Source organism: Microcebus murinus, chromosome 3, assembly GCF_040939455.1.
Source record: "Microcebus murinus isolate Inina chromosome 3, M.murinus_Inina_mat1.0, whole genome shotgun sequence".
Classification (NCBI taxonomy): domain Eukaryota; kingdom Metazoa; phylum Chordata; class Mammalia; order Primates; family Cheirogaleidae; genus Microcebus; species Microcebus murinus.
Window position 1 is genome coordinate 842,999 of NC_134106.1, and position 105,065 is coordinate 948,063.

Sequence of the window (105,065 nt, forward strand, 5' to 3'; positions counted from 1 at the left end):
CGGGGTCAGCGCCTGCGGCTGGCCTCCCTGGGTGTCGGCGGTTCTGACATGCAGGGGGGTGGGGGGGTGTTCACATGCGGGGCAGTGTGCATGCAGCTACATGTCAAAACACACCTGTCTCTACCTGTGGCTTGTTAATGCCACTGTCAGGCGTGGAAGTCGCTGGGGCAGAGTCACAGGGTCCGCGACTGTCTGCGTGGGGCACGTCCGTCCTAGGCTTGGACGTTGAGTCTGCAGAGCCCAGAGCGGGGCGGCCCCACCAGCCCAGCAGGGAGCCCCGCCCGCCCTGCGGCTCGCCCCACCCTCGGGGACCCCTGCCGGCATCAGAACCGCACACTGAGACTAGCAGTACCTGCTTTACGGAGGAAGAGATGGTGTTGTCCGGTGAAATCAATTTAGGAGCCTAAAGGATTTAACTGTGCAATTTAATAGTAGCACCAATTTCTCACCTTGAAAGAATTAAATAAGAACCTGAGAAACCTAACGTGACGTTAGGACGCGTGTCTGCCTCACCCAGGGCTTGCGCCCTGCCCCTCCCCAGGGCGCCCCGGCCAGCAGCCCCTCCCCCACGCTCTGAGACGGCCCAGCCAGGCATTGTCTGCAACGCTCGAGTTCGGGGTTTCTTTGGTCGGCAGCTCCCGTCCCAGCTCTGGGTCACGGCGGCCCGGCAGACAGACCCGCGGGCCCGAGCGGCTAAGGCGTGTCCTCCTCGGCGTTCTGTGAGCAGACCGGGCAGCAGGCTCCTGCAACTCTCACGGGGGCCGGGCAGGTGGCGGGCTGGCACGCCTCCACAAAGCAGGTGACCTGTCCGTCCTGGAGGGGACAGACGGGCTGTCAGGTCCAGGACGGCCGTGGGCGGGCGCAGCACCAAGCCTCGCCCTGGTCCCCCCCTCCTCCCCCACCCTGCACCGCCGGGACCGTGTGCACAGTTTCACCTCCCTGCGGATTCCGTAAACCCAGCAGGTGCCGGAACCAGGCTGGGCACAGCCTCCCGCCACGGGAGCCGGCCGGATCAGAGAGGAGTGGGGGGAACATGGGCGTCCTCTCCCCTGGCCGGTCCTTCCCAAATCCGCCCGGCCCAGGCATATGGTCATGCCCTTGCCTGTGGCACCCAGGGGACCTGGACTGGGCACCATCCTTGTGGAGATGATCCCTTGGTCCCGGGTGTGACAGGGCGTGGAGAGGACCCCCATAGTCCCAGGTGTGACAGGGCATCGAGATGACCCCCCCGTCCCAGGTGTGACAGGGAGTGGGGACGACCCCTTGGTCCCGGGTGTGACAGGGCGTGGAGACGACCCCTTGGTCCCGGGTGTGACAGGGAGTGGAGACGACCCCCCCCAGTCCCAGGTGTGACGGGGCGTGGAGACGACCCCCCAGTCCCGGGCGTGGAGACGACCCCCCAGTCCCGGGCGTGACGGGGCGTGGAGACGACCCCCCCCAGTCCCGGGCGTGACGGGGCGTGGAGACGACCCCCCCCCAGTCCCGGGTGTGACGGGGCGTGGAGACGACCCCCCAGTCCCGGGCGTGACGGGGCGTGGAGACGACCCCCCAGTCCCGGGCGTGACGACCCCCACTCACTCTGCACTCGCACAGCGTGCACGCGTCCGTCTTCCACTTGGCGTGGTTGGCGTGAGGCTCGCCGCTGGCGTCCAGGCACTCCGTGGCGCTGAGCCGGGATTCAAGTTTCTTTATCTGCAGGGACACTCAGGTCAGCTCAGAGCCGTGGCTCAGCCCTGTGCTGAAGATGCTCCCTCCTTTGAAACGATGCCTTAAAATGCACCGTGTTTGACACGAGTGTGTCTGAGAGCTTCCGTGGACTCCCGAGTTTACTGACAGACAGGAGACGGGCGCACGGAAGCGCCAGGACAGGCGGGTGGACCCACCAGCTGTCACGGAAGCGCCTTGGAAACAAAGGGGGAGGGAATTCGCAAAGAACCGTGAGAGCGAGAACGAGTCAGATGAGGGAAGTATCCTGAACTTGCATTTCCAAAGGAATGAATGTGACTCGCAAGGCCCAGTCTCAGACCTTCCTTATTCTCCTGGTAATGGAACGGCTGGCTTTATGTGGCAGCCCAGCACCCAGAATAAATCCTAAATCTGGGTGGCCCAGGTGCCTCACTACAGTAGCAGGAGCCATGGCAACTCCTCAGAGAGGGCTCGCCCTCCTCACACCTGCCCCAGGTCGAGGATTGACCTGGATGCACCTCTGACCTCCCCCTCCCCCCCGTCCCGGCCAGGCTGAGTCCCCGGCAACAGGGATCCCGAGTTCCTGCCATGTCCTGTCTGGCGGCCAGCGTTCCTGCAGCAGCCCCAGTCTGGTGACACCGAGGACCCACTGCTCAGGTGTCCCCTCAGGAAAACTGAGGACCACAGCCCCAAACGACCCAGACACAGCAAGGCCAAGGGAAGAGCCTGGGGTGGAGACAGGGCCGGAGTGCTGCCGCACCTGCAGGCTGGTCACAGGTGTGCGGCCGGGACTGCTCTGGGGGAGACGCCGCCGGCCCTACCTGTTTCCTGAGGTCTGTGATGGTCTTCTGCATCTCCTGGACGAACTCTCTGAAGTCATTTGTCCCTGGGCCCTTCGCGTGCTCGCGGAAGGCGGAGGTGAGGTTGCCGAGAGGTGTGCCGTGCTTCCCAGCACTGTGGGGGGAGGGGGCAAAATATAGCCCCAGCAGGTCACTAGCAGACTCGGTTTACCCACGTTAGACCAGCTGTCCCAGAGACGGGTGCTCCGAGCAGGACGCCCGTCTCCCGGACAGCAGGACGTCCCCGCACTGTGGTCCTCCTACCCCTGGTCCCCCAGCTCGGGCCCCTCCCACACGGTCCTGCCCTCGGAGACGGCCGCACCTCAGTGTCCTCCGCGGGCGGGTCTTCCTGGCCGGCTTGTCCTCCTGGTAGCTGAACTCAAGGGACCGTCGGCCTCGGAAGTGGTAGGAAAACACGTTGAACTGGCCCCTGGTCCTGCAGTCTAACAGGGCAACACAAAGGGGCAGTCAGCGTTGACGGCTCCAATCCTAGTTGAAGTTAAGTGCACCTCGTCACACATGAACAAACTGGCACCTTTATGTCAGGCGTGGCCAAGGTGACCTCACGAGATCCAGCAGCTGGTCTGCGGGACCTGACCCTCCCTGCCCTGGGGGCCAGGCCTTCAGCCCACCTGTGCCCCCGCCCCCCTAACCTCTTAGTCACTGATCTCCCCGAGGACAGCTGACGCTGTTAAGGACACTCGTTGCCCATCATGCCATCATCTGCAGCTCCTCCCACCATGGCCAGGTGGGACCTTATGGTCTGGAGCATCACAGCCACCTGCACTGCACCTGCAGGCCTCACTCCTGCACCTCCTGAGGGACCCAAACACCCCCCCCAACAGCGGAGGCCTCTTGCCTACACCTTATAGCCAGCCGAGAGCGGGGACCCCAGTGCTGTCACCTGGGTCCCAGGTATGGGAGGGGCTATCAGTGATGTGTGTCACATGGACCCCAGGTGAGTGAGTCCCCCATGCTGCGCCTCACCTGGGCGCCATGACATTCTATGCAGGAAAGTGACGGGGTTTTCATCTGCCTTGTGTGTCACCCTCAGCCCGGAAGGGCCAGCGAAGAGTGAAAGCCGAGGCCAAGTGTGGCCCCGTTCAAATTCTAAAGACCCACAGAGCCCCCGGGGTGGGCGCTGCACACGGAGTCCAGCCAAAGCCGACACCGCTGGCCTCCTGCCTCCAGCTCCCCTCTGGACTCACTTCTTCCTGAGGCGGGAGCGAAGTGGTGGCGGGTGTCTTCAAAGCCCCTGACAACTCCACCAAACGATCTGTGTTTTCTTTCTGCAGCTAACTGTGCAGCTTCCGAGTCAGACCCCGAAGGCGGGTCCGTCTCACTCTGTTCTGCCCACCAGTGGTCTCGGAAGAGCAGCGCCAACAGTTTCCTAGACCACGCTCGTCTAAGTGATTTACTTAGGAGTAAAGTGGCATGCTGTCTGCAGCTTCCTTGGCTAGCTCAGAAACACATATGCATTATATACACGCTCACACACACATACGCATGCACATACACACCTGTGAATGCACGAACATATATGTATGCACGCATACACACAGATATATATGCACACATGCACGTGCACTATATATGTGCAGGGCACACATGCATACACATATGTGCAAATACAGATACACATGTAGTTGTGCACACATGTATATCTGCATTGTGCATGCACATTACAGTGCACACATATGTATACACATGCACATATAAATACATGTATACTCATACTTACATAAAGAGTCATATATAGTGAAATGTGTACAGCCGATGTATCTAGGTGAAGTGTGAGTTTTCTGTAAGCTTTCAATAATTATTGCAATGATCTCAAAATCGTGTATCTGCATGCACTTGCATGTGCGTGGGTGTGTGAGCCTCTTGTGCATGTGAGAGCACATATCCAGGTGTGCACATGTGTATGTTCTTCCTCACAAATGATTAATCCCACAAAGAAGTTCATAGCTCTGTTCAAAGAAAAAGAGGCTGCATTTACCCAGGAGTTGCTTCTCAGGTTTCCTACGTGCACAGGTATCACGTATGATTTTTAAAAAACACGGGAATGATTATGAGGCACAGTCTGAGGAAGTTTGCTTTACATGTCTTTTTTAAAAGGTGAATTGAAAAGAGACAGCGATGGACATTTGGTTCTGTCAAACCGCAGTTCTCTTTTTTGTTATTTTTCTGCTGTGTCAATACTTTAGATACGGCCTTGGGGCTAAAATGGAAACAGGTGAGAGCTTAGCAAGCATCCTCCAAGCTTGTCGGCTCAGGGCATGCCTGCGGCTCTAGGAGGGAATAAACGACCTCAGCGACTGCTTTGAGCAGCTGGGCGTCCCCAGCAGTCAACCCACAGAGAGACGGCGGCTCGAGACACCGTGACGGTGCAGGGACTGGCTGCAAAGTCTGTCCAAGCACCTTGGACTTTCTGAGCAAAAGAGCAGAACACCAGGCTCTACTGCTGCTTCTGCAGCTACAGGTGCAGGTATAGGTGTAGCCTGGCAAAGCTATCAGAAAATGGAGTGTTGGGTCTGTGTGTGTGTGTGTTGGAGACAGCTCTGGCTGGCGTGCAGGGGCCGGACCACGCTCCCTGCAGCCTCGACCTCCCGGGCTCCAGCGTCCTCCCGCCTCAGCCCCCCGCCACGCAGCGGCACCGGCTGGAACACGGAGCTTCTGTGTCTGAGAGTATCAACTGGCTCCCCCCAGTGAGTTCAAGAGAACAAATTCCTGCAGACAGAATGAGTTTTCCGCCATGCTTGTAGAAAAGCATTCTAAACTTCACAAACCAGCGAAAATACGAAACAAAAACAAAACAGAACAAAAACAGATATAGGTTTCCAACAGGTGTAATAATAAGAATGTAAATGACTTGAAAATTGGTTATATGGCAAGCAGAGTTTTGTTTTTTATGTGAATTCTCCTACACATGTATGGGGTAGAGACAGAAGAGGAGGAGACATAAAATCAGACCGCGCACCCACTGCACATCCCACACTGCACACCCCACACTGCACTCCCCATACTGCCCACTCCCCACACTGTGCACTTCCCACTGCACTTGCCACACTGCAAACTCCACACTTCCCACTGCACACACCACACACCGCACTCACCATACTGCATGCCCCATGCTGTACTCCTCACACCGCACTCAGCACTGCACACCACCCTCTGCACACTCCACACTGCACTCCCCATACTGTGCACTCTCCACTGCACACCACACACGCACACCCCACACTGCCCCACACACTACAGCCCATCCCCACATGGCATACTCCACATGCACACCTCATATGCGCGCGCGCACACACACACACACACACACATTCTGTCTTAGGGGCTATTAAAAACCAGCCCTATTAAAAATGCAGATTTCTACACTTGCTAAACTAAATAAAGTCCTGACCAAAACTAGCACTTCAGGAGAAATGCGCGGAGGAGAAAACAGCCAGAGTTTCTGAACTGTGTGTGTCTCTTTGAAACCACAGAGCAGCCACGGTTGCCACACGCTCCAAGGGCCATGGGCATCTCTCCTCTCGTCTCCCTCACCACACAGCACATGTTATACCACAGGTTCCAAACAGGCCCTGGCATCCTCTTCTTCTACGGGGCTCTGATCATAGTTTGAATAAAGCCAAAATTACACACACACTAGAAAATGGAAACGGAGGCTAACCCAGAGTGGGATTTAGGATTGCAGAGTGGCAGCACGGCCACGAGGACGGTGGCAGCAAGCAGCTGACAGTGGCTCTGTGGGCAAGACTGTCCCACGAACCAGGACACGCGCCCTGGCTGACGGGAGGGTGCGAGGCAGCCCCCGCTACAGGCTCCCCCCTCCAAGGGTGAGACCACCTCACACCTGCAGGCACCTGTCCCTTCCTCCCGAGACAGTCCATGGCTCCTTTCTGTGGCCATGCACGTTGTTATAGACATTTACAACTCTTAGCATAATTTTTAAAGAAAATCTGATACATCTGCTATACTTCTTCCGTATGCTGGCTTTTTGCCTTTGTCTGTGGACACGATCCACAGGCCGACACCCTGGCACTGGCATTTAGACACATGTTAGGTTGTAAAGAGGAGGTCGCCTTATTAAGGCTGGTGTCCGTTTCTTTAGCACAGTACCTCAGTCTTTCCCACGTCACTACAAATTCCTCCAAACCACGGCTTACTCATGCACAGCCTGGCTCCGCAGTGTGCCTCAGCGTGGACACCCCATAACGTAACAGATCCCCTGCAGCCGAGTATTTGCTCCCCGATTCTCAGCGTCCTGGGGACACTCACAAGGCACCGAGCTCGCACGCAGCCCCCTCCCCACGCCCTGCAGACCGAGACAGGGACGGGGCGTGGCGGGAGGCGCCCAGCACCCACCTTCGCAGCAGTCCTGCCACACCCTGAGGTCCACCCGGGGCACCTCGCCACAGTCGCCGTAGCCGTGGGGGAACTCGGCCACCCGGAACACGTCCCGCTGCACGCGGGTGATGTTGTCCGCGTTGTCGCACAGGATCCTGGCCAGCGACGTCTGCTTGATCTGGGTCAGCTGGGCGGGGGAGAACACACCCGGGTTCTCGTACCACAACCTGGGGCCGGAAACAGGCAGGGTCGGCACAGGGCGGGGGAGAACACGCCCGGGTTCTCGTACCACAACCTGGGGCCCGAAACGGGCAGGGTCAGCTGGGCGGGGGAGGGGGACACGCCTCACGCGGAAGCCTGCAATTCCGTGGTCCCCGAGAAACCAGCTCATACTGGGCTCGCAGGGGCTGTTCAGACACAAGGAGGAAAGCAAAGCGTCCCAGACAAGAGGGGAGCCCTAGCTCTTCTCTCCTGCAACAGGGAGGCCACCTGTCAAAAAAACAGCTGTCACAGCAGGTGGCTGTCACAGCAGGTGGCTGTCACCACGGGTGGGGACATCCTTCCAGCGCACTGAGCCAGAGCAGTCAGGCTGGCTCAAGAGTGAGCTAACACCTCGCCATAAGCCGCACCTCCTCCGAGATCCCCCAGTGGCTCCACCGCAGGGACCGTCGGCAGGTGTCCGGGAGCAGAGACACGCGTGTAAGAGAAGGGACATGAAAACGTCTCCCAACTGCCGTGGTTACGCCCTGACACTGCGTGACGGCCACCTGCGGCCACTGTCCCCGAACAACACAGGGCTTGAGCCTTCCTCCTCATCCTCGGCGAGGACGGCCCCTCCTCCCCCGTCCCCTGCGCAGGCGGGGTCTGGGCACCGTGGGCGCTGTGCTCACCTGTCGCCGTCCCGCAGGCGCCTGAACTGCGCGCTCAGCAGGCACATCAGCGTGGGCCCCAGCCGGCTGCCAGGCACCAGGTCCTCCACCATGAGGGCCGGGAACAGGTCGATGTTCAGCGTGGAGCCGTACAACCTCGGAAGCAATTGGAGAAGGGTCAGTTTGCCCTGCAGGGCTGCGAGTGGCCGGAGCGGCGCAGGGAAGGTTCTAGATTCCGCCATCGCCACTGCACCTTATGTACACTGTTGCCTGACCAAGGAAACCCACCTCGCTTTCTCTGAAGCATCTACCCGTTATACTTGAAAAGCTTTTTTGTGCTTTCTGCCAAATGTGCATAAAACACAGACATTTATTTACTTACGATGGGAGCTGTAGAAATGCCAGGAAAACGCACGGAAGCCAATTTAAGCCTCACCTTTCCTGCTACTCACGGGCAACCACACTTAACATCTGTGCCTGCCCTGCAAATCTCTTTTCTATACTTATATGAACAATCAACTAGATATAGCTGCAAATGCATGTTTAAAATAAAAGTTGAGTCTACTAAATATTGAAAATGTAGTTGCCATAAAGAAAGTATTTGTGAAGCAAAGATAAGGCAAAAACTGAGATGTAAACGTTCAAGAAGGAACATTTTCATCAACTCCCCGTTCCTTAGAAATACATGCTTACAAGCGAAGCACTGACAGCTCCCACCACAAATCTCTCCTAATGCTTAAGAACTCTACTAGGCAACTGATGATGTCATAGCTTCAGCTGCTATTGAAAGCCCAACTAGATTTTTTTAAAAGCGTGTGCTCTACGATTCTGACTGCGCTTTTCCACGAAGCTCAAGGCAGCCACGGTGGACGCAGCCTGCAACCGAGACAGACGCTGCCGCTCAAGCAACAAGACGCATGAGACCATCCGTCCCGCACGCAGAATAAACGCGACTCCATTTAAACCAGCGCTGAGTCTTTCGAAGGACAGATCGTGCCTGCTTTCCTCTAGGTTCAATGCCCTTCACGCTAAACTTCTGCCCTGAGGCATCCCCCGGGCAGTGGGCCTTGGTCAGAAGGAAACTAGCGGCATCTGTGCTGAGGACGCACGCAGCAGGGCCACCAGAGTCACCATGGCCTTTGCGCAGAGCAAGCACTCCAGCTCGGGGCACCCTCCACCTGCTCTGCCCGCCCACCTCCCGGAGGGACCGGCGCTGCGGTGGTCAAGGCCACGCCCCCTGGGCACCGTTGGGGTGGGAACAGGTGCGTGAAGCCTCCGCTCCAGCCCAGGGACCTTTTTCTCCAGAAGGGGCCTCACCGCCTGGACGCAGCAAGCTTGGGGACAGCACCAGGGTGACCCACGCCCAGCACCAGCCCTGCTGCCATGAGGCACAAAGCTCCCCCCAGGTGCCCGGGACGTGGAGAACCGCGGCTCCCCTGAGTTCGGCCGGAAACAGCCGGTACCCTGAGAATCCCTCCCAGCCCCTTGGGCTCGTGTCTTCATCTAACTGTTCTCCTGGTCATGTCTCATTTCCTCTGAGTCAGTGATGGGCCCAGACAGAAAAACAAACAACCCAGTGATTCAGTGCTCAACTGAGTGATCTCCCAGGTCTTTGCTGGGCACACGGTCCACCGGCAGCGCCAGCTGGACCCCTGGCTCCTCGTACTGTTTAGAAATAAGTTTGGCAGAGGACAGAGTGGCCTGCTAACGTCATCTGTGCCCGTCTGTACAAGAACAACGGAAGATGTTTAAGCACATAACAAACACAGCCGGTTCCCATAAATCCTAATTAAGCAGAACCGTAACACAAATGGTCCCAGTGGAGAATGAGTGCATTTCCTTGTGCCAGCGATTTAATACCGTTATTTTAACAAACACTGGGACATTCTGCACTTGATAGGTCATAGGCTCATTTATCCATAAATGCCAACAAGCTCCAAGTAAAAAGTCACTTCTATTTTATAATTCTACAAGTAGGCACAGGCAGACCCTGATAGTGTAGGTCTCAACTTTGGTGTCCGGCGTCCAGAGCAAAGCGGAGAGCACAGAAAGTGTGGGAAGTGAGTCTTAAAAAGACATTTTTTTTTTTAAAAAAAAGAATTCTTTCAAATGGGAATGAATGTTTCTTAAACACACAACGACCCGCAGACTTGATTCATAAGTCCAAGGACCTAGATGATCATACTGGGAAAATGCCAATGAATAATTACTTTCATTTCCTTAAAATACTGAATGCAAATAAACCGGTGGAAGTAACATGCAAAAAGAAGCTAATGAGCAAAGGACAGATGTGAACACTAGGAAAAAGGAGGGCCGTTGAGTGTCTACGCTTCAGAGAACTTTCGACATCTACCTGGTAACCGGACCGTGGCGGAGGGTCCCAGGAAGGGACTGGCCGTGGGTCGGGAGCCTGAGCCTGACCCAGACCTGGGCCCCAGGTGCCCTGGGTAATGGCTGCGGCCTCTGCTTCACTGTGAAACTTCGCCATTTGGCTGCCCAGGTGGTCCCAGGTGCCACCAGGGCGGCCAGTGAGACCTGCCCCAGCTGTGGCCCAGAAGCCCACACCGCTGGCGGAGGCCAAGCAGGTGGCCACACAGGCCTGAGTTCAGGTGACACGGCGAGTGGGAAGAGGCTACAGCGCCAGACAGCAGGGCTGGTGGGTCCCCGGGCGTCTGCCAAGGCCAAGCTCCACCTCACTCTCTGCTCCTGATGGGAGGGCAGGCCCCTCCCCTGCAGCCCCGCCCGGCTCAGGCCTGCTGTCTCCCTGTGCCCACTTCTCTCTCCAGTCTCCCTGGACAGAGAGGCACAACCCGCTCTGTGCTGAAATCCTGCTGCAGCTCAGCCTAGCCCACCCCCGGGACACGGGGGGAGGCCATGGGAGGAGGACGCAGCCCGCCCAAGCTGGGCCTCCATCCACTTCCTTTATGGAGCCTTTCCCGGCACACACGACTCAACACGGAGACAAGCACCAACACGCACCCACGAGGCGGGTCTACCCGAGCCACGCAGGCAAGCTCACCTTTTCAGCTTCTCCCGGATCTCGGGGTTTTTGATCTCGTTCTTCAGGTCCTCGAAGGTGTGGGCGGCGGACAGGTTGCAGTAGACCCGGTAGTCGTGGTAGGGCGGGATGCCGTGGTCCCGGCCGCGCTGGATGTTGATGGCGGCCAGGTCCAGCGCCACCGTGTGCGCCATGGAGAAGAGCCGCTCGGTGAGCTCCGTGTTCAGCAGCTGGGAGGGCACGCGCATCTTCCCCGCCACGCCGAACAGCCCGCGCAGCAGCGGGTCGATGCCGCCCTCGTTCACGATGCGGAAGGGGGAGAAGAAGGCCTTGTGGAGCGGGAGAGGGCCCTGCGGGATGGGCTGGAAGTTCTCGTCCAGCCGGTGCAGCACCGGGTTGACCAGCGTGTGGCCGAACCTGAAGGCCGCGGTGGCGAAGGCGTTGAAGATGCCGGCGTTGACGCCCGGGTCGTAGCCGCGGTACTCGCCCAGCATCTTCATGCCCACCTCGCCCAGGACCTTGGGCAGCCAGTGCTGGTAGGTGATGTGCTGCACCTCGGCGCCCACGATCTTGCGCGTCTCGTGGTAGATGGTGTCGCCGTCCCAGTGCGGGTTCAGCGCCAGCAGCTCGGCGGCGATGCGGTTGTGCTCGCGGAACCACAGCGTGTGCATGCTGGTCAGCCCCAGCTGCTCGTTGGCGCGGTGGTCCCCGGCCAGGAAGCAGGGGATGGGGCTCTCATTTTCGTCGCGCATGCACTCGGTGGGCGGCCCCGCGGCGAAGGGGAGCAGCGGCTTCCCCGACCGCTGCACGATGCCCTGGCGCAGGAGGCCGCGGTGGCTCGCCAGGTCGCGGATGCCGCGCGCCTCGTGGTCCGTGCTGCCGTACACGTTGGACGCGTCGATGTAGGACGTGAGCTGGTTGATCTGCTCCCGCGGGTACACGGAGTTCATGAGCAGCGACGTCATGCCGCTGCCGCACACGGGGCTGGAGCGCACGAAGAACATGCAGCGCGCGCCGCCGCCCCCGCCACGGGCGCGGGGGTCGTTGGGCGGGATCATGACTGAGAAGCAGGGCGGGTCGCTGCTGCAGGCGGAGCTGCAGTGCTGCCCGTCCGAGAAGCGCGCCTGGCTCAGCGCCACCACCGTGGAGTCCAGGTCGTGGTCCAGGAACTGGCCCCACTGCATCAGCATGTGCGTGAACTGTGCGTCCGGCGTGACCGCCTCCGCGCCGATCAGCGTCGTGGACACCAGGCGCGGCGCGGGCAGCGCGTGCCCGTTGTACAGCCGGTGCGGGTTGATGCCGCGCGGCGTGTTGAAGCCGTTCTCGTACACGGCCTTGAGCAGGCGCTCGAAGGCGGTCAGCGAGGCGCCCCACATGGGGTGCTGCAGGTTGTTGCAGGTGCCGTCGTGCGTGCGGTACCGCTGGTGGAAGCACATGTCCGAGCAGTTGTTCACGCGCCGGTGCGCCGTGCAGCCAGACAGGTTGGCGATGAGGTGCAGGTACTGCGGGGACACCAGGTCATTGTAGTGGTAACCTGCAGCGGCACAGCAGGCGGGGCCTGACCCACTGGGGACGCGGTGGCGCACTCGCCCGCCAGGGACACGGGACGCCCCGCCCAGCTCCGCACACGGGGGTTTCCCAGCCTTGCTCCCTTCACAGCCAGGCAGACTTGGGTCTCAGACGTGGACTCTGCCATGGGAGACGCCCTCGTGGTGGTCTCCCCGCCCACGGTTTCCTGTCTTGGCTGCACAGTTCCACATGACAGAGTATCATGGGCCTCTGTGTGGAGGGGCAGGACCCTGCCCTGGACCCCAGGTGGATCAGAGGCTCCTGCTCCCCTGCCCTATGTCCACTGCACTGTGGCCACCTCCGTGTCTGACGCCTCCAGGACACCCCCGAGGCCCCGCCCCCCTCTCCACTCCTGAGGTGGGATCCCAGCACAAGTGTCCTGGCGCCTGCCTGGAGGAGCCCACAGGAGCCCCTCTCCCTGGGCTGCATGGGGGCTCCAGCTACGTCACCTCCCTGCTCACAGACCTCCGGTCTCTGCCCACTGGCTACTGCCCAGATCCAAACTTGCTGGCCTGGGATATTCCTCCAACACACGGGACAGGTCTTCCCAACCGCAGTTCCTGGTCCTCACCCGGAAGACGTCTGCCCCTGAGCACCACCACCACAGGGTCCCGGGACCCCACAGTCACACCCGGCTGCCCACGGCACTGCCCCAAACAGTCACTCCCACGGCCTTTGCCTCCTCAACGTCCTGCCTGTACGGGGCACCTTGCAGGGCCTGCCCAAAACTGCACACACACACACACACACACACACACACACGCTCACAACTACACACCTGCTCACAATCATGCATGTACACCCAGCCCTGCACTCACATGCACACACACGTGTTCACATACACGCTCTCACAATCACACACCCAATCATGCATTCGCGTGCACATTCACATGCAGACATGTTCACACTCACGCTCACATGTTCACACACTCACATGTGCACAGACATGCTCACACACTAACATGCAGTCTCACATGCACGCGCTCAGACACAGATGTTCACACACACGTGCTCACTCTCAATTATGTGCACACACATGCACACTTGCAGGCAGACCCACACTCATATGCACACACTTTCACATGTGTACACACACGCACTCCCACTCGCGTGTACACTCCCACACACAAACGTTCACACATTCATTCCACTGCATACGCAGAGACAAGCCTACAGACACACACGTGTACACACTTCCACACTGGAGTCCTCAGCCATCACGGCCTCTTTGTTCTAGCGTTGCTCAGCCATGGTGGCCATCCAGATGGGGAACATCCCTGCACACGTTCACAGGAGACGCTGCGATTGGTGTGGGCTCGCGTGCACAAACCCACTTGAGAACGTGAGAGGTGGAGGAGGGAGCAGCAGCAGAAACACACTTCCTGGTGTGCTGAGGGGCACCCGTGCGGGGAACATGCACCTGGGCTCCCGCCCACCCCGCGCCCAGCCAGGTCTCCCCAGGGAGGCGCCGGCAGCACGTTCTTCCCAGAGGCTGCAAGAGGGAAGCCGAGCCGTCTGGCTCTATTCTCAGCCACTCTTAGGAGAGCCCTGGAAAATTCCCAGCCTCGGACAACCAAGAGCCAAGAAAGCACAGAGCCGGGAGAACGGGCTTCCTCCGAGCGCCAGTGGGGCGTGGGGTAGGTCTGGGCTTTCCCTGCGTGTGTTCGCTTTTTCCGTGGTCTTTTTGCAGGTCTGGAGGCAGATGGGTCCGGGCCAGCGTGGGCAGCACACGCCCCTGCGCCCCACTTTCCCGGGCTGCCTTCCTCGTGTGGCCATCCCCCAGCCCGATCCGTTAAAACACGTCCAACCATGTCCCCGTTTGCACATAGCCCTCAAGGCTCCTGTCTCGTGCACAGGAAAGGACACACCCTGTACCTCCCCAGAGCCCCTCTCAGGTCAGAGATCATGGAACGTCCCTGACTTCATGTCCTCCCTGCTCCTGCCACGCCCACTCGTCCACCGGCCTCAGCGGCCAAGGGCCCCGCCTGGGAGCTTTGGTGTCTGTCGTGTGCTCAGCGGCCCAGGGTCCCTGCTCTTGGGGGTCTCTGCACCAACTAGCAACAGCACCCCCGCCCACCAAGGCTCCACCGTCTACGGCCTGCGGGCTCTCCCCCATGGTGCCTGCGGGCTGACTGTGCGCTGACCCCTCCTGTCTCTGAGAGGCTGAGAGTCTCATGTCTTGTTGCTTTTTCCCCAGACCCAGGGTGGCGACGTGTATGAGGCCACTGTGCGTGGGCGGAATGAATGGATGAAGTAACAAGCGTGTGCACGTGGACCTCACTGCCGCCCAGGCAAACGCAAATGGACGCAACTGTCTCACATTACTGGGGGCAATTTCACATTTTTCCTTTTGCCTTTCTAAGTCTCCAGACCTTTCTACAATCAGCACAGACTGATGCACAACTGGCCTGCAGATCTGCAGGAGTAGCCTCGCAGCCTGGGCGCCGGATGGTCTCGGGATGGATTGTACTCCTGAGTTTCCCATCAGACCCCAGGAGGGGCTGTGGGGTGTGTGCGTGCAGGAGGACCCTGGTCTGGGCGCACAATCCCCCAGTCCCTGAGCGCAGTGGCGGGAGTGCCAACCCCCCCTTGGGGCGGGACTGCGGCCAGTGAGGCGGGGTGGGGCGCAGCGGGGTGGGGCGCAGCGGGGAGGCACTGACTTGTCCCGTTGAGGTCCACCATGAGGCCGTGCTGCACGTGCTCCTGGATTAGCTGCAGCGTGCGCTCGAATATCTCGCCGGCCCGCGCCTGCTCCACCGTGTAGGGGTCGCGGGGGTACCGGAACAAGGCCAGCAGGTCGTTGGGAGAGCGGGGGCGGCTGGCGGCAGCATGGGGAGAGAAGGGGAGCAACGAAAGGAATCACTGAGGATAAAATCACCAGCGTCTGGAAATGTAATTCTTGCTATTAATGCTTCTAGAGCTACGCGCTACAAGGTGATGTACCATACCTTACTCATCCCACGGAGGAGGCAACAAAACAAACAGACAAGAACCAGAAGACACTAAAAACAAGTCATTAATTCGGTCAGCAGAGAGAATCACAGATACCACATTTCGGGGAAGGTGCAGACGGACTGCTTTGGAGACGGCCACCCGGGCAAAGACACCCGCGGCCTTCGAGGTCCTTGGTTTCCACCAAGTCATTTAGTAACGAGCGAAAACAGCGAGGTGGAATTAGTAGCACTGCTCTGGTGGGGAATCATGGCTCTGGTTCTACTAGAAAAGCAGATGTCACACCTTCTGCCACCTGAGCCCCCAGAGAGGTGAGAAGCAATGCTGTTCATGACGCTTCAACTAAGTTTCTGTCATCAGAAGGAGCAGGTCAAGGTCAGCTGCTAGAACCGCGTCCCCCAGGCTCCCCACCACGCCCGGCAACCCAGCAGCGCCAGGTTCCGCCCCACCATACCTGTCGAACAGGTGCGTCCGGGTGGAGTTGATGGCTCTGTCCACGGTGGCGATCGCTTCCACGATGGACGTGGCCACGAACGGGTCCCCGTTTCGGCTGACATCGGGAACTAGGAGGACATGAAGTCGCACGTTACCCGGAAAACTACTCCACGGTTGCTCGTAAGCAACGTCTAGACACTACGTCATTTAGGCTTGGGCACGTTTTCTACAAATGTCATCTCCAGTTCTCAAACCAAGGCTCAGATCTTTTATCAGATTCCACTATGAGTTGTTTTCAAACAACGTGGAAATTACAGGTGCTTCAGTACTTGAAATCACGTGGCCCCTAGCAAATGGCAGGGAACACGGAAGTGCTCACACCACCGTGACAACACGTGGTCAGCCCGCCACGGCCACCCGGCAGGCTGCACCTTCCCACCCTGGCCACGCCCACTGACCCGCCCTCCTCCTGGCCACGCCCGCCGGGACCCGCCCAACCAGACCCGCCCTCCCCTGGCCACGCCCACCCCGACACGCTCTCCAAGAGATGTGGCCTCTGGGGTCCCATGACCACGTGCCACGGCACATCCGTGCACAGGGCTGCTGCCTCCTCGCACCACATACTCCACACACTATACACCACACACACAACACTATACACCACACACGCTATACACCACACACGCTATACACCACACACGCTATACACCACACATGCTAGACACCACACTAGACACCACACACACACTAGACACTACACATACTATATACCACACACACTATACACCACACACGCTATACACCACACACACAACACTATATACCACACACGCTATACACCACACACGCTATACACCACACACACAACACTATATACCACACACGCTATACACCACACACACTATACACCACACACGCTATACACCACACTAGACACCACACACACACTAGACACTACACATACTATATACCACACACACTATACACCACACACACAACACTATACACCACACACGCTATACACCACACACGCTATACACCACACACGCTATACACCACACACAACACTATATACCACACACGCTATACACCACACAGGCTATACACCACACTAGACACCACACACAGACACTACACATACTATATACCACACAAGCTATACACCACACACACAACACTATACACCACATACGCTATACACCACACACACTATACACCACACACGCTATACACCACACACACAACACTATATACCACACATGCTATACACCACACACGCTATACACCACACACGCTATACACCACACACGCTATACCCCACACTAGACACCACACACACACTAGACACTACACATACTATATACTACAACACTATACACCACACACACATATGCTATCCACCACACACACACTATATACCACAAACACACGCTATACACCATGCACACAATACACACTATATACCACACACACAGTATATACCACACACGCTATACACCACACACACTATACACCACACACGCTATACACCACACTAGACACCACACACACACTAGACACTACACATACTATATACTACAACACTATACACCACACACACATATGCTATCCACCACACACACACTATATACCACAAACACACGCTATACACCATGCACACAATACACACTATATACCACACACACACAGTATATACCACACACGCTATACACCACACACACTATACACCACACACGCTATACACCACACTAGACACCACACACACACTAGACACTACACATACTATATACTACACACACTATACACCACACACACATATGCTATCCACCACACACACACTATATACCACAAACACACGCTATACACCATGCACACAATACACACTATATACCACACACACACAGTATACACCATACACGCTATACACCACACACACTATACACCACACACGCTATGCACCACACACACACTAGACACCACACATACTGTATACCACACACACTATACACACCACACGCACACACTATACACCCCACATACTATATACCACACACACTATACACCACACACACATGCTATCCACCACACACACTATATACCACAAACACACGCTATACACCATGCACACAATACACACTATATACCACACACACACAGTATACACCACCCACGCTATACACCACACACACTATACACCACACACGCTATGCACCACACACACACTAGACACCATACATACTATATACCACACACACTATACACACCACACGCACACGCTATACACCTCACACACTATATACCACACACACTATACATCACACACACGTTATACACCACACACACATGCTATACACCACACATGCTATACACCACACACACGATATACACCACACACTCGCTATATACCACACACACACCATACACCACACACACACACTGTACACCACACACACTATACACCACACACACACTGTACACCACACACACACTGTACACCACACTATACACCACACACACGCTACATCACACACACACTGTACACACTATACACCACACACACACGCTATACACCACACACACTATACACCACACACACACTATACACCACATACACTATACACCACACACATCCTATATACCACACACACTATATCTCACACACACATACACACTATACTCCACACACACAATACACCACACTATACACCACACACACATACTATGCACCACACACACAAACACCACACTATACACCACACACACTATACACCACACACACTATACACCACACACACACTATACACAATACACACCCTATGCACAATACACACCCTATGCACCACACACACTATATCTCTCACACACATACACACTGTACACCACACACACACTATACACCACACACACACTATACACCACGCTATACACCACACACTATACACCACACACACACTATACACCACACACACGCTATACACCACACACACACACTACACACCACACACGAACACTATACACCACACACCACACACTACACACACACTATACACCACACACTATACACCATACGCTATACACCACACACACTATACACCACACGCTATACACCACATACACACTATACACCACAAACTACACACACACTATACACCACACGCTATACACCACACACACACTATACACCACACACTAACACACACTATACACCACACGCTATACACCACATACACACTATACACCACACGCATGCTATACACCACTTACACTATACACCACACACTACACACGCTATACACCACACACACGCTATACACCACATACACACTATACACACACACCCCCGCACAGGGACCCGTCTCCCCGGCGCCGGCAGGGCCCCGCGGCAAGGCCGGTGCAGCCCCCCCCCAGGCAGGCCCCGCGGTGCGCCTACCGCTCACGCCGAGCACCACGCTCACGGAGGCCGAGCCGATGGTGTTGCGCGCCACGCACTCGTAGCGGCCGGCGTCCGCGGTGCCCACGTCGTGGATGGTGAGGAAGCCCTCGGGGCTGATGTGGAACTTCCCGCTCTCCGTCACCTGGACCCCGTCCTGCAGCGGGGAGGGGGTCAGAACACGGGAGCCGCTGTCCTTCCCGGGGGGCGCGGGACCTCCCGAGTGCAGGCGGGATCTCCCGAGCGGAGGCGGGACCGCCCGAGTGGAGGGGACCGCCTGAGTGGAGGCGGGACCGCCCGAGTGGAGGCGGGACCTCCCGAGTGGAGGCGGGACCTCCCGAGTGGAGGCGGGACCAGCCGAGTGGAGGCGGGACCAGCCGAGTGGAGGCGGGACCTCCCGAATGGAGGCGGGACCTCCCGAGTGCAGGCGTCAGAGGCTGCGCTGGGACCCCCAGGCCTGGAGACGGAGGAGGCTTCAGGGACTCCCGAGGGCAGCCCGAAGGGACACGCTCTCCGGTCACCCGTTCCCTACCGAGGGCGGAGCCTCGCAGAGGACGGACCCAGGATCGCAGTAGGGACGGGGCCCCTGGGCTGCGTGCAGCGGTGGGGGGAGCCCCAGAGAGACGGCACCCGGGCCCTGCCCAAGAGGGCGGCCCTGAGCTGAGACACAGCGGGCTCTGGAGGGGCGCACGGGAAGGACGGCCGGGCGCATGCGCGCTGGGCGCGTGGGGGCGGGGCTCTCCTTCCTCCGGACCTGCGTGGCCGGCCCTGAGCCCCCAGTTCGTGGACAGTGCGGTCCAGGGCTGTGAGTGCTGCCCCGGCGTTCACACTGGGTGTTCACACTGGGCGTTCACACTGGGCGTTCACACTGGGTGTTCATGGGCGTTCACGCTGGGTGTTCACACTGGGCGTTCACACTGGGCGTTCACGGGTGTTCACACTGGGCGTTCACGCTGGGCGTTCACACTGGGCGTTCATAATGGGCGTGCACACTGGGGGTTCACACTGGGCGTTCACGCTGGGCGTTCACACTGGGCGTTCATAATGGGCGTTCACACTGGGCGTTCACGGGTGTTCACACTGGGTGTTCACACTGGGCGCTCACGCTGGGCGTTCACACTGGGCGTTCATAATGGGCGTTCACACTGGGCGTTCACGGGTGTTCACACTGGGGGTTCACACTGGGTGTTCACACTGGGTGTTCATAATGGGCATTCACACTGGGCGTTCACACTGGGTGTTCATCAGCGTTCACGCTGGGCGTTCACACTGGGTGTTCACATTGGGCGTTCACACTGGGCGTTCATAATGGGCGTTCACACTGGGCGTTCACACTGGGTGTTCATAATGGGCATTCACACTGGGTGTTCATCAGCGTTCACGCTGGGCGTTCACACTGGGTGTTCACATTGGGCGTTCACACTGGGCGTTCATAATGGGCGTTCACACTGGGTGTTCATAATGGGCATTCACACTGGGTGTTCATCAGCGTTCACGCTGGGCGTTCACACTGGGTGTTCACATTGGGCGTTCACACTGGGCATTCATAATGGGCGTTCACACTGGGCGTTCACACTGGGCGTTCACACTGGGTGTTCATAATGGGCGTTCACACTGGGTGTTCATAATGGGTGTTCACACTGGGTGTTCATAATGGGCATTCACACTGGGCGTTCACACTGGGTGTTCATCAGCGTTCACGCTGGGCGTTCACACTGGGTGTTCACATTGGGCGTTCACACTGGGCGTTCACACTGGGCGTTCACACTGGGTGTTCATAATGGGCGTTCACACTGGGTGTTCATAATGGGCATTCACACTGGGTGTTCATAATGGGTGTTCACACTGGGCGTTCACACTGGGTGTTCATAATGGGCGTTCACACTGGGTGTTCATAATGGGCGTTCACACTGGGTGTTCATAATGGGTGTTCACACTGGGTGTTCACACTGGGTGTTCATAATGGGCGTTCACACTGGGTGTTCATCAGCGTTCACGCTGGGCGTTCACACTGGGTGTTCACATTGGGCGTTCACACTGGGCGTTCACACTGGGCGTTCACACTGGGTGTTCATAATGGGCATTCACACTGGGTGTTCATCAGCGTTCACGCTGGGCGTTCACACTGGGTGTTCACACTGGGTGTTCATAATGGGCGTTCACACTGGGTGTTCATAATGGGTGTTCACACTGGGTGTTCACACTGAGTGTTCATAATGGGCATTCACACTGGGTGTTCATAATGGGTGTTCACACTGGGCGTTCACACTGGGTGTTCATAATGGGCGTTCACACTGGGTGTTCATAATGGGCGTTCACACTGGGTGTTCATAATGGGTGTTCACACTGGGTGTTCACACTGGGTGTTCATAATGGGCGTTCACACTGGGTGTTCATCAGCGTTCACGCTGGGCGTTCACACTGGGTGTTCACATTGGGCGTTCACACTGGGCGTTCATAATGGGCGTTCACACTGGGCGTTCACACTGGGTGTTCATAATGGGCATTCACACTGGGTGTTCATCAGCGTTCACGCTGGGCGTTCACACTGGGTGTTCACACTGGGTGTTCATAATGGGCGTTCACACTGGGTGTTCATAATGGGCGTTCACACTGGGCGTTCATAATGGGTGTTCACACTGGGTGTTCATAATGGGCGTTCACACTGGGTGTTCATAATGGGTGTTCACACTGGGCGTTCACACTGGGTGTTCACATTGGGCGTTCACACTGGGCGTTCATAATGGGCGTTCACACTGGGTGTTCATAATGGGCGTTCACACTGGGTGTTCATAATGGGTGTTCACACTGGGCGTTCACACTGGGTGTTCATAATGAGCGTTCACGCTGGGCGTTCACACTGGGTGTTCACACTGGGCGTTCACACTGGGTGTTCATAATGGGCATTCACACTGGGCGTTCATAATGGGCGTTCACACTGGGTGTTCATAATGGGCGTTCACACTGGGTGTTCATAATGGGCGTTCACACTGGGTGTTCATAATGGGTGTTCACACTGGGCGTCCATAATGGGTGTTCACACTGGGTGTTCACATTGGGCGTTCACACTGGGCGTTCATAATGGGCGTTCACACTGGGTGTTCATAATGGGCGTTCACACTGGGTGTTCATAATGGGTGTTCACACTGGGCGTTCACACTGGGTGTTCATAATGAGCGTTCACGCTGGGCGTTCACACTGGGTGTTCACACTGGGCGTTCACACTGGGTGTTCATAATGGGCATTCACACTGGGCGTTCATAATGGGCGTTCACACTGGGTGTTCATAATGGGCGTTCACACTGGGCGTTCATAATGGGCGTTCACACTGGGTGTTCATAATGAGCGTTCACGCTGGGCGTTCACACTGGGTGTTCACACTGGGCGTTCACACTGGGTGTTCATAATGGGCATTCACGCTGGGCGTTCACACTGGGTGTTCACACTGGGCGTTCACACTGGGCGTTCATAATGGGCGTTCACACTGGGCGTTCACAATGGGTGTTCACACTGGGCGTTCATAATGAGCGTTCACACTGGGCGTTCATAATGGGCGTTCACACTGGGCGTTCACACTGGGCGTTCACACTGGGCGTTCACACTGGGCGTTCATAATGGGCGTTCACACTGGGCGTTCACACTGGGCGTTCATAATGGGCGTTCACACTAGGCGTTCACACTGGGTGTTCATAATGGGCGTTCACACTAGGCGTTCACACTGGGTGTTCACACTGGGCGTTCACACTGGGCGTTCACACTGGGCGTTCACACTGGGCGTTCATAATGGGCGTTCACACTGGGCGTTCACACTGGGTGTTCATAATGGGCGTTCACACTGGGCGTTCACACTGGGCGTTCACACTGGGTGTTCATAATGGGCGTTCACACTGGGCGTTCATAATGGGCGTTCACACTAGGCGTTCACACTGGGTGTTCATAATGGGCGTTCACACTAGGCGTTCACACTGGGTGTTCATAATGGGCGTTCACACTGGGTGTTCACACTGGGCGTTCACACTGGGCGTTCACACTGGGCTTATTAAACAGCAAAGGAAAATGAAATAACCCCTTTTACTGACTACGAGACCGAAGCAAGGGGTTTTCTTTGCTCTTGTCATTGAAAAGAACAAAATCACAGAATGCTCCAAGTTGTTATTCTTTTTATGTTTTTAGAGAAAGGGTCTTGCTCGGTCTCCAGGCCTAGAGTGCAGTGGTGCAGGCATAGCTCACAGCAGCCTCCAACTCCTGGGCTCAAGCGATCCTCCTGCCTCAGCCTCCCGAGTAGCTGGGACTACAGGCATGCGCCACCACGTCTACCTAATGTTTCTATTTTTAGTAGAGATGGGTCTTGCTCTTGCTCAGGCTGGTCTCAAACTCCTGGCCTAAAGCGATCCTCCGGCCTCAGCCTCCCTGAGTCCTAAGATTACAGGCATGAGCCACCATGCCTGGCCAATTTTTGTTTTGTTTTATTATTTTACTTATTTACTTTTTTTGAGATAGGGTCTTGCTCCGTCACTCGGGCTGCAGTACAGTGGTGCAGTGTGGCGCAGTCATAACTCACTGCAGCCTCGAACTCCTTGGCTCAAGTGATCCTCCTGCCTCAGCCTCCCAAGTAGCTGGGGCTACAGGTGTGCACCACCACACCTGGCTAATTTTTCTATTTGTAGTACAGACGGGGTCTCACTCTTGCTCAGGCTGGTCTCAAACCCCTGGCCTCAGGTGATCCTCCAGCCTCGGCCTCCCAGAGTGCTGGGATCACATATTTTGCTCTCATCAGAAAGCAACCACGTTGCTCTGCACCGAGCACGCCATTTCAACATCCCTCCCCCTGCTCTCCGGAGGCTGCAGAGCAGAGGGCAGGCAGTGCGGGGTCTGCACGCCCATAGCAGGGCCAGCCAGGGCTCCTACCTTGTTCCAGGTGATGGCCGGCTCGGGCTCACCCTGGGAGCTGCAGGGCAGCTGCACGTTGGTGCCCACCTCCACCGTGATGTCGCTGGGGACACTGGCGAACACTGGGGTGACTGTAAGGCAAACGCGGAGAATCCAGGAAACGAGTGATTTGTACCAAAGCTTCCGAAGAGTGGAGCCCCGCCCCACCCGGCAGCCCCGCCCAGAGCTCAGGGGCCCGGGTGGTCCTTTTACTGCCTCCTAGAGGCACCTGCACAGGGCCAGGAGCCCCGAGGGCTCCAGAGAAGACCTGCCCACCTCCCCTCCTGCCCTCCTGCCCACCTGCACACCTGCCCTCCTACCTTCCTGCTCACCTGCCTTCCTGCCCACCTGCCAACCTGCACTCCTGCCCACCTGCCGACCTACCCACCTACCGACCTGCCCTCCTGTCCACCTGCCGACCTACCCACCTACCGACCTGCCCTCCTGTCCACCTGCCCACCTGCCTTCCTGCCGACCTGCCCTCCTGCCCACCTACCCTCCTGGCCACCTACCCTCCTACCGACCTGCACTCCTATCCACCTGCCCTCCTGCCCACCTACCCTCCTACCCACCTGCACTCCTATCCACCTGCCCTCCTGCCCACCTACTGACCTGCCCTCCTGTCCACCTGCCCACCTACCCTCCTGCCCACCTACCCTCCTGCCCACCTACCCTCCTGCCCACCTACCCTCCTACCGACCTGCACTCCTATCCACCTGCCCTCCTGCCCACCTACCGACCTGCCCTCCTGCCTACCTGGCAACCTGCACTCCTGTCCACCTGCCCTCCTGCCCACCTGCAGACCTGCACTCCTGTCCACCTGCCCTTCTGCCCACCCACTGACCTGCACTCCTGCCCACCTGTCAACCTGCCCTCCTGCCCATCTGCCCACCTGCCCTCCTGCCCACCTGCCCACCTGCCCAAGGCATGAGGAGCAGACTGTGACCAACTCAGAGACAGACAGCGCCGGACCCTCAACACGGCCAGGCTGCCACCTCGTGCCCCAGGCCCCACGCGAGCCAGGACAGGCCCACGGCCCACCTAGTGCCCCAGGTCCCACGCGAGCCAGGACAGGCCCACGGCCCACCTCGTGCCCCAGGCCCCACGCGAGCCAAGACAGGCCCATGGCCCACCTCGTGCCCCAGGCCCCACGCGAGCCAGGAAAGACCCACGGCCCACCTCGTGCCCCAGGCCCCACTCGAGCCGGGACAGGCCCACGGCCCACCTCGTGCCCCAGGCCCCACTCGAGCCGGGGCAGGCCCACGGCCCACCTCGTGCCCCAGGCCCCACGCGAGCCGGGGCAGGCCCACGGCCCACCGAGGGCACCACGGCCTCCCGAGACACTTGTGTCATGGAGAGAAAAAAGGCCACCGAGAGAGGCGTGTTCTCATCTAAAAGTGGGGGTGGCTGACCACAGAGCGTCTGGGCTGGGCAGCCTCTCAGGAGCCCCCACCCTACGCGCCCCCCCCCAGCTGCTGGTCGGTGTCCACCAGGTCAGGGCCAGGCCGGGCCAGCCACCGACAAGCCGTGGCAGCCTCGAGGCATCCTCCACAGGGAGCTCGGGGCAAGTGCCCTCAATTCCCTTGTCCCCAATCCAGGCTCAGGGCACAGCGGCCTGGGCTGCCTCCCTGCGGGGTCACCCTGCGTCACGCGGGAGCCTCTCAGAGGTCAGAGGTTCCTGACCTTACCGCCCTGACACTACAGCAGTGCTGCGAGGAGCCGGGTCTCCCAAGCAGGGGAACAGGCAAGCGGGACGTCCCCAAAGGACAAACGGGGACAGGGACGGCGGCTGAGACGGCATCTGGGTCCCCGCACGGGCAGGTAGCTTGGTGGACCTCACGCCCCCAGATAACTGCCCTGCACAGGGAGCCAGGAGCCCTTTCCCGAGCGGACAGTAGTTCGGAAGGAAAAACACCTGACGGAGCCTGATCTGGATGCAAAACCACCATCACTAACAAATAAATAGACTTTCGCCAGCAAAGGGGACAGAGACTGAACGAGCAGGACGCAGACACCCTGGGGTGCAGGCACCACCACGGTCCATGAACACAGAGGGAGGAGTCCACGCTTTAAACGAACAGCCACGTCATGTGGGCTGCAGAAACCTGCTTCCCCAGCCCGCGCACCTCTGGGCTGCACGCTCAGGTGGGCCACGACCTTCCGCGAGCCGATGATGTTCACGGCCTGGCACTCGTACTGGCCCTGGTCGTGCAGGGCCACGCCGGAGATCCTGAGCGTTCCCGAGGACAGGACCAGGTGCCGCCGGTCCACGGAGAGCTGGCTCCCTGCAAGGGACACGCACCCGTCACTCGGAGCCCGTGGGGTTAGGGAGGACATCACAGAAGCTGGTCTGCACCTGGGTCGGGGCGTGGTGGGGACTGGGCGGCATGAGGGCACCTGTCTGTCCTGCTGGACACAGGCAGGGGGATCAAACCGTCCCTGCCCTCCAGTGGCACGAAGGAAGGGGCCACAAGGGACAGAGAGTAAAGGGCCATCTAGGAGCCAGGGGACGAGGCACTCAGGGTGTCTGGGGTGTCACCTGATTGCAGAGCTGGGAAGAGGATGCAGGGGCTGCAGTTACTGTAAAATCAAGCGAGGTCCTGGCATGTTACTCCTGGGGACAACCCCCTCCCATCCCAAACCCCAGAGGGAGGAAGTGAAGGGGCTGGCCCTTCGGCTCAAGCCCAGTGACCAGGACGTCTCAAAGGCACCTGCCAGCTGGGATCTCCCTAGAAGGTTCCCGCAGGGCCCGGTGCCTGCCCTCGCCCCACGCTCCCCACCCAGGCTGGGCCTCCTCAGGTGACAGGCCCAGCACGTTCCCTGTTGGAAAAGCGGGCTGGGACCCCGTCCCAGGAACCCAAGGGAGAAGAAAAGTTGTCGTCTGTTTGAATATGCTCCCCTACTGCTTCCACGGATGTGTGGGGTTCGGCCACAGCTGGGCCCTGCCCGGGGCGGCCCTGTTTGCCTGGCTGAGGGGAAGACAGCGGGGTCTCGTGTGGGTCGTGTGGGTCCGGAGCGGGGGCGGGGAAAGGGCCGCGACCCGGGCGCCTCACCTCCCTTGGTCCAGGCGATGACGGGCTGCGGGTTGCCCTTCGCCTCGCACTGGAAGTCGACCGTCTGGCCCTCGATGACGGCTCTGTCCTGGGGCGTCACGGTGAACTCAGGAAGAGCTGCGGGAAGAAACAGTCGGAACGGGGCATCACAAAGCAGCAAGGGAAAGTGCCACAGAACATGGCCGCAGGGACGGGACGCCGGACTGCGGGTGCCACGTCCACGAGGAGGAGGAGGAGGAGGAGGGCGGTGAAGACGCTTGGGAGAAAGCGCAAGTGGTCCAGGAGGGGGAGCACGGACAGGCGTGTGGTTGGCGTGTGGCCACCCCTCCGTCAGGGACTGTGGGCTGGAGCTCCGCGCAGAGCGACGGGAGTCGCCTCGAGGGTGGGAAAGTCCACGTGGGACACGCACGCCCAGCGCGATCCACCTCTGTCAGAGTCACAGCCACACGGACAGGGAGACCACGCAACACGCAGGGACTGAATGGCTGGAGCCACGGCAACTGTTGGTGAGGCGGGACGGTCAGAGGTGGGGACGGAATTTCCCCTGCCGTGCACGTCTGTCTCAGTCCCCACTCACGGTTCATGTCACGATTACGCCACTCGGACACCAGGGCAGAGGGTGTGGAGCTACAGACATTCCCGGGTCCCACGTCCAAACGGTGACCGTGCGGGAGCGCTCACAGCTGTCGTCAGGGTGTGGGGATTAACTGGGGCACATCTGCACGCACCACACATGCACTCACACTCACACACACAATCACACATGCACTCACACATGTGCAGTCATACACACAATCACACATGCACTCACACTCACATGTGCAGTCATACACACAATCACACATGCCCTCACATGTGTAGTCATGCATGCACTCACACTCACATGTGCAGTCATACACACAATCACACATGCACTCACATGTGTAGTCATACATGCACTCATACTCACATGTGCACTCACATGCAATCACACACACATACACATGCACTCACAAATGCACACTTACACATATGCACACATGCACTCACAAATGCATCTTACACACATGCACTCATAGGTACTCATCATACACACATGCACTCACATATGCTCACACACTCACTCATGCAGACACACATGTACTCACACACGTACTCATACGTGCACAAATATATGTATTCACACTCACACATGTACTCACAAACACATGCACTCATACATGCACTCACACTCACACATGCACTCACACTCACACACACACACATGCTCACTCATGCACAGACACCGCTACGGGCCAGGCGCTGGAGGCGTGTGGCCGGCGCGGCCACACACGAGGCCGCCCTCCTGAGGTCTCTGTTCCAAAGCCACCCCGCGGCGACTGTGCGCGAGCACCCAGTGGTGGTGAGGGCGCGGGTCAGTTTCGTGGGCCGCGTGGACAGGGCAGAGGCTGCCGAGAGCCTCACGCACACAGCAGGCGCCAGCCCGGGGGACGGGGGAGGGCGAGGCAGGCCGAGTGGCCCGGCGCCTTACCCTGGACTATGATGAAGGCGGTGGCCTGCACGCTCTCCACGCTGTTGGACGCGAAGCACGCGTACTCGCCGCTGTCGCCCTGGACCACGTTCTGAATGTAAAGGCCGCCCGAGGGCGTGGTGTTCACCCGCGGGTCCGCCGGCAAGGGGCTGCCGTCCCCCCGCGTCCAGGAGATGCGCGGCGGGGGGTGGCCGGCGGCGCTGCACTCCAGCGTGACGCTCTGCCCGACCAGCACCTCCGTGTTCTGTGGCTGGATTACAAAAGTGGGTCGCGCTGTCACAACCAAACAAAAGTCCTCGATTAATTTCTCCAGGGCGACACTGGTCTGCGTGATTTCATCTACGTTCCGGCTGCTCATGCTGTCTCTGCTCCAACGTGAGCAAAACAACCAACATTTAATTGCATTCTCTCGTTTTCCTTTTTTTTTAAAAAAAAAGTGCACGCGATAAAAACGGCTCAAGGCCTCGGGCCACGCAGAACGCAGGCGCGGTGGGCAGGTGACTCGAGTGACGGGTGAGAGCCGGTTCTTTTCTTTAAACAGGTGCCGGGCTCCAGACATTCTTACTTTTGTTCACACTAAATACATCACGCCAATCTTGTTAAGCTTCCCTGGTTCTCATTAGGGAAAAAACAGTGTTTATAAGATGTATTTAGAACACATAAAATTTAATTTCAATCACAAAAAGAGAAACGTGCCAAGACAGTATTTTTCAGCTCTAAATCTAGGGCAAAAGCCCACGCACTCACTGGCGCGTTCTGTGGGTGACTCTGTGGGAACAGAGCCCTCAGGTATCAGCGCGGCCCCCACCTGGGGAGGTGCGGCCGTGGGCATCAAAACTGAAGATCCGCACATCCTTTCAGCAAGACTGTCGTGCTGGGAATTTAACCCACAGATATTTAACAAGCATGTAAAATGACATGGGGGACTAAGAAATTTGTGTTTCTCTCGTTTTTGTCATGTTATGTCTTCGAGCCAGCGATCTTTATTCAACATTCTGGAATCCAAAAAGCTCCCCAGATTGGAATTTTTTTGTAACCTGCTTGTTTTCAAAATTTGACCCGTCCAGCACAAGGCCACGTAGTCCACTTATCCCACACGCCGCGGACACTGTCACTTGCCAGAAGACGCTGGCGCCCTGACTACAGGTGCAGACGTGACAGCTGTCACGGGGATTACGCGTCACGTTACCTCCTAAAAAATTTCCCAAGTTCCTGAATTCCAAACAACATCTCCCCCAGAGGCTTTTGAAGACAGCATGTGGACCTGTGATAGGTAAAGGTTTGGGAGAAATCTGAAGGTGCTGCCAGTGGGAACTTGTTATATGTTATAAATTGTGGTACGTCTGGACAAACGGAGCTCTGTGCAGCTACAGAACAGAAAAGCGGAGGACAACGCCTCACGTCCTGAAGTGACAGAGCGGGAAGATTCTAAGACCTGGCAGGTAAGAGAACCCCCTGCTGGCCCAGCCTGAGTTTCTGCGAGAGGATGGAGAGACTGGCCAGGTGTCCCGGGGCTGGGGACGGAGGAGGACTCAGATGGGGCAGCGAGGGAGGTGGAGGGAGACCTTCCGCCCTCTTGCATTTGTTAACATTTGGGCTGCACTGATCAGGTGTCTAAGCAACAACAAATTATAAAAATACAGAAGTAACACTTAGTACTGGCGTCTCTGCCAGAACGGCAACGTGGAAACCAGCGCTACGCAGGCATGGGAGAAACACCAAAGTCGTCTGCAGAACTTTGCGATTTAAATTTGGCTTTAAGGAGCCTCAGGGACACACAGGAGAAAGACGGGACAGGCCAGGGAGGGGCTCAAACAGGGCAGCTGGGCGCCCAATATGCTCGGTGAGAAAAAGAACTGGAGAGAAAGTAACACCTGCCCACCTCGCCCAAGAAACTGCCGGGCAGAGGGAGAGATGAGTCTCATTTAAATTTCAACACGGGCCACACTCGCACGGTGTGCAGGGTGATCCCCTGCAGGAGGCAGTGGGGAAGTCACCGACAGGGAGCTACGATGACACAGAAAGAGCCGAGGGCATGAGAGCCACACGGACCGTGCGGATCACACGGAAAGGAGGCGGCAGCCGCAACGTCACAGGTAAAAACCAGAACTCAGCACATGACTAGGAGGGCAGACTGCACGTGGGAGGGCAGGTCATAGCAACTTAGACTGTGGCAATGTGAGAAGACATTTAAATTTCCTAGGACAACTCCTAGAAGAACAGACGTAGAGTATGTAATCTCCAAACTAGGAGTGGGAAGTGAGAGATGAAAGTAATCACTTCAGAATAAAGCAAGAAACACAGAAAACCTGGGACAAATACTTCAAAATAAGATTGCTACCTACAATCAGTATAAATGGACTCACTTTAACAAATTGTCGGTCTGAATTTTTTTAAAATCCAGCACGGACAGAAATGGAAGTGTTAATGATCAAAAATCTAATCCACCAAGAAGATAAAAATTGGAAACCTTTGTACCCCTAATAACAGAGCTTTGACATAGACAGACAGACAGCTGGTGAGTATAATTTAGCCTTTTATGGCCAAGCTACTTACAAGTCACTCTATTACTATGACAACAGATTACTACCATGCTCTGAGACAGGGATTGGCAACTTTTCCCACAAAGGCTAGATAGATAACACATGTTCTCAGCTCTGAAGGCCGTGCAGTCTTGCTGCCACTCCTCAGCTCGGCCACAGCAGCATAAAAGCAGCACAGACAGTACGCCGAAGAGTGAGTGTGGTCATGTTCCAGTGAAATTTAATTTACAGACACTGAAATTTCAACGTTATGTAGCTCTCCTGTGTTGTGAAATATTATTCCTTTTTTAAGAGTTTTAATCATTTAAAAATTTAAAAAGATGTCCTTAGTTCATAGACCCAGATGTGGCCAGAGGGTGCAGGGTGCCAGCCCCAGTCTCCCATTATCACCATTCCTTGGTGATAGTTGGAGACCTTCCCCATACACCAGATAGTGGGAGACCCTCCCTGTGCACCAGATAGTGGGAGACCCTCCCCTTGCACCAGGTAGTGGGAGAGCCTCCCCTTGCACCAGGTAGTGGGAGACCCTCTCCGTACACCAGGTAGTGGAAGACCCTCCCCTTGCACCAGATAGGGGGAGACCCTCCCCGTACACCAGGTAGTGAGAGACCCTCCCCGTGCACCAGGTAGTGGGAGACCTTCCCCGTGCACCAGGTAGTGGGAGAGCCTCCCTGTGCACTAGGTAGTGGGAGAGCCTCCCTTATGCTGTAGTGAGCTACACCAACATGCTCAGACTAGTGTATCAAGGAAGCCTATTGTTCTTGAGGAAGACACAAAAATTCAGATCCAGGAGTTAAATTTGGAGCTTTCAGGCCCTAAACATCTGGCCACCTATTCCTGTCCAATAATGATTTAACATAGCAGCTCTCCTAAACAAGTTCATTTTTCACAATCTATTATCAGTCTCCTTTGTTCTATAATGCTGCCACCCCCAACCTTTTTGGCACTATGGACTGGTTTCCTGGAAAACAATTCTTCCACGGACCGGGAGTAGGGTGGGAGCTGAGGCAGTGATGTGCAGCTGGTTCCTAACAAGTACCGGTGCAGCCCAAGGGCTGGGGACTGCAGCTCTAACTTGTACGTATGGCCTCGTTAACATGCAACTTCACCCGTCCTGTGGGCTCGTTTCATTCTGCACAGTCGGAGCATGTGCTCCTCCTGGACATCAGCCATGTCCCCTCTTCTTTGCACAGGTTCACACACTCCGACTTGGGAAGGATGCTGCGTGCCTCATGCTAACCTTGCCGAGATCCGCTTGACTTATGGCTTTGATTTGGCAAGGACCTGTTCCTTTTGTTTCCCTTTGAACTAAATTTGGTAGCCAGGAAACCTCACTCATCCGTAACATTCCCTGTACCTACGCAGGAACGTACCTAGTGACAAGTGATGCAAGGGTCACACTGGTTTTTAAGGAGTTGGGAATCTAAATAGGGAAACAAACGTGGGGCCGCTTATGCTGCTGCTGACAGGTTTTACAACTATGACCGCCCCAAATGCAAAGTTCCAGGGAAACAGCCCCGGAATGATGTGTTGATCGCTCTGGGTGGGGCTCCCGCTCCGGCCCTCCGCCCGGTGGGTGGGCAGGCGCACCTGAGCCACCGCACTGCTCTCCCAGGAGGCGGTGGGCACAGCCCCCTCTGCTGCGCTCTTCCCCAAAGCCCCGGGTCCTCTCCTGAACCACGGGCCGTGGATGAAACACAGGGACCAGAGCAAAGCTTGCAGCCTAGCAAGACCCAGCTGCATCAGAGAACAGCTGTGCTGGATGTGGCTGGGACAGTCTTTTAAATTTTTTAAATTAGGTGCCAATATTTTAAGCATGGAAATTGTGCATAACAATCTACATTTTGGGGGGCTTCTTTTCAATGATCAGAGCCCTTGGCAAAACAGAGACTGCACTATGAATAGTGAGGACGGGCTGCTCCTGTGCCATGGCATCTCGGATGGGCCTGGCGCAGTCCTGCAGGTCCCCAAGGCCCCTCTGGATAGCCGGGCTCGCCGCACGGCAGCCCTGACCGGGTCGCAGGTTAGTGGCTGGCTGCAGACCACAGCAACACCCACGAATCTCCTAGACCCCGGGCCTCCTGGGGCAACTCTGTTCTTATTTACCAAGTCGGGCTACAAGCAAGGGACGGAGGTGATGGGGAGGGACAACAACTCCGGAGGGAAGCCTCGAGGAACTGCTCACGTACCTGGAGACCCAAAGTACCTGAGGGTCACCTCCTGCGTCTTCACCTCCCCGGCCACGTTCTTCGCCATGCACTGGTAGATGCCCTGGTCGGTCTCCTGCGTGTTCTGGATCATGAGGGTCCCGTCGTCCAGCAGGTTCAAGCGGGAATCTGTCGTCATGCTCAGCTCGTTGCTGCAGAGACAGAACCGGCTCACTCAGGAGTTCCAAGCCCGAGGAAAGGCCGCGTCCACCTGAGGACAGCTTCATCCAGCAGGGGGAGCAGGTGCGCACGTGCCAGGCGCAGCCGCGACACCCGCCCCCCAGGAAGCCCCTTTCCCAAGAGCAACAGGCGTTTCTGACAGGCGGTCACGCACACACGTGCGTCTCCAGCTCACACACGTTTCCTTCTGTCACTCGCACGTCCAAGCTACCTCGGCGTGCTAAAGTGGCCCCAATTCCAAAGGGGGAGAAACGGACGCCGTGGGAAAAATTCAAAGCAAACAAGTAGGGGGGAAAATATATCTTCACATTGCTAAGAGCAAAAACTGTATCTGTCAATCTCTTAAAAAGTGATGCCTACAAGCTGCGGGTGGCTTCCCTCCCGGGAAATACCCGGAGTCCACGGAGCCCATTGTGGGCACAGGGACAGCGCAGGACACTGGTCTCTTTATCCTCTGTGTGACTCGGTTGGCCCCCAGGAACGATGGCCCCTCGCATGGCCCAGAATGGCGGCGACACCCTGCGCTCGCCCCCGCCAGGCCCCCCACCTGTGACTCTGCTCTGGCTCGTCCGCTCAGAGGCAGGTGGGGAGGAGGCAGGTGGGCTCTGACATTGCCGAGGTCACAGAGCAGGCAAAGGTGACGACAGAGGGCGAAAGCCAGGTGTGAGCCTCTGGGAACCGGGGGAGACCCAGACCATGAGGCAGACAAGGACCTCTGGCATGATGGGTCTGCACCTTAGCTCAGGGGCTAAACACCTTCAGTGCCGGGCATGGCTCTGCCTGCGTCCCCAAGGCCGGAGCTGGGATACGTGTTACTTGAGCAGAGGGAACAGCACCAGCATCGTCTGAAAGCATTTCCCGAGACAACGCTCAGGAAACCTGCAGGGTGCTCCCAAACACCTAAGACGCTCTCACACGTGACCCGCACCTGTCCTCTCCCCACACACCTTCCTCACGCTCTCCCCTGCCTGGCACGGATCTGCCTGGAGTGAAGTCCATCCTCACGTCCCGGGGAAGGGCTGAGATACAGCTGGACGGACGCTACAGTCAGCCCCCGACCCACAAACAGGACCTTTCTGACGTGGCCCACCCCCCTTCCAGGAACACAGTGGGCCACAGGTGAGGCAGGTGGGCAGGTGATGCCGGCCAGCAGGTGAGGTGCCAGCCCAGACGGGGTGGATGTGCCACAGGGCCCAGCCCCAGGGCTTTGGCTCTGGCTCTCTCCTATTTGGCTGTGAGATTTTAACTTTTAGCATCCATTCTTTGATTTATAAATGTAGCGTGAAGGATCTGCACCCGGTCCACGCTCCCCTGCCTTCAAACGCACATCTCCGAATCCCTGGGGCGCTCTACTCTGGATTTCAAATCCCGCCAACGCTGGCGCTCCCGGAGGCGGAGGCTCTGAGTTTTCCTAAGTGTGAGCACATGATCCCACGCCCCACCGCCCTGGGGCGCCCGCTCTGTCTCACACGGCGCCGCCAGGGCAAAGCCTCATCTGCTGCGGGGGTCCGACCCCGTCTGCAGGGACCACGACTCAGTCAGGACAGACCGTCTGGCCCCGTGCACCCCTGGGCTGTGACCTCCGGAGCGGCTCCCTCCTCCCTCAAGGCCAAACGCAGCCAGAGCGCAGCGCGGAGACGCCAGACCCTGACGCACCGGGAACATCTCCATCCGCGGGCGCAGCCCAGCGTGCGCGCCTGCGCACTGGAGGCGCCGCCGTCGGGCGGTTTAACCTCAGGGCTCCGAAGCGCTGCACTTCACCACGGATGGCGCTCGGAGACGGGACCCTGGAGCCCCCAGCGACCTGCCTCGCAAGTCCCCTCCAAGGACACCATCCCCAGCAGAGGTCAGGCCCCTCCCCACCTCCTCAGGTCTGCTCGCAGCGCCCCGGGGCGCAGCCTGCTGCCGCCAAGGGCCAGAGCCAGAGTCCTGCGGCCAGAGCAAGCCGTCTGCGGTCACCAGGACGGGACACGGCCGGGTGGGGCAGAACCGGCAGGGAGGGGAGTGACCAGCTGCCAGGCAGCACCTGCCGCGGCGCTGCAGACCCAAGGCCGCCGAGGAAGGCGGCGTGAGCCGGGGATTCCCCTGGGGCCCGGCCTCGAGACCTCTCCGTCTGCCACTAGGACCAGAAAAGGTGCCCGTGCCCTGCCTCCCGCCTTCCCCGGCACCCGGCGCGACTCCGAGGGACGTTTCCACTCGACCGCGACTTACTTGTTTCGCAGCCAGATGATCTCGGGCTTGGGGTTGCCCTCGGCTCTGCAGGTGAAGTAGACCGTGTTCCCCGAGGTGACGTCTGCGTCCTGGGGCTCGGACGTGATCCGGGGCCTTTCTGTGCCCGACAGGGAGACAGAACCTTCCTCAGTCCAGAACCACGAAGTGGAATTAGACAAAGACCCGAGCAAGTCCCGCATGTCCAAGAGCAAACCGCGAGGCCCAAGCACACGCTCCGCCACGGAATCCCCCACGGGAGCGGCCGCGGCTTCTCCGCAGAGACGCCCGCAGCGCGGACAGCTCGGAGACGCGGCACAGAGGGGGCTCCAGACAGCAGCCAGCGAGCGGCCGCTCAGGGCGCGTCAAGGACGGAAAGAAGTACGCGGAGCGACACTCCACAAACCACTGTTTCCGTGAATAAAAGAACAAGATGACACTTCTTAGCTAAAGAGACCCGGGAAGAACAAATCTCCCCAACACCATCAGGCGCTGGGCACCAAAGCTGGCGCGGTGGCTGCCGCCTGCCCCACCAGTGTCCCCTCCCCCTCTGCCCTGGGGAGGTGGGAGGGGCTGCTCTCCCTGCCCCCGCCAGCCAGCGCCTCCACCTGGGTGCCAAGAACCCGGGGCGCCAGGCCTGCGTGGGAGCCGCCGCCGCCATGGGCACAAGCAGGGGCCGCCTGCTCCCCTCTCTGCCTGGTTCCTCAAAGTGCTGGTCCGTGTCCCGCGTGCACGCCTGAGCGTGGGCCACGCCTGTCGTCTCGCTTGCTGTGCCAGCACCGCGGGTCCCAGCCAGCGGCCACAGGACAGACCCTCCAGTCAAGGTTGGGCTCCGCCGACGGGGCGGCTCTGGGATCGAGTCCCCAAGTCCCTGCGCTGTGCCCCTCTCTGTGCCCCCAGCAGCTCGGCGTCAGCTCCTCCTGCCCTCATGGGGCTCTCACTGTCCCCACCCCCGGACTGCCAGGGACAACTTTACGGAGCACACGCCTCATCATGACATTCCCTAAATCCCCGCACCCCCACAACTGTCAGGAAAACACAACCGGCGCCACCTCCTCATTACCGAGGTTGCGCAAGTCTGAATCCCTCAAACCCGCCAGGTGAGCCCTGCGTGGGAGGACAGCACGGCACGTGGAAAACAGCTCGGTAAGTTCAAGGGGGCCGCGGACCGAGTCGCCAACCTCGGCAACTCCGCTGCGACGCGGTGAGCTGGGTTCTTAGGAACCCGCCGGGACGCGCCAGCTCACAGGGACCGCGGCGGCCACAGCGGAGACCCCGTGGGGCCTCAGGGCTCTGGCGGGGCTCCCAGAGGCTCCCGACCACGGTGCGGCCACCGACCTCCCGGCACCCCAGCCCCGAGGGGACCCCCAGCTTGCGGGAGCCGGGCCCACTCACCACAGTCCAGCTCTTCCGGCGTGACGGTGGCCACGGACCGCCCCTGGATGCGCCTGGGGTACTCGCAGGTGGCGGCGGCCTGCGCGTTCCCGGACTGCGCGTAGGTCTTGAGCAGGTCGGCCAGCCACAGGATCTCGCAGTCACAGCGCAGCGCGTTCGAGTCCAGCCGCCTGTAGGAGGCGGAGTTGGCCGGTGTGCAGGAGCAGGGGACGGGGGCGTCCGCCTGTCCCGCCACCCGGACGGGCCGCCAGGGCTGGTGCACGCGCCGCGTGGGACATGCCGGCACGCGGCAGCGACTGGATCTCAGGCCCATCCCAAGGGACTGCGGGGCGAGGCAGAGACACACACGCCAGGAAGGGCCCTCGAGAGGTGCAGGCGGGGGCCATAGACAAGGTGCAGGCAGGCGCAGGACGAACCAGCAGACAGACGCTGCCATGTCCAGTCCCAACCCCTGCTCCAGTGAGGAAAGTTCCAGAAAGAGAGGTGGTGGGGTACGTTCATATAAATCAGCCCCTCAATAATAACCACAGCGGTGACCCGCAGGGGTGACCCGCAGGGGTTACTCGCTCTTGTGGAGCCTGGGCATTTAGCACCAGGTGCTGCCTCCCTCTGTCCTGGGACCTCCTCCAGCCAGGGCTGACCCCTGAGCCCCGCAGGGTCCCAGCCGTCCTGGGGAGCCGCTGGCAAGAGTGTCCTGGGCACCCGACATGCCTGGTCCCAAGGAGGGGACACAGCTGGACCCCGTGGGCCCTGGGGAAGATCTCAGCTTCCGCACGAGGGGGAGGGCCCTTGGCAGGAGCACTGGAGGCTGGCAGGGGCTCATGGCCACACCCTGGGAGCCATACTGTGGCTACTACCTGCGGGGCCTGGGGCCGGGCCTCACCCGGATCACAGAGCTTTGGGGTGGTGGGTGAGACCCTTGCTAAGTTCACACTGGCTAAGTTCACACTAGCCAAATTCACACTGGCTAAGTTCACACCAGCCAAGTTCAAACTGGCCCAGTTCACACTAAGTTCACACTAGCCAAATTCACACTGGTCCAGTTCACACTGGCTAAGTTCACACCAGCCCAGTTCACACAGGTCCAGTTCACATCAGACCAGTTCACACCGGCCTGGTTCACACTAGCCCAGTTCACACTGGTCCAGTTCACACTGGCTAAGTTCACACCAACCCAGTTCACACAGGTCCAGTTCACATCGGACCAGTTCACACCAGCCAAATTCACACCAGCCCAGTTCACACTGGCCCAGTTCACACTCACAAGGCCCGATGACGGTCATGCCTCCCATCTGTGTTCCCCAGGACGTCAGCCTGGCGGGGACAAGGGCAGGGAACTGGCCCCGTGACGGGTCTGCCCTCCCCTGGCGGGCATGGGCAGCGTCGGGGCCGGGTGCTGGGGCTCCGGCTACGCCCAGGTGAAAGGGATGGGCACGGTAAAGAGATTCTTTGCCAACTGGTTTTATTTTCAACAGTGACACGTGCACAGAACCGAAACTCAATGTGAAGAATTTAAAGATGATTCCTAAGAATGTCTCATGGGCCCATCATGGGGTCAACTCTCCGCCACTTTCCTGAGCCCCCTGCCGTCCCCTGAGCCCCCTGCCGTCCCCTGCACACCCACACGCGTGCACGTTCGTGAAGCACATCCCCAGTGTTAAACGGGGGCAGGGGATGGAAAACAGGAACAATGCAGTTTTGTACGAAGGCAACACAGAGCCGTATACTCACAGTCTCTTCATAGATTCTAGGTGGCTGAACGTCCCTGGAACTAGATGTGTGATCCGGTTGTTGTGTAAGAATCTGTGGAAGAGATATCATCGTAATATAACATTGTGTTGTCGTAAGTTTTTTATGTTTTTAATTAATTAATTAATTTATTTTTAGACAGAGTCTCACTCTGTTGCCCGGGCTAGAATACTGTGGTGTCAGCCTGGCTCACAGCAACCTCAAACTCCTGGGCTCCAGCGATCCTCCTGTCTCAGCCTCCCGAGTAGCTCGGACTACAGGCATGCACCACCATGCCCGGCTAATTTTTTCTATACATTTTTAGTTGTCCAGCTAATTTCTTTCTATTTTTAGCAGAGACGGGGTCTCACTCTCGCTCAGGCTGGTTTCGAACTCCTGACCTTGAGTGATCCTCCCGCCTCGGCCTCCCAGAGTGCTGGGATTACAAGCATGAGCCACTGCGCCCGGCCTATCATAAGTTTTTTAAATGTGTAGAAAACAATATAACAAGTATGTCACCTTCCAAAAAAATCTCAGTGATGACATTTATTTAATAGAAATGAATTTAAGAATAGTGTTTAGTCCAGGAAAAAAACTGGACTGTCCCCTATTTTCTCACCGTTCCCAAATAAAAACAAAATTATAAACCCCACTTCTGAATTGGCAGATGAGGCATGCAGAGTCTGCACCTGCTTCCAGGCATTTAATAGACATTGACCTTGACTCTACCAAATTAGTGACCACAGACTGAGGCCGAAATGAAGAATCAGGGAAGGAAATACAACTCACAGCCTTTCGAGCTTCGGCAGATGCTGAAACGACTCGGGGTCCAAGGTCTCTATCTGATTGAAGTGCAGGTACCTACAGAATGGAGAAGAAGGGGAAGAACACGATTTAAACACTTTCATTTCCCTTTTCAGCTTCAGCTTGCTCAGAAACGTGCTTATTAAGTCATTTCAATTTCATACATCAACAGGTGACGCCCTAGATTCCCCACACTGGGAACAAGCGAACAGGACGCGAGTGGCCGCGCCCAGTCCTGCTGCCTCCGCTCTCGAAATGCCAACACGCGGCTCTCACTGACAGCGCACCTGCCCTCAAACCCGTTAGTCTGCACGTACAGACGTGGCCGGGATGACGTGCATTTCATCCCGACTCTGAGCGTACTGTCGGACACAGACGGCTACAGAAACGACTTTTAGAGAGCACTGGGTTAATATAGGAAAGACGCCCTGTCTCGAGGAGGGTCCCTTGGGTTCCTACTCCTTTCCACGTGAGTGTGTCCTTCTGTCCACCAAATTTACACATCCTTGGTGTGACTCGTTTTTCTGATTTTCCTGACAGCAAATGTTCTCGCTTTGTGAAGTGGGGTGTCTTTTCCTCTCAAGTCAGCAGAAGTCGCCCTTCTAAGTGGGCTTCTCTGGGGGCCCCCTGCCGCAGCAAGAGGGGGGTCTCCAGGAAGGACCCCGCCGTGTCAGCGCCCGTTTCCAAGGACCACGTCTAGAGAGCAACGGCAGGGACAGAACCGGCACCGCAGTTTCCCGTCTTTACCATGAATCGAAACGAAAGCGAGTGTTTTCAGACCTCCTGCCCAGCGACCACTTCTATTCACCTTTCCAGGTTGCTGTCACCGCCGGGGCACCGAGGTTCCCCTGCTGGCGGCCCATCCTGCCCTGGCCAGCTCCTGGGGCGACACTCTAGTGCGTCTCTGAGTCTCAGGGTGCCTACAGCACCTGAGACGAGCTCCGAGCAAAGCAGGAGGGAGGAGCGAAGCCAACCAGATTAAGAAAAGCAGGTCCACAGGCCCCAGCTCAGAGCAGTTCCTCTGAAAAGCCTCCACCTAGATGCATGCATGGCACAGCTGGCCAGGAAGGGGCTGGGCTCCGAATGGGGCATCTGCCTCGAAAGGCACCAGGAAAGTCACCGCCAGGGCTCTGCAGGGTCCCAGAAAGGCTGGGGCTCCCGGCTGCCTGGGTGTCACCTGCCCTCCCTGAACAGCTGAGGAAACCGAGGACCTAAGACAGAGGACCTCCCCACGTACACTGAGGCCATGGATGAATTCAAATCCACATCCCCTGACTCTTCTGATGGGAGCCTTTGTGGACCGGAGTTTGCTCAGCAGGCCACGGGCTGCCCAGGAGGCAGGTCTCCGGGTCCCCTGGGAGAGGGGTGGAGTTGGCAGAGATCCAGCAAAGGCCGCCCTCCCCAGACACACCGAGCTTTGCAGACATGGGTGGGCATGTGTGACGGGCGCTCGTGGTGGACACGGCAACTCCTTCCTAGACAGCGCCCTCCCCAGAGCGGGGCCCGGCCGCCTGGGTGCACCGGACGTTCACAGAATGAAACCAAAGCCCGGCAGCAGAGGCGCTGACTCGCCTAGCCCTGGGTAAGTGGGAGCAGCCTGCCTGACCCCGGCACTCTGCAGCCACCAGAACTGCTGGGCAGAAAATCCACTCGCCCATTCGCAGACGCCAGTTGCCGCTCCTCCTGGGACTTGGCCCCTTCCTTCCTCAAAGACAACACTCGGCTCACCTCTGCGGGAAGCCAGGTGGCACTGCCGGCCTCAGGGAGGACCCTAGGGCTGTCTGCGGCCACGATGGCATTTCCCCCACTGCGTAAAACATCCCGTGAGCAAGAACTTGCTCCTTCCTCTGAGGACTCCCTGCGCCGGGTGTCTGCAGGTGGCTCTGAACGCTTCCTGTTCCGTTCTCTGGGAAGCAGAGACTACACAGCACTGACAGACAACGTCTTCCCAGACATCCGTGCCCTGCACGGCGGGCACAGAAAGCCTCGCTCCCTTGAGCAAATGCACACACACGTGCAGGACGGGAGGGGGCACCTGGCCCCCCAGCACACAGATCCGGGGCACGCCCGCTAGCGGCTCTGCCATGCATCCTCAGAAGATAGCTCGGTGTCCGGTGAACCGAGGAAACAGGAAAACACACACAGCTGTGGCAAAGGCACGCCACGCTGCATCACAGCCAACAGCCGTTTCCATCCGTGTCCCCACACCGTGTGACAACCTGAAGCTCCCTGCTGGGGAACTGGACCGTCTTGCAGAGAGAAACGTGACCGGCCGAGCAGACAGACCAAGAAAAGCCCCTTTCTGGGATTCCGTACTGAAAAATGACGTCCGGCCTCACGGCAAAGGACTGTCACATGTGGCCAAAGGAACAGGCACACCCAGTTACACACGGCACACACCCACTGGAACTGCACGGGATAAGAGGTGGTTGTTTTCTCCAGAATAACGACATCGCAATCGAGGAAAGCAAACTGCACGTGCTTGGTCGCAGACAGGAAATAGTGCAGGATGCAACAGCCTGCCTGTCCCGGGGTGCCCTGGGTGCTTCCGCCAGGAAAGTGACTTGCTCAGCTTGTTTGCACGTCTGCCCCCCTCACACTGCGACCAGGAGTCGCTGGATGGATCTTATTGCTCTGGGTCCCATGATCCAGGCGCAGGCCTGGCGCTGCCTGGAGGAGACCCCGCAGGTGTCTGCCCAGGTGCATGGTGGGCGGCCCGATGAGAGGCGGGAGACGGGGAGCCCCCGGCCCACGGGTGCTGTCCTGGGTCATGCACCTGCTCCCTGCACCCGCTAGCGCACACATGCATCATGCAAACGGCCAACTCGGTCCACTGCTCCCCACGGAGAGGCGGCGCGGCGAGGACGGAAGCGCGAGGGGGGGCACTTACAGTTGCTCTAAGGAGGCAAGTCCCTGAAACGCTTGCCTGTCAATTGACTGGATCTCATTCTTGTACAAATAGCTGAAACAAGAAACAGGGGAGCGTTAGCACACAAACGAGAGGTCACGGCTTCACACGGAGAAGAAGGGCTAACCCTGCACGTGGGGACCGTTCTTAAACTTCGGGTTGTTCTAGGATGCAAACAAACTTTCCGCAGTCGGGCAGGGCTGCCCTTCCTGTCTGTCTCACGTGGCTCCAAGCCATGGGTCCCAACCAGAGGTGGCCGTACCGGCGCTGTGTGCCATCAGGGAATTCAGACTCGTGGACTATGGCCGATAATTGCTGACAGCACACTTGCCTCAACGCCTGAAGAAAACCACTTCCCCACAGACGTGGCGTGCATTCTGCATTGGTTCTGAGATTCTGTGCCTGACGCTGACGCAGTTCTACGATACCCAGGGGGCTTCGTGGGCAGAGGACATGAGGCTGAGCATGTCCTGATTACTCACCACCCCGAGTCCCCTCCTCAGAGAACCGCAGGAACAAACGCATACCAGAAGAGCCACATAACGGGCCCGCCCCACCTGATTTTGTACAGTTTGCAAGCTCAGCAAGGTCTTTACATTTTTAATGGTTAAAAATTTCAAAGGAGGGACCCTATTCTGTGACACACGAAAAGTATATGCAACTGAAATTTTGGTGTGCACGAATGAAGTTGTGCGGGGCCACGCCCACATGACCACACCCGCTGCTTTAGGTACGGTCTGCACCACGTCTGTGCCGGGTCAGAGCTGAGGGGTCAGGGCAGAGACCGCACGGCTGCAGAACCGCAGATGTGCCCTGCCTGGTCCTTTAAAGAAAAAAGCCTAAAATGATGGAGGATGAACAAAAATATCGCTCTTCCAACACAGCCACCGAGTCGTGCAAGGGGGTCCACGAATCTCGGACACGGCTTGAGTTCAGCCGGCTGTCTCGGAAACACGGCTCTACGGCAGTGGGTCTCTGGGGCCCCCGCGACGCCGTGGGCCAGAGGTGGCATCTGATCCATGCAGAGATGCCGGCCCCGGCCCTGCTAAGGGTCCACCTGGCTTCGTCTCTGACGCAGATGGGCAGGTAAGTCAGAGTCCACACTTCCCTGCACTCACTTCAGGCAGAAACTTCTCTTCCAACTGATCACTCAGTGGCTGGGTTTTACCTACCTAGTCCGCTAAACAAACAGTATGCTTTGCCTTCATGCTTGTAATATTGCCTACGTCACTTACGCAAGAGCAAAGTGTTTTACTGTATGTTAATTAATAACGTTTAATGCATGAAATAGTCTAATAGGACCTGCTCTGCTTCCTTTAGTTCTTACAATTCATCTAAGGGATCTCACGTCTTCCCTCCGTGCAGATTTGCTGAGGGGACCTCGTGAAGATCACACGCCTCCACACGGACCGACCAGGACCCCGGCAGTCTGCAGCCCAGTGGCCCACAGCAGAGGCCTGGCAGGGGGTTCCTTCTGCCGCTGCATGGGTTTGAATCCTTGAACCGCCACTTCCTGCCTCTATGACCTTGAATAAGATATCAACCTTACTGCGCCCAGATTCTTCTCTGCAAAATAAATCTGTAAAAAGCTCTCGGAATACAGCCTGGTGAGCAGTGACTGCCACTCAGGTGACAGCTACTATCACCTCTAAGAAGGCAAGTCCCAATGGTTTTGTCCTCATTTCTTAACAAAACAGAACCAAAACATCAAAGTGAACATCGCTTTGCATGCACTTTTAAAAAATTAGAGTAGACCAGGTGCAGTGGCTCACACCTGTAATCCTAGCACTCTGGGAGGCAAAGGCAGGTGGATCATTTGAGGTCATGAGTTTGAGACCAGCCTCAGCAAGAGCGAGACCCTGTCTCTACTAAAAATAGAAAGAAATTACCTGGACAACTAAAAAACATATAGAAAAATTTAGCCAGGCATTGTGGTGCATGCCTGTAGTCCCAGCTACTTGAGAGGCTGAGGCAGGAGGATCGCATGAGCCCAGGAGTCTGAGGTTGCTGTGAGCGAGGCTGATGCCACAGCACTCTAGCCCAGGTGACAGAATGAGACTCTGTCTCAAAAAAAAAAAAAAAAAATTAAAGGGATCTTTTTAAAGAATACATAAAACAACTGAGTGAAATTAATATGTCTGAATGTATGTTTATAAAGACATTGGAACATACTTTGTTTTTATAAGAATAGCTGGCTATTAATCATCTTCTAATAGAAAAATAACCTTTGAGTATCGATTATATCGCAATAATTTTTTTTTTTTTTGAGACAGTCTCACTCTGTTGCCCAGGCTAGAGTACCATGGCGTCAGCCTAGCTCACAGCAACCTCCAACTCCTGGGCTCAAGCGATCCTCCTGCCTCAGCCTACTGAGTAGCTAGGACTACAGGCATGTGCCACCATAGCCAGGCTAATTTTTTCCATATATTTTTAGTTGGTCAATTAATTTCTTTCTATTTTTAGTAGAAACAAGGTCTCGCTCTTGCTTAGGCTGGTTTCGAACTCCTGACCTTGAGCGATCCTCCCACCTCCGCCTCCCAGAGTGCTAGGATTACAGGCGTGAGCCACCGCACCTGGCCTTTATCTCAATAATTAATAAATAATTTCATTGTTAGGAAAATATGGATCAATTAACTGGGGTTCCAAGAAATAAGAACTGCTCAACTTTCTAAAATTATACTTTGGTACCGACTAACTAAATATACAAGGCCAAACAATCGATAAACTTCAGGAGAATTCCTAAGTGTCTGAATTATACTATTACAAAGTTCCCTACATCGGCGTGCATCAAAACGTACCCCAGCAGGGACATCTGAGCACTTCAGAGCAGGCGCTGAGAGGGCCGACAGCTGGGTCAAGGGGTCACCCAGGCCTCTCTCCGCACAGACACTCCCACCCGGGTCTCCAGCCTGGCTCTGCGTCAGGACCCGTCTCCCCGCACCCGGCCTGCTGAGTCCCCCACCTGTGCCTCCCACTGCCAGGCACCACGGAAGTGTCACGGTGGCAGAGCGGGGAGGAAGGTTGTAGTGAGACACTTGGACTGCAAAGAGATGTCTCGTGTGAAAACTGAACATCCCAAACTACTTAACATGGAACATATCTTCAGAGTATATAGTAAACTGCTCTTAGTAATTCAGAGCCAAAAGCAAAAAAAATAAAATAAGACACAAACCCACACAAACACACAAATACACACACACACACACAAACACACACACACACACACTGGTTATCAGCCAACTGAATCTACTCTCCAGGAAACAAAAAGCTTTCTTCTGGAATTTGCCCTGTTCTTAAAATGCCAAAAAATAGGGTAAAAAAACAAACAAAAACTCAAAGAATAACAGGCCTGTCTCTCATTTTTAGAATCAGGAGCAGGCTTAGTAAAGTTCATACAGAATTTAAAATTAGCACAGTATGCCAAAAATAATGGAGAAAACGTGTTTATATATAATGCTTTCAAATATCTTCACTGAGGAAAACATATCTTAATAAACAGAGTTAAAGGTAGCTCTGTAATTCAGAACCACTGATATACAGCTAAAATCAGAACAGATTTCAGAATATGCAAACACACTAGAAAGACTTAAAAAAAAAAAGGCCGGGCGCGGTGGCTCACGCCTGTAATCCTAGCTCTTGGGAGGCCGAGGCGGGCGGATTGCTCAAGGTCAGGAGTTCAAAACCAGCCTGAGCAAGAGCGAGACCCCGTCTCTACTATAAATAGAAAGAAATTAATTGGCCAACTGATATATATATAGAAAAAATTAGCCGGGCATGGTGGCGCATGCCTGTAGTCCCAGCTACCCGGGAGGCTGAGGCAGAAGGATCACTGGAGCCCAGGAGTTTGAGGTTGCTGTGAGCTAGGCTGACGCCACGGCACTCACTCTAGCCTGGGCAACAAAGCGAGACTCTGTCTCAAAAAAAAAAAAAAAAAAAAATCAACACATCTTAAAAGATGTTGTTATGACATAAATCGCCAGTAATAACAACTGATGTGAATCCCTTATTAAAAACGGCTTGCTTTGGAAAGTTATCTGCGTCCTAAAAGTAAGAGTAACCGGCCCAAAGCGCATGACACACATCTTGCTCTATCTAGGAGCAAGAATGAGTATTCTGAATCTTTCCAGTTTTGGAACCAGCACCCGTGTGGGACAGAACACCCCTGTTTCTCAGGGAACTCATTTTCTAAACTGCAAAACCGACTTCGACAAGCAAAGGTTAAACATTAATAAATAAACTAAAATACATTTTTTAAGTGAAATAATAAAAATAAGAATCAATAAGCAGAAGTTTAAACATTAATAAATAAACTAAAATAAATTTTTTAAAGTAAAATAAAATTGAACTACAAAAAAATAAGAAGTAAAATAGAGTGGAGGAAGACAAGAAAATCTGCAGGAATTGGCGACAATCCGCAGGGGTGAGTGATGTGCGTCTCTCCCGAGCTGGGATGGCCCTGGGGACTGTCACGCTGGAGCATGCTCTGCACAGCACAGGCCAGCTGCCCGTGCTGGACACTGAACGAGCCGTCACCTCCCACGGCTGGAGGCATGGCTGCTACTCCCACAGTGACTGTGCATTTTAACTTCACTGAACCTCTCCTCCTGAAGGCTTAGTAACTGAATACCAAAATGTATTTCAGTATTTACATTTAGTATCACAAAATGTAGCACACTGTAGCATAACGTGTCACTTTACAGTAACGTAGCACTTCACAGCGATGAGAGCCCATTTAAAGAAACTCAGCCAAACTTCCACTCACCTTCTGAAAACAAAGCCTCTCTAGAGGATACATTTACGGTAATTCATAACAGCAGGACATTTCGTTCTGTATTTAAATAATCTGAAAATTAGCGACATAAGCTTTTGGGCTGAAGAACTGGTCGTTAACTTACAGATATTTCAAATTCTCCAAGTCCTCAAAGGCCCCGCCGGGAATCCTCCTGATCTGGTTGTTGTTGAGGAGCCTGCGAGATAGAGTACCGGGAAGGATTTAAAACACACGGTTCCAAAGGGCTACGGGAGCTTAGCAAAGGCCGTAAGACGGTGAAGCTACAGAGTTCGCTGTCGGCATTCCATAAACGCTGCACTAACACGGCGGTCTCAGTGTTCAGCCCCTGTGGTCACACGGCTGCTCACATAGTGCCTGTATCAGCCCACGTTTTTCCACCTTTATCCACAACAGAGAAACAACTCCTTCTCCTGTGCAAAGGAGGCTCTGCACCTTCCTCCCGCTCTGGACCGCACCGTGGCCCACGTGGAGGCAGGATGTCTAGACACGTCACTGAGGTGGGTCCTGGAGCCACGCATGGTCCCTACACACAGACAAGGACCCGACCTGCAGAGCAGGCGGGTCAGCTGTGCTGCAGGTAGCACAGCGGACAGGTGGCTGGTCGCCCCCTCTCCACCCCCTGTGGCCCTGCACTTGGGCCAAATATCCGGGCAGGTGTGGAGGAGGAACCAGCTCCCCACCTGGCTGCACGTACTGGAGAGAGCCCGAGGTCTGGTGCAGCCCACGGGGATGCTAGTCCCCCTGGCCCCTCAGACCACCCCGGCTCTGAGCACTGGGGTGGGCCTGCACGGCCTGACCCTGGCTGCGTCCACGCTGTGCTCAGAAGCACAGTCCTGCCCAACCTCGCGACGCAAGAGGTGACGGGCTCACAGGCCAGCCTGACCCAGGAGGCAGAAGCGAGTTACCCACATGAGGACAAGGGGCGAGCCTAGCCTTCCGCGTGGTCCCCAGTCTGCAGTGGACAGGTGTGGGGCAGGCGGACAGGTGTGTGGCAGGTGGACAGGTGTGGGGCAGGTGGACAGGTGTGGGGCGGGCGGGCAAGTGTGTGGTGGGTGGACAGGTGTGTGGAGGGTGACAGGTGTGGGGCGGGCGGGTAGGCAGGTATAAGGCGGGGCAGGCAGGTGTGGGGCGGGGTGGACAGGTGTGGGGTAGGCTGGCAGGTGTGGGGCGGGCGGGCAGGTGTGGGGCGGGCGGGCAGGTGTGGGGCAGGCAGGTGCACAGCCCAGCAGCCCCTGTGCACGTTTCCTCCTCCCCTTCCCCCTCATCCCTCACGCCGCTGACAGACCCACTTACGGGCAAACAGCAAATAAACTTCTTTTTTTTCCCCCGACTTACAGTGTGTTCAAGTTTCTCAGCCGCCGGAAGGCTCCAGGTTGGATCTCCCTGATTCTGTTAAAGCGAAGATCCCTGTGAAAGAAGAAGAAATGCATTTATATGTGAAAAAAAAAAAAATCTATAAACATCATGACTCCTTTGCTCTTATTTATTCTTCAACAGTCGGTTTCAAAATGGTGATAAAGAATTTAAAAGGTGAGGTCACCCCTCGGATAAATCTTCTCTTCGCTCAGGCTGATACGAACTCGAACGCTGATCCGACTGACAAAATGATGGTGCCATGTTATAGAAATTCACTTAACACTCACTACAGGGAGATGAAAACTGCATTAACTACCTACGCATCCTACCTTTGGTCAACCCACCCAAAAGTCAATGCCAGTCACTCTCAGGACAATAAGCACAGGTGAGACTTGCACACACTCAGGAAGAGTCAGAGCGCCTGTGCAATCGTGTGAACGCTTAGAGTCCACTCCACCCACCTCATGGGCTGGAGCTGGGCTGCTTGCTCACAGCTCACCACCTGCAGTGTCATTTCATCGACGTGCAGACAGGGTCTCACAACCACACGCTAATGCGGCATGCACACTGGGAAAACAGGATGCCTAATCTATGGGTTTTAACCAAATGGTTCCAAACAGATTGTATTTTAAGTTAAATGCAGACTGCTAAACATGTACGCTTTCTGACCAGCCAGGGAGAGATGGGAGAGCAGGCTAGACCCGACAGAGATGGAATCTGGGCTGGCCCAGAGCAGAAAGGCCTGGGGCTGATGCCCAGAGCACAGGAGGGGAGCCCTGGGGGGGGGGAGTCCTGGGGGGGAACCAGGAGGAGGACCTGGGGGGAGGTGGGGGGCCCCCGGGGGGAGGCCCTGGGGGCCCCCACAAGTCCAGGCGCAGGACAGATGTCAGAGCAAGGCGGGAAATGAGGATTCTCAGAGACGTCCACTTCACCCTCCTTAGAAGGCCCGTGTCCATCCAGAATTAAAAACTAAAAAGGCAACAAGACCGAAAGCCACTGGAAAATAAACAGAAATCCCGTTTCCTTAACTCAAATACTCTTATAAAAACACACCTCCTTACTCACACCTCAGGCCCAACCCTTCTGTCTCGGTCCAGAAACTGCTCTGGGCCGAGCCCCCCCCCCCACGCAGTCCCCACCGCGGGGCAGCGGAGAGTGGCCTCATCTGCAGGTCAGGCCTGCACGGAAGGACTCGAGCTAACACAGGACCACCGGGGTGTCCCAGGGCACTTGCCGAGCTCTTTAAATGCTTACACTCCTTTCAGGAACCTGGTTTGGGCCAATTTGCCCACTGCCAGTGACCGTTCTAGTTTACGGTTCGCAAAGAGGCTTCTCGAAAACCACGTGAGTCCCTGAAGCTGACTGTGTTCTGCGTGGGGGGGTCGGCCAGTGAACGGGGTCCTCCCGGCCCTGTCCCCCTCCTGGTCGGCTTCCTTCCGCGTCCCCGTTGCCGGGCAACACTGTCCCCACAACCCCCTCCTCCCACTCCGATGTGTTTATCTTCAAATAAAGGAGATTTTGATTCACGGTTCCCCGTGGAGCTGCTGAGGGAAGCGCAGAGCGGGGGGCCGAGGTGGGGGAGGGCGCAGCGGGAAGGCAGCCTTCTGGGGTGGAGATTTTTAAGGATGGATCCGTCCATATGTAAACTACGGGCCGGGTGCGGTGGCTCACGCCTGTAATCCCAGCACTCTGGGAGGCCGAGGCGGGAGGATGGCTCAAGGTCAGGAGTTCGAAACCAGCCTGAGCAAGAGCAAGACCCTGTCTCTGCTAAAAATAGAAAGAAATGAAAAAATACACAGAAAAAATTAGCCGGGCATGGTGGCGCATGCCTGTAGTCCCAGCTACTCAGGAGGCTGAGGCAGGAGGATCACTTGAGCCCAGGAGATTGAGGTTGCTGTGAGCTAGGCTGACGCCACGGCACTCTAGCCTGGGCAACAGAGTGAGACTCTGTCTCAAAATAAAAAAAAAAAAAAATAATACAGATAAACTATTCATAAGGAAGGAATTCTGACTGGCTAAGACTTCAGTGTAAACCACAAATGCCTGGAGAGCAGGTCTCTTACCCGCAACGCGGAGGAGGACATGGGGCTCACACAGCGACTGAGCGTTAGGGAAACGCACCCCCCCTCCAGGATGCAGCCCCAACCCGCCCCGGAATCTTCCTGCGCTCACGCCACCCAGACGCCGGGCTTCCCTCCGAACACACGACGGACTGGACACACTCGTCCTCGACTCCTGTCTGCCCACCCAAACCCACGCTCAGACCACAGAGGAAGACGACGACGACAGAATATTCTGGAAGCTACAGAACAAACTGACGAGGAACTGGCCACATAAACATGGAACCTGAGGAGACTGCAGGGAAAGTTCCGGACAAGTGTTCGTTACGCGCAAATCCTTCCCCAAATCTGAAACTGGTGCCGCCAAACCCTCCGGTGGTGGAGAGGTAGGTGCCATCCGGTCCAGTCCGGTCTGGTCCGGTCACCTCTGGGCACAGCTGGTTCTCAGCACCTGGCAGGTGGCCGGGATGGAGAGGTGCACAGCGGACCCCAAAGGCCTCATTCAAAAACGTGGAATTTAAATGTATCATTAATAAACTTTTACGCTGATTGGTTACATGCTGAAATATGACTATGTCTGACATAAAGAGCTAAATAAAATATTATTAACATTAAGCCATTTCTAATTTTCTAATGAAACTGTAAGAAAATTAACATGATCGTAGCATCCGTGGGGCCCATCATGTTTCTGTCGGCAGCGCTGGTCTAAGCTAAAGCGATTTCACAGCCTGTCCACAAACAGCCACCCACCACCCCGGCTCGGCCAGACGGCCGGAAAGAGACTTCTACCCAGAAGGAGGCAGGGCTGAGGGTCCCCTCTTCAACAACGGGGGGATTTCAGCAGAGACGATGGCGCGATTAAAAAAAATCCTATGAAACCCCAGAACTGAAAACTTGCATTGACTTAACGCACTGAGAATCTCAGAAGGAAGAGAACTCGGAAGCAAAGCGCTAGGGAGTCTCCAACCGGAAGCAGGAGGCACGCAGGTGTGCACGCCCACTGCGTGCACAGACAGACGTCCTCGCGGGTGTGCACTTTTTTAAATGTGCCGTCTGCTGCCACAGAGAAACCATCGTGCGGGAGTGTCTGGGGTCAGCTGACCTAAAACCTGGCCCACGTTTCCTAAAACCCTGAACTGTTTCCATTATTGCAAAGACCTCCTGAGTCAGCCTTTAGTGGAGACTCGCAGTCTTTTCCTGACTCACACCATTCGATTCTGCAGCTGTTTCTTCATCATCTCTGATTCAAAACACAGACTCTGCGGCACACACAGCACTCCTGGGGCCTCCGGAGTCTGCGTGGCCTCGGGTCTGCGTGGCCCCAGCCCAGAGACACGCCCGGGAGTCAAGATGGCGCAGACAGAGGGCGCGGGCGGTCGGCTCAGATATGAGCCCCAAATGCACACAGAAAACTGCAGGAGCGGATCCTCACGTGCGCGGACCCTCACGTGCGCGGACCCTCACGTGCTTGGATCCTCACGTGCTTGGATCCTCATGTGTACGGATTCTCACGTGTGCCGATTCTTACATGTGTGGATCCTCGCATGTGTGTATTCTCACGTGTGTGGATCCTCACGTGTGCGGACCCTCACGTGTGTGGATCCTCACGTGTGCGGAGTCTCACGTGTGCGGAGTCTCATGTGTGCGGAGTCTCATGTGGGCGGACCCTCGTGTACGGATTCTCACGTGTGCCGATTCTCACGTGTGTGGATCCTCACGTGTGCGGATTCTCACGTGTGTATTCTCACGTGTGCGGATCCTCACGTGTGCGGAGTCTCACGTGTGCGGACCCTCACGTGTGTGTATTCTCACGTGCAGACTGCCACGGCGCACAGGGTGATTCTCCTGAGCACTGTCTCGAGGGTCCCGGACCAGCGGCAGCGCCACGGGGGGCTTGTCAGGTGGCCAGTCCAGGCCCCCAGTCTACAGAATCAGACTCGGGTGGGTCCAGCAACGGCTCTTACAGCCCCCCAGTGGTTCTGAAGCAAGGTAAAGGCTGAAAGCCACTGTGCTTCAGCAGTGCTGAGGACACGGCACAGACACGCAGTGTGTGTCTGTGTGTGTGTGTGTGTGTGGACACGGGAGTGACTCACACGTGCACACACACACTCGCTAATTCCTTCTGCACTCTCCACTCTGACGGCGCCCACTCCCCATCACTAGCAGAGAGCCGTGTTCGATTTGGACACGCTGGACTCCCCACTTGGACGGTGCCTAAATCCAGGCGCGCAACATGAGCCAGCCCCCCTTACAACTTGGGAAACAGCGTCGGCCCACGTCAGGGCACACAAAACCCCTGACCCCAGCGAACAGGCCGGTGGGGGCCATTCGCGCCCTGCATAACACATTTGTGCACAGCTCAGTTATGTGACAAATCGTTATTATTTATTATTAATATTAATAGATATTTCCACAAATCCCAACTGGGGAAAAGAATTCCTTGAACTTTAAAAATTAAAGAGCATTTCAAAACACTGCACTGAGGCCGGGCGCGGTGGCTCACGCCTGTAATCCTGGCACTCTGGAAGGCTGAGGCAGGCAGATCGCTCAAGGTCAGGGGTTCGAAACCAGCCTGAGCAAGACCCCGTCTCTACCAAAAACAGAAAGAAATTAATCGGCCAACTAAAAATATATATACAAAAAATTAGCCAGGCATGGTGGCGCATGCCTGTAGTCCCAGCTACTCGGGAGGCTGAGGCAGGAGGATCGCTTGAGCCCAGGAGTTTGAGGTTGCTGTGAGGTAGGCTGACGCCACGGCACTCACTCTAGCCTGGGCAACAAAGCACTACTGTGTCTCAAAAAAAAGAAAAAAAGAAAAACACACTGCGCTGGGCCCCTCCCTAGGGCTCTGCGATGCCCCACCCCCACGCGTGGCACCGCTGGCTGCAGACGGGGCCACTGGTCACCTGCCCTTGGCAGCCGGTGCCACCACCTCTCCCAAGAAGCAGGGAACGTTTGCCGCTCCCTCCATGAAGCATGAGGGGGGAATGGAGGCAGATTCTAGAACGTTCTGGGACACCCATAAATGGAAGGATTACACGTGAACCTTGACAGCAGACATCAGACAGGGCATCGGGACCCTTCTGCTGAAGCCAGGACCCCGGACCAGGACAGCAGGTGACAGCACTGCGCCCTGCCCACCGGGGAGCTGAGCTGCCCGTCCTCAGTCCCTGCTAGAGCTCAGCACCTAAACCACCAGGCTCCAGGTAGCAGGCTCTCAGTGAACAGGTCAGGGAGGGGCAGGGTGTGCGTGTGAGAAGCGCTTCCTAAACCTCAAAACTTTCTAAATGTCCATCCTGGACGTCACCTGCAATTCCAAGGGACCTCGCGGATTCCTTCATGGACTACGGCAACACCTGTCAGGTGGGGACCTCTGGACCAGGCAGAGCCCACACGGAGAACCTGGGCGTGTGCCGGGAACCAGTCAAGGGCCCCAGAAGTGGCGATTCTAAGACAAGGTTGCTTCATGGTCCACTTCAACCTCATCCGGCCATGTCCCGGAAACGGCCAAGGAGCACGTCGGGACACCCGGAGGAGTCAGCTAGGGGGGCGGAGGGGATGAGAAGCAGGTTGGAAGAAGTTCCTTTACTTGACAAGTAAGAATCCAGAAGCTAAGATTCGGCAATTCGTCTAAACTCGGTCGGTCTCAGCAGCAGAACTGGCAACACAGCGAGCGTCAACCAGGGTCTTTCTCTGCATAAAACTGCCCCACGGGGACAGTTCACGAGGGCCCCCGTGCCCTGGCACTCCAGGGAGGAGCCTTCCCACCTTCGTGCAGAGCTGGCCCTCTGACCACATGGCCCTCGCAAGTCTGCGGAACAGTCTGGAATGACTGTTACACTGAGACACGACTTTCAACCCAGAGCCACGGAAGGACAGCTCAGCCCCACTCACACTTCATACCTAAAAAGCCGGGCAAACTCTGCATTTCTAAGGCAAGGAGGTTTAGGGTGGGGTTTTTTGTTTTGTTATTTTGCTTTTAGTGTTTCCATTATTCCAAAATCTTACGGGAACCAAAAATCCTATCAGGAAGGAAAAAAGAAATCGTCAAGAACTGCAGTTTGGAATGAAGCGGGAAAGTGCAAGTTTATACTCAATATCAAAATAGTAATTCATTGCAGAGCCACAGTGGTAATTAGAGGTTAGAAATAAAAAGGAGCTTGGAGCTCCAGGGTTTAACCTAATTGCCCATCACAGCAACATAAAACGCACAAACTACTGAATATGCTTAATGTAGTCATGAAAAAAGTTACTATGCATAAAAAAGGTAATCACTAAAGATCCTTTTAGAAAGTTCATTCTACTATAATCTTCTATATAATACTGATTTTTAGGCCTGGCGTGGTGGCTCACGCCTGTAATCCTAGCTCTTGGGAGGCCGAGGCAGGCGGATTGCTCAAGGTCAGGAGTTCAAAACCAGCCTGAGCAAGAGCAAGACCCCGTCTCTACTATAAATAGAAAGAAATTAATTGGCCAACTGATATATATATAAAAAATTAGCCGGGCATGGTGGCGCATGCCTGTAGTCCCAGCTACTCGGGAGGCTGAGGCAGAAGGATTGCTCGAGCCCAGGAGTTTGAGGTTGCTGTGAGCTAGGCTGACGCCACGGCACTCACTCTAGCCTGGACAACAAAGCGAGACTCTGTCTCAAAAAAAAAAAAAAATACTGATTTTTAGAATAAGATAGTTTTGATTTTTCCCATTTACAAAAGTGACTATTTTATTTTATTTTGAGGCAGGGTCTCACTCACTCCGTTGCCTGGGCTAGAGTACAGTGGTACCATTATAGCTCCTGCAACCTCAAACTACCGGGCTTATGTGGTCCTCCTGCTTCAGCTTCCTGGGTAGTTGGGCCTGCAGGTGCCTACCAGGATGCATGGCTAATTTTTCTATTTCTGTAGAGATGAAATCTCACTAAGTTGCTCAGGCTGGTCTTGAACTCCCAGCGTCAATCGATCCTCCTGCCTCAGCCTCCCAAAGTGCTAGGATTACAGGTGTGAGCGACCTCTCCCGGCCTTGTTTTATTTTTGAATAAAAAAAAAAAAAATTAAGAATGATTTGTCAACACATTCAAAATTAAATAACATATCATTTGGTTTGAGAACCAGAAGTATTTCAATTATGCAATTAAAATTTAACCAGGTCAGAGTATCAAAACTGCACCAAAGTTACTTTTCTGGTGTGACGATTAAAGCTCTTGCATTTTGTACTTTCCCGAGTGCTCTGTTTCTCACTGACGGAGCCAGCAGGCTAACTTGCAAGTATGTCTCTGCAAACAAGGCACTTCGGATTGTCTTTATCCTCCTTGTGTTTTCACTGTTACTTTCTTTTTAGAGTCTGGATTTTTAAAAGGTGTTTCTGGGCATCGCTACTCGTTACCCAAGGTTTTTGGCCACACTTGGGTCACAGCATTGCGAATCGGCCCGAGCTAGCTGCAGAATCACCCTCATTCCTATGCCCCTCCTGGAATGTGGAGCTGACTGTGCCCGTCCAAGCAAACGGCGACAGCAGGGACGGCGCCCTGGCCCTCAGAGGAGTCTCTCCAGCGCCAGGACAGTCTCCCCGGCAGCCGCGGCGGGCCCTGCTCTGTGTCGGAGGGGAGAGCACGTGCAGAAATGCTTCGCCGATTGCAAAAGCCGCAGCTGCAACCCTGTCTCGGCAGGGGCGTGGGAACCGGCCCCCCGCCATGCACGCCAGATGGAGAACCGAGTCAATTCCTGCTGAAACTGCAAACCCGCGAGACTCACAGCTGTGGCAGAGTCTGAAAAACAACATTCTGAAACCAGACCTTGCAACGGGTTTTCAGCACTATTTGCCTGACCTAAAGTCACTGCGGTTCTTCCTACTAATGGAAGCCTTCTGGAGACAAAGAAGGCTGACCACTCGCTCTGCGTGTTGAGACCACGGCGTCACAGCGCGTGTAGATCCGGCCTGTCACTTCCGTGTCTGCTGCGAGGTCTCTGGACACGCGGAGTTACAGCCAGGGCTCAGTGACGTCGTTCACCTACACGCCTAGCACACGCCACCGGGCAAGGATCGTGGGCCGTCGCCATGAACGGAAACCACGGGAGAGTTTCGCGCCTGCACTCCAGCGCCCGCAGGGGAACCTGGCGCAGACGGTGGAGGACGCAGGAACGTTCTGGAGAAGAACCAGGGGGTTGCAGAGGTGGGGCCATGCGGCGGGACCCTCGCCCCAGCTGCCGACGAATGCTCAGCCGCTCGCTGAGAACAGGTGTGTGTGGAGGGGCTCAAGTGTTCCGTCTGGAGACCCGAGCGTAAGACCCAGGAAGACCCCACGTGGACGCGCCAGGTGGACACAGCGGATGGAGTATGCATTTGAAAGCTCTGGCACGGTGGGTCCCACACTGCCACGTAAAGCCACGGGGCGGGAAAGATCCCTCGTGGAGCTTGTGCAGGTGCGGGGCAGGGCAGGGCGGGGCGGGGCGGGGTGGGGCGGGACTGGCAGGCGGGCAGGGCCGGGGAAGGTCTGCAGAGCACAGGGCAGAGGAAAGCCAGCAGGATGGGAGGCAGGAGCGACCCTAAAACAGCAGCGGAGAAGTGGCTCCGGCTCCCGCCCAGGGGCCTCAGCGGGACCAGCCTGCAGCTGCCACCCGCGTCCGCTCGGAGCGTGTTGTCGGCGTGGGTGGGATGCCCTTAACTGCCCACGGTCAGTTGAAACCCTCTCCTGTGGGGGATAATCTCACAGAACCGTTGAACAGGACAAAAAAAAGCCATGCTGAGATGTAACCCCAAACACTTTCAACCCCTGGAAGGTTTCAACACAGAACTCACAACGCCTCTCTCTGAGCCCACGAAAGTGTCAAGGACGCTGCAGCTCATCCTTCTCGTTAAAATGCGGAGTTTCCAGCGGCTGCTGCAGGGAGAGGCAAGCCCAGGTGCTCTTTCGGTGCAGAAAACCCATCAGGGCAAGAACCGACGAGTTTTTCCACACTGGGAAACCGTGAAAGATTCCGTAATTCTAGATGCCACGGTCCGTTAGAAGAGTCCATAATTTTCGGTTCCGTATTATGTTAGAAGGTTATTCCATAATTTCAAAGCACACAATGGAAATAAATTCCCTATGTGAATAAAAGTTATCTAACTTTTATACTTGCAAAGTTGTATTTTTTTTCAGTGTAATTCTAATCCCGTCCACTATTGGAGGAATGAAATTGCTATCTTCTTGCTGAGTACAGGAATGGCACCCTAACGTGTAAGTTTTCGTTTAGCGCATAGTTTATGCAGCCACGCCCCGCTCCCACTCAAAACCGTATGTGCTGTGTTCTGCTCTGAGAAGGGGCAGGCTGTCCTACGGAACGGCCGTGCTTGTAAGCAGCTGTGCATGGACCATGACACCTTCCAGGCTTGCCGGAGGACACGCGTGAGGCTGGACAGGAGCCGCGACCCGCCGGGCCCTGCTGGGAAGGGCTGGTCCACCAAGCACACGCCAATCACTTTTGAAATCCAGCATTTTACTTCAAAATACACAAATGCATTTCACATCCTACTCCAAATTACCAGGAATGCCTTAAAACAAAAGAACATAGGCCGGGCACGGTGGCTCACGCCTGTAATCCTGGCACTCTGGGAGGCCGAGGTGGGCGGATCGCTCCAGGTCAGGAGTTCGAGACCAGCCAGAGCAAGAGCGAGACTTTTGTCTCTACTAAAAAAAGAAAGAAATTAATTGGCTAACTAAAAATATATATACAAAAAAAAAAACTAGCCGGGCATGGTGGCGCATGCCTGTAGTGCCGGCTACTTGGGAGGCTGAGGCAGGAGGATCGCTTGAGCCCAGGAGTCTGAGGTTGCTGTGAGCTGGGCTGACGCCACGGCACTCACTCTAGCCTGGGCAACAAAGTGAGACTCTGACTCAAAAAAAAAAAAAAAAAAAAAAAAGGACATAGCGAGAAAGAAGAGGAAAGGAAGGTTCCCACCCAGTCTGTCAGCCCTCTGGGGTGGGCAGCCGGGTGCTAAGCACAGAGAACGAAGCATTAGCAGGGCCTGAGCCCCCGACCCTGCACAAGCCTTAGGCCAGAACTCGGGGTCTCCCCCACACATCTGTCTGCCTGGACGCCCCACGGCGGCTGCGTGAGCCTCCACGTCCCTCATCTCCACATCCCAAGACACGCCCTATGGGTCTCACACGAGCACCTGCCGGGCCACCCGCCTGCTACCTCCACCCTGACGCCCAGCCAGCCACCCCCGGAGAGCACCCCTCCTCCCATGGGGGACCCTCAGGAGGCCTTAACCCCAGACAAAGACAGTTCCCTCCTATTAGGACAAACGTCCTTAACAGGAACGGCCAGGCCCCTCCCTGCAGCCTCTGCACCCCTCCGCCGCCCCCCGCTGGGTGCACACGGCCCCTCCCGGCCCGGCTGGCATGTGCAGGGCCCTTGCCCTGAGGACCCGGCCAGGTCCCCCAGGCATTGCACGTGCTCAGGACAGCGGGACCGGCCTCCCAGACCAGACAAAGAGCCCATCCGGAGCGCTGGTTTCGGCTCCGGTGTGCACGTGTTTCCGAGAGTCTTTGGAGCCCGGTTTGGAAACTGTCCTGGGCTCGTAACAAAAGCCGGAATGTGAGCAAGGCTTCCTGCCAGCGACGGTTTGGGAAAACCCGAGATGATTTGCTCAGGGATGTTTGGGCTTTATTACAGCTACACAGCAGAACTCTGAGATGCACCTTCATGAATGAATTTCTTAAAACAATAAATTTGCTGAAACAGACCCAGCATCTGGACCTCATGGCAGCAGAGCAGCTCGGGGGCCGGAAGGGCCTGCAGACCCGCCGGGCGGTTCACAGTGGGGGCCCCACGACGGCTTCCAAAAACCGAAACCACTGCCCACCTTTCCTAAATGCTTGAAGCTCTTACTCAAGCGGGGAGGGGGACATGGGCAATATAAGTACCCTTAACACTTGTACCCCCACAATACGCTAAAATAAAAATACATAAATAAATAATAAAAAAGAAAGAAATTTTGAAAAAACCATGAAGCCTGGGCCATGCACTTCCCAAAGGCATGTTGTCAGGACTCCAGCCACCCCGTGAGGGACCCGGGTCCGGGACCCCAGCCCAACCTGAGCTCCGCCCTGCCGGGGGTCCTGACTCCGCCACTTGGGGCCTCACAGCCCCCTGAATGTCTGTGTCCCCCCCAAAACGCACATTTCGAAATCCTCACCTCCAAGGTCAGGAGGGTGGAACCCGGGATGGGGTCAGGGCCTCACAAAGAGGCCCCAGGGGCTCCCTGCCCCTCCCCTGGGCGGACACAGCGGGAAGGTGCCATCTGCCAACCCCAGGGCAGGTACTACCTAGAAGCCAAATCCGAGCGGGGCCTCCACCTTGGACCTCCAGCCTCCAGGACGGAGGGGAACAAGTTTCTGCTGTTCACAGGCCACCCGGTTTACAGCACTCTGCTCTGCAGTCGGAACAGCCTGAGACACCCACAGCAGTTTAATGATGCCGACTGTGTGGGCCAGGACACGCCTGCCTGTCGGTCACAGAAACCAGCCTGAATCCCGGTGGGGTAAAGGGTCATTTATTGGGAGGATCCCGAAACGTCTCGTGTACCTGCAGCAGAACCCACAGTCAGGGCTCGGGCAGGGTGAGGCTCACCCTGGCGTCCCAACGGCAGGAAGTGGGGCTGACCCCTCCCTGGCCCCACCCTGGCACCTGCTGTTGTGGGGCCCCTTCTCAGCCCACAGCCTCTCGGCCCCTCCAGGGCCCAGGGAGCAGCCTCCACCTGGGGCAGCCCCAGCAGGGCTGCGTGGAGCCAGGGAGGAGGAGCTGCAAGAGGACGGGGAGATGAGGCCAGCACAGGTCACAGGTACCAGCACAGGGCCGTTTCCTGGGAAACGGCCATCACTTTATAAAAGAGCAGATTACACACCGTTCGTCCGACATCCTGAGGATGCAACGAGATAACGCACCAGGGCCTCGTGAGTATCAACGAAAAACAGAGGAAGAAAAGGCAACAGCAATACCACCACCACCCAGGTGTCACCTGGCACCACCCACGGGGGAGAACACGGCAGGTCCACACAAGTCCCAGCACCTGGGGACTCCACCTGCTGGAGATTCGGGAGGTCCCAGTTCACCCAGAAATGGACCTGCCCCCCTAAAAACACTCCCTCTGGGAAGGCTGGGGTGGGAGGGGTGTGTGCAGGAGGCAGGCCAAGCACACACATGACCTGGGTGCAGGGTGCAGCTCCTTTAACCCATGATGCAGCAAGCAGCTCCCTTTACCCAGGATGCAAGGGTGCAGCATGCAGCTCCCTTTACCCAGGATGCAGGGTGCAGGATGTAGGGTGCAGGATGTAGGGGTGCAGGTGCAGCTCCCTTTACCCAGGGTGCAGGGTGCAGCATGCAGCTCCCTTTACCTAGGATGCAGGGTGCAGGATGTAGGGTGCAGGTGCAGCTCCCTTTACCCAGGGTGCAGGGTGCAGGTGCAGTTCCCTTTACCCAGGATGCAGGGTGCAGGATGTAGGGTGCAGGTGCAGCTCCCTTTTCCCAGGGTGCAGGGTACAGGGTGCAGGATGTAGGGTGCAGGTGCAGCTCCCTTTACCCAGGATGCAGGGTGCAGGATGCAGCTCCCTTTACCCAGGATGCAGGGTGCAGGTGCAGCTCCCTTTACCCAGGATGCAAGGTGCAGGTGCAGCTCCCTTTACCCGGGATGCAGGGTGCAGGTGCAGCTCCCTTTACCCAGGATGCAGGGTGCAGGTGCAGCTCCCTTTACCCAGGATGCAGGGTGCAGGTGCAGCTCCCTTTACCCAGGATGCAAGGTGCAGGTGCAGCTCCCTTTACCCAGGGTGCAGGGTGCAGGTGCAGCTCCCTTTACCCAGGGTGCAAGGTGCAGGTGCAGCTCCCTTTACCCAGGGTGCAGGGTGCAGGTGCAGCTCCCTTTACCCAGGATGCAAGGTGCAGGTGCAGCTCCCTTTACCCAGGGTGCAGGGTGCAGGTGCAGCTCCCTTTACCCAGGGTGCAAGGTGCAGGTGCAGCTCCCTTTACCCAGGGTGCAAGGTGCAGGTGCAGCTCCCTTTACCCAGGGTGCAGGGTGCAGGTGCAGCTCCCTTTACCCAGGATGCAAGGTGCAGGTGCAGCTCCCTTTACCCAGGGTGCAGGGTGCAGGTGCAGCTCCCTTTACCCAGGATGCAAGGTGCAGGTGCAGCTCCCTTTACCCAGGGTGCAAGGTGCAGGTGCAGCTCCCTTTACCCAGGGTGCAGGGTGCAGGATGCAGGGTGCAGGTGCAGCTCCCTTTACCCAGGGTGCAGGGTGCAGGTGCAGCTCCCTTTACCCAGGGTGCAGGGTGCAGGTGCAGCTCCCTTTACCCAGGATGCAGGGTGCAGGTGCAGCTCCCTTTACCCAGGATGCAGGATGCAGGTGCAGCTCCCTTTACCCAGGATGCAGGGTGCAGGTGCAGCTCCCTTTACCCAGGATGCAGGGTGCAGGTGCAGCTCCCTTTACCCAGGATGCAAGGTGCAGGTGCAGCTCCCTTTACCCAGGGTGCAGGGTGCAGGTGCAGCTCCCTTTACCCAGGGTGCAGGGTGCAGGATGCAGCTCCCTTTACCCAGGGTGCAGGGTGCAGGATGCAGGGTGCAGGTACAGCTCCCTTTACCCAGGGTGCAGGGTGCAGGATGCAGCTCCCTTTACCCAGGGTGCAGGGTGCAGGTGCAGCTCCCTTTACCCAGGGTGCAGGGTGCAGGTGCAGCTCCCTTTACCCAGGGTGCAGGGTGCAGGATGCAGCTCCCTTTACCCAGGGTGCAGGGTGCAGGATGCAGCTCCCTTTACCCAGGGTGCAGGGTGCAGGATGCAGGGTGCAGGTACAGCTCCCTTTACCCAGGGTGCAGGGTGCAGGATGCAGGGTGCAGGATGCAGCTCCCTTTACCCAGGGTGCAGGGTGCAGGTGCAGCTCTCTTTACCCAGGATGCAGGGTGCAGGTGCAGCTCCCTTTACCCAGGGTGCAGGGTGCAGGTGCAGCTCCCTTTACCCAGGGTGCAGGTGCAGCTCCCTTTACCCAGGGTGCAGGGTGCAGGTACAGCTCCCTTTACCCAGGGTGCAGGGTGCAGGATGCAGGGTGCAGGTACAGCTCCCTTTACCCAGGGTGCAGGGTGCAGGATGCAGCTCCCTTTACCCAGGGTGCAGGGTGCAGGTGCAGCTCTCTTTACCCAGGATGCAGGGTGCAGGTACAGCTCCCTTTACCCAGGGTGCAGGATGCAGGATGCAGCTCCCTTTACCCAGGGTGCAGGGTGCAGGATGCAGGGTGCAGGTACAGCTCCCTTTACCCAGGGTGCAGGGTGCAGGATGCAGCTCCCTTTACCCGGGATGCAAGGTGCAGGTGCAGCTCCCTTTACCCAGGGTGCAGGGTGCAGGTGCAGCTCCCTTTACCCAGGGTGCAGGGTGCAGGTGCAGCTCCCTTTACCCAGGGTGCAGGGTGCAGGATGCAGGGTGCAGGTACAGCTCCCTTTACCCAGGGTGCAGGGTGCAGGTACAGCTCCCTTTACCCAGGGTGCAGGGTGCAGATGCAGCTCCCTTTACCCAGGGTGCAGGGTGCAGGTACAGCTCCCTTTACCCAGGGTGCAGGGTGCAGATGCAGCTCCCTTTACCCAGGGTGCAGGGTGCAGGATGCAGGGTGCAGGTACAGCTCCCTTTACCCAGGGTGCAGGGTGCAGGATGCAGCTCCCTTTACCCAGGGTGCAGGGTGCAGGTGCAGCTCCCTTTACCCAGGGTGCAGGGTGCAGGTGCAGCTCCCTTTACCCAGGGTGCAGGGTGCAGGTACAGCTCCCTTTACCCAGGGTGCAGGATGCAGGGTGCAGGTACAGCTCCCTTTACCCAGGGTGCAGGGTGCAGGATGCAGCTCCCTTTACCCAGGGTGCAGGGTGCAGGTGCAGCTCCCTTTACCCAGGGTGCAGGGTGCAGGTACAGCTCCCTTTACCCAGGGTGCAGGGTGCAGGTACAGCTCCCTTTACCCAGGGTGCAGGATGCAGGGTGCAGGTACAGCTCCCTTTACCCAGGGTGCAGGGTGCAGGATGCAGCTCCCTTTACCCAGGATGCAGGGTGCAGGTGCAGCTCCCTTTACCCAGGGTGCAGGGTGCAGGTGCAGCTCCCTTTACCCAGGGTGCAGGGTGCAGGTACAGCTCCCTTTACCCAGGGTGCAGGGTGCAGGATGCAGGGTGCAGGTACAGCTCCCTGTACCCAGGGTGCAGGGTGCAGGATGCAGCTCCCTTTACCCAGGGTGCAGGGTGCAGGTGCAGCTCTCTTTACCCAGGATGCAGGGTGCAGGTACAGCTCCCTTTACCCAGGGTGCAGGGTGCAGGTGCAGCTCCCTTTACCCAGGATGCAGGGTGCAGGTGCAGCTCTCTTTACCCAGGATGCAGGGTGCAGGTACAGCTCCCTTTACCCAGGGTGCAGGATGCAGGATGCAGCTCCCTTTACCCAGGGTGCAGGGTGCAGGTGCAGCTCCCTTTACCCAGGGTGCAGGGTGCAGGTGCAGCTCCCTTTACCCAGGGTGCAGGGTGCAGATGCAGCTCCCTTTACCCAGGGTGCAGGGTGCAGGATGCAGGGTGCAGGTACAGCTCCCTTTACCCAGGGTGCAGGGTGCAGGTGCAGCTCCCTTTACCCAGAGTGCAGGGTGCAGGATGCAGAATTCAAGGTGCAGGGTGCAGGTGAACCTCCCTTTACCCAGGGTGCAGGGTGCAGGGTACAAGGGAGCAGGATGCAGGGTACAGGGTGCAGGATGCAGTGTGCAGGGTGCAGGATGCAGGGTGCAGGGTGCAGTTCCCATGACCCAGGGTGCAGGGTGCAGGTGCTGCTCCCTTTACCCAGGATGCAGGGTGCAGGTGCAGCTCCCTTTACCCAGGGTGCAGGGTGCAGGTGCAGCTCCCTTTACCCGGGATGCAGGGTGCAGGTGCAGCTCCCTTTACCCGGGATGCAAGGTGCAGGTGCAGCTCCCTTTACCCAGGATGCAGGGTGCAGGTGCAGCTCCCTTTACCCAGGATGCAGGGTGCAGGTGCAGCTCCCTTTACCCAGGATGCAGGGTGCAGGATGCAGAATTCAAGGTGCAGGGTGCAGGTGCAGCTCCCTTTACCCAGGGTGCAGGGTGCAGGGTACAAGGGAGCAGGATGCAGGGTACAGGGTGCAGGATGCAGTGTGCAGGGTGCAGGATGCAGGGTGCAGTTCCCATGACCCAGGGTGCAGGGTGCAGGTGCCGCTCCCTTTACCCAGGATGCAGGGTACAGGATGCAGGGTGCAGTTCCCATGACCCAGGGTGCAGGGTGCAGCTCCCATGACCCATGACCCAAGATGCAGGGTGCAGTTCCCATGACCTGACGCCCAGGGTGGGTGCAGCTCCCTTATGGCCCAGGATGTAGGCTGCAGCCCTGCATCTGCTCTGAGGTCTGCTGTGGCTCTGTGCCCACGGCCCTGACCACTCTGGTCACAGCAGCTTCCCCACTGGCGCCTGTTTGCTCTCGTGCCCCTGCGGCCAACCCTGCCAGAAGTGTCCCACGTGGGTGTGGTCTGTAGTGAGCTGCAGCATCTCTGTGCATCACAGCCCCTGCCCCGGTGCTCCTGGCACCCTGGCAGGGCCGGGGTCAGGGCAGAGACCCGCTGTCACCCCTGGAGGCCACTCTCTCTCCCTGGTCCAGCTTCTCCAGGGTCTCCAGGCCTCGGTCAGACCAAGCACTCAGGTCTGACTGGACACTGGGCTCAAGTTCCCTCCCACTGGGTTTCCGGGCTCCAGCGAACCGTCCCAGTCGTCACTGCGAGTTGGGAGCTGTGGGGTTGGTTCATGAATTTGGGAGCTGGTCTGGCCGGAGCTCAGCGATCTGTCCGGGAGGTGGGGCTTCTCGCTGGCTCCCAGGCCTGCCTTGGGTCCCAGCAAGGCCTCCAGCAAGGAGTGGATAACCTGCTCCCGTCACAAGCACACACCTGTCTCGCCACAAGTAATGCGAGCACGCCGTCCTGCCGGTGGGTCAGCCGACTTCACCAGATCAGCCTCAGTTTTATCCGCCCCACGGGAAACACAGCCTGAGATCATGGTGCATCGTTTCATCGGCCCCAGATGCCTTATCTGAGCCCTTTAAAAATCAGATTGTCAACTATAATCAATCAAAAAGCAATTATGATGTAATCAGATATGTTTGGCTTTTGTGTAGATAACCCCACACAACCCAGCTCTCTCCAAACCTTTTCACCCAAATTTTTGGAAGCACAGTGTCGCCAAAAGTCTTGCAAAACGGCACAGAACTGCCTGGAAGCAGCAGGAGCTGCCGTGAGGGGACAGAAGGAGGAGACCCCCCCACCGTGCACCAGGCAGGCTCCCGGCTGAAACTTGGGGCGACTCGCACTGAAGTGCCCACACAGCAGTCTGCGACGTCCCTCGCCAAGAACAGCCGGTGACTTTACCCAGGGACAGAGCCCAATGCCTGCACACAGGTGAGGACCCGAGTCTCACCACACGAGTGCGGGGGACACAGCCCGGGGCACGCGGGCACTAACGCCGGGAGAGAAGGAATCGCACACGGCGATCACGGGCAGAGCACGGAGCAGGGGCCACGCCCGGGCCGGCATCGCGGGGACAACGGCCTCCCAACTCACCGTCCCTTCTCAGCTGAGCAAGCCCTGGAGCCGGCGTTTGCTTTGGACCCACTCTATTCCCCTCACGCAGCCAGAGCCGGGCTATCTGCACATGTGTGCCCCTAGGCTGTCCGCACACATGTGCCCGGTCCACCACACAGGACAGTCCTGTCCCTCGTCCCCCGTCTCTGCCACTGCCGGGCGGGGAGCAGAGCGTTTCTCAGGGCCCGCTCGCTGGTGCTCGCTGGTGCTTCGGCCGACAAAGCTCCTGGACTTAAAAGAAGGATGTTCGATCTCTCGTTCCAGGGCAGGACCTCGTGCTCTGGCCCTGGCGTTTAGCCCCGAGACCTCCTGTGGGTGCACAGCAGGACGGAGCCTTCCCCACCCCGACGGCCCCCTGCGCCCAGCCCTGCCCGGCCCACGGCCCCAGGCGCACCCTGCCCTCCGCCCCAGGCCTCTTCCCACCAGTGCTGAGAACCGTCAGATGCCAGAGCGACCCTCGAGTCCCCTTCACGAGGCGCAAGCAGAGGTCGGGAGCTTCCTCCCTGACCCAGGACGCCGGAGGGAGGAGCAGATGGGCCCCGACTCAGTTTCCCAGCCGGCGCCCCCCACCCCATCCTGCAGGGCAGAAGCACCCAGAGCTGCCCGAACCACGCCAACCTCCCCGGATCTCCTCTCCACGGCGCTGGGGCTGCGCCGGCGTTGGCAGCCTGATCCCGGACTTCCAGCCTCCAGAACCGCAAGTAGATTACCGGTCACCGCGGCGCCGCGCTCTCTGCACACCCCACTTCCGACGTGTGTCAGTGTATCTGCGCGACAGGCGCCTAGAAACGGAGCCGCCAGGTCAAAGGACAGACCCGTGTAATAATAACAGCTCCCGCTGGCCGCGCACCTGCCCAGCGCTGGACCCTCCTATAAACACGCTTCACCCCGTGGTCCGGAAGCTGCCGCAGGCCCGGCGCTCGGACGCGAGCCGAGGCCGGCCACTGCCGCGGGGCGCCACTGAGCGCAGACCTGGGCGGCGGCTCTTCCCCGTAGGGTCGCGCTACGTGGCAAACCAGGACTCGCTCGGGCCCTCAACAGACGCCGGACCTGCCGGCACCTTCACCCGGATTTCCAGCCTCCAGAACCGAGGAAACCAGCGTTTGTCCGGAAGACACCGAGTCCCTGGCGTGTTTGTCGTGGCAGCCGGAGCTCCGACTCTGGGCAAAGGAGGGTCCCTGCGACCACGGGAGACAAACCTGGTCCTGGCAGTGCTGGGGGGCGCCGGGAAGGGCCGCGCCGGCTGTCCCAGGGCGGAGCGGCTCCCTGGCCACGCCACGCAAGAGCAGTGAGAAAACCTGCAGCCGGGACAGCGAGCCGGTGAGAAACTGAGCCACGAGCACCCGCGTTCCACGGCCCAGTCCTGCCCTCCTCGGTCTGGCCACGGCTCGGCCACGCACGCGGGTCGGCACTGCTCCGCCACGGTCCCGGAGGGCCAATTCGCGGTTTGCTCTCCTCGCTGTCCTGGACCAAGGCTTCTGGGCAACTCGGAACTGTCCAGGCGCCCCGGGACCTCCCGCACGGCTCTGCTCGGTGTCTCTCCTTCTTCCTCAGAGACATCCATGGACGAGAACGCAGGAGGCCGCAGCCGGCGGAGGTGGGGCAGGTGCGAGTCGAGGAGGAGATGCCGGGACCGCTCCCAGCACATGCCGCTGGGGACACCGTGGAAGCTCCTTGCTAGGAGAACTTGTCTCGCTTGGGACGGCTGTGCTGCCTGGTTTGACGCCCGGGAGCCTCTGAGGGGTGACGTGCTGGCCGGGGACAGACCAGGAGGGGCGTCCCACTGGGGGTCCTGGGGCCGCCTCTCTCACCGCGGCGGCCTGAGGCCAGCTCGGCCGCTTCCCGCATAGCTCAGGTGGCCACGCGGCGGCTGCACCCCAAGGGACGCCCGGAGTCGGCGCGGAGCCTCTGCCCGGGGCCTGGGCGTGAGCACCTGGCACGTGCAAGGGTGGGGACCCGGGCAGGGGCAGAGGCCGGTGGCAAGCCGGCCCGATGTCTGCTGGGGGGCACAGTGTCCCCTGGTCAGACTGTGTCAGCCAGAGAGCCGCCCTCGCCTTAGGGCTCCTGCCCTCCTTGTTTACTTTCTTTCTTTTTCCTTTTTTTTTTTTTTTTTTGCATTGCTCTAAGAGGAGCACGGAAGACAGCAGCTTCGGCACACGGGAAGGATGGCCGAGCACAAAGGCCACCAGGAGGACAGCACAGGCCCTGGCCGCCCCGAAACCCCGCCCGCCTGGGCGACCCGCAGTGAGGCCGAGAGTGGGGGCTTTGGAAACAGCCACGGGCCAGAGAAGTTCAGGAAAGTGGATGCGGCACCTTTTACAGACTTCTCCACCCCGAGGACTGTCGGTGCGGGGGCGTCGCTGATTTTGTTCAGCTGCCTTGTTTATCAGTCTCGCATCCGCGCTCGATCACCCTGTCGTTTACATTCACGTGTCACGTGTGCTGCGCGCTTCGGCAAGCGCTGGAGGGGCTGCCGCCAGCCCAGATCAAGTCCCCTCTAACCCTGGGGGCCCCAGGCTGTCGCCCACAGTCCCACACGCCAGCCCGCTCAGCCCCCCAGCCTGAGGTCTCGAGATGCTCCTGCCTCCTCCAAGGGGCTGGGCCATGTGGGGAGCAGAGACACAGTCGGATACGCTTTCCGGAACGTCCAGCCCCTTCCTCAGCACCGCCAGACACAGGCCGGCACCGACCAGCCCCTCCCACATCCATGCCCCCCCTAGAGCAGGCGCAGCCAGCACGCCCCCCCCCCAGGGCCAGGCAGGAGCGTTTGGGGCTTTGTGGCCCTGTCACCTCCCGACTACCGACTGTCACTGCGGCAGGAGAGAGGCCACAGCCCGGGGGAGCAAACCGGCCTGGCCAGGCCCCCAAACCTTGTCGCACTCAAGTTCTGACTTCATGGACGGTTCGCCACCCCATGAAATATTATTATTCCTTCATGATTTTTTCAATCATTCAGCAATGTAAAATGCACAGCTCTTGGCATCAGCCAAAACCTCGTGGGGCCAGGTGGGGCCTGGGGGGAGGTGCGGGAAGTGGGGGTGGCGCTCTCAGACTCTGCAGGGCTGGCCCATACCACCCACCCCAGAAAATGAACCTCTGTCCAGCGTTTCTGTGTGGGGGCGCCGTTCTCCAGGCCACCCGCAAACACCACCAATTCACGCGAAGTCTGCCCTCTACCTTACTCACGAATAGTTAAAACCCATTTGTTCATGCACATACTGTTCCTTCCATGGGGGAAAAAAAAAACCCCAAACTTCTTCAATGGGTGCTAAAAATAACATCAGCATTTTTCCTGCTTTCCAGACCAAAAAAACTGGCCGGAACCATGAGCCTGGAGGCTCCTTCCAAGGCCAGGGAGGGGACAGTGTTGTGATCGGAGGGAAGAGCCAGGCTCACCTTCTAAACAGGGGCGCGGAAACCACGGCACACTGAGCACGAAACCCCTCGCTCCCAGCTTTCTAACCGGAAACGGCAGAGACGCAGCGGGTCGGCGGGGCCAGCTCCCGGCTGAATCACGCAAACGCAATCGCAGACGACGCGCTGGGAGACTGCGCCTGCCTTCCTGTTATGAGCACAGGACGCACGTGCGGGCCGGCAGCTGCGTCTTCTAAGCGAAGGGGCAGCCCAGGCGCAGGCTGCTTCCCGGACGCCCGGACACACAGCGCAGCCCCGGCCCTAAGACCCTCCGCGCCCTGGCCCACGCCGGGCGGCCCCTCACCAAGCGGGGTCTCAACGCTCCCAGGTTCAACGTGGCTGAGATGTGGGCACTGACGGAAAGACACACTGCATTCTAACGTAACCGTCGACCCGAGACGCTAAAAACACGCCAAGTTTAATGTCTGGAGCACATGGCCATGGGCGATGTCCCCGTGCTTGGCTGGTGAATTCTCGTCCTTCGCCTAACAATAGGGTAATGACCAAACCGGGGCTGGAAAGTCTGACGGGCAGGGATTGCAGCTGTCTGTCCCCGTCCGCTATTCAAGGCCTCTTTGTTCTCGGCCTGGGGTGGGCTCAGTGCCTCTCGCCCCGGGCGATCCCATTCAACTGGCCTCAGCAGCTTTTCCTGACTGGTCACCAGCAACCGGGAACAATGGACCCACACACCAACAGAGAAGCGTTCCCACACTCCCCACTCTTAGTGAGTTCCTGTGGGGGGAGAACAACTTGCTACGACAGACTCACCTAATTTACCTAACAGGTGGAAAGTTAGGGTCAGATCCCCGAACTGTTGATGTGGGAAAGTACTTAGTTGTAGAAGGTCCTCTAATAAATGCAGAAGGAACCACAACATAGCTGATCTGGGGCTGAAAGAACATGATCTATGAATGACTGACCTAGGGCACTGATGTGCTCTACCCACCAAGTTACCACACTAACCTACTCTACTAACTTACTAACCTACTCTACTAACCTACCACACCAACCTACCACATTAACCTACTACACTAACCTACCCCACTAACCCACTCTGCTAACTTACTGCACTAAACTACCACACTAATCTGCTCTACTAACCTATGACACCAACCTACCACACCAACCTACCACACCAACCTACTCTGCTAACCTACTATACTAACCTACCCCACTAACCTATTCTACTATTCTAATACACCAACCTACCCCACTAACCTATTCTACTATTCTAATACACCAACCTACCACATTAACCTACCATGCTAACATACTCTAACCAGCTACACTAACCTACTGTACTAAACTACTGCACTAACCTACCATGCTACCCTGCTCTACTAACCTACCACACCAACCTGCCACACCAACCTGCCACAATAACCTACCACACTAACCTGCTATACTAACCTGCCACACTAACCTGCTATACTAACCTACCACACTCACCTACCACACTAACTCACCTACCACACTAATCTGCTATACTAACCTACCATACTAACCTACCATTCTCACCTACTACATTAACCTACCACACTAACCCACTATACTAACCTACCACACTAACCTACTACACTAACCTACCACGCTAACCTGTTATACTAACCTACCACACTAACCTGCTATACTAACCTACCACACTAACCTGCTATACTAATCTACCACACTCACCTACCACACTAACTCACCTACCACACTAATCTTCTATACTAACCTACCATACTAACCTACCACACTAATCTGCTATACTAATCTACCACACTAACCTACCACACTAACCTGCTATACTAATCTACCACACTCACCTACCACACTAACTCACCTACCACACTAATCTGCTATACTAACCTACCATACTAACCTACCACACTAATCTGCTATACTAACCTACCACACTAACCTACCACACTAACCTGCTATACTAATCTACCACACTCACCTACCACACTAACTCACCTACCACACTAATCTGCTATACTAACCTACCATACTAACCTACCACACTAATCTGCTATACTAACCTACCACACTAACTCACCTACCACACTAATCTGCTATACTAACCTACCACACTAATCTGCAGGGCAGAGGGCACGCGGAGGGCCTGGATCCGGAGCAGCAGGGCGGAGCGCCAAGGGCCCACAGCGGGGACCACGCCGCGAACCCACGGTCAGCCACACCAGGGGTCAGCCACACCAGGACCGAAGGACTCCTCTCTAGTCACATGGCCAATTTTCATGCCGACATTAACCCTCGTGTCGCGTCTGTTGTTCTGCAGCCACCCCAAGACTGGTCAAGAGGGGAACTTTCACGACCCTGGGCAGAGCCCCGGCCCTGAGGAATGTCCCCCGTAGATGGCTTGCCAGGGGCACATCCAGAAACGCCGACAACAGGCGAGGCCCCTGCAAAAGCAAACGCCCGGCAGGACGGCCTGAGCTCAAGTCCAAGAGGGACTGCTGCAGCGGGCGTGGTCTCGGGTCCCTGGGACAGAAACCCCAGCTGAGGCTCAGGACACGCTCCCCTGCCCCACTCAGCCGCTGAGGGCGCCTCTCGCCAACACAACACGCTGTCCTGTGACATCATCTGCTTCCCACACGGCACAGCGAGCAGGGGCGGGCACCATCTCACCCTTATCCCTCGGCCGACAGCCCTGGGGACCCTCCCAGCAGGAAGCCCAGCAGAGACAGCGGCGAGCTCCCCCCAGAGTCTCCCCTGTGTCCCCAGGCAGGGTGCTCTCCCACCAAATCCATACACAAAGTCCACCAAATCCATACACAAAGTCCACAAAGCCTCTACACTGCTGGGACCTCCCAAAACAAGGCCTGTACACATGAGGGCCTGGGCCAGGGCCGGGCTGTCTGTGTGGGGTCCTGGCTCTGCCCCGAGACCCTCCAAGAGGGCCCTGGCTTCACCCCGCACCTGGTTTGTCCCTCACCTGGGGTGGGGCTCACTGCAGCACCTGCACAGTGGTCTGCAGCGAGAATTCCCTGAGATAGCGACTACCCCACAGGTGCAGGTTGAGTCCTGGTGAAGACCGTGTCCACCTGCCTCAGGGTGGGCAGGGAGAGTAAGGGGCCAGGTGACCATGAGGAAAGATCTCTGACACGCCAACATGATCTCAGCACGAGAACACGCCCCAGAGTGAAGCAGGTGGCACAGGGAAAGAGTGGGATCCGACACCTGTGGAAAATAGGATGGATGGATTGAAGATAGGATGGATGGATGGATAGATGGAATGAAGATAGGATGGATGGACAGAAGACTGGATGGATGAGTGGCCATGGAGAGATGTGTGGAGGGATGGAATGATGGATAGAAGACAGGTCAGATAAGTGGATAGATGGAAGATTGGACAGATAGATGGGTGGGTGGACGGATGAATGGATGGGTAGAAGACTGGATGGATGGAGAGATGGATGGAAGACTAGATGGAGAGATGGATGGATGAGCGGTTATGGAGATGGGTGGAGGGATGGAATGATGGATGGAAGATTAGATGGATGGACAGAAGATTGGATGGATGGATAGATGGATGGAGGGAGGGATAGAAGGATGGATGCAAGATGGGACAGATGGAGGGATAGATAGATGGAAGATTGGATGATGGATGGATAGAAGACTGGATGGATGGATAGATGGATGGATGAGTAGTTATGAATAGATGGGTGGATGGATGGATAGATGGATGCAGAGAGAGAAGGATGGATGCAAGATAGGACAGATGGAGGGATAGATGGATGGAAGATTGAGTGGTTGGATGGATGAGTGATTATGGACAGATGAGTGGATGGATGGAAGACTGAAGGGATAGATGGATGGATGAGTGGTTATGGAGAGATGGGTGGAGGGATGGAATGATGGATGGAAGTTAGGACAGATGAGTGGAGGGATGGAAGATTAGATGGATGGATGGGTGGATGGATGGATAAAAGACTGGATGGATGTTCAGATAGATGGATGGAAGACTGGATGGATAGATGAATGGATGAGTGGTTAAGGAGACAGGTGGAGGGATGGAATGATGGATGAAGACATGACAGGTGGGCAGGTGAATGAATGGAAGATAGCTATGCGCAGACGAGTGGATGGGTGGGGGACACAGGCACTGAACTAAGAAAATCACACAATGAAAAGAAACATGCACAAAAAACCAAATGTTCGAGATCACTATTTAGTCGCCTGTTGCCATGCCAATACAAACATCTGATGACTAACTGTATCTACTTTAATCGCTGTTTTTAAAAGTTAAAAGCACTGCTCTACTGGTAATAGATTTTCAGAAATATTTGCTCAACGCCAGGAAGCAACAGTCCAATGTCATTCCCCAAAGGAAGCTGGCTGCCAGGAGGAAGAGGCACATAAATTTAACGACAAAAACTTCAGACGAGTTGCAGCCTTGGTTTGCACAGTGAAACACACGGACACAGGCACGTTTCGGCTACAAAGCCGTGTTTCTGTCCTAGGACATTTCTGAGCGAAGAACCTTCCTGCCTGGGAGCTGTAATACCCTTATCTTTGCCCCTGGAGAGAGAAAACGCTAACCCGAGAGTTCTAATCAGTGCTGAGTCAAAACTTTCCCATCTCCACCAGTGTCGGCGTTACATTTCACTTAGAGTAAGTCTGAACTTCCATTTTTGTGTCCTTTATTCTTAGCAAATAATTTACGTCAGACCCATGTTGGTATGACATTTTAGAAAACGAGAATTGTCTTCAAAAATGAAGCCCGGGCTTTGGGAAGGGAAGGGCATCCAATCCCAGATCGCTTCCTGTTTCCCAGGCCTGGAGAAGGTGCGGTCCTCAAGAGGAAAAACCAGATGTTTCTCAAACGTCAGGGCTTGGCCTGTTAGAGAAGACCTCACTCTAAAATGCACTGAAAACTGCGCCTTGGGAAAATTTCCCGTTTGCATGAAGGTATCTGCTTCAATTACAACCAGTAGATAAGATATCTGAGGCAATCCAGCCCGGCGGGCACACAGCCCGCTCTGCACGGGGAGAAACGGCACCGCCCGGCACCAGCCACCTCAACCCCTCTGGCTCCTTCCTGAGCCTGTCCCCTGGGTCGTCCCCTCCCTGTACTCCCTGGGCAGGGCTGCACGCTTAAATTTCCCACATTTACATTTGCATTGATACAACCTAACCTTGATCTTTCCTTTTTTTTCAGACAGAGTCTCACTCTGTTTCCCAGGCTAGAGTGCCGTGGCATCAGCCTAGCTCACAGCAACCTCAAACTCCTGGGCTCAAGTGATCCTCCTGCCTCAGCCTCCCGAGTACCTGGGACTACAGGCACGCGCCACCATGCCCGGCTAATTTTGTCTATGTATTTTTAGTTGTCTGAATAATTTCTTTCTATTTTTAATAGAGACGGGGTCTCGCTCTTGCTCAGGCTGGTCTCGAACTCCTGAGCTCAAACCATCCTCCCGCCTCGGCCTCCCCGAGTGCAGGGATTACAGGGGTGAGCCACCGCGCCCGGCCACAATCCAGATCTTGACCGTAAAACAGCAGCGTCCACTGCACGAGCACCAACCGTGCCAGGCCATGTGTTAGGGGGTTCGTGTGTGCCCCGATACTCCTCACCACACCTGTCGCTGGGGACGGCCAGGCTCCGGGAGGTGGGACACGCCCTCCAGGTGCTCGTGTGGAAAGCGCAGGGCAGGAGCCCAGCTGGCGGCTGCATGCTCCCTGTGCCCACAGGCCGCACCCCCTGCCCTGGCGCTCGGCCGAGTGGACCGTCTCTGCGGGCAGATCTCTGGGTGTGGGGTCCTTCCCGTCCTTCTCATCAAAGACCATCTCCAGCAGGTCACGCCGCGGTCCAGGAGTCCATCCACTGCCCCTGGACCGCCAGGAGTGGAAAGCCGAGAGCTGGCCCGTCCACCTCATCAGCCTAGCTCACAGCAACCTCAAACTCCTGGGCTCAAGTGATCCTCCTGCCTCAGCCTCCTGAGTACCTGGGACTACAGGCATGTGCCACCGCAGCCCAGGGCTGACAAGGCTGCGCCTCCACACAGCGGGTCTCCCTGACTTTTCATGCAATAACTAAATCTAACAATTCTGAACTTGATATAGCCTCGAAGGCGTGACGTTTTCTCCCCTGAGGACTAGTTAAGAGACTGCCGAGAATTTAAAGTGCCTTCTCGTTCTGTGCAGGACTGTTCTTCACGTCCAGTGTAAACTCAAGGCACGAATTCCAGGGAGGTTTCTCTCGGGGCGGGTCACACGGCAGAGGCGGCGACGGATGCCCCACCCCCCAGTTCAAGCCGCCACTCTCCGAATCCGGGAAATGCCGTCCACCCCCGTCACAGCAGACTCCACACCTGCGAGTCCACCCACCTGCTCAATGCACATGCGCCCCCAAAGCCGGCACCTGGAGCACGCTGGCGGCCGTCTGTGCACAGGACAGGACGGGGAGAGCCGAGCGACATCACACAGGTCCCAGGTGCGGGGGAGCAAGGTGAGGCCGGCCGTCGTCCTGCCTCTGCTCTCCGACCGTGAGCCGGGTCTTCTTCAGTGTCTACTCAGCACCACGTTTTTCACATTGTGTGTGCTTTTGTGGGTGATTTTCTATTTACAGCAGCCCTGAGCATTGAGGTTTTGCCCGGTGTTTCCCAGCTCAAGAAGGTCGTGCGTTAGACAAGCTCATTCGGGGACGAGGTGTGGGGCTGTCGGCCTCGAGCCCAATGTTGATGAAGCAATAACACATACATACCGTGTCTTTAAACAGAAATGCACAAGAAACAAGAGTGTCCACGCGTTATCTGATCGGTTGATGGGAACTTTGAGACCAGAGTTGCAGGAACCTCACCCTGAACCTCCTCTGGGAGCAGCAGTCCAGCACCTGCTCGTCCGGCGTCCGCCAACTCCACGCGCACGACTGCCACGAACGGCAAGAACCAACCAGAAACGCCGCCGTGGTGCCAGAAGGCAGGTGCCGAGGGGAGCTGGAGCTCCCTACTGCGGTTCCCAGGCTGCGGTGTGACTGAGGGTCCAGCAGGACAAGCTCACCCCCGCAGAGACCACACGAGCCTCAGACAGGCCCCAGGGTGGGAGCTGTCCAGACCCTGGGCAGAACCGCCAACCCAGTCCAGTGAAAGACACGAACCCTACACCGGGTCAGTTCTTGGGCACGCGGAAAATCAAAGCGTGCAGAGGAGAGAAAACAGATCGTAATAAGCAACAGCAGCTGCTGAGAAGTGACACAGCAGCTGCACCCATCCCCGAGGGTGGAGGCGTCCTCTGCACCTAGCCCTCCTCTCCTCACCTAGCCCTCCTCTCCTCGCCTAGCCCCTCTCTCCTCACCTAGCCCTCCTCTCCTCACCTAGCCCTCCTCTCCTCACCTAGCCCTCCTCTCCTCACCTAGCCCTCCTCCCTGCACCTAGCCCTCCTCTCCTCACCTAGCCCTCCTCTCCTCGCCTAGCCCCTCTCTCCTCACCTAGCCCTCCTCTCCTCACCTAGCCCTCCTCTCCTCACCTAGCCCCTCCTCTCCTCACCTAGCCCCTCTCTCCTCACCCAGCCCCTCTCTCCTCACCCAGCCCTCCTCTCCTCACCTAGCCCCTCTCTCCTCACCTAGCCCTCCTCTCCTCACCTAGCCCCTCTCTCCTCACCCAGCCCTCCTCTCCTCACCCAGCCCTCCTCTCCTCACCTAGCCCTCCTCTCCTCACCCAGCCCTCCTCTCCTCACCTAGCCCCTCTCTCCTCACCTAGCCCTCCTCTCCTCACCTAGCCCCTCTCTCCTCACCTAGCCCTCCTCTCCTCACCTAGCCCCTCTCTCCTCACCCAGCCCCTCTCTCCTCACCCAGCCCTCCTCTCCTCGCCTAGCCCCTCTCTCCTCGCCTAGCCCCTCTCTCCTCACCTAGCCCTCCTCTCCTCACCTAGCCCCTCTCTCCTCACCTAGCCCTCCTCTCCTCACCTAGCCCTCCTCTCCTCACCTAGCCCTCCTCTCCTCACCTAGCCCTCCTCTCCTCACCTAGCCCCTCTCTCCTCACCTAGCCCTCCTCTCCTCACCTAGCCCTCCTCTCCTCACCTAGCCCTCCTCTCCTCACCTAGCCCCTCTCTCCTCACCTAGCCCCTCTCTCCTCACCTAGCCCTCCTCTCCTCACCTAGCCCTCCTCTCCTCACCTAGCCCTCCTCTCCTCACCTAGCCCTCCTCTCCTCACCTAGCCCCTCTCTCCTCACCTAGCCCTCCTCTCCTCACCTAGCCCCTCTCTCCTCACCTAGCCCCCCTCTCCTCACCTAGCCCCTCTCTCCTCACCTAGCCCCTCTCTCCTCACCTAGCCCTCCTCTCCGCTCTTCATCCCAACCGCCCGAGACTCGCCCCGTCGGAATTGTGTCACGCCTGTTCTGTGGTAGGAGCTCGATCAACGCTCAGCTACCAGGGAACATCTGTCCTGGGGAAAATAACGGAACAGGGGACACACGCAGTGTGACGGCCACGGTCCCCAGAGCCACACGTGTGTAGGAGGTCACAGACATGTGTGCCACGAACACTCCAGGCACAGAGAACAAACACACACACTGCGGTATTTTGGAAGTGCTGTTACAGTAGCAGAAAAGTAGAAACAAAGAAACGGCCCATGATAAGAATCTGGTTAAATCTGGAAATTCCTAACAAGTCAACACTACGTGGCCGTTAACAAGGATGATGCAGAACTCTCATCACTGGGCAGATGTGTGAGTGTAACACGTGGCCAGATTTTAAATCATACAAGGTACATTACAGGGCCGGGCACAGTGGCTCACGCCTATAATCCTAGCACTTTGAGAGGCCGAGGCAGGAGGATAGCTCAAGGTCAGGAGTTTGAGACCAGCCTGAGCAAGAGTGAGACCCCGTCTCTATAAAAAAAATAGAAAGAAATTAGCTGGATAACTAAAAGTATACAGGAAAAATTGGCCGGGCATGGTGGCGTGAACCTGTCCGGAGTCCCAGCTACTTGGGAGGCTGAGGCAGGAGGATCGCTTGAGCCCAGGAGTGTGAGGTTGCTGTGAGCTAGGCTGACGCCACGGCACTCACTCTAGCCCGGGCAACAGAGCGAGACTCTGCCTCAAAACAAAAAAAACAAGTACATTACAAAGCATGAATGTAACATGACCTAACTTCTGAAATTAGTTCATGTATGGACAGATACGTGACAGACAGGCAGGCAGACGTGTGCACACAAAGCAACATGTTTGTGTGTGTCTGAGGGAAAAGACCCACAAAGTTCACACTTCTCTCCAATGACAGGAATGTGAGTAATTCGTTTCATTTTGTTTATCTGTATTTTTCAAAATGTTCTGCCATGAACGTGGACAAGTTGCATAAAGAGTGTTCTCAAACATGTTCCGAAAGGGAAATAAACAGGATGGTGCAACCAGCGGGTGAAAGGGCGGCTTCATGACGCCTGAGCTCCAGCTCGTGGCGGGGCCGGCAGGTGGGCGCGTGTGCGCACGGGAGACCCCTCGCCTGCACGGGCAGACAGCGTGGAGCACAGGAGGGCCCTGGGGGAGGCCGTGGGCGCACATCCACAGACCCTGCAGACTCACGACAGCTTTGGAACCCTGCGAGTCCACGGGGAGCCAGGGGACCCTCTGGCCGCAGGCAGGGCGGGGACGCGGGCGGGCTCCAGGCGCAGCCGGGAGGAGCCCCGGGCACACGGGCAGCAGGGGACACACGACTGACATCCGAGGAGGGACGTGCAGACCGACAGCTGAGTCCTGGCCCCAGAAGCCGGCGATCCGACCTGAGGATTAAGTGTCCCCCTTTCCCGTCACTTCACCTGTCACTTCTGCTGTTACCCAGGGCAGGCATGTGTCAAACCCAAATCCGGCTCGTCCCCCGGAGAAAGGCCCTCAGTCTGGCAGCCGGCCCCCGAGAAACCTGGGGGGGCACGGGCCGCAACCACCGAGACCACGCACCCTCCCCGCCGACAGCCCTACGCGGCTCTCCGTCAAACACGGATAAACCACCTGGGCTCCCCAAGTAACGGCAAAATTCCTCTTGCTAGAAGCAGAGGAAGAGAGTTTTTGACTGTGTTCATCTGTGACGGCGTTCGCTACGGCCGCCTTCGTTGCTGAGCGGGGAGGCGGATGTCAGCACAAGCCGAGGAACGTAGACACGAAGGTAACGGCAAGGTCACGGGCACCAGGGGCCTCTCTGGAAAGCGCTGAGGCTCTGAGCTGCTCCCAGGACAGACGGCACGGAGGAAGGAAAATGCACCAGGGAGAGGAGGTGTCGGAGACAGCAGCGACTGGGCTGGGAAAATCCCCGGGGTCTCCTCGGACACTGAGGACACGCTCACGGTCCACCCCCACCCGCCCGTGCACGCAGCCGGACTCCACACCCAGCGCTGCACATCTGGGCCGGGACACGTCAGAACTGCTCGCCCACGCGGCATCACCTCCCAGCAGCTGACAGCAGCGAGTCTCCCGGGACGGCTCCAAGAGCCAGAACCTCAGGAGGGACAGAGCTGGGATCCCCGGGCCAGGGCAAACAGGCTCTCCGAGAGCCAGTGTGTGAGCAGCGCGGTCTGTGACCACCGCTGGGCTCTGCCTGCCCAGTCGCAGGCGGCCACAGAGTGGACACGTGGCACTGCCCAACGCAGCCACTCCGCACACAGGCGGCTCCACGCAGCTCGTATCCGCCAACCCCCGGCTCGGCGCTGGCCCCCAACAGCGAGCAGCCCGACCGCGAATCCCTGCGCTGGACTTTGTGTGCGTGAAGGCAGAACGTGCGTTGTTTTAGCCCAGTGGGATTTGTGGTTGCTCGTTCCAGCCACGGAGGACAGATCGCCCAGAGCACAGCCGCTTTCCAAATGGAAAACACCATCTGAACGGTCTCTTAGTTCCTAATGTTTCCTTTAAATCTGAACTTGGCAACGTGAACTCGGCTATTATTTTATTCTGTTATTTATTTTTACCACACCTTGAGCAGAAGAATCTGAAGAAGGAGGAGCGGTGGGTGTGCAGTGCGTCCCTTTGGAACAGGACGAGAAATGGGGCAACGCCTGCCGTCTGGCTCAACGAAAGAACTCGCAAACCGTACAAACCAAGTGTTCCAGTTACTGTATACCAGCCAACAAGGGACACGGTCCCTGTGAGATGGGAACAAGGGGTGAGCGAGCACTGCCCCACTTGCTGCCCAGGAGGGAAACTGAGGCTGGGCATCCAGGAGGTCAGGCAGCAAGGACCCACGGGACAGAGGGCTGGGACGAGCCGCCTAGGTGCTCCTGGGAGAGGGAGGAGGAAAACCTCGGGATCTGCAGGCTACTGAGTGTCCTGGGCACTGACCGGCCCAGGTGTGCAGGTCACTGCCCACGGCAGGGGCAGAACCACCAATGGGTTTGAGAAACCACACAGCACCTCGCTGGGCAGGATGCACCACACCTGCTCCCCCAGAGACAGAAACTCTCGAAATTCACCCGGCACTGGGTGCGGCACGTGGAAAGATCCGCCTCAGTTGCTGGAAACGGTCAATCTTAGGCTGAGCACTGCTCTGACGCTGCCTGAAACATCTTAAAAGCAATACCAGGAAGAAGCAAACTGTCTCCATGGAACTTAGCCGCACCCCAGAGCAAAGACCAAGGGTGATACAAGAACACAAAAAGGTCCCGGTGCTCAACAAGATAAATCCACAATGTCTGGAGTCTACCAAAAAATTATCAGGCACGAAAAGAAGCAGGAAAGGGCAGGGCACGGTGGCTCACGCCTGTGATCCCAGCACTTTAGGGGGCCAGGGTGGGAGGATCACTAGAGCAGCCTGGGCAACAGAACAACCAATACTTCATCTCCACAAAAAACAAACGAAAAAAAGAAATTAGCCGGGTGTGGTGGCACACACCTGTGGTCCCAGCTATCGGGAGGCTAAGGCTGGAGGATGCTTGAGTCCAGGAATGTGAGGTTGCAGTGAGCTGCGGTGATGCCACTGCGTTCCAGCCAGAGTAACAGGGTGAGACCCTGTCTAAAAAAACAAAAAAGAAGCAGGAAAACACAACCCGCATTGAGAAGACTAAACCATTCAACTAAAACCAACCCAGTACTAGCACAGAGAGGACAGAGTTAGTGGACAAAGACATAAACATGGTTATTAGAATTGCATTTATTCCGCAAGCTCAAAACGGTAAAGACATGGAAGAATGTTTTTAAAAGACCCAAATCTTCTGGAAGTGAAAACTACAATTTCTGTGTTGAAAACTATATAGGGGACAGGGGCTGCATTCACAGGAGGGTGGAAGTCGCAGAGAAGGGTGGGGAGGAGCAAGGATCGGTCCTCACACCTTTGTCCCAGCCCCGACCCTGGACCAGCCTGAGGTCCCGACAGGAGGCAGCGCAAGGCGGCGCGTGACCAGGGTGGATAGACGTTCAGCCTGTCTGCGCAGCGACAGGCTCACGTGCTGTCAGCTGACATGCGAGACTCACTGGGAGTTTGGTTTGGAGGATTTCGAGTAGGGTACACCCCGCACCGAGCGGGGACCTGGGCATGCGGCTCTGGAAATCTGCAAGATCCGGGAGGAAACATCCAAAGGGGCCGAGTGACGTCCAAGGACAAGATGTGTACTTATGCTGGGGGAGGAGGGCTTCCTCACGCAGCCCAGAGGCATGTGTACCATAGCGTGACACGGAGAGCGTGGAGCTCACGGCCTCCTGGGACTCGCCCAACGAGAAGGAGGAAGAGTCCTGAGTGCCCAGCTGGGTGGAGGTGACTCCCATCAGCAGAGCGGAGGACGGGAGAGTCCTGGTCTTGCGTGTCTGTGTGGAGCAAAGAATGAGGAAGCCCCTCCTGGGCACGTAGAGTGGCAGGGCCCCTCCATCAAAGAAGGCTTTTCCCTGTAGGAAACGTGGCACAGACATCCCAGCCAGACTGCGCCCTCTGCCACCGGGTCACTGACACCAGAGCACAGGAGCACCGAAGGGAGGGTGCCTTCCACAAAGCTGCAATCATAGCAGCTCCCAGAGTTCCTAATGCACAGAAGTCCTTCGAGCACAGCCTGGTTGGAAGTACTCCAGGAGATCTCTCCCTCCCCAGACACCTCAGAGCCCACCCTGAAGAGAGGCCACAGAGATGCCCACCAGGAAGAGACATCTTAAAAAGGAAGTCGACTCATTACTCAAAGAAGAGTCCACACGGAGGAACATCCACATATAAGGAATGTGGGATGGATGTCTGGCACCTGTCTATACTAAGGAAGCGCTAGACGTTCCCACCAGGAAAAGCAACACAAGTGCAGTGACTGTGCAAAGCCGTTGTCCACAAATCCACACTTGCTCATCACACAGACTCATGCAGGAGAAAGGCCTTGTGAGTGCAGCGACTGTGGGAAAACCTTCAATCACAGCTGTGCCCTCATCCAACACCACCAGAGTTCGTGCCAGAGTGAGGCCGCATGAGTGCATTGGACGTGGGAAAACCTACAGCAGAATCTCCTGCCTCACTGGCCACCAGAATTTCACACTGGAGAAAGGCCTCACGAGTGCAGCCAGTGTGGGAAAGCCATCACAGAAGGGCCTTACCTGCAGGAAAGCCATTGTGGAAGGGCCTCACTTGTTCGCCGCCATAAGTTTCACCAGATAGAAGAAAGGCCTCCTTCAGTTCAGCACACGTCAAACAGCCTTTTTAGCTGCATCTCTAAGCTTGTTCAGCACTGGAAATCTCACAGCACAGAAAGGCCTTAGAAGTACAGGGAATATGTAAAAGCCTTCAGAAGGAGCGCTTGCTTCACTCTCCATCCGAGTGTCTGTATTAGAGAAAGGCCTAATCAGGGCACTGAATGTGAGACGCTTTCAAATGTGGCTCCCACCTAGTCCAGCAGCAGCAGGTCACAACCCAAGAAGGACTCATCCACGTGGTGGATGTGGGAAAGCCTCCCCTCAGGAGCTGTAGACCTTGCTGCGTGACAGGATTCACACTGGAGAAAAGCCCACAAGTGTAACTAGCGTGGGAGAGGAGTCTTGCTGTTGCAAGGACCCATAAATGTGCGGGCTGAGGGAAAGCCTTCAGTAAACCTCCACCCACTGTGGCACGAGAGGATGTGGGAAAGCCTGCAGCCATGGCTGTTACCCCGTTCAACATGGAAGGGCTCACTCCAGAGGGCAGAGCCAGCATAGCAGCACCGGTGAGGGAGCCGTCGGCCAGAAGTCGCACCACGTGCATCTCATGACTCCAGGGTACCTGGGAAGCTTCTCTGAGCCATGCTGCACATCTGCCCTCCCAGGGCTCTGGCCCTGTCTGAGGTAGAACCCATCTCACTTGTGCCAGCTGGCAGGTCCTACAGTGTGCATGGCCCTATGTTCTCTCCTACTCCCTGCAGGGAACCAGACTATCTTGACTTCACCATGCAACATGCCTTCCTCACTAAGCCTCATCACTTCTAGCTCCTAATTTAAAGAGATGTGTGGCTCCTCGTCTCACCTGAACACTTAAAGGTCATTGTAGGGTTATCGACTGGCCTAACTTCAATATCACTGTGTCTCAGGGAATAGGGAGGCCTGAGGGGAGGGAGAGAGATGGGGGAGGGGTCAGTGGAGCAGTTAGGTCACACACAACAGGTATCGATCAAGTTTGCCGTCTTACACTTCGGAGCAGTGTGTGGGCCCCAAGACAATTACAGTGGTAACATCAAAGATCACTATTCATAGATCAACATAACACATACAATATAATAATGAAAAAGTCTGAAATATTGCAAGAATTACCAAAATGTGACAGTCACAAAGTGAGCACTTGCTGTTGGAAAAATGATACCAGTAGACTTGCCTGACACAGGGTTGCCACAAATCTTCCATTTGTAAAGCACACAGTATCTGTGAAGTGTGATAAAGTGAAGCACAATAAAATGAGGGGTGCCTATATGCTACAGTGATGTCCTTATACTGTATCTATAGCAGCATAATTTGAGATAAGTTGTGATAAAATGTAGAGGTCTAGTATAAATCCTAAACAACCTACTGAAATAACAACAAAAAAAGGTTTACAGCTAGTAGCCAACAAAAAAATAAATTAAATAATTTTTAAAAATATATTTAACTCACAAGACAGAAACATACGAAAAAGAAACAGAACAGATATGACAAATAGCAAGATGAGAGATTTAAACCCAACCATACCAATTATCACACTAAATGTGAACAGTCTAAATATCCCAATTAAAAGGCAGAGGCTGTAAAATTGGATAAAGGGCAAAAACCACCTAGAAGCTGTCTACAAGAAATGTACTTTGAATATAAAGACACAAATAAGTTAAAAATAAGGATGGAAAAAATATAGTGTGCTAATACTTTCAAAGAAAGGTGGATTGGCAATATTAATATTAGACAAAGTAGATTGCAGAGCAAAGTCTATTAACAAGAATAAAGAAAAACATTCTGTAATGATATAAGAGTAAATCCATCAATAGGATATAAAAAATCCTTAACATTTAGTCTCCTAATAACACAACTCCAACATACACAAAGCAAAATCTGATAAAACTTCAAGAATAGGCAAATTCACAATTTTAATCAGAGATTTCAATACTTTTCTCTCAATAATTAGCAGAACAAGTAGACAGAAAATCGGTTAAGATATGGAAGATAAGGACGCTATCAACCAATATGACCTAACTGACATCATAGAATGCCCCACCCAACAGCAGCAGAACACACATTCCTTTCTGGTGCACAAGGAACATTTCCTAATTAAGACACATTCTCTGCCACAAAACAAGCCTCAATAAATTTAAAAGGATCTAAGTCACACAATGTGTGACTCTCTTTCTATAATGGGATTAAATGAGAAAGAAATAGCAGAAAGATGTTTAGGAAAATCCCTAAATATTCAGAAACCAAACAGCATGATACCAAATAACATGTGGGTCAGCAAATAAGAGGGAAATTAAAAAGGATTTTAAGCAGAATGAAAATAAGAACAAATATCTATTAGAAAAGAATAAATATCTCAACGCAATGGCCTCAACTTCCGTCTTAATAAACTAGAAAAGCAAAATAAACCCAAAGTAGAAGAAAGGAAATAGCAGAAATCAGGGAGATAACAAAAGAGGAAAATCAATGAATCCAAAAGTTGGGTTTTTGCAAAGATCAATAAAACTGACAAACATTTAGCCAGACTAATTAGGAGCAAAAAGAGAGAAGACACAAATTTCTAATGTCAGCACAAGAGCAGTGCTGTCACTACAGGTTCTTCAGATGATAAGGAAAACTTTACGATGAAAAATTTAACAACTTACGTCAAATGGACGAGTGCCTTAGAAAACACAGTTTACCGAAGTTCACAGAAGAAGAAATCGCTACCCTGCTAGGCTTTCATTTACGGAAGAAATTGAAATTGTAGTTTAAAACCTTCCCACAATGGCAACTCTCAAACCAGGTGGCCTCGCTGGGAAATGCCACCAAACATTTACGGAAGAAATAAAAGAAATTCTACCCACACTCTTGCAAAAAATCAAAGAGAAGGAACTGCTTCTCAACTCACTCTGTAAGTAGCATTTACTCTGATATGCCAAGATCAGACAAAGATAATCCTAGAGGGGAAAGCTGAAGACCAGGGTCGTCCAGAAGGGCTGTGCAGGGGAGGGGTTACTCGGGAAGGAGAAAACTGAGGGTTCAAGCTCATGCTCCCCACCTGGACTTTGGGGACAGTCTCATAGGAGCAGACCTGTCACAGCTCACCAAGCCAAGGGTGCCTGAAATACTCGCACCTCTTCAAATGTCGACTATGTCTGATAAGGCTAGGTTTTTTTCTTAAGTGACAATTCATCTGGACAGAGGTTAAGTAAGGGAGTATCAGTCACTGGTTAAGCTTCTACTCAAGCCTGACTACAGAACAAAGGAGGGATCACCCTGCAGGCTCCTTGGAATCCTCTGAGCTCTGGGGGGAGCCCGGGAGACTGGCCTTCCTGTAAACACCCCGCCCCTGAGCTGCTCAGGTGGGCAGGCCCCCTAGATAGGGACAGGCCTGACTTCATCAAGATGACATCCAGCCTGCACCAGGTCCAAAACACCACCCTCAGAGGAGGTCGGGAGAAAAGCTGGCCAGAGCCACAGGGAGGGCCCTGGGACCCAGAGTCCGAGCGACCAGATCCCGCCAGGCCAGGCTCCTCCTGGGTGTTTCCCAGCCTGAGCATCAGGAGAGCCAGGAGTGGGGGAGAAAGACAACAGGCTCCAGAACAGAGAAACTAATTAACAAGCACCAGCTGCAGGGATCGCGGCCAGGAGGTGAGGAATGCCAGGCTTAACCATGCAACAACCCGCACTTTGTTACTTTCTTGCCAGTTTCAACTTCAGTCACATGAGTAACATTCTGTTGAGAAATCGCTCAGGCTTTACCTATTTTGTTTTTGGGCTTTGCGGATCTGAAGGGAAATCAAGTGACTAGGTGAAAAATACGCCTATTTTTCAAAATAACCTCGAGACAAAGAAAACATAAATCACTGGAATTATCAAGTTAGAGATAATTATCAAGTTTAAGTCATCAATGATATTATTTTAAGCACCAGAAAAAGCATCTCACTGACGTATCTATGCTGAGTTGTGTGCAGGTGGCTTGTAGCACACAGGGTTTATGTGTGCACAAGTGGCATGTAGCATGCAGGCTTTGTATGTGCACAGGCCTGTGTAGCATGCAGGCTTTGTGTGTGTGCAGGTGGCGTGTAGCATGCAGGGTTTGTGTGTGTGCAGGTGGCATGTAGCATGCAGGGTTTGTGTGTGCAGGTGGCATGTAGCATGCAGAGTTTGTGTGTGCACAGGTGGTATGCAGCACACATGGTCTGTGTGCAGGTGGTGTGTAGCATGCAGGGTTTGTGTGTGTGCAGGTGGCATGTAACATGCACAGTTTGTGTGTGTGCAGGTGGTGTGTAGCATGCAGGGTTTGTGTGTGCACAGGTGGTATATAGCATGCAGAGTTTGTGTATGCAGGTGGCATGGAGCATGCAGGGTTTGTTTGTGCACAGGTGGCATGTAGCATGCAGGGTTTGTTTGTGCACAGGTGGCGTGTAGCACACAGGGTCTGTGTGCAGGTGGCGTGTAGCATGCACGGTTTGTGTGTGCGCAGGTGGCATGTAGCATGCAGTGTTTGTGCGCAGGTGGTGTGTAGCATGCACGGTTTGTTTGTGCACAGGTGGCATGTAGCATGCAGGGTTTATGTGTGCACAGGTAGCGTGTAGCACACAGGGTCTGTGTGCAGGTGGCGTGTAGCATACACGGTTTGTGTGTGCGCAGGTGGCATGTAGCATGCAGGGTTTGTGTGTGCACAGGTGGTGTGTAGCACACGGGGGTCTTGTGTGCAGGTGGCATGTAGCATGCAGGGTTTGTGTGTGTGCAGGTGGTATGTGGCACGCAGGGTCTGACCACTTAGCAGTCCAGTCTATACCCTAGGGAGCTGCTGGCCCTCAGGGCAGTCACTGACACAGAGGGCGTCCCAGCAGCCGCAGGTCTGCCAAAGGGGCAGAGGCCTGGCTTCCCTGTCCCATCCTGGGGCTGAGAGTGCCCCACAGGGCAGGGTCAGGAGAGAGGGCATCCCAGGAGCCGGGAGCCTGCAGAGGCAGCGTGGAGAGTGCGCAGGGCCCAGCCCAGCCGCCCTCCCACCCCATGCAGCAGTTTCCGCCTCACAGCACGTGTGAGGAGGGCTCTCCTCTCCAAGGGACCAATTTCACAAGGGAAATCGGTGGGAAAATCAGATTCCCCTTAAAGCCAGTTCTGGGGAAGCTCCAAGCAAGATGACAGACTTGGGGTAACCGCGACTCTCGAGGGGACAGAGCGAGTGAGTTAAATGCCCAGAGGCTCACTTCTCCACCTGGGCCCTCATCCCCAGGGGCCTGTGGGGGGCACAGGCAGGTGGGGACTCAGGAAGTGGCAACAGGGGGAACTGCCACCTGCGTGGGCACAGGCTGGACGCTGGGCTGGGTCCACTCTGCCCCAGTCCTCCAGGGTGCAGGGTCCCGAGCGCTCCTGGGCCGCCAGTCCCACGCAGCCCCGCGTGCACCTGCACAGGTGAACCTGTCACTCTGCTGGAAGCCCCTCCCTCCCCAGGGCCCCCCTGGGCTGAGAATTCCATGTAGTCCAGACCAGCATTACAGCAGAGGCCCCGGCACCCAGCAGGCGGTAAGAAAACTGAGGAATGTGGGAAGGGCCTTCCTGCAAACCAACCCTGTGGCAGGGAGAAGGCCTGGTGCTGCCCGCCTGGGTCCTGCCCCGGGGTGTCCCTGCAAAGCCCTCCCTGGGCCTGCCCAGAGCTCGCACCCTGAGAGCCCTCCAAGCCAGGGTTTCCTCGGCGGCGCGTGGCCTGGCGGCACCTGGACTGTGCAGTGGGTGCTGCAGTGACCTCAACCGTGGAGGCTGCAGAGAACAGAAAGGGTTGGGAGCAGGAGGCAGAGGTCACACAGGCCAGCCGCCAGCTGGCATTCCAGCACTGCCAACCAGGAAGGCTTCAAATCCCCTCCCCAAGAAGGCGGGGTTGAGAGAGGGAAGGAGGGGGTGCATGGAGAGGCAGGCTTTATCTTTATCACTAATACTGGCTTGAACTGTCCTGTGACAAACTTCTACTGCGGGGTGGCTGCAGTGTAATACCGCATTAAAAACTGAAGCATTTTGGCCGGGCACAGCGGCTCACCCCTGTAATCCTAGCACCCTGGGAGACCAAGGCAGGAGGATGGCTCAAGGTCAGGAGTTCTAAACCAACCAGCCTGAGCAAGAGCGAGACACCCACCCACCCCACCCCCCACCCCCGTCTCCACTAAAAAAAAATAGAAAGAAATTAATTGGCCAACTAAAAATATATAGAAAAAATTAGCCGGGCATGGTGGCGCATGCCTGGAGTCCCAGCTACTAAGGAGGCTGAGGCAGGAGGATCGCTTGAGCCCAGGAGATTGAGGTTGCTGTGAGCTAGGCTGACGCCAGGGCACTCTAGCCTGGAAAACAGAGTGAGACTCTGTCTCAAATAAAAAGCAACTGTAGAATTTTTACAAAACCTTCCATGCTGGACTGAGTAACATCCACTGGAAGAATCCCGCTGGCAGTTCACCTGCAAAACCAGAGCCCCAGACCTGGATGCCCAGACCTGGATGCCCCAGAGCATACCCCTGAGCACCCTGGGGTCAGTCCAAGCCTAGAACACAGGGTGCTCGCAGACCATCCCTTTCTGAAGTCCCAAATGACAAATGCCACTGCCCAACAGAGACCCAGCTCAACATGCTCCTGCGGCCCCAGGGCTGGGGCAGCATGTTAAGTTTTCCGGTGACTCTGCTGGGACTGAATGTCTTCAGGAGGCCGGTGTGGGGACGAGGGCTTGAAAGCAAAGGGGCGGTGGAGGGCCTGACTTTGGGGCCAGGTTCTTTATTCTCCCATCTTTCTGTTCCCAATTTGCACCAAGCAATGTTTCACAACAGAAAATAATAGCACATAACGTGAGAGCAGAGACCCCCGGGAGAAAGGTGAGGGAACATCAAATGTTCCTGCACGCGTGGGACTGGGCGTGACTGTGCCTTACCCATCCCATCAGCTGCACCCTGGACCCCACCAGACCCGGCCCCCAGACCACCCAACAGGCAGCCCCCACAGGAGGGTGGGGGGAGGGTCTGCCTCCAGTCCCACCCCCAGGTGCATCCCAGGGGGCTGCTTCCTCTGCATTTCCCCAAACCTGTGGTTCCCTCAGTCGTTGCCCACCATGCTGTGGTCCACACCGCTACACACACATGTCTTCCCAGGCGACAACTCAGGTGCCAAATGTCCACTGGAAGGTGTCAATCCAAGACTGACTCTGGCGGCCGGCTGGACCCTCTTCCCTCCCGTCCCCAGCCAGAGCAAGAGCGAGCTCACTCCTCTCCCACAGCCTTTGTTTCACAAACACCCAGGAAAGTGTAAAGGGCGTAAATTCCTGCAAACTGCTTTCAGGAAACCTGCAGGTGCTGGCTCCGGAGTTGCCGGTTTCTGGGGAGTGCCAGACCACGCACAGCGGGGGGGGGGGCCACTTCTGTTCCACAAAACACTCCACAACACTCCTTACTTTCAAAAAGCAATTAATATTTGGGGCAAAGCATAGTACAAGCATTAGACTTTGACCAGATGTAAATAAAGGCTTCGGGGGTCCAACTTTTTTCCACTGACTCAAAAAAATACTGCAAAATTAAAGTATCTGTATCTAAAGAATTCCTCCCCCCTACCCAGCCCCATTATAAAAGCCTGCTTTTGGCAAGATGCGCTCAGACGCAGGCCTGGCCAAACCCTCACATCCACCAGCTGAGGAGCCCCACCCCCACCCCCACCCCCACCCCCAATCCCTCCCAGGTCCCTGCGCGAAGTCCGGAGGAGCCCCTGGTCCGAGAGCTTGGCCTAGGAGGTAACACACCGACCGCCCACTTCCTGAATAGTTCCCTCAAATCTTTACAACTTTTGCAGACGCTCTGGCGGTGCCAGAAAGTCCTCTGGCTCAGCGAAGGAAAGTGAAAACTATTTTTGGCACGCGGGAGGGCGGCTGCAGGACGCTGGGCTGTAGTCGGCGCCTGAAGCCCAGCCCGAGATTGCAGAGCCCGAAAGTTTTTCATTCAAGTTCGCACCAGAACTCGGGTCCGCGAATCCATCCCAGCGCGGCGCGGGGTGGGTACGGCATAGCGACGCACAGGCCAAGTGCGAGGGACTCCGCTCCTCCGCGCCCGGCCGCTCGGGTTAGAAACGAAAGGAAAGAGGCGCCCGGAGCACAAACCGGTGCTGGCTCGGCCCGTGCACATCCAGCAGCCCCACACCCTGTGACCCGCAGGACGGCCCCTCCCGGGAACCCCGCCAGGCGCGCTCCGAGCGCAGGGAAAGCCCCAGGGAACCCCGGCCCCTCCCGCACCCCCCCCCCCGGGACCGCAGGCACTCGGCGCCCGGGGCAGATGCGGGGCCCCTGCGGCCGCGGGTACCCGAGATCCTCGAGGGAGGCTCCCCAAGGCAGGGGGCGCGGGGTGGACTCAGCGCTGCGGAGGAGGGAAAGGGGAGCGCGCTGGGGCTGGAGGCCCGAGGAGGAGGAGGAAGGGGCAGGAAGAGCGGGGGAGGGGGATCGAACAGAACTTGGAGCGGCCGTGGGCGGGGGTGCAGCGCTGGGGGAGGTAGGGGGCTGGGGAAGGAGAGGCGCCGAGGCAGGGAGGAGAGTCCAGAGGGAAAAGGGGCCGAGCAGGGAGAGGAGCGGGGCTTTCCCGGGCGGCTCTCGGCGGGGATTCCTAGCTCCGAACAAAGGCGGCTCCCCGGGCCGCGCGATCAGGCCCGCCCCCCGCGTCCGGGCCAAGGCGGACAAAGGCCCAGCGGGCCCCACGCCCGCCCGACGCCGTGATCCCCCCACGCCCCGAGCCGGGACCCCTCTGCGCCCCAGCCCCAGCCCCCACGCGCTGCCTGTGGCCCCGGAATCCCCTGGGCCCAGGAGCTCCGTGGACCCCGGGCCCACAGGTCCTGGTCCCCGCTGCGCCCCGGGTCGGCACCCCGCGTCCCGCGCCCCTGCACTCACAGGATGGAGGTCTGCGGCGACACGGCGGGCACGGTCTCCAGCAGCAGATGCATGCAGCGCACCGTGGTGCGGAAGCACAGGCAGCGGCTCGGACAGCCCGCGCCCGGCTTCGGGGCGACCGCGGTCAGCGCCCCCCAGCCGAAGCACAGCATGAACGCCAGCAGGCAGCGGCGCGCGGGGCTCGCGGGGCGCGCGGCCATGGCCGACGGCGCGGACGGACCTCGGGCGCTCGGACTGACGCGGCCGGCTCGGACTGCGCCCGCCTGGCCGCGGCCCACGTCCCAGCTGTGCGCAGGGGGCGGGGGGCGCCAGCTGTGCACATGCGCGTGGCTCCTCCCTTCCCCCCTCCGAATCCCCGAGGGCGGGGCGGGGCGAGCACCGGGGGCCGCGGCGTCCGGCTGCGCCCCTATCCCCGGCGCGGCCCAGGCCGGAGACCGCGTGGTGAGGGCGGTGAGGGCTCCAGGGCGCTCGGACCTCTCGGCGGGGCCGCCCGGGGTGCGGAGGAGAGCGTTGGGGCGCGGGTTGAATCCCAGATTCTGCACGCGGGACCTGGGGGGAGGGGTGATTCGAGTAACTCCACCTCTCTTACCCGCAGTTTTACGCGCGTGCAGTAGGGCTGTCTTCTTGGCGCTTTGCTGTTTTGTAACACTTTGGAGTCTTACCGGTCCGGCGCGGCTTACCGCGTGCTCGCTGCCGGTCTGTCTCCCTCCGCCTCTCCCCAGACCCGCCGCGTGTGAAATCCCTTAACTCTGGCACCAGCCCCTCACTCCCGTGGAGGGAACGGGGCGCTGCGCGGGCTTAGAAGGGACACTGGGCTCTGGGCGTGACCCACCTGCTCTCTGCCCACCGCGTGCTCGGGCACTTTGGGGAGAGTAAGATCATCTGTGCTGGTTCCTCCCCGCCTCGATGCGCGCCCCGGGTGCTTGGCCAGGCTGTGGTGCTCTTCCTGGTGGGAACCCGACTGCGGACCCACCCAAGTCGGGGTGTGTAGAGACTAACGAAGAGTTGGAAAGGATTAGAAATACGCGGACTTAATGGATGCGTTCTAACACCTCCGCGCGTTCTCTCCACTGTGTAGCCAAGGAAAGCGAGGCTGAGCTGTTTGCCCACAGGGACAGGGTTACCAAGTGCCAGATTCGGAAAGCAGCGCCCAGGTCTGCTCTCGGTCTGTGGCGCCCCACAGACTCTGTGTTGCCCTGTGTCACTGCCCGTGTCCCAACCTGCCGTGTGTCTGAAGGCAACTGCAATGGGACTGGCTGGTGACATCAGCAAACCAGGGCATCTTGCACAGTTTTGAAGGTCTACCACCTGCGGCCAGGCCAGTCTTGCACAGGGGGTCTGGCTCCGGCTCTCAGGAGATTGCAGGTGTGTTGTTGGCAAGGCCAAGTCATCTAAGGACTGGACTTCACTTACTGCCATGCGGGTCTCCCTGTGGTCTCTGCACCCGGGCCCTGGCCGCAGACTCCCAGGCAGAGCAAGAATTCCAAGGAAGAGAAAGAAATTGAGAGCACCAAGACAGACACCACAGTCTTCTAACCTGGCCACAGAGGTGGGGACCCATCACCCTGGCAGGCTGCTGTCCACAGACGGCTCACGCTGCAGGACAGGGCGTTGTCAGGTTGGCTCCAGGCAGGAACTCGAAAAATATATATGGGACGGAATGCGGTTAATAGAAAACTGAGGTTGGCCGGGCGCGGGGGCTCACACCTGTAATCGTAGCACTCTGGGAGGCCGAGGCGGGAGGATTGCTCAAGGTCAGGAGTTTGAGACCAGCCTGAGCAAGAGTGAGACCCCGTCTCGACTAAAAATAGAATGAAATTAATTGGCCAACTAAAAATACATAGAAAAAATTAGCCGGGCCTGGTGGCGCATGCCTGTAGTCCCAGCTACTTGGGAGGCTGAGGCAGGAGGATCGCTTGAGCCCAGGAGTTGGAGGTTGCTGTGAGCTAGGCTGACGCCATGGCACTCTAGCCTGGGCAACAGAGTAAGACTCTTATCTAAAAAAAAAAAAAAAAAAAAAGGAAAGAAAAGAAAAGTGAGGTTTATAAAACAGTAGCCACAGGAGTCTGGAGAGTCCTGGAGATTATGGATCTAACAGACAGCCCAGTCAGCACTCCTGTCCCCCTGATAAGGATGGGACTACCCTCCTCCTTATCTCTACAAGATGAGACTGAGATAGGGGTCCCAGAAACTAGTTATTTTTTTAAAAGAATTATTACAGTGGCTGTTTCTGGCCCAGACACTCGCTCGCCTCTGAAAAACCCTCTATAAAACCCAAGACTCTCCCCTCCCTCAAGGTAGATACTCTTTGGCCTCCACCCATCTGCACCCAGACACTCAGAATAAACATTTCACTGCACAAGAGGCTTCCCGTGTGTCTCTCTCCGCTGCGGACCTAACCGGCATCACCCGGGAGGGCGAACCACAGGCGGCCGGACCGCCAGGACCCTCCTCAGGGGCCCCCACACAGGGGACCTCGCTAGGTTTGACTGTGCAGTCCGAGTGGAACCGGGGCCCCGTGCAAGAATAAATGTCCTGAGTTTCCATAAGGACAGAGCACTGTGGTGGGAGTCACAGCCGTGGGTTGGGCGGCGGAGTGGGCAGCGTCCCCTAGTCCCCTGCAGATACTGACCACCTGGACTTAGGGTGGACCCCAGCACCACAGGTCTCACGGCAACAGCAGCCCTGAGTGCGGGGAGGGCCCAGGACCCCCATGCTCTGACCAGCTGGCTACAAATTCAGAGGTTCCCAGGACGCCCTCTGGGTCCCAGCATGCTGGAACTACTCGCAGAGCAAAGCACCCGGTCACAGTGGTGGCTTTGCCATCAGGGACGCCCACCTGGACCCTCCAAATGAAGAGACACCCGGGCGAGGTCAGGAGGCCCCACTCTGCGGGACTGCTCTGTCCTTGCCTTGCGGCACCGGGGCCTGGCACAGCCACGTGTCCAGCCGGGCAGCTCCGCTGAGCTTCGGTGCCCAGGGTGTCACTGGGGTGTCCCTGCCCGAGCAGGGCGGAGGGACTCCCTGGCCATGATTGATTGAACCTCGGTCTCTGGCCTCCCTGCCCTCTGGATGCCGGGCTGACGCCAGGTGCTCCCAGCCCTCGTGGCACGTCCCGTCCTCCTGGGGACCCGCCCTCAGCCTGTGTCTCCCGCTGGGCCCATCAGCATCAGCTCAGATGCAGTTTCGGGCCAGCAGGAACAAGACGCCCCTGTCACCCGGGAAAGTCCCAGGTGTAGAAGAAGCTCTGTCCCAGGAAAAAGTCCAGGTTCTTTCTGACACGGTGAGGGCTCTGCAAGGTGTCGTGCTTGCACAGCGGCACCGGGTGCTGTGGCGTGTCGTTGCAGCCGGGGTCCTGTGAGCGTGTGATCGCCTCCCGGTCATCTGGGGACACTTAGCCAGACATCCGGGTACTGTCCCGGGTCCTGAGGCACCATGCGTCTCCCCGCAGTGGGCTCCTGGGTGCCACGCTCACTCCCAGACAGCGTCACCTGGGCGTCCCACGGCGACTTCAAGGTTAGCGCGTCAGGAACCCAAAACATCACTCTCCCTAAAATGCAGCTTTTCTCCGCGAATCCCTTTCTCTCGGCCCCCAACCTGGAGGTCACTCCCGCCCGGTCCGTGCCGGCCCTCAGCACCGCGGTCACAAATCCTGCCTTCTGTCTGCTCCGCTCTGCCCCTTCCCGGGGCTGCCGGCCGGTTCCGCCTCCCCGTGGCCCTGCCTCCGTGTCTGCGTGGCCGTCCCCATCTGCTGTGTCCCTCGAGGGCACCTCTGGGCCCCTCCGGCGTGGTGGGCCGAGGAACTCCGGTCCTGGTGGCACACGCCTCCTCCCCAGCCACCAGACACCACATCACTGCCACGTTTCTGCCTGGCAAGCTCCTCTCTGCCTTTAGCCCCAGCTCAACTCGGCGCCCTCCCCTCCCGAGTGCCCTGTCACCTCCCGAGTCTGCCCTCAGGAGGCCCCTGGAACCCCACCGCCCCAGGCCCTGGCTTCTCTGCGAGGGACTGCTGGAGACCAGCCAAAGCCACTGACGTTCTGTGTTGCCTGGACCCAGTGAAACATCCCCCTTCCCTCTAAGCACTTGGCAAATCCCATTGTCTGCCCCCAAATCCAGTCACCTGGGCCCACAGCAAACGTTCCTTCCAGGGGCCAGTGGTGCTACCTGCCAGTCTTTTGCTGCCATGTGAAAGCTTTAGTCATTTGTAGATTCACAGAAAGGAGCAGAGAGAGTGAAAAGGCGCTACCTTAGCCCCGGGTCTGCCCTTCTGTGACCAGGACCTCAGGTGCGGCCCTGGAGGTGCGGTGAAAACACCTGCCTCCCTGTGGCCAGGGCCTTGACCTCATCCTGAGCACACACATCTCGTTCTCAGACCCTCCTGGCAGCCAGGGAGGCAGGTATGGAGATCCCCATGTTGCAGGTGAGAAACCCAGAGCTTAGAGGATTGTAAGCAACCTGCCAGTGACTGTAGCTGATAAAGGGAGGGAGGGAGGGAGGGAGGGGGAAGGAAACCAGCCCTCACTGGGCATTTGCACGGCTGGGCCCAGACCTTGCGGCCGACTGCTCTGAGCTGCAGCTGCTGTTCCGGGGCCGCAGGCTGGTGTTCCGGCTGGCGTTGTCCGGGAGTTGCCGAGTTGCACCTGGGGACACCTGGCGCTCTGTGCTCCCCGGACGGACACTTTCAGGGCTGGCCCCGGCCTCACGGTGGAACCCGTGGGCAGCACGTCCCACTGCAGCTGCTAAGGCTGAATCCCCGCCGAGGCCTCCCCCAGCTTCGCCCCTGCTCACGGGGGCCTTCAGTCCATGGTCCACACGGTCACGGGTTTGGCCTGGGAACCCCCTCCCGTGTGCAGGTGACGTCACCGTGCTCACATTCATTGCACAGTGCACGTCTCCTGCCACCGCCCCGGCGGTGACTTTGCCTGCCTGCCTGGCGTCTCCCCGGCCGGCTGCACACTCGCCCAGCACTCAGGGAGGAAGGACGGGGCTCTGGAACAAGACACACGTGGAGGCAGTCTCGCCACCTCCCTCCCAGTTCTGTGGCCCTGCCGCCTTCCTGCCTTTCTGGGCCTCGGTTTCCTCATCTGCAAAACCAGAAGAGCCTCAGCTCCCACTCACGGTGCCCTGAGACTGAGGAGAGCGGGAGGGCGCCGGGACCCCGTCGCCCCAGGGAGTGGGGTGGGATGAAGGAGTCAGTGAGGCGCAAACGCACCTCTTGTCCGGGGGGCCCTGGAGTCGCAGGGCCGGGAGCCGTTCCCAGACGGTGAGTCAGCCCCAATCACAGGACCTGCTGGGGCCGGCGCCAAGACCTCCCTCTGCAGCCGCCCCGCCCTCCCTCCACGGCAGGGGCCTCCCCAGCCCACTGTGTGCTGCTTGGCAGGGCAGGGGCTGCAGCTCCCTGGGCTGGGCAGCAGAGCCCCACCACTGGCGGCTCAGACGGCCGATCTCATCCCCACGGCGCGGCGCGGGGGCCAGAACCCCGGGTGGAGACGTCAGCAGAGCTGGTTCTCCCCAGAGGCTCTCAGGGTGGGTCTGCCTCTACCTCTCCCCCAGCCTCTGGTGGCCGCCACCAACCCATGGAGCCCCTTGTCTGGGAGACACAGAGCTCCAGCCTCTGCCTTCCTGGCCACACGCTGCCCTGTGTCTGTCCGCTGGTGGGGACATGGGCGGTGGCGGCTCGGAGCTCACCACGAGAACCTCATCCTAACTGAATCGCCAGAGCCTGGGGGGCACGATTCACTCCAGTGCACCAGGGACGCAGGTGGACAAGACAGAGATGGCGTGGCAGGGTGGGGTCAGGTCCTGCGCTGTGGCCCCAAGTCCATGACAGAGGTCTGCCCATCTCGCCAGGTGCTGCAGGCGAGAGCAGGTGAGAGCAGCAGAGCCCATGTGCCAGGGTTAGGGTTAGGGTTAGGGTCAGGGTTAGGGTTAGGGCTTAGGGGTTAGGACCAGGGTTAGGGTTAGAGTTAGGGCCAGGGTTTGGGTTGTTAGAGTTAGGGCCATGGTTAAGTTTAAGGTTAGGTCCAGGGTTAGGTTTAGGGTTAGGGTTAGCCAGGTGGCTCTCAGGTGCTCTGGTCTGATGCGCTCTAACTTACAATGTGCTGTTGAGGCTGGTGGGAGTTAAGGTTAGGGCTAGGGTAGGGGTTAGGGCTAGTGTTAGGGGTAGGATTGTGGTCAGGGTTAGGGTTAATGTTAGGATTAGGGGTTTAGTCCAGGTTTATGGGTAGTATTCTGGTCATAGTTAGGGTTAGAGGTTTGGGGTTAGGGCCAAGGTTTGGCGTAGGGTTAGGGTCAGGTTTAGGGTTAGGGGTTAGGACCAGTTTTAGGGTTAAAGATAGGGCTAGGGTTATTGTTGTTAGTGTTTGGGCCATGGGTATGTGTAAGGTTAGCCCCAGGGTTAGGTTTAGGGTTAGGGTTAACGAGGTGGCTCTCCGGTGCTCTGGTCAGATGAGCTTAAACTTACCTGGTGCTATTGAGGGAGGTGGGGGACTCCATCCTTGCAGGAACGGTAGGTTGTGGGTTCTAGAATTCGGTCTTCCATCTGCAATTCAACACATGGGAGCAGAGTCCTAGAATGTCAGTGCTAACTGTGGAGAATCACTGCTTCCTCTATCCTTCCTAAGCAGGTCGCATGGTGCTCTGTTTGTTGCCAAGAGTGTGACCAGGAGGGATACCCTAGATGCCCCTTACTCCGTGCCCTGTCCTGGTTGCTTCTCCTGCTATGGAGTGTCTGTAAACAAGGAACTGCACACTTAGAGCCAGTGGTTTTCTCATGTCCCCACCAGCAGGGCTGTTTCCATACCTCGATGATGAAGTCCAGTGTCTGGGAGGGCGTCTGGGCCAAATAATCTCCTCCCACCAGGGGCCCGGGCCAGCACGCTGCACTTGAGTGTGGGCATCCCTCTGTCCTCAGCGGGGGACTTCGGGGACCCATAGCCCACACCCCGGGGACATAGGGAGCTCTGAGCTGCCATGTACTGTCCTAGGGCCAGGCCCCGACAGTAGGCAGAGGCACCAAGAAGTCACACGGAGTAATCAGGTGGAGCCTTTGCAGAGGTGAAGCCGAGCTAGGGCAGAGCCCAGATCGCCCCCACCTTCCCCTCCACAGTGTGTTGGGGGGCAGGAACATGTGGCCACAGGTGCCCGGTGTAGCCACTGCTGGTCCTGGCCACCCTTGTAGGAAGCCAGATGGTGAGGGGACTTGGGGACACCCTGTGAGAGGTCCGTCCCCCAGGGCAGGCTGGCCGGGGGCAGGGCAGAGGCTGGCAGAGACGAGGGGCACCTGCAGCCTCCACCGGCTCCCTGGTCAGTGAGCAGCTGCCTGAGCCGAAGGGGGTCCTGGCCAGGGAAGCTCAGTCTGGTGGGAGCAGCCTCAGGGATGGGCCTCTTGTACTGGGTGGTCAGTTAGGTTTGCAGCTCGCTGAGAGTTTATAGTTGTTTCTATTTTTAATGTTTGTTAAAACTTTAAAACTTATAAGGAAATTATTAAAAAGTATTATCTATATTCACAAGAACCCTGAACTGTGAAAGAAAGTGTTATTTCCTGTTTGTGTAGACGAGGAACAGGAGGAGGGCAGGCGGGAGGGACCCGGACGGCAGGAGTGGGAAGAAATGAGCCCAGACCTCCCGCACCGGCAGTGTCTCCTCCAGGACGCCTTCTCAGCTGTGAGTGGGGATGTCTCCCCTCTGCGGGCCGCCCCGCCCCGCCCCCGCCCTGCCCACCCCCTGCTCTCGCCCCCCCACTGCCCACCCCCTGCTCCCGCCCCCCCACTGCCCACCCCCTGCTCCCGCCCCCCCACTGCCCACCCCCTGCTCCCGCCCCCCCACTGCCCACCCCCTGCTCTCGCCCCCCCACTGCCCACCCCCTGCTCCCGCTCCCGCCCTGCCCACCCCCTGCTCTCACCCCCCCCCACTGCCCACCCCCTGCTCCCGCCCCCGCCCTGCCCACCCCCTGCTCCCGCTGTCCCAGAGCCCCTTCCCTGTCCCGGCGTCCCTGAGAGCCCACAGCACCGTCCGCCCGTCACAGCCCCTGGCGACAGGGACGTCTGTTCCCGCATCAGAGCCCTCCTCACAAGCCTGGGGGAACAGGGGCCGCGAGGGGCTGGATGCGCAGAGGACACCGAGCCCTGGCGGGGGTGGGGGGTGCTCCTCTCCAACCGTGGCAGCCCCTCCCAGCACGTCCCCGGACCCGGGCTCTGGATGGTGACGGGGATTCCGGAGGCTGCGGGGGTCGGGGTCCGGTGAGCCGCGTGGCCCCAGGCAGGCCGCTTGCCTGGTCCGCGTCTCGCCTCCTCCCCGCCTGGTCCTTGGCGCCGCGAGACGGAGGCCCAGAGGGGCGCAGCGCACGAGCGCGGGAGGCGCAAAGGCCCCGTGTGGGCGTGCTCTGCGCCTTCGCACCGGGGTTGTCTCCTTTTCGCTCTGGTGGCCCCGGCCTCAGATGGCCTCTCCTGGTGCCCGATGGGGTCCACGTCCCAGCGTCCACGCCCACCCGACATTCCCAGGAAGAGCCTGGAGCTGCGCCCTGTCACCTCCCTCCCGACAAGGGACCCGGCTCCGCTCCAGCCCCCACATGGGGACAGCGAGTGACTCGAAACCACGGGAATCACCCCTACCTGAGTGCCCTGAGCCCACCCTGTGGGGACCTTCTCCCCCCACATCCTGGCACCCCCACCCTCCTTGGGGTCCCCTCCTGTACCAGCCCTGTGCACCCCAGCTCCGGCCTCCCCTACACGCTGCGGCTCACTCACGCACACAACGACGGAACTCGGCTCTCAGGGACGCCAGGCCAGAAGGGCCTCTCCTCCCCACCCCCACAGGGCCGCCCCCCACAGGCGCTGGGAGCCCAGCCGCCTTCCTCCAGCAGACAGGAGCCAGGCAGGGCCTCCCGTCCCCCCGTGGCCTGCGCCCTTCCTACTGCGAGGCCCATCACAGGTGCCACAGCGGCTGGAGACCCCGGCTGCCTGCTCGGGAGACAGCGGCATGCCGCCCCCGCCCCCGCCCCCGGGAGGATCAGGCAGCGCACGCCTGGTCCCTGTGTGCTCTGCGCACGCAGAACACGGCAGACACAGCTCAGCTAAAAGAAATGTCCCGAGCAGGGAGTGATTACACGCAGCCTGGTGACTGAGGAGACGTCTGAGCTGTGTCAACACAAAGAAGCCAAACTCTGTAAAATAATTTAAAGGGGTTTATTCTGAGCCAAACTTGAGCACCGTGGCCTGGAGCCACACCCAAGAAGCCTTGAGTAAGTGGACTCACTGTGGCTGGGTTACAGTTTTTTGTTTTTTTTTTTTGAGACAGAGTCTCACTCTGTTGCAGGTGTCCTCGAACTGCGGCCCGTGGGCCACATGCCAGCCGCCTAGCACATGTATCCGGCCCTCCCATTGTTTTTGCCGTGGCTGCCTGTCCTGCTTAGCAGCCGACTCGTCCCGGGCCCGCGGTACACACTCTCGAATGGTCTGAGGGACAGTGGACTGGCCCCTGTTTAAAAAGTTTGAGGACTCCTGCTCTGTCACCCAGGCTAGAGTGCCATGGTGTCAGCCTAGCTCACAGCAACCTCAAATTCCTGGGCTCAAGTGATCCTCCTGCCTCAGCCTCCTGAGTAGCTGAGACTACAGGCATGTGCCACCATGCCCGGCTGATTTTTTCTATGTATTTTTAGTTGGCCAATTAATTTCTTTCTATTTTTAGTAGAGACGGGGTCTCGCTCTTGTTCAGGCTGGTCTCGAACTCCTGAGCTCAAACAATCCTCCCGCCTCGGCCTCCCAGAGTGCTGGGATTACAGGTGTGAGTCACCACACCCCGCTTACAGTTTGGTTTTATACATTTGAGGGAGACAGGGGGGAGATGAGGGTTATTGGTAAAGTCATCAATCAATACGTGCAAGGTGTACACTGGTTTGGCCTGAAAAGGTGGGCCGTCTCCAAGGGGAGGGGCTTACAGGTTATAGGTGGGTTTCAAGACTCCTTGGCTTGTAATTGGTTAAAGACATGAAGCTTTGTCTAAGGGCTTGCAATGCTTTACGTTAAGATAAGGAAGTCTGCTGATCAGAGACTCGCCACCAGATACCATGACTCCGGGGACCTGTGAATTGAGGACCTGCAGGTCTGTCTTGTGCAGCCTGAGGCGTGCCAATGAGTCACACAGGATTCTGCAAGAAGGGAGGGCGTGGCCAGGCCTGGCTGACCTCCCCCCGCATGGCCAGCAACTCGGTTTAGGGTATCCCCTAAGGGGCCAAGAGGGGTCCACTCAGTCAGCCGCTGGCAGGGGAAGAGCCTTAAGATTCAATTGTATTTTACAGCTGGGACAGGGCAGTGACAGGGACACAGGGTGCCCAGGTGTCCCTCGGGCCTGTAAGGAATAGTTGCTCAGTAAATGAACAACCAACGAGCTTTCCTTGGAGAACAAAGCCACAGCTGTGGGCGCTTCAAGCAGATATTTTCATCCTTATTACCTTTGCGTGTTTGGGTTTCATTAGCACTTATTCAAACTCCACCCAGGACACGTAATTTTTTTCTGCATAAGAGCCATATGGTGCATGGCTGCTGGACGTCTGGGCTGCGGCTGGTCGCGGAGCTGAGATGCGCGGGGTCCTGGGGGAGGCGGGAGGGGAGAGAACGGGAGGTCACCGGGCCGGGCTTGAGAGCGTGGAGCTCAGCACCGGGCAGCAGGAAGTCCCGGACCAGGCGCCACCCCACGTTCGGACCAGCAGGTCTGGGGCGAGTACAAGGAAGTGCCCCCCGGCCGGGTTCCCAGGGCCAGGGCCGCCGCCACAGATCCCCGCCGTAGCATCTCGGGAAAGGCGCCCGTTTGCCAGGCGGCAGCGTGGGCCGCAGATGAGGTCAGGGGTCACGTTCGACAGGAGGAAAACCACAGGTCTGAGAATCACTGGTGAACAGTTGGTGACCGCCTGGCCCACAGAACTACATTACGGCTGCAGCGAAGGTCCGAGGAGCACTCAGCCCACCCGGGTCCTCCTAGTGCCCTGCGTGCAGGGCCCATGGCACTCACGCGGGAGCCCTGCGGGCCCTTAGCAAGTCGTCTTCCAGATTGGCAAGCAGGGACGAGCAGGCCAGGTAAGCTGCCTGAAGTCTCAGCAAGTAAACAGGCATGTGTGCATGCGTATGTGCATGCGTGTGCACGTGTATGTGCACGTGTATGTGCATGCGTGTGCGTGTGCATGTGTGTGTGCATGCATGTGGGTGTTGGAACCACATTCTGTGGTCGCCCTGCGAGCTGCTGAGGGGGTTGCAGGGGACGCCAGGCGGTGCCAGTGCCTGAGGCCTCTGCGGACGCCCTTCCGCACGGCGCTCTCCTCCCACTCGTCTGCAGAGAGCCCGGGAGACGGCACGACCACGGCGAGAAAAGGTCACGCACGGTGGACGGGAGACGCCGGGGCAGACGCGGCGCTGAAGGGGCCCAAGGACAGGCCGCCTCCGTGGCCAGCGAGGAATGTTTGTGTCTGCTGAGGCCGCGAAAGCGTGGAAAGCCCACGCCTCCTCAGGGACGGGCTGTGTCTCTAAAGCACAAAGCCGCCTCGGCCGGAGTGGGGACGGCTCAGCGCAGACTGCCGGGGTGGCCTCCCCGTGGGTCCGTGGGGCGGAGGTGGACCCACGGCTAATGCGCGCTCACCCCCCACCCCGACCCCTGCCCGGCACAAGTGGCCCAGCGCTAAGATGCTTTTGGCCGACTGGGGTGAAAGCCGTGATTAGGTCCTGCCAGAAACGCCCCTGTCGGCCGGGCGCGGTGGCTCACGCCTGTCATCCTAACACTCTGGGAGGCCGAGGTAGGAGGATTGCTCGAGGTCAGGAGTTGGAGACCAGCCTGAGCAAGAGTGGAGACTCTGTCTCTACTATAAATAGAAAGAAATTAAGTGGCCAACTAATATATATAAAAACATTAGCCGGGCGTGGGATCACATGCCTGGAGTCCCAGCTACTCAGGAGGCAGAGGCAGGAGGATCATTTGAGCTCAGGAGTTTGAGACCAGCCTGGGCAACAGTGAGACCCTGTCTCTACTAAAAATAGGAAAATTAGCCGGGCATAGTGGCACATACCTGTAGTCCCAACTACTTGGGAGGCCGAGGCAGGTGGATCACTCGAGGTCAGGAGTTCGAAACCAGCCTAAGCAAGAGCGAGACCCCGTCTCTACTAAAAATAGAAAGAAATTAATTAGCCAACTAAAAACATATAGAAAAATTAGCCGGGCATGGTGGCGCATGCCTGTAGTCCCAGCTACTCAGGAGGCTGAGGCAGGAGGATCGCTTGAGCCCAGGAGTTTGAGGTTGCTGTGAACTAGGCCGACGCCACGGCACTCACTCTAGCCTGGGCAACAGAGCGAGACTCTGTCTCAAATAAAACCAAAAGAAAAGAGAGGAACGCCCTGTAATCCCTGCGACTGGCTGATCCCGTCAGGAGCAGCCCGTGGGCCATTCCACGCAGGGCTGTCGGTCTGCGCTCTGCGGGTCCAGACCCGCCCCGGCCCTCCGCGGACGTTTGCTGAGCTCCCAGAGCTTTCGCGCTGACCGCGGTGGATGTGCCTGGAACCCCCCAGGGCCAGAGAGTGCCGCCATCGCACCACGGAGCCACTGAGGCCCAAGCCGGGGCTGCTTTCCACCCCCAACTGCGGAACTGTCTGTTTCATGAGAAATTTCCAGGACCCTCCTCCGCAAATTCGACACGCCCTCCCAGGAGCGAGCGCCCCGTCCGCCCGCGTGACAGCCCCGAGGTTCTTGCTCCACGGCAGCCACAGTGGCCCCGGCGTGGCCAGCGGGGAGACCGGGCGACCTTCCCTGTTC

At 57.2% G+C, this 105,065-nt stretch overlaps 1 protein-coding gene across 2 annotated transcripts; it reads right to left on the reverse strand.

Annotated features, from left to right (window-relative positions):
- Nucleotides 1–409: 409 nt before the first annotated feature.
- PXDN (peroxidasin) lies at nucleotides 410–92,560 on the reverse strand. 2 transcript variants are annotated; one of them, XM_076000512.1, is made up of 23 exons: nucleotides 92,273–92,560; nucleotides 48,730–48,801; nucleotides 47,498–47,569; nucleotides 42,585–42,656; nucleotides 39,680–39,751; nucleotides 38,894–38,965; nucleotides 37,163–37,332; nucleotides 35,771–35,888; nucleotides 33,362–33,531; nucleotides 28,630–28,902; nucleotides 27,120–27,236; nucleotides 26,193–26,351; nucleotides 24,046–24,158; nucleotides 19,138–19,294; nucleotides 15,727–15,835; nucleotides 14,981–15,138; nucleotides 10,773–12,285; nucleotides 7,775–7,909; nucleotides 6,903–7,111; nucleotides 2,848–2,968; nucleotides 2,508–2,640; nucleotides 1,579–1,692; nucleotides 410–813 (listed from the first exon to the last, which is right to left on the reverse strand). In XM_076000512.1, the coding sequence occupies exons 1-23, from the start codon at nucleotides 92,470–92,472 to the stop codon at nucleotides 694–696; spliced, it is 4,449 nt and encodes a 1,482-aa protein (XP_075856627.1). In that variant the 5' UTR covers nucleotides 92,473–92,560; the 3' UTR covers nucleotides 410–693. The 2 variants fall into 2 exon arrangements, with proteins under 2 accessions (XP_075856627.1, XP_075856626.1); XM_076000511.1 differs by lacking the exon at nucleotides 42,585–42,656 and having other exon boundaries at nucleotides 92,273–92,559.
- Between the last annotated feature and the right edge of the window lie 12,505 nt (nucleotides 92,561–105,065).

Bases quoted from the DNA above. Each gene is read 5' to 3' on its own strand.
- PXDN (XM_076000512.1), bottom strand. From the start codon at position 92,472: ATGGCCGCGCGCCCCGCGAGCCCCGCGCGCCGCTGCCTGCTGGCGTTC. The intron at 19,295-24,045 runs GTAGGAGCCCTG...TCCCCGCTGCAG, and splicing joins CGGCCATCACCTGGAACAAG to GACGGGGTCCAGGTGACGGA. The intron at 12,286-14,980 runs GTCAGTGCCTCC...GTGCCGCTGCAG, and splicing joins GGTGGACCTCAACGGGACAA to GTTACCACTACAATGACCTG.